Source organism: Vicia villosa, unplaced genomic scaffold, assembly GCF_029867415.1.
Source record: "Vicia villosa cultivar HV-30 ecotype Madison, WI unplaced genomic scaffold, Vvil1.0 ctg.001080F_1_1_3, whole genome shotgun sequence".
NCBI classification, from domain to species: Eukaryota; Viridiplantae; Streptophyta; class Magnoliopsida; order Fabales; family Fabaceae; genus Vicia; species Vicia villosa.
Genome location: NW_026705474.1, coordinates 66,436 through 210,614, shown reverse-complemented (window position 1 = coordinate 210,614; position 144,179 = coordinate 66,436). Strand labels below are relative to the sequence as shown.

At 36.7% G+C, this 144,179-nt stretch overlaps 9 protein-coding genes across 19 annotated transcripts in view; 4 read left to right on the top strand and 5 right to left on the bottom strand.

The window, feature by feature from the left end:
• Window positions 1–543, top strand: part of LOC131633145 (probable WRKY transcription factor 31) — a 2,309-nt gene extending 1,766 nt beyond the window's left edge. Inside the window, exon 5 of the mRNA XM_058903866.1 lies at window positions 262–543. Coding sequence (XP_058759849.1) covers window positions 262–543 — 282 coding nt within the window. The remainder of the gene's footprint in view (window positions 1–261) is intronic.
• Window positions 544–45,294: 44,751 nt separating this feature from the next.
• On the bottom strand, window positions 45,295–45,678 carry LOC131633144 (secreted RxLR effector protein 161-like). The gene has a single exon (XM_058903864.1). It carries the CDS (start codon window positions 45,676–45,678, stop codon window positions 45,295–45,297), a length of 384 nt encoding a protein of 127 aa, XP_058759847.1.
• Window positions 45,679–50,100: 4,422 nt separating this feature from the next.
• On the bottom strand, window positions 50,101–50,571 carry LOC131633143 (secreted RxLR effector protein 161-like). The gene has a single exon (XM_058903863.1). It carries the CDS (start codon window positions 50,569–50,571, stop codon window positions 50,101–50,103), a length of 471 nt encoding a protein of 156 aa, XP_058759846.1.
• Window positions 50,572–54,021: 3,450 nt separating this feature from the next.
• On the top strand, window positions 54,022–55,466 carry LOC131633142 (probable WRKY transcription factor 31). Its single transcript, XM_058903862.1, has 4 exons — window positions 54,022–54,045; window positions 54,438–54,548; window positions 54,813–55,235; window positions 55,335–55,466. The coding sequence occupies exons 1-4, from the start codon at window positions 54,022–54,024 to the stop codon at window positions 55,464–55,466; spliced, it is 690 nt and encodes a 229-aa protein (XP_058759845.1).
• A 3,951-nt stretch (window positions 55,467–59,417) lies between these two features.
• LOC131633132 (uncharacterized) lies at window positions 59,418–86,112 on the top strand. 11 transcript variants are annotated; one of them, XM_058903851.1, is made up of 10 exons: window positions 59,418–59,920; window positions 60,666–60,747; window positions 62,227–62,302; window positions 81,974–82,306; window positions 82,385–82,635; window positions 82,731–82,943; window positions 83,860–83,952; window positions 84,029–84,130; window positions 84,218–84,562; window positions 85,691–86,112. In XM_058903851.1, exons 5-9 carry the CDS (start codon window positions 82,585–82,587, stop codon window positions 84,467–84,469), a joined length of 711 nt encoding a protein of 236 aa, XP_058759834.1. In that variant the 5' UTR covers window positions 59,418–59,920; window positions 60,666–60,747; window positions 62,227–62,302; window positions 81,974–82,306; window positions 82,385–82,584; the 3' UTR covers window positions 84,470–84,562; window positions 85,691–86,112. The 11 variants fall into 11 exon arrangements, with proteins under 11 accessions (XP_058759834.1, XP_058759830.1, XP_058759829.1 ...); XM_058903847.1 differs by lacking the exons at window positions 82,731–82,943; window positions 83,860–83,952; window positions 84,029–84,130; window positions 84,218–84,562; window positions 85,691–86,112 and adding exons at window positions 62,547–63,446; window positions 79,171–80,486; window positions 80,570–80,875; window positions 80,963–81,068; window positions 81,142–81,867 and having other exon boundaries at window positions 59,418–59,863; window positions 82,385–82,576; XM_058903846.1 differs by lacking the exons at window positions 82,731–82,943; window positions 83,860–83,952; window positions 84,029–84,130; window positions 84,218–84,562; window positions 85,691–86,112 and adding exons at window positions 62,547–63,446; window positions 79,171–80,486; window positions 80,570–80,875; window positions 80,963–81,068; window positions 81,142–81,867 and having other exon boundaries at window positions 82,385–82,576.
• Window positions 86,113–87,480: 1,368 nt separating this feature from the next.
• LOC131633141 (uncharacterized) lies at window positions 87,481–90,610 on the bottom strand. The gene is made up of 5 exons (XM_058903860.1): window positions 89,095–90,610; window positions 88,919–89,018; window positions 88,229–88,828; window positions 87,936–88,043; window positions 87,481–87,726 (listed from the first exon to the last, which is right to left on the bottom strand). Exons 1-5 carry the CDS (start codon window positions 89,982–89,984, stop codon window positions 87,481–87,483), a joined length of 1,944 nt encoding a protein of 647 aa, XP_058759843.1. The 5' UTR covers window positions 89,985–90,610.
• A 7,533-nt stretch (window positions 90,611–98,143) lies between these two features.
• On the top strand, window positions 98,144–101,187 carry LOC131633140 (probable WRKY transcription factor 31). Its single transcript, XM_058903859.1, has 5 exons — window positions 98,144–98,272; window positions 99,167–99,277; window positions 99,546–100,112; window positions 100,212–100,325; window positions 100,906–101,187. The coding sequence occupies exons 1-5, from the start codon at window positions 98,144–98,146 to the stop codon at window positions 101,185–101,187; spliced, it is 1,203 nt and encodes a 400-aa protein (XP_058759842.1).
• A 2,867-nt stretch (window positions 101,188–104,054) lies between these two features.
• Window positions 104,055–108,091, bottom strand: LOC131633139 (uncharacterized). The gene is made up of 5 exons (XM_058903858.1): window positions 107,868–108,091; window positions 107,593–107,774; window positions 107,359–107,523; window positions 106,905–107,032; window positions 104,055–104,267 (listed from the first exon to the last, which is right to left on the bottom strand). The coding sequence occupies exons 1-5, from the start codon at window positions 108,089–108,091 to the stop codon at window positions 104,055–104,057; spliced, it is 912 nt and encodes a 303-aa protein (XP_058759841.1).
• Window positions 108,092–115,379: 7,288 nt separating this feature from the next.
• On the bottom strand, window positions 115,380–115,870 carry LOC131633137 (uncharacterized). Its single transcript, XM_058903857.1, has 2 exons — window positions 115,583–115,870; window positions 115,380–115,493 (listed from the first exon to the last, which is right to left on the bottom strand). The coding sequence occupies exons 1-2, from the start codon at window positions 115,868–115,870 to the stop codon at window positions 115,380–115,382; spliced, it is 402 nt and encodes a 133-aa protein (XP_058759840.1).
• Between the last annotated feature and the right edge of the window lie 28,309 nt (window positions 115,871–144,179).

The following is a 144,179-nucleotide window of genomic DNA, read 5'->3' as shown; positions in this document are numbered from 1 at the left end:
AACTGGATATGTGTTTCATCTTTCAAGTATATTGCTTCCATGCTGGAATGTAGTAGCTAGTTAAGTTGATTATTAAAATATTTATAAACTGGCAACAAAAGTTAATGAATTTTTCATATAAAATTGACTCATATCTCGTAAGATCGTGAGTTCATATGTCAGTATAAGAAACTTATTGGCTTAAACACTTTTAAGCATGTGTATACAAAAGTTTGTTATGCATTGTAAATAAAATTTTGATATAGAGTTCAAAATTTACAGGTACAAATGTGTGCTAAAGACAAAAAAGTGGTAATCACAACATATGAAGGCTATCATAACCATACTTTACCACCAGAAGCCATGGAAATGGCACAAACAACTGCTGCTGCTGCAAGAATGCTTCTTTTAGAATCAACTTCAAGCAAAGATGAAACAACAAATGCAACTATTCCTGGTTCTACAAGTCTCGCAACTATCTCAACTTCTGCACCGTTTCGGTCTATTACACTTGACTTTACACAAACTCCAAATCCTCTACAACTCCAAATGGCTCAAAAATAGTTACAAGTTCTTTTGCCTCAACAAATAATTTATCCTATTCTACAAAATAACATTCAATATATAACTTATCCTAAATTGAGATTAAAGAGTATTTTTCAATCAATCTTGAAATTAAAGATCAAGTTATAATAAACACAAACACAATGAAAAATCATTAAGATCGATGAATAATGAGAGAACAATTGGATTCATTTAATCTTAATAAAATAAATTTAACTACTCATTTTTATGGTATCAATTAGAAAACAAGATATGTTTTTTTTTATCGTACTCTATTTTTTCCTTGATTATATGCAAGCTTGCTGCAGATTTGTGACATATAAATTTTACCTGTTTATTATTTTTCTCTTTTCTCTTTTTTTTTTTTTAAAAGCAAGATATATTGATAGAAACCAAATATTACAACAAGAACACAATAGAACACCATCCCAAGAAAATTACCCTCCTATTGTAATCTAAGTTAAGTACAACAACGGGTTATTGCTAAACTCAAAGAAATTACAATTGGCACGCGTAATTTTCCCGATAAACGACCACCTCCAAATAAGAGCCTTGCAACTCCAAACAACATCTCTTGAATTCCAAGACGAGTTATTAAAAACAATATCATTCCTCCGTAACCATATGCTCCAAAGGATAGCGAGCCAAATGATTCCCTCCTTCCCTTTTTTCACCTTCTTCGCTCTTACATAATTGCTCCAATACCGGAAGTTCTCCTTTAAGTCTTCAAAACAAAAGTAAGACATACCTATCCAATCGGCCATCTCCTTCCAAACAGTTGCGACATAACGACAATTGAAAAAAGAGTGAAACAAAGTTTCGATAGATTCCTCACAAAGAACACACTTAACATCCGAAGATAAAACAATACCTCTTTTGAACAATAAATCTTTGGTTGGGATTTTGTTTAAGAAGCACCGCCACCCGAACGCTTTGACTTTTAGAGGAACCTCCATCTTCCACACCTCACTGTAAATATAATCAAACCGGTTAGGCGGCCCGAAGGAAGAATGTCTTCTGCTCATCCAGTAGCAGCAGGAGGCTACCGAATAAACTCCATTTATCTCGTGAGCCCATGTAGCCGAATCCTGCCTGTCCGCGCACAGAGTTCCTTTCGTCAAAATACTTTTCAACAATTCCACCTGGTTTAACATAAAAGGCAGCAAATGCATGGTACACCTGCTTAAGCCACCGCCAGCAGTCCCATTGTAACAGGTGCAAGCTGCTGCGGCAGCACTGTTACGACTCAAGGAAGGAGCGGCTGTGTTGTTGAAAAACATGGAAGGTGCTGTAGCCAAAGCTGGGGAAGCTACGGTTTGCACCCTTCCTGGCTGAGTATTAAAAATAATGCCTAGGTCACTCCAATACCAACTTCCATCTTTCCACCCCCCCATAGCACCAATAGAAGCATCCTTCAAGAGAGATATGTTGAACAATTCCGGAAAAATCTCTTTTAATATACCTTCCTTCAACCAATGAGCATACCAAAAAGATATAGAACAACCATTACCTACATGAAAAAAACAATTGTTAGTAAAAAACTCCGATGATGTTTTGATCTCCAAGGATGAGATATCCCTCCACCACATCGAAGAAGACCGATCGGAATACTTCAACATAGAACAAAAGGTAGCTCTTAACTTGACATCCACATATCTCGCCTTCAAAATCTGAAACCAAATAGAGTTAGTCTCTCCAAAAATTCTCCAATTCCACTTCAAAAGAAGTGCCTTGTTGAAGTCCTCTAGATTTCTAAAACCAAGACCACCCTTCTCCACCGGTTGACACAAATCCTTCCAACTAACCCAATGAGTTTTCCAATTCCCCTCCGAACCTCCCCAAAGGAAATTACTTTGCAATTTATTTAATTCCTCTATAACTTTCTTAGGAGCCTTGTAGAAAGAAAGAGTGAAGATCGCCATACTACTCAACACCGACTTAAGGAGAGTGATCCTTCCCCCAAAACTAAGCCACCGACCTTTCCACGAATTCAACTTCTTCCTCACATTATCCATCAACGGTTTCCAAGAGGAAATCCTTCTCGGATTTATCCCTACCATTATACCTAGGAACTTGAATTCTTTCTCTTCCGATCTACAAGAAAGAAAGTTAGTAGCAACTTCCAAAACTTGCGGATTGATATTAATACCAATCAACTTGCTTTTATAAAAGTTGATTTTTAGACCCGACACCTTTTCGAAACCCTTCAAAACCGCTTTCATGGCCCAAAGATGATTCCAACTCCCGTCTCCTATTAAAAGAGTATCATCCGCAAATTGGAGAATATCTATTTCACATCTCCCGTTTACATTAAATCCCACAAAATCTCCATTTTCCACCGCCTTACCAACCAACGCCGTAAGCCCTTCCGCTACTATTACAAAAAGAAAAGGAGAAATAGGATCTCCTTGCCTTAGACCCCTCTCTACTATAAATTCTTTTGTCGGGCTCCCATTAACAAGAACCGACATCTTACTAGAAAAAATAATCAACTCCATCCAACGCATCCACAACTCCCCAAACCCCATCCTCCTCATCATGTACCTTAGGAAATTCCAACAAACATTATCATACGCTTTTTCGAAGTCTACTTTAAAAAGAAGACACTCTTTACCTTCCTTGCTAGCATAGTCGACTAATTCATTAGCAACTACAACTCCATCAAGCATTTGTCTACCCGGCACAAAAGCGCTTTGGTTAATGGATATGATAGAAGAGAGGACTCTCTTAATTCGACTAGCCAAAAGCTTAGAGATCATATGGTAAATGCTTCCCACCAAACAAATCGGGCGATAATCATCAAGATCTAACGGATTGTCTTTTTTAGGTACAAGCGTTAGAAAAGAAGAAATAATAGCCTTAGAAATAACGGTCGCCGAATAAAAAGCGTTAAAACAAGAGACCACATCTTCTTTAACAAAACTCCAACACTTCTTAAAGAAAAGGAGAGAAATACCATCCGGACCCATGCTTTTCGAACCATCACAACTCCACACCGCCTCTTTAATCTCCTCCTCCGAAAAAAGCACCTCTAACGAATCTCTATCTTCCACGCTTAGAGAATGCACTAAAACCCCTTCCAACAAAGGCCTATTAGGGAACTCCTCCTTAAACTTATGTTCAAAATGCCCTCTCACCACCTCCTTAACACCTCCGACCGAATCTACCACTCCGTCACTAGTATTTAAAGAGCAAATATGGTTCTTACTCCGTCTTTCTTTCATAACACGATGAAAGAATTTACTATTGGAGTCTCCATCATTTAGCCACCTTAACCTTGATTTTTGAATTAACATATTCTCCTTGAGTTTAAGGTTTAACCATATCTTCCTTGAAGCTTTAATTTTGTTAAGATGGACTTCCTCTTCCCACATCTCCCTATCATCCGAATCATTTAATTCTCTAACGCTTTCTTCTACTTCCAAATCCACCTTCCCAAAAATATTCAAATTCCACCATCTCAATCTATCTTTGATAATACGAAGTTTCTCCTTTAAAACAAAGTCTCCTCTACCAATAACTTCCATTCCCTTCCATTCCTCTTCCACAAACGATAAAAAATTCTTATCGGAAAACCACTCGTTGTTAAAAATAAAAGGCTTAGGACCCCAATCAACTTTTTTAGACAATAACCATATCGGACAATGGTCGGAAATATCCCTATTTTCTATCAATTGACCAACCACCCCCCACGAACGAACAATATTATCCGAGACTAGAAATATATCAATTCTACTCTTAGATTTCCCATCCCCACTAAACCACGAGAACTTCTTTCCTTTACACGCAACATCCATCAAACCACTCTCTTCAATAAAATCTGAGAAATCCCTCCATTCTACGTTACTACTTCTCATTGAACGCCCCACTCTTTCTCTATGATTCTTCACCGCATTAAAATCACCTCCCATAATCCACTCCCCATCTTTATGAAATTTTTTTAAAGCTAATAACCACAGCCACAAATCCCTCTTTAAAACAAGAGAGCAAGGAGAATAAACATTCAAAATGTAAAAAGTACCTCCTTTCCAATCGACCTTCGAACCAAGGTATCCCTCTCCTCTGAAGCTAGCCAAAACCGACACTGTTTTGCTATTCCAAAGAGTCAATAAACCTCCAGACATTCCAACCGAAGCCGAAAAAGAAAAACCACACTCTTCCTTTCCCCAAAAACTACCAGCAACTGAAGCAGACACCTCCTCCATTTTAGTTTCTTGAATAAGGAAAAAATCTGCTCTCTCTTTATTGATAATACTCCTTATCCTCTTCCTCTTGATAAGACTGCCGCCTCCCCTAATGTTTAAGCTTCCTATAATCATTTGAAACAATTTAATTGCCCCTTCTTGCCTTCCAATTTCTTCACATCTTGCTATCTGTTATCTCCTCCCGAGCCCACTCCAATTTTGAGCATTGCTTTTTTCAGTTTTAAATCCCCTTCAGAACCAAAGTTAGATAAGAGTCTTGAATTACATCTGATAATATCTGAATTATCAGGAAGGGAACCTAAAGGAAATTTTTTTGCATCCAAAAGCTTATCTGAGGAAACCGAGTCAACTATACAACAGGGGAACACGCTGGGTTCTATACCAGGTTTTTCTCTAGCTGGACCCACCTCGGAATGGCCCACTTCTTTCACCATGACTTTCTTTTTTAATTTCATATTGGGCCTTGGTAAAGAATTATGTAAAGGCCCATCCGCCACTTGGACCTGCTTCATAGCAACACTTTTATTACTTGGGTCCCTTCCAAAATCTCTGTCCACCTCACTATTAGAGTTTAAAGACTGAACACATCTAGGTCTAACCTCTTTCTCCCCCACCCCCAAAAGTTGAACCGCCGTATCCCTGGTAGAAGATGTAGGATCTGAAAACGTGTGTTCAGAGGACAACTCCAAAAGCTGCTGCCTAAAACCTTTTTCCTTCTTTTTATCCTCCAAAACCGATTGTAAAACCCCATCAAAAGTCTCTTCTGCTCCTTTTGAAAGTGACCCTCCATTCAAAAAATTTTCAGAACTTTCAGAAAGTTCTGAACAAACCCCTTTGGTAAAAGCTTTGACCTTAACCGCCTCCTTTGTCTGCTTCTGCACATCCTCTACTACTCTGTGCAGAACAACCCTCCCTTTGTCCGATGGTTCCATAAGAGACTCCGGGATAAACTCCCCGTCTTCCTCTTCCGCCAAATCCAGCGACGCAGCTATACTCGACGAACTCGACAATGAAGATGATTTAACACTCAACCCTAATTCCTTCTGAGCAGTAATCCTAAGGGGTCCGTATGTATCTTCCCTGAGATTTAATACGAAAGATTTTCCATCTATCGCTATCTGTAATAACTCAGGTAAGGTGAAAATTGCTTTAACCCTCACCAAAACCCTAGCTATGTCCATGGAACTTCCAGTCATGGTATTCTCATCCAAACAAACGAAAGATCCCAACCTGTTTGCTACGGATTCAAAAAACTCACTACACCATGCATGACATGGAACACCATAGATTCTAATCCACACCACCCTTTCCATGTCTACATCATTTTCCTGCCAAGGTTTTATAGATTTAAACCACTGTTGCCACCACCATTTCCCTTCTTCTACCAGTTCTTTTATTATTCCTTCCTCCATCTCCTCTAGCAAACAACGATTAGCACCCATTGGGTCCGTATATATATATATATATATATATATATATATATATATATATATATATATATATATATATATATATTCTTAATCAAAATTGGTTTCTCTAAATTCAAAATTAGTTTTCCACCATGAGAAACTTAAATTTGATTTTTCTTTGAATTGGAATTGATTTCTCTTAAAGTTGAAATCGTTCTTGTTCATGTTTCAAAGTCACAAATCGAAATCCATTTCTCTCAGGTGAAATCCATCTATTCATGTTTTGAAGTCAAGAATCGAGATCAATTTCTCTTAAAGCCGAAATTACTCTTCTTCTTGTTTTGAAACCATTCTCGTTCTCGTTCCAGTTTCTCTCAGAGCCGATTTCGTTTATATTTTCATTTGTTGATGTTATTTACAGAGTTAGATATTATACTCTCGATATTTAATGCTTTTTTATTTTGTAGACACTTTATCTTATTTGTCGTTCAGTTTATTGAAGTAATTGATTTGAGACATATATGAGTTTATATTGCATTTTTATTGATAATTTCCACTGCCATATGTTATCCTAAGGGAAAGTGAACATGCGATGACAGGTCAGGTGTTAACTATTTTAGTTTTAAAATCTCATGTCTTACAGATGAGCAGGTGTTTGTTTATGTAAGGGTGACACCTCACGTGTTTAAGTGTTTATTTAACAATTTAGTCCTTAAATTATGCGCGTAAAATTAGAGTGTTACATAACTAGGTTTTAACATATATTTCCGACCATTTTCAGAAGTACGGCAAAAACATTTTAAGCTCCTAATAGTTTTACAACTTCAAAAAGATAAAATAAAAGGCTAAGAGCTTATGGTATATTTTGTCTCTAGAAAACAAACATGTGTCATAATATAGAAAACGAGCATTTATAAATCTTTTATTTTATATTATGAATATGTTTGGACAACCTTTTATATTTGTATGCACTCAAACATCTTTTATTTAATCCTATTATATTCTTTATGAAGGTTCATGAAAATCAGGCCTTTACTTTCATCAAATGTTTTGTACTTATTGCTTTTTGTTTAAATACAGCCTTGGCAACATCATTAGCATTTGATTTCATTTGTGATTTAGGGATTATTGAACATTGGATTGTAAGGACTGAAATGGACCTGTGCATATTAGAAGCATCGATGCATTTCAAGCTTCTATCCCATAGAAGTTATTATTTTAGTCACCATTTAAGAAGCCACTAGAAATTATGTTGTGAGATTTTATTTATTTTTCAAAAAATATAACATCTTTGTGAAAGAAAACAAGCTATATATGTAGGAAAACACATGCAGAGGTACGTGGTATCAAGGTCTGTGGATTATTAATTTTGCAAATTTTAATGTGGAACTTATGATCTTTATAATTTATTTTCTTTCCATTTATAAATAGGTTGAGATCCAAAGCCTTTCTTGTACATATAAATGTAGCCATGCTCGTGTTGTTGACTTACTCCATATCTAAATGGAGTCCAATGTGGTGTAGATGCTGAAGAATTTTTTTTTTTTTTAATAAGCAACTTCTTTTATAAAGATGGAGTACTAGGGGTACTCCAACCCTTACAAAGGAGACCAAAACAATCTAACAAAACACAGTATTAACTCAGGGACATAACAGTGGGTTTTTGAACCAATCATAAAAGCTACATTTGATCCTCTCCTTGCTTTCCATTGCCAACCACTACCATGAGCATTTCATAATTGAAAAGAATAATTCCTCTACGTCCAATTTAGCATTGCTGAAAATAATGTTATTTCTCATGTTCCATATACTCCAACATACTGTTAGCCAGATTGTGACCACTCTATTCCTGATCATATTTCCTTCATAAGCTTCCACGCAACAAAGCAAATGGTTGGAGCAGCGTTTTGGCCATCCAAATCCAGCCACAAATATATATTTTGCCATAATATTCTCAGTTGGGGACACCGAATAAAAGCATGGGCAGCATCTTCCTCGTTCAGTTCACAGAAAACACATAGCATCTCCTCCTCATTTTGGATTATTCCTCTTCTTGCAAGCTGCACCCTAGTTGGCAATCTATCCCTTAAGAGTCTCCACCCAAAAATACTCAATTTGGACGGAACTTTTGCAGACCAAATTAATTCCATGGCTTGAGTAAACTGAATATTCATCTCTATCACATTTGGTTCCTGCATGATAATTTTATATCTTGAATGCACAGAATAACAGTTTGAGGAGTCATAAGGTCACACATACCTATCTTCGGCTGATTCATTAGGATAAATGCCTGCCAATACATTGCACAGCTCCACTAACTCCTTGTCCGCAGCCTCGCTCAGAACTTCATTATACCGTAGTAGATTCCACTTCCAACCCTCATCACCCCACTGCCCCATATTGAAAACACAATCTTGACTAGATCCACTCTCCTCAAAAAGTGAAGGGAATTGCACTGATAGTCTTCCATTGCCCAACCAACTATTCCTCTAGAAGAGAATATCCTTTCCTTCCCCTAGCTTAGCTTTGATATTCATTATAACACTATTCAGGTTCTCACACAAACTTAATATATCCTTCCACCATAATGATTCTTTGCTATTAGAAGCCATATCTCCTACTTTCCACAGCCTCTCCCTCATATTTCCATACCTAACCCACATTATTCCATTCCAAATAGCAGCCTCCTCCTCCACAAACCTCCATATCCATTTGCTCAATAGTGCTTGATTGAAGATTGCCACATCTTTGACCCCCAGCCCTCCCTTATCTTTTGATCTACATATTGTTTCCCATTTAACCCAAGCTATACCCCTCCTCTCACCCACACCATTCCATAGAAAATTTCTTTGGATATTTCTTATGGCCTTGATGACTTTGATTGGTGCCTTGTAAAACGCTAAATTAAAACTCGGCAAATTCGACAGCACGTTACTTAACAAAGTTACTCTTCCACCTATTGATAATAACCTGCCCCTCCAAGATCCTAATTTAGCTTTTAGCTTCTCTAACACCGGTCTCCAAAAGTTGGTTCGTCTGTGGTTACCTCCCACCAAAAAACCCAAAAATTTGAATGGATACATACCTGTTTTGCACCCTAAAAAAGACGCAGCAGCTTCCAAGAAGTACGATTCGCAACCAACTCCATAATTCTTGCTTTTAGTGAAGTTAATTCTAAGCCCTGATGCCATTTCAAATCCCCTAACTAGGGCTTTTATGGTCCAAAGGTTTGACCAGCTCCCATCCCCAAGAAGAATTGTGTCGTCTGCAAACTGGAGTAGACTATAGTTCACATCCTCGGATACTTTGAGTCCTGAAAACAGCCCTGCATCAGACGCATTCCTGACCATACCCGCGAGACCCTCTACAACAAAAGTGAATAAGAAAGGAGATAGAGGGTCTCCCTGACATAATCCTCTTGTCACGTGAAAGTCTTTTGTTGGGCTCCCGTTTACCAATACTGACATAGTACTTGAAAACACTGCTGCTTCCATCCACCTCATCCATCTTGGTCCAAAACCCAGCCTCTTCAGCATGAATCGGAGATAATTCCAATCTACGCAATCGTATGCTTGCGCAAAATCCACCTTGAATAAAACACACTCCTTCTTATTTCTCCTAGCATAATCTATCAATTCATTAGTAACAAGTACCCCATCCAAAATTTGCCTTCCCGGTATAAACGCCGTTTGAGTGTGTCATACCAACTTCCCCATGTACTTCCTTAACCTTAGTGAGAGAACTTTAGAAATTACTTTTAGAAGGCCATTTGTGAGGCATATCAGCCTGTACTCCTCAAGCCCCATAGGACTCTCGCATTTAGGGATGAGGGCTAACAATGAAGCTGTTATTGCCTTTGGTAACTTCCCTCCTCTGTAAAAGTCTTGCACAAACGCCACTATGTCTTCACCTACTGAATCCCAGCAAGTCCTCATGAAATCCAGGTTAAACCCATCAGGCCCAGGGCTTTTGTCTCCTTCCCCTTCAAACACTGCAAACTTTATTTCTTCCTCCGTCAATCCTTCCTCCAAACATGCTGCTTCTAGGGTGGATAGCCTTGCAAACTCTATACGTCTCAATTGAGGCCTAGGATCTGTAGTGCCCTTGAATCTTGCTTCAAAATGCTTTTTTACTTCATCTTTCACCTGTTCAACCGAGTCAATAACCACTCCCAATCTATTCTTAATCGATACTATAGCATTCCTTCTAAACCTTGCCCTCATAGATGCGTGGAACAGTTTAGTATTATTGTCTCCCTCCTTAACCCATCTAAATATGGATTTTTGTTTAGTCATGCCTTCCTTAAGATGGATATTCCTCCATATAGCTTCCTGCTGGATCCGACGCTCCTCTTTGACCTCCTCAGAAGGTTCTTCATCATTCAACAGCATCATGTTATCTTCTAATTTGTTCATAGCTCTAACATCCTGCTCAACTTGCAGATCCACCCATCCAAAGACATTAATATTCCACCACCTTAATCTAGCTTTTAGAAGTTTTAGCTTCTCCTTAAGCACAAAAGCTTTGCTCCCAACAACCTTAAAAGATTGCCATTCAGATTTTACAAAACCCTTGAACTCCTCATGATCAAGCCATGTTCTGAAAACTTTGAAAACCTTCGGTCCCCAATCCACCCTACTCACCTTAGTCCAAACTGGTTTATGATTAGATATGTCTCGCATACCCACCTCTTGTGCTACCACCCCCCAGCTTAGCTCCATCCCTTCTGACAAGAGAATTCTATCTAACCTACTTGCTGCCTTTCCATTCGGTTTAATCCATGTGAACCGGTTACCAATTACTTGAACATCAACTAACTGCATTTCCTCAATGAAGCCACTGAACTCCCTCATTTCCACCCTTCTACTATCTCTATCCTTACCTTTTCTTTCCTCCCTATTCTTGATCGAGTTAAAGTCCCCTCCTACCACCAAACACCCTTCTTCCAAAATTTGCTTCCAGCCTATCAATTCCTTCCACAGCTCTCTCTTTTCATTTATACTACAAGGGGAGTAGACATTGATGAAATAGTAAATCTTACCTTTGCTCACAGCCTTGACACCTAGATATCCTTTTCCTTTGAAGCTGAACTCTGGACACAGAAGATCATTCCTCCAAATTGTTAAGATACCCCCAGATCTCCCTATAGCATTTGCTGCAGACAATCCAACCTCCTCATCCCCCCACAAGCTTTTGACCACACTACACTCCATATGTTGTACCTTTGTTTCCTGGATAAACATGATATCCGGTTTCCTTCCACGCAGAGTTTGACAGATTTTTCTCCTCTTAGCGGAATTTCCGCACCCTCGAATGTTGTAGGTTCCAATAATCATCGATCCACTTCAACTCCCTCCTTCAATCCTTCTCTTTCACTTTGGTCCCTAGTCTCCATATCCCTGATTATGATTTCAAAAACCTCATCGTCTTCATCTCCCTCGACACCCAGCTCCTTAATTAAGTTCCAGACTTTTTTGGTACACTTTCTATCACCTTCCATGCCCTAAAATTTCCATTCAAAATGCATGAATCCGATATTGTGTCGCTAGAGCCAGAATCATCTTCCACAAAGCCCCTCCTCATTCCAACCCTTGAAGCACTTCCTTTTCTTAATTTACTTAATTTGGGACATGCATCTTGCCCATTATCAAGAATAGGACTTTGATTAAATTGGGATTACACTAGCGCCGTGAAGTAAGAGGGTGCATACGGGATCTTCAGAGATTCATAGATGTTTGTCAAATCCTTTTTCTTGGTCTGGGCTTTATTCCTTAATGGGCCTAGAATTCCCAACCTTGCTTTAACATTAGTGTCCAGGATGTCTTTACCAAGGCCCACTCGTTTTGGTTCAGTTTCCGAATGGTCCGCAACACCTGGTCCCACACCCTGTTGACTTACAACTTTTGACTTTAGGTTAGCTTCCGAACCTTCTCTCTCTTCATTAATTGTTAGCTCTTTCTCTGCATTAAATGATGGCTTAGCTAATGCCCTTTCACACTCAACATTAATTACAGACAACTGTTATACCCCAAAATTTGCCCGCATTTTTTTCAGAAAGAAGGCAACAGACTTCTGTCTAAAAATTGGGAATTTCATATAATCTTGGATTTTATTTCACAAATATCCTGATTTTATGAATACTCAGTTTTTAGAATTTTTCTTATACGATATTTTGGTTCGCCGTTGAATTTACTCTTACACAAACGCCAAGTACTGTTTATCACTTCACACACGCTGTTTATTTGAGATTTATTTGCAGATAAATAGTACTGACGCAATTGGTACTGAATTAAATTTTGCAGGCGCAGAATCCAGGGATTCAGACTGTACTGGTAACAAGTAAATTATTATTAGTTTTTTTGCTTCCCACTAATTTTTGTACTATATTATTATTTTCAAAATCTCTTCTATTATTTTCAAAATCTTTTCCTTTCTTTTCAAATCTCTTTCTTTCAAATCGAATCCTAGCTTTATTCTATACATCTCTCTTTTCAAACCCTACCATACACTTTCTTTCAAATCCTACTACCACTCAAATTTTCCTTTTTTGTACGGAATCACTTCATTCCCCAATGTCTCTATCCTTCTTTTCACTCTATAAATACCTCTCACTTTTTCCATAAATTCTCACATCAAATTTCAACTCATTTCTCAAACTTCTCCCTCATAATTATTTTCTCTTCTTCCCCGGCAAAAATGGCAAAGTGGATGGATACGTGTTTTCTTATGGTCATCACTGTCTTGGTGGTGATCATGTCCTTTTTCTGTCTGCATAGTCCTGAAAAATGCGGACCTGGGTTGCTTACACTCCCGTTCATATATATGTTGTTATTTATAGCATGGGTTTTTAATCGTCATTTTTAAAGTTTGTCGTATCTTTCGCTTTCAAATAATGTACCGTTCATTATATTTGTCGTGCTGTTCATTATATTATGTAATATTTGTACTGTCAGTATTAAATGTCGTACTATCTGTCGTACTGTCGTTTAATTATCAAGATAATATTATGTGTGTTTATTGCTAGTTAAATATTTATTTTTCTGTGCATTAAATATTTTTCAAGGTTATTATCGGTAATTTCGTTCGCGTACAGTATATTCTATTTATTTATTATGTTTGTGTTTTTCTAACAACTCAGGTAAATAAATTTTCACCATTAACACAACAAAAAAAAACAAAAAGAAAAAATTAACTTTAACTGTTGAATTTTCACTTTAACCGTTACGTTAATGCCCGGACAGCCAGTTGACAGTCAAACCCGGAGTCAGCACGATTCTCCGTGTTTTGTACCATCAATCAAATCAATCTTTTGCATTTCAAAATTCCAAGATTTTTGTTCTAGAAGTCTTCTGATAATCACATGATCAGTAGAGACTCAGCACTGCACAAAAATCAGGTACGTTTAACTGTCTCCTACACAAACAGTCCCTAACTAGGGTTTTTGTTTTTTTTAGGAGAACAAGTTTTTTGAGACCTCAAATGGATTTCATGAACCTCCATATGTCTCAAAGTACCACCAGACAAATTTTCAAACTTCAATTCACTCAGACGCACAGTCAGCAGTTCAAACAGTCAACAGACGACCAGTTTGACCGAAAAGTCGACAGACAGTCAAAAATGAAATTTTTTGTCAACATCCATATTTTGTCAAAATATTCATCATTTGATCAATGGTTGATCATAATTCATCAAGAAAAGATCAGAAATCAACAAAACCCTAAGTTTCAAAATTAGGGTTTTCTCCTAAAAAGTCAACTGAACTTTGACCGGCCATAACTCTCTCCCCGTTCATTCAAAAAATTCCAACCAAAGCTTGTTTTGAAGGAAATTCAATTATCTTTCAAATGCAATTGATCCCATGGTCATTGGATTCACCATTTGAAAAATATGAGCTCAGACATTACAGGTCATTTTCAAAGTCAACAAAAAGTGGTTTTTTGTCAAAGGCCATAACATCAAGAAAACTTCTCCAAATGAAAAAAAGTTTCCAAAGTAGCTTGTATAGGACATCTTGAGGTTTCTAAAAAGTACAAGAACTCCTTCATATGATCAAAATTGAGGGATTTATGCCTTGTTGAAGTTGGCTATTTTTTGGGAAAATGCATGAAACCAACATTGATCAAAAATGTTTTTTTTCCAAAAGAGGCCAAGTTTTCATGATCCAAACATGATTCTAATGATGCTAAGGGCCTCCCACGACCAACCTAAGGCCCATAACATTTTTATTTCTTTTTTAGTTTAATTTTATTACATATAAAGTTAAATTAAAAAAGAAATGGTGTGAGATAATGATACAATGCTTTGTTCTTAAGCAAAAGCCATCAAAATTGATTCAACTCTGCAGCATAGAAGTACATGGCAGGCCTAGAGCAAGAGGGATGAAGAAATTCAAAGCCATGGCCAAAGAATTCAAAGATTTTTAATATTAAAAAATCAAAAGTTCAAAAAGCCATCAATGCTTGATAGCTTAAGTTTGCAGCACATTCATTGCTTATAAATGAAGTAGAATACTTCAGTAGAACAACACACACGAAAATCCACCAAAGGATAGCTAAGAAAACTCACAAAATTCTCAAAAAATTACCAAAACTTTGTAATTTTCGTTTTCTTGTTTCCAACCATTATCAATACAAAATAATTGTCCTAATCATCTCCTAAGACATAATGTAGTAGGTGTGGATCATTACTCATGGCTAGATGCTCATAAAACTCATGTTCCAAAAGTAACATATTCATGCATATTTTCAACTTTTAATATCTCCATTATAAGCATGTTTAAATGAAAACTAATGCTTTTATTATCTTTTTGAAATCATATGGAGTAGATTTAACGTACCACATGTAAGCTTAAAGCCCTGAACTATGGTGTGCCATGTTTGAAGCTCAAAGCTTCAATCTTTTCGTTTTCACATTTAACATGCTCAAATGAAGAAACTAACCCCATATTCATGTTCAGGAGGAAATTTTAAGTGGATCTAGGCTGGTTGTTTTTTTTGTTGATTCCATTTTTGCAGGTTATGAGCACATGTAAGTTATGGCGTTTCTGCGAAGCAAAAAACGACGGTTTTAACCGCCATAATTCGCGAATAAAAAAAATAAAGGAGACGGAGGTTGAAGACGACCACGCGTCCAAGCATGGTTCGTAAGTCAAGGCTGACTATTCCCTCCGCTCGCGTGGCACTTCCTTGCTGGCCAGTCAACGTTTCAACTCTGCCTCCCTCAGTTTCCATTGGTCCACTTTGGCACGTGGGGCCCAGCCAGAATTTTGAATTCTCTTTGAATTCAGTGCAATTAATTCCACCATTGTATTATGTGTTCTCTCTTTACAACCATTGGATTAATCTGACAACACATCCAATGCACCAAAACACACAACCATACCATAGACCCTCTAATTAACCACACAGGATCACAGTTTTAATTTATTTTTCTATTTTATTTAATTTTCTTTGCAAAATTATTTAAAAATAGTTTTAAAAATCAGAAAAATATGCAAAAAATATTTTTAGGTTGATAAGATATTGTATTAATTTTTGACACAAAAATATTTTATTTTTCTTAATAATTAAAAATATTTTGTTTAATTAATCAATATATGTTCATATATTTCCCTTTAAATATTTTTAACCTACAAAAAAAAATCAAAAAAATATTTTCTTTTTATTTAAAATAAGTTTATATATTATAAAATAATTTTGTACATATTTAGAATATTTTTCTCTTTAAGTTTAATTTATGTGTATAATTATTTGTGTAATTATATGTTAATTAACTTAATAAATTTCCAAAACAACTTCAAAAAATCCAAAAAAAATTATTTTTTATTTTAAAATTAATTAACAAGCAATATGAACATATTTTAGACTTAATTTTTAGGTTTAAATTTTATTTCTACCTTTTTCTCATTTAATTAAATTAATTATGCATTAATTCTAATTAAAATCAACCATCTAAAAATCCAAAAATACTTCCCTTTATCTTATTGCAATTTAAATTCATAGATAAGTGTATAGGTTGTCAAAATCATGTAAATAGCGTAGTTTACATTTCCCGCACAATCGATGTAATAGCGTAGATTTACTTTCCGCATTTTACATTCCCGCACTTTAATTTCTGTACATATAAAACTGCGTGTATGTCAAAAGATAAAAACTGAAGCGTTAGGTCACTAATTTCAAAGACAAAAATATCTGAATCAGAACACGATCACACTTGAACCTCTTAGGGTAATCCCTCTGTTACTCTTTTCAAAATCAATTCTACTGTTTCAAATACAATTCAAAAAATTTCTTTCTGTATCCAGTCAAAGAAAATTTTCTAAAAGAAAATAGACAAGGACCTTATAAATTTAGGGTAGATCTCCTAATTGCTTGCTCAAATCAAAACAACAAATGTTTCACATATCACTGTTTTTCAAAACAAAACTTTCAAAAAAGACAATACTTTGTATATATCCAAACAAGGATCATTACGAAGTTAAAGATCTTTTTTTCAAAACATCTTTCGAAAGATAAAACACTTTGTATACATTCGCACAAGGATCATTACAAAGTTAATTTACAAAGGTATTTTAAAACCACATACAAGCATTTCAAAGCAAGACAAATGATTCAAACAAGTGAGCTAAGCAATTAAGAGCCCATGGATAACCATGGATACAAAGGGGTGCTAATACCTTCCCTTTGTATAACCTACCCCCGAACCCAAAATCTCTTAAAGGTCTTTTTCTGTTTCTTTTATAAACCTTTCCTTAATTGGATAAAATAAAAGTCGGTGGCGACTCTCTGATTTTCAAAACTCAAAAATAAAAGAAGAGTCAGTTCGTATCTCACGAGAAAAAACCGAGGACGACAACAACACCTTTTCTTTAGCTGCTTCTAATCCTGCGACATTTATGTTGGAACCATCACCCTTTTCATTACCTACGAACGTATCCGCCACCAAACTCTCCTCTCCACGCCCTTCACTGACATCTTTTGAACCTACGTCTGCATTCCTTGATTGAGTTGACACGTTGCTTCCCTTCCAGAAGGATGTTTGCTCATTGTCACTTCCGCCATCTTCACTTGAGTTGCCGTATCCGTCACCTTCCTCTTGACTCTCCGACGAAGAATCCTCCAAATATTCCGATGGACCTCTTCGTTTTTTGTTTAATATTCTCTTCGGACCATGCATGTCCTCAACCAGTTTGACACAATAGATGTGATTGTTGATTTCCACATTAAACACCTCATTCAACACCATTGAAGATTTGGTTCTTATTAAGAACCTTGCTACATCTAGCTTTGTTTGTGCTCAAGTTTCCTCGTCTACTCTTACGTAAGCCCCAACACAACCAGCCAGCAACTTAAAGAAATCTGGATTCCTCGCATGCCTTGGTAATCCATAGCACCTTAGCCACGTTAGCCTCTCATGCCTTGGTATTTGTTGCGGGCTTGTGTGTTTGAAAAAGGAGGTACTTGGGATAGTTATCTGCCTTTGATTGAGTTTACCTACAACAACAGTTATCATTCGAGTATTGGTATGGCTCCGTTTGAGGCTTTGTATGGTAGGAGGTGTAGGACGCTGTTGTGTTGGTACGAATCTGGTGAGAGTGCTGTGATTGGTCCAGAAATTGTACAACAGACTACAGAGAAGATTAAAATGATTCAGGAGAAGATGAAGGCTTCTCAGAGTCGTCAGAAGAGTTATCACGACAAAAGGAGGAAAACACTTGAGTTTCAAGAGGGAGATCATGTGTTTATGAGAGTTACTCCTATGACGGGGATTGGTCGAGCATTGAAGTCAAAGAAGTTGACTCCGCGTTTTATTGGACCATTCCAAATTTCTGAAAGAGTGGGGGAAGTGGCTTATCGTATCGCTCTACCGCCGATGCATGCAAAATTACATGATGTGTTTCATGTGTCTCAGTTGAGGAAATACATTTCAGATCCGTCCCATGTGATCCAAGTAGATGATGTACAGGTGAAAGATAACTTGACGGTTGAGACTTTACCTGTGAGGATTGAAGATAGAAGACTAAAGCAATTGCGAGGCAAGGAAATAGCTTTGGTCAGAGTGGCTTGGGGAGGACCAGCTGAAGGCAATGTTACCTGGGAGTTAGAGAGTCAGATGAAGGACTCTTATCCAGAACTTTTTACCTGAGGTATGTTTTCGAGGACGAAAACTCTTTTAGTGGGGGAGAGTTGTAACACCCGTATAATTTAATACTAATTTAATTGGAATATTGAATTAATAATTAGAATTATAAAGGTTTTGTGGAAATAATAGAAAATAATGGTTTATGGCATTTGGGCCATGTGAGGAAATAGTAAAAGAGGGAGGGTGATTTTATAATCCTTTTTACTAAATTATTATTATTTTTCATAAAACAATTGGGATTTGGGAAGGAAGAAAGAACGTGAAAGAACAGAGGTTTGGAACGAGGAACGTGAAGGAGAACTGTTGAGGGAAAGATCAAGGATCAAGAACAATTGTCTAAGGTAAGGGGAGATTCTCCATTTAATCTCTATTATCGTGTTATAGGTAATAGTATAGATTGGTAGTATTGTTTTGATCAATGGTTTCCATGTTCTGTGTTGTGTTCGTCTCTTGGATTGAAATTTTGGACTGATAAATCCCTAATAACTGAGTAGATCTAGAGTATGATGAACGAAATTGATTATTAGATCATATACTGTAGTTTCTGGGTGAATTCGTATGCTGTTATGAGATGAATTTTCTGGTTTTTAGACCCAAATCGCAGACTGTGCAGGTGAAATCGCGAGGAAGATGAATGGTAAGTTGCAGGTTTCTGTGAACTGCTGTCCATTCACGTATGGTACGCGTATGATACGCGTATGGGGGTGTGGTACGCGTATGGTACGCTCCCCATGGTGCATCAGAATGTGCCCTTCTGCTGGTACGCGTATGGTACGCGTATGATGTTGTTTTGTGTAGAAATATGGTTCTGTCCATACGCGTATGATACGCGTATGGTGTGTATGTTTTGTCTGAAGTTGTGCTTCTGCTTGTACGCGTATGATACGCGTATGGGGCGTGTTTTTGTGAAGTTATGGCCCTGCTGGTACGCGTATGGTACGCGTATGGTCAGCGTGATTGACAGATTTTGTTGTTTTGTGATTTTTGGAAGGTTAATGGCGTGTAACTTTCGAGCTGGTATATCTGTATGATTTATTATTATATGATTATTTGAATGATGCAATCTAATTTATATATATATGAACATACTTGTTGATGATGATGATGATGATGAATGATGATATATGAGTATAGACGAGGCTACTCATTGTGTGATGATGATGATGGTATGTTATATATATGTTGCATGCATTCATAGTCATAGTATGAGGGCTGTATCCTAAAGATGAGAGGATGCAGTGAAGGGCAGGATTCCCATTCTGTGGAATCTGTGCTGGCAGGGCCGTATCTGGATGATGATAGATCGGTCGGTGGATGATGTCCACTGGTGATGTTTGGTACCACATGCATAGTGTCAGTTTCATACATGTGCATGATTTGTTATAACATGATAGTGTATGTTTTAAGATGACTTGTCTGTTTATCTGTGGATGTGTGAATGATGATTTGTCTGAATATGAAACAGTTGCTGAATGATATCACTATGATATGTTATTATTTATGATGCAATAACATTGGTTAACTGTGATGAGACTCACCCTTACTTGTTGTCATTTTCAGATTGAGGATAGCGGCGCGACTTGGTGAGGATTAGCTCATAAGTCGGTTTTTAGTATTGTATCGGTGTCATGCTCTGGTAGATGTAACACTGGGAACGCGTTGTTTTTAGAGTTCGATTATAACTCTATTTGTTTTTGTTGTTAAAGTCTGATACATTAATGATGGATGTTGACTTGATGATTTTAATTCCGCTGTGTAGACATGGTTGTTTATTGAGTTATAATTACAGATGTTTTCAGTGAATGCATGACATGTACCGAACGTGTATTTTTCTTTATTTATGAATTGTGACACCTCTTGCATGTTGACTCTGATTAATATTTATTCTATTGCCGCGGGTTATTAGAGGGGTGTTACATTTATAGTAATAGCGTAGGAACTTATATTCTCTACTTTTAATTTCTGTATAATATTAATTGCTGTGGTTAGTAATCCTAGGGAGTGCAAGCCTTGTTAAAATTAACATAGCTCACTAATTACAAGATAAAATATTCGAATTGAACCACTTGATTGTGCACCCACACACCTTTAGGGTAATCCTTCTTGTTGCCTTGTCGCCTTGTTGCCTTGTTGCCTTTATTTGTGAAAAATAGTCAAGTCCCTCGATTCCAAGGATACCTAAAGCAAGTGCTGCCTTAATTCATTGAAATCATCATAAGATTTTGTCCCTCGATGCTGCCTCGGAAAAAAGATGATTGTCCCATTGCTAAGGTATCCTCGCCTGTTGCCTAAATGACTATTCTATCATTCCCTAAAGACTACCTACCCTATATATGGTAGGGACATTTTTATGGCGAACGATACTTTCTCGATGACCCTTTACATCCAATGAAAGGACTTCCTACCCTCCTATGGTATGGATAGCCCTGAAAACATAGGGTAGTTGCTACTAATTGCTTACTCTAAATTCATTCTTTTTCCACTCTTTTCAAAATCATTTTCTAAAAAGGCTACGCTTATTTACAAGCTAAAGTCCTTAAACGAAATTCTTTTTCCATACTTCAAATATTTTCGAAAACAAAGTGAGCTAAGCAATTAAGAGCCAATGGATAACCATGGATACAAAGGGTGCTTTAAACCTTCTCTTTGTATAATTTACCCCCTGAATTCAATCTCTTTCAAAAAAGGTTTTTTTCTGTTCTTTTAGCCTTTCTTTAAATTGGATAAAATAAAAGTCGGTGGCGACTCTTGCTTACCGCGACATTTCTTTAAAGTCAGTTCACCGTATTACAGAACTGGCGACTCTGTTAGGGATTTCTTAAAAGACGGGTTACCTTAAGGTTTAGGATTCACTTAAATGTTTTCACTTGTTTGATTTGATTGCTTTATTTTTAAAGGTTGTTTTGGGTATTCTGTTGTGTGAAAGATCCTACACCCGGATCTAGTGTACCTTAGGTATGTGGCAATAGACCAAGGAGACTGTACGGCTCGTCCTGATATGGTTGATCTGGTGGCCACCGTTAGTGTGACACTTTGGTTGGTTCTGATGGCCCTTGAACATGATCGAGGAGACATTAGGCTACCAGGTAGTGTCGTGAAGCACTAATTTGCCCTTAGACCCCTAGTTGAACTTGACTTGGGCCTATTAAGAAGTAGCGAGATGGCCGACTTTGGACCTTGACTGAAGCTGGTTGATACTCGAAGCTACACTCATTGAGATCAATCTTTCAAGATGTTTTCGGTCAGCCACCCGAGCGCTGACTAAGATAATGCTTTCGAGAACGATCGTCGAGATGAGCACCATAGAACCCGATCTTTATCTAGGATAGGTTGAACCAACTAAACTTCAGTGGGGAGGGTATATACCTTTGAACTTCATGCAAGCCTTTAGTTCTAAGGACACTTATGTGACTTGCTTGCTGCTTGTGTGTGATACTAACCCTTTGGTTTCCTTGCAGGTTTTTCTTGTGGGACTCACTCGTCCTTATTACCTTATGCTTTGCTTACTACACTACATCTTCATGTCATCATGACATCATGACATCATAACATAGCATGTTAACTAACCCTTTCAGGGATCTTAGCAATTTAGGGCGCACAACTGCAGGTGCCATTATCAAGGACTGAATTCTCATCAAGGGGCAAGAGGATTTATTTTCCTCTAGCCCAACGCCTTCCAATTCAGAGACACAATACCTAGCAAGGGGCAAGAGGATTTATTTTCCTCTAGCCATGTACCTTCAAAATTAGAGGTATCCCGAATCAGAGGCGATGACCTACTCGATATGGTGAGTTTGATTCTCAAAGAAGGACGCTCAAGGACGAAAGTCAAGATTCTTCAAACGAAGTTGTGACCGATCAATTCCTAAATGTTGTTAACTAAGTTCCTAAAGATCCTTGAAAACATTGCATCTGCATTCATATCATCACGTAACAGGTTCCCGTCATAAGTCCATCCTCTCTCGCTCTTTATTTCAGCATCATGAATCTCGAGCAATCTGTTAGAAATCTTAAGCTCAGAACAACCAATTCCAAGAGATGATTCTTAACCTGGTCAAGGGGCAAGAATAATTGAAGAAACTTCTGATCAAGAAGGAGAGGGATCAAGATAGGTGTCAAGGTAGTCAAGATAATCGGATATCTAAACCTAAACGATCATTTACTCTGTTACACATGCCGTTGTCTCAAGTTCTGCAACAACTGCTCAATCAGAACTTGATAACCCTATCGCATCCATATTTAGTTTCTGCCAACCCTGCTCCGGGGCACAAGTATAATGCAAGATGTGCTTATCATTTGAACAATCCTGATCATGATACAAAGGATTGTGGACCATTAGAGCATATGATTCAAAACTTAATCGATGACAAGATCATTGATTTCAACTCACCTGAGGAGCCTCATATGACTGATATTGCGCACAACTAGAAAGGTCATAATAAACACAACCAATCTGTTGGGGCAATTCTGATCTTTACACTGGAAATGAAATAACGACGAAAGCCAGATGTACCTAAGCGTCAATTCACCAAAATCAACATGTCACTGGCTCAAGCATTACAACATCTGTTGAAGATCGAATTGAATATTCTGAGGGATCCTCTTAAGAATCCTAGAACCTCCTCTCCTGGCTATAAACCCAATGCGAGGTGCGTGTACCATTCCAACAGTCCTGGACATGACGCTAACAATTCCTGGACGTTGAAGAATAAGATTTAAGACATGATCGATGATGGGGAAATTAAATTCAACCCTCCTAAGATCCCTATGGTGATCATTGCTCTCATACCTAATCATGAAAAGACTGATTAACGTCTGGAAGGATGGACTATTGGTTCATTAGCTTTACTCCCATTTGCAAATTCTATCCCGTTTTGTTTAAACATTCGACTTATGATAGACATTATCTGTTTTAATAATCATCATCAGTGCATTGCATATGTTTGTCTTGAACAATTCATTTCGCTATCATTCATTTAAACAGTGTTTTTACGTTGCATATGTTTTGTGATATTCAACTCCTGCTAAGCTGTAAGCCTTTTGAGGGAGGATGACGAAAATGATACTGCAACCTCATACAATATGCTTTCGAACAAACTATGCTGACGATGTACAGGCATTGTTTCAATTCCTTAACAGCGGAGATATAAGGATGTTAATCCCTCGTCAACCCCTTTGAGCCTAAGGTGTAGGAGTTTTCTTTCACGTGCAAATTGAAACCCTTTAATCATAACCTCGGGCAGGGTAGCTACTCAGTTAACTCAGTTATGCTAGCCGTTGTTTACACTAAATAATGATGGGTTCCCGCATCCATTAAGTCAGGTAGTCAATATCCGTCAAAAAGAGAAGAAATTGTTAAGTCAAAACCTATGAAGGAGACTTATCAAAAATCAAAACATCCAGCTGACTGTAATCTCAAAATAAACAGTTCAGGCAAAAGTTAGGGATAACAAAATCAAAGTTAAAAATGAGGTTGCTAAAAAATTTCCTCGACAAAAGAAAACATTTCAAAATAGGTCACTACAAATCCTCGACAAAAAGAAAGTATTACAAAACAAAAGGATGACTGCCTGTCCAAATAAACCTCCGGTACTTTAACCATCATCAAATATCAATGTTACAACTTCAAGCTTTGCTAAGGCTTAAACGCAGAGTTAACTCAGCATAGGATCGAAGAAAATCACGAATATTGGGATGGGTATAAATAAATTTTTGAGCCATTATCCTTTGTTTCCTAAAACCGTGAACCAAGCCACGTTACAACCCTTGAAAGTCCTAACTGAAGCATGGTTAGTTCGAAAGCATACTGTCACCAAAAAGGTATCCTGACTCCTTAAGGTTTGCCATAAAAGTTGAGTTGATATCTCCTTTTACAAATATTACGTTTTATAAACATCACGTTTTTATAAACATCGCGCTTTTACATCTCCTGTTTTAATGCTTTCAAAAAAATCAAGACAGACATACGCATTGCATCTCATGAATTCATTATTAAACATATTTTGCTACATAATTTTGAATGTTAGCATCAGGAAGAATTTGTACATGGTACAACTAATGACTGAAAGTTATCCCGACAGACAAAACCACTTCATAAGCACTGTCTCTTATGTATACAAGGGGCATGACATGGTTTATCCAATCAACCTGGGGTAGTCAGGTCAAGATTCCGAGAATCTCTCAAAGAATGCCAATCAATCTAGGGCAGTCAGGTCAAGATTCTAAGAATCTCTCAAGATTCCTAACAACTAGAGGCATACACCCAAGTCGATCTGCAGCTACTTCCCAATCAACATGGGGCATCATCTTATTACATATTGCTGCTACTACATAGCCAAACATAAATGCAAATCACATAATTCAGAGAACAAACACTTTTAGACAATGTTTATCTCAATTCTAAGAACACTTCACAGATGTTGCCAAAGAGGAAAATTGATGTAGTGATTGTGATAAATTATGTTGGAATCATGCAAGAGATGATATTTTTTTTACCTTTAATTATTAAGTTCAAATAGATCTTGATAGTTCTTTTTATGCCCTTCATTTAGCCATTATCCTTTGAGCATAGGATCGAAGAACATCACGAAGATTGGGATGGGTATAAATAAATTTTTGAGCCATTATCCTTTGTCGCACGCTCGCGAAAATAGACAGAGTCGCCACCAATATATTTATCCCATAAGGGAAAGGAATATCAGAAAACCTAACAAAGGAAGGAACAGGGTCTTGCGACCAGAGAATCAAGGTACGGGAGTCGGTTACGCAAGGGGAAGGTATTAGCACCCCTCGCGCCCATCGTACTCGATGGTATCCACCTATGTTTGTTTCTATCTAAAGGGTGTGTACTACGTCTATGTCTAAATGCGAAATGAATGCAGAATGTAGGGAAAATAAAGAATTGTACTCGCACGGGCCCTACCCCGCTGCCTACGTATCCTTTTCAGGAATCAGAGTTACCGTAGCTCGGCTAAAGATTTTCTGTTTGTTTTGTGTTTTTTAATTGGGCGGGGTCAACGTTCACGTTCTTGCATAAGGGGACAGACCTACGATGCGTACGAACGGAAATGACATTGCCCTTAGGTGCCAACGAGGCAAAAGAAAAAGAAATGATTGGTTTGTGTCTTTTAGGATAGATGAGTGATGAACAGTTCCCAATACCGGGCCACTCATCACTTTCTCTACTTTGCTTTAGTCTGAACCATTATTAGATGTTTTAAAGTGTTTTTGGTTGTGTATTTTTTTTTAGGGAATTTACTTCACGATTCGAATCACATAAAAATGTATAATGATCGAGAAGCAGATTAGGGAATAAATCCCACTCACTTCCATCCCATTATGTAATGTTTGAGAAACAGATTAGAGAATGAATCTCACTCATTTCTCTCCCATTGATTAATGTTTGAGAAACAGGTTAGGGAATGAATCCCACTCATTTCTCTCCCATTAAGTAGTGACTGAGAAACAGATTAGGGAATGAATCCCACTCGTTTCTATGCCACTAAGCGATTGAGAAATAGATTAGGGACTGAATCCCACTCATTTCTCCATCACTTTCTTAATGTGATTCGCATCTTCCTTTTATTAAGCATTTTAAAAGTTGAAAGAAAAAGGGTGCAATGGGGAACTATTCCTAAATTCTAACCTAAGTTATTATGGTTTCTACCTAAAAGTTAGGAATAAAGGGACATGAAAGTAAAGATCGCAATTGGAAGTCAATAGTGAGTAACACAATGGTACAAAAATTGGCATGCAAGCATATAGTAACAAGTCAAAAATATAGTACAAAAATGAATTAAAAATACTACTATTTTTTTATGTTGATTTTTATGAGAGAAATCGAATTACAAGTCAAGTAAAAAGACTAAAAACAAATATTTTTTATGCACATTTTTATATCAAAAATTAGTACTAATGTCTAAAAGAAAATTAGAAATTTTATTACCTAAAGAGAGTAAAAAATCTAAGTAACAAAGACCTAATACTCTAGTAATTTTGTGAGTCAGAGGGGGGTGTATGTTGATTTGTGATGTGCAGAAAGCAGTAAGGCGCAGGGCCCAGGGAGACAGGCCCAAACAGAGTTTTTTGTTCTAGATTTTCTTTATGTCAAAAGCTGAGTGAAATGGGCTTGGGGGTGTATATTGCAATAGGCCCAACGAGTATCTTGGATGGTGCATGATGGGGGGTGCAAATCGTGGCCCAACTGATCTAGATTTTTATTCAGATTTTTATTTGAATTTCAATTAATACTAATTAAACCTAATGCATCTATTAATCCTAACTAAATTCAATTATCCCTAATTAAACCTGATTAGTACTTAATGTTAATTGGAAATGAATAAGAGAGGAATTTAGGGTTACTTGATATGTGACGATTGGAATACTTCAACACAGGTCCTCTTCCCCGCGTGAACAGCGACGGTGGCTTCCCCCAAACTTCTCCGATCAACGCAACAACGACGATTCTCCCCACTCTTCTCCGATTCAACACCCTCACTTTCTCGTGCTCGCCTCACTGATTTCACACGGTATCAACAACGCGGCCCCTCGAAGCAGCACCTCACACCATCGTGAGCCAAAGATGACTCGGCACTAACTCTTCTTTCAGTTCCGATTTGCTCTCCCTTTCGTGATTCTTGCTTTTTGTGTTATCGTGATTGACGGTGATATCGAGACGATGACTTGCATCCGATGCAGGGCGTGCGATGAAGATACGATGATGACGATGATGAAGCTATGGAGGTTGCGAAGCGGCGGTGATTTTTGGAGAAGATGAAGATCCTCTTGTTGAAGATCGCTTGAAGAATGTATGGAGAGTTGATTGTTTGTGATGAAGATAGGAAGATGAAGATTCGATGAAGGTGGAGAGTTTTCAGGTTTGTTACGATTCCGTTTTTTTTCTGTTATCGATCTCTGCTCTGAAATTCTCTTCTCCTTTCCCTGTTATGCCAATTCTTTTCTTCTGCCATTTTGAAGGTGATGATGATGATGGATTGAAGAAGTGTGAGAATGGTGATGAATGAATGAAGAGGAGAATGGTGGTGAAGAAGGTGGAAGATGTGGAGTGATGGAAAAATGGTGAATCGATTGAGAGAAGTGATGATGAGTGGCTACTGATATATATAGAAGATTCAAAGTTACTTGAGGTTAGTTCTTTCTGATCTTTCTGTGAGCTAGCTCTGTTAGAAAGCTTGTAACCAAAATGAGAGTTTGTTAGGAGTTAGTTGAGAAACAGTTAGACTCTTCGAAGTTAGTTACAGAATCGGTTATACTGTTATGAATTGAGTTAGAAAATGGTTAGTTAGGAAATTGTTTGGTGGTTGGGAGTTGGTTACAACTCTGTTTTTCTGTTATAGGTTTTTTGAGAGTTAGGAAAATGGCAAGGTTTAAAAAGAGAACAATTAGTTATAGGTTTTGTTTGGTAGTTAGTAGGCAGTTAGGTTCTGTTAGGACAGTTAGAGGTTAAGTGTTGAGCTGGCAACTTCGATTAGGATTAGTTATGGGAAGTTAGTTTTCTCTTGAGAGTTGGTTGCAAGGTGGTTAGTAGAGGTTAGAAGTAGTTACAAATTCAGTTGGTGGTTAGAATTAGTATCTTCTGTTTTGTTTTGTTAATAGCTCATTTTGCTTTGTATCTCCTTTTGTCAGAACCGGTTTTGTTAATGAGTGCAGGGCTGGTTTTCTTTGTTTGTGGGTAAGGTGTAGGGACTGATTTTTTGTATTGTGTAACCTTTTTCTTTTTGTACTCATGTTGGCAATCTTCAATTCTTGATGATAGATGAAAGCATGGCTTGAAGGATTTTGCTGGAGTTGTGGCATTTGAATGGCTGGAATGTTGCTGCCATGAATATGAAGGATGCGGTTTGAGTCTGCTAAACATTGTAAGCCTTGGCCTGTTATGAATTAGGGTGCTGATTTATTAGTTTTGTCTCTTCTCTTTTTTAGTCTTGAAATTCTATTAGAGACTGTGAACTAGTTTGCGTATCGCCGGTTCGGTGTGAATTAAAGAGGAATTAGTTGGATTCTTTTAGGTATAATGTTGGACTGGTAGCAAAGTAAGTGAGTATGCGGCAGGGATATTGGTGGAAGGATGCAGGTATGAATTGTGTTGGAATGCTGTATGGGTTTGGCAATTTTTATACAGAACAAGGGTGGATTTGTGTAAGTGTTTGATGGATGTATGGCTGTTGACTGTTTTGAAATTGTTAGAAGTTGCAGGGATTGAATTTGATTGTTGTTACTGCTGATTGTATGTTGTTCTTGAACGTTGTAGCTTGATAAATTTGACTGGTAAATGAACATGTTTTTGCAGGTTTGGAATGAGACTGAAACACGGCTTGGCAGCAAGCATATCGAGGAAAGACAATTATGATGGCAGGATAATTTGGCAGAATTTATATCGAGTAGGGCGTGGTGATGGCATCAAGTTTTTTAGCAAGCCTCCGGACAGATTTTAGAGCAAGCTTTTGACTATTGTTTTGTTCTTTTTCTTCCTTTTTTGTATCATGTATCATGAGGCAAGGCTTCAGTATAGAATTAGGAATTGAATGCAAATAGGTTTGACATCAAGACAGTTGTAATGGCAGATTGAATTGTAACTCTCTTTTTTATGAAATTTAGTTGAACACGTGACTTGGTAGAGCATAAAAGAGTAGTGTATTTTTGATGAGCTTGAATGATGCTTGAATGACGACTTCTTTTCTTCCACAGGAGTGTAACTCTTATTCTCTTCCTTTCCACTTTTTGAAATAGCTTCTAGTAATGTATGAATTGAATGGCCGTTTGACCTTGCCATGTATGTTGACCCTCTTGAGTAGCCTCTTTATGATTCAAGTAGTCAAACCAAATGCCTTGTGACCTTGAACAACAGGAATCTTCTAAACATGCTCATGCTTTTGGCAATTCAAACCATAAACCCTTGACTTAAACTTTGTAAATTACTCTATAAGTCTTCTTTTGCCTTGACAAAGTTCCTCATTGAAGATAGTATTTGAAGCATAAAGGAAAGCTTTGTTCTGAAGTACACAGTAACCATGAACCCAGACCTTACTCTTACAGTCCAATGCTCTAAGGAGCACTCGATGAATCAGTGATGTTTGATATGTACACCTCAAAATCACTATGAATCCTTAATGATTTAAGATCCTTGATCCCAATGTCAATTTTACTGGTTAATGAATGCATGTTATGTTAATGTCCTAATGGAGATATGTACATGAATGAAAAGCCTAAGCCAGATGAAAGTAAAAGGGTAGGACAAATTTGGGGTATGACAGCTGCCCCTATTTAATCGTCTTAAACCTGAAGGTGAGATTGGCGTTAGCCTTTCGAACATTGAAGGTAGAAGAAGATTAAATATCAAAGTACCAGAAATTTGTCCTGAAGAGAGGATGGTGTAAGTGTTATCTTTATTTTTGTTTTGATATCTGCTGGGGAGAGAGAATTTTTGTTTTTTCTGATGGGAAAGTTTATGGTAAGGGATTGAAATGGGGTAGCTTGTAACGTAGCCAAGGTGCCAATACAAGGTTCTCAATGGAAATGGTTGTTGTATAAAACTGTGGTTGGAAAATACGGGTTTGATGGAAAGGTAGGGCCTATGATCTGCGACTCGAAACTAGGGTAAGGTCAACGGACCTACGACCCACAAGAATTGAAAAAGATGAGGATAAGGTCAACGGACCTACGATCCACAAGAATTGGAAAAGACGAGGATAAGGTTGACAGACCTACGATCCACAAGGAATGAAAAAGATGAGGATAAGGTCAACGGACCTACGATCCACAGGAATGCAAAGGATGAGGATAAGGTCAACGGACCTACGATCCACAAGAAATGAAAAAAGGATGAACATCAACGCTGAGGTTGGAGCGTATCAACACTGAGGTTGGGGCGTATCAACACTGAGGTTGGGGGACATCAACACTGAGGTTGTGAAAAGAAAGGCGTCGACACTGAGGTCGAGGACATCAACACTGAGGTTGGGACGAGAAAAGATAAACATCAACACTGAGGTTGTGAATGACGATTGACATCGACACAGAGGTCGGTAAAGGGATGATAGGCATGAACACTGAGGTTGGACAAGAAAGGTATCGACACTGAGGTCAAGGAAGAAAGAATTAATATCAACACTGAGGTTGGAAATTAGTCTTGAAATGGTTTGCCAGGACGGAAGGTGAAGGATACACAACACGGGGGTTGGATCTAAAAGTTTTCCTGTACGAGGGAAGAGATCACGGAGACTAGTCACGACTAGACTCGATCAAAAGACATAATCACGAAGATGTTGATGCTGGCGAAGCATAAGAATTACATTAATCCCTCGGGCCAAAGGCGGGGTGTAACTCATCAAGAGTGGCAATCGTTCGAATTGCCACACACCAAGTATGGTTATTCAAACGGTTGAAAAATGAGATGGGTTGAATGCCCACCCTCATTCGCACTCTAATCTTCGCGCAGCACACGGGAAATAACCTCGGAGACAGAGATTCTGACGAAGAAAGCCAGGAGAGAGAAAATTTCTTTTGGGGATTGAGAATACCAGGTATTGGCACCATGGTTTGAGGAGATTTATGATGTGGTAACAGATATCAATCGGAGTCTGTAAGGACAACTTTTTCTGTGGGGAAGTATTGTTATCTTGATTGGGTGTTGATCTGTATTATCTGGCTTATACTTTGATGCATGTTTGAATTTTTCTATGGCGTAATGATCCGCTTTGACGGATATGCTACGCTTTTGAGGATGCAATGCTATATGCAATGGGTTCTATATGCAAAAGTGCCAAATAAAGGCGTTAGTGAGATAGAGAAGCATGATCATTGGGGTCCGTTGCTTGTTGTCTTGAGGTGCAAATATGAATCGGAGTTGGAAACCCTACAGTACCAAAGATTATTGGCAACTGCCTTAGGGTTGGAATGTAGCTTTGTTGGGGAGGAAGTGACTTCATTTGACTTTCCCTACACCTTGAACTGCTTGGGGATGGTGAGTTTGAGGAGATTCCCTCGATTCACCATGTTGAGGATGAGAAATTCAGACAAGGGGACCAAGTTGGGAATGGAACAACTCCCGTGAGAAATAAACTCATGTGCTTGGGGAGAGACCGAAGTTCCAGGAGAAATAAACTCCTATAATCGGGGAGAAGGCAATAAAACTCAGAAGATTGTGCCCCAAGATTCGTGAACTATGAAGGAATTTGCCCCAAAGGATCCTTGGAGAGATTTGTCAAATCTTGACGTAACTGCCCCAGATTGGTTGAACCCAAGAGAGATTCCTCGACTTGGTTGCCCCAGATTGACCAACGGTGAATGGATGCCTCAGTTGACAGAGTTTTCACACAACTCGCCCCTTGGAATAATCAGTCTTTGAAGTGAATGGCTCATGGAATCGATCAACTTTTTCTGCAGTTATTCATTGTTTGATCTTCCTTGATGCCAAATGTTTATTCACAAGTAAAAGATATTTGTTTTGGAGATGCTAGTATTAATGCAATGCTTATGCTAGCTTCGAAATCAAAAGTTATTAAAACAAAGTTGTGACATTCAGTGTTTGAATTATTTGTCATATCGATATCAACATAAATGGTAAGCAACATCTAGGAGTCAGTTTTACACAACTTGCTTTTGAAATAAACCCTGCTTCAATTAGGTCTTTTTAAGGGTTGTAACGTGGTCTGGTTCACGGTTTCAGAAAGAAAGGATTTTAAGGCTCAAAGTCTAACCTAACCCACCCATTCTTCGTGATGTTCTCCAGTCCTAAGTTCAACCTAACTTGATACGAGCGTTCATCCTTCAAAAGGAGTTTGAGATGATTGAGGAATCAGTGAGATCTTCTGGACATGGCAGTCACTTTACCTTTTCGATTTGGTGTCCGATCACACGACTTTGTTCTTTTGATGAGGATCTTTATTTTGTAATCCTCGTTTTCCGCTTTTGCTTTTCTTTTTGTATCCCTAACTTTTGCCTGGACAAATTCTTTTGAATTTTATTTTGGAGTCCAGCGGGATGCCCTAATTTTTGCCTAAGTCACTTGTTTTCAAGTTGTTGACTTAGCGGGCTTTCTTTCTTCCTTTTTTTAATTTACTTTTTTTTTTGAACAAGTCGTGTGATCCTGAATCTTTGATTTGCGGGAGGTGATTGTGACTGCCACGTTCTTTGATTGATGAGGGATTACCATTGTGGTATTTATTTTTCTCAATCTTTTGAAGGATAACCATTGTTGTATCCTTGGACGGACACTCCTGATGAATTTTGATTGCTCGATCAGATTAATTGAACGCTACCCTGCCCCTGGGTTAAATGTGAGGGTTTTTTCTTTGGTATAGAAAAGAAACTCCTACTTCAAGGCTCAAAGGGGTTAACGAGGGTCTATCTCCCTTATATCTCCAGTGTTTGGGGATTTGAAACAATGCCTGTACATCCTCAGCGGGGTTTTATTCAAAAGCACATGATTAAAGATTTTTGCAATTATTATTTTTTCATCATTCTCCTTTTGATATTTTTTGCTTAAACCGGAGTTTGATATCGATAGACAGAAATATGTGAGTGAACACGAATGGATTGATTTGAAACTAGTATATGCAGTGCATTTTTATTTTTATTAAAAACAAACAAGTTTTACATGGAAGTAACTTTTAACAAAACAAGGAAAATTACAAATGAAAATGCAAAAAATGAATTGATGATTGCCATAGTTGAGGAGGCTTGACTCCGTCTGGACTTGTTGATCTTGAATACTTTTTGCAGCTCCTTACAAACACTTCAGATTACTTCAAAAGAAAACTCCGACGAAGTCACCCAAGAGTTGTAAACTTTTGCCTTACTTTAGGGATTCGAGCAATGCGAGTGATGCAATGCTCAAGATAAGAGTGCGTCTTGCTTACCCCTCGTGCGGGAGCCCCAAGCATAGTTGCTAGAACAGTAATCACCATCATAAAAGGAAGAAGCTAGTATGATCATCAAATTGAGAAGATCTATTTGTGGTGAAGAAGACCCAATACTCGAATCTTAACCAATTGAAATTCTAACAAACATGGAAGCGAATGGGCACAAGGCAATAGAATCACATCAATTTGTTTCTCACATTCTTTTTCTCTCTGTTAACAAGCAAGGGCCACTGAAAAGGAAATCATGAGAAAAGGCCACTGAGATATGAAGTAGAACCTTGAGGATGAGAAGCATTATGAAGAACACTCTTGATTACCACACGGAAGAAGATTCTGACGAAGTCACATAGGAATTTGTAATGCTTTTAGGGATTCGAGCAATGCAAATATCACAATGCTCAAGATAAGAGTACGTCTTGCTTATCCCTCGTGCGGGAGCCCCAAGCACCATTCAATTTATGTGAAGACCATTTGGAGTGAATGATATCGCTTTGGATTCAATGAGATCTTGGACTTTGCGTTTCAGAATATTACAATCTTCAGTTGAATGTCCAGATGCCCCAGAATGGTACTCACATTTGGCATTTAAGTCATATCCTTGAGGAATCGGTGTTGGAGGGGGCTTAGCCTCCCTTAGTTCGACCAAAGATTCATTGAGTAAATGGGAGAGCAGTTGGCTGTAGGTCATAGGAATCGGGTCAATCTTTCTTGGTGGTCTTCTCGGCCTTCGTGGACCTTGTTGTTGGTAATTTTGGTGATAGTTAAGAACATGAACCTGAGGATAGGCAGGGAGTTCTTCTTCTCTATTCTCTGAAATTGCATTTGTTTCACTTTTCTCTTCTTCAGTGAATTCAGAAGCATTGGCCATATCTTGGATTTTACCCATCTTTAAGGCGTTTTCAATTCTTTCTCCTACAACAACCAAATTTGAAAATTCGGAGGAGGCACATCCAATCATCATGTTCAGATAAGGATCTTTCAGAGTATTCATGAACATGTCTACAAGCTCTCGTTCCAGGAGTGGAGGTTGGACTCTGGAAGCTAATTCTCTCCATCTCTGTGCATACTCTTTAAAAGGCTCATCAACCTTCTGAGTTAAACTTTGGAGTTGTAGTCTAGTAGGAGCCATGTCACTGTTGTACTTGTAATGCTTGAGAAAAGCCTCTGCTAATTCATCCCATGTGCGGACATGGGTTCGTTCAAGTCGCGTATACCACTCAAGGGATGCCCCACTTAGGCTATCCTGAAAGAAGTGCATTAGAAGCTTATCATTTTCTGCATACGGAGCCATCTTGTTGCAGAATGCCTTGATGTGACTCATCGGACAAGTGGTACCCTTGTATTTCTCAAAACTGGGGACTTTGAACTTAACAGGAATCTTGATATCAGGCACTAGGCACAAATCAATAGCATTTAAACCAGAGGAGCTTCGACCTTCTAAAGCCTTCAATCTTTCTTCCAAGAGATGGAACTTTCTCTCATTTTCTTCAATCGGGAACTTGAAAGCTTCAAGCTCGGAATCGTTCTCATGATGTGAATCCTCCTTGTTAGGAACTTCCACAGGCACAGGTTTTGACCCCCCATTAGCAACAGTGGTCGGAGTACCATTAGCCAACCTAGCAACACTTTGTCTTAGCTCCTCTTGCCCCTGAATAACACCACGGAGAGTCTCCAAGAGTTGGTTCATCCTCTCCCCCATAGTATCCATGTCCTTACGAAGTTCAACCTGATTTTGTTCAAGACGGTCCATGATTATCCTCTGATTAATCCTTGTATGATACGGATGTAGGGAAGTCAAATTTGATGAAGCAGAAATCTGGATTGAAAAGGACCCCAATAAGCTTCTGATAGAACTATGAAATGCATGATAATATGAATGCATGTTTCATTTATGAGAGATCCTAAAGTCTTTTCACAATCTTTCATTTTCTTTCTTTCTTTTTTTTTTCTCTTTTTTTTTGTATAGAATATCTTTTCTTTTCTTTTTTGCTTTTCTATTTCCTTTTTCTTTTTCTCCCTTTTTTTTTGGAAATAGACTTTAGGATCTTTCATAAATGGAGTGGACAAAGCAATGATGTTATGCAATGCAAAAGCATGGGATCCACGGTCCATATAATCTTAGTAACCACTGTACAATCCTCTGAATAACTGATACAGGTCAAATGTCACAGGATCAAAGGTCCGACACCTTTTTGAATACCAGGACAACCAATAGTCACCAACAGAACAGAATAGTCACCAACGGTACCTGTCATGTATATCCCACCCCACTCACAGGTGAATCTAGGTCAAGGTAGGTCAATGGCTTCCAGCGTTATCAGTTCTCCTGAAACACCATCATTGTCGCAAATACATGCCAACAACGGTATCTCATTTGAACCTCGACTGGTCGTGGGTCTCATGATCGCAATCAACAGAACCTGACATTCTGTTGGCGTCATGACTATCCACTCTATCCTAGGTATCCTATGTGTCACTCTGGCCTGGGTATTGGGCCTTTTACCTCATAAAACATCCCACCCAACCTGCAAAACAGAACAGAAGACCCCAAGGAACACAGAATATAATCCATATGCATGATGTACAAACAGAAATAAACATGATATGCAAGCAGGAAAGTAAACATGCAAACATATATACAAGGTATAGACATAAAAACAAATAAACACCCAGTAAATAAACAAACAAACGCAGGCTAGGATCGACTCACTAAGGATGGACCAGCAACAGGTCTAGCAACATCCCCAGCAGAGTCGCCAGCTGTCGCACGCTCGCGAAAATAGACAGAGTCGCCACCAATATATTTATCCCATAAGGGAAAGGAATATCAGAAAACCTAACAAAGGAAGGAACAGGGTCTTGCGACCAGAGAATCAAGGTACGGGAGTCGGTTACGCAAGGGGAAGGTATTAGCACCCCTCGCGCCCATCGTACTCGATGGTATCCACCTATGTTTGTTTCTATCTAAAGGGTGTGTACTACGTCTATGTCTAAATGCGAAATGAATGCAGAATGTAGGGAAAATAAAGAATTGTACTCGCACGGGCCCTACCCCGCTGCCTACGTATCCTTTTCAGGAATCAGAGTTACCGTAGCTCGGCTAAAGATTTTCTGTTTGTTTTGTGTTTTTTAATTGGGCGGGGTCAACGTTCACGTTCTTGCATAAGGGGACAGACCTACGATGCGTACGAACGGAAATGACATTGCCCTTAGGTGCCAACGAGGCAAAAGAAAAAGAAATGATTGGTTTGTGTCTTTTAGGATAGATGAGTGATGAACAGTTCCCAATACCGGGCCACTCATCACTTTCTCTACTTTGCTTTAGTCTGAACCATTATTAGATGTTTTAAAGTGTTTTTGGTTGTGTATTTTTTTTTAGGGAATTTACTTCACGATTCGAATCACATAAAAATGTATAATGATCGAGAAGCAGATTAGGGAATAAATCCCACTCACTTCCATCCCATTATGTAATGTTTGAGAAACAGATTAGAGAATGAATCTCACTCATTTCTCTCCCATTGATTAATGTTTGAGAAACAGGTTAGGGAATGAATCCCACTCATTTCTCTCCCATTAAGTAGTGACTGAGAAACAGATTAGGGAATGAATCCCACTCGTTTCTATGCCACTAAGCGATTGAGAAATAGATTAGGGACTGAATCCCACTCATTTCTCCATCACTTTCTTAATGTGATTCGCATCTTCCTTTTATTAAGCATTTTAAAAGTTGAAAGAAAAAGGGTGCAATGGGGAACTATTCCTAAATTCTAACCTAAGTTATTATGGTTTCTACCTAAAAGTTAGGAATAAAGGGACATGAAAGTAAAGATCGCAATTGGAAGTCAATAGTGAGTAACACAATGGTACAAAAATTGGCATGCAAGCATATAGTAACAAGTCAAAAATATAGTACAAAAATGAATTAAAAATACTACTATTTTTTTATGTTGATTTTTATGAGAGAAATCGAATTACAAGTCAAGTAAAAAGACTAAAAACAAATATTTTTTATGCACATTTTTATATCAAAAATTAGTACTAATGTCTAAAAGAAAATTAGAAATTTTATTACCTAAAGAGAGTAAAAAATCTAAGTAACAAAGACCTAATACTCTAGTAATTTTGTGAGTCAGAGGGGGGTGTATGTTGATTTGTGATGTGCAGAAAGCAGTAAGGCGCAGGGCCCAGGGAGACAGGCCCAAACAGAGTTTTTTGTTCTAGATTTTCTTTATGTCAAAAGCTGAGTGAAATGGGCTTGGGGGTGTATATTGCAATAGGCCCAACGAGTATCTTGGATGGTGCATGATGGGGGGTGCAAATCGTGGCCCAACTGATCTAGATTTTTATTCAGATTTTTATTTGAATTTCAATTAATACTAATTAAACCTAATGCATCTATTAATCCTAACTAAATTCAATTATCCCTAATTAAACCTGATTAGTACTTAATGTTAATTGGAAATGAATAAGAGAGGAATTTAGGGTTACTTGATATGTGACGATTGGAATACTTCAACACAGGTCCTCTTCCCCGCGTGAACAGCGACGGTGGCTTCCCCCAAACTTCTCCGATCAACGCAACAACGACGATTCTCCCCACTCTTCTCCGATTCAACACCCTCACTTTCTCGTGCTCGCCTCACTGATTTCACACGGTATCAACAACGCGGCCCCTCGAAGCAGCACCTCACACCATCGTGAGCCAAAGATGACTCGGCACTAACTCTTCTTTCAGTTCCGATTTGCTCTCCCTTTCGTGATTCTTGCTTTTTGTGTTATCGTGATTGACGGTGATATCGAGACGATGACTTGCATCCGATGCAGGGCGTGCGATGAAGATACGATGATGACGATGATGAAGCTATGGAGGTTGCGAAGCGGCGGTGATTTTTGGAGAAGATGAAGATCCTCTTGTTGAAGATCGCTTGAAGAATGTATGGAGAGTTGATTGTTTGTGATGAAGATAGGAAGATGAAGATTCGATGAAGGTGGAGAGTTTTCAGGTTTGTTACGATTCCGTTTTTTTTCTGTTATCGATCTCTGCTCTGAAATTCTCTTCTCCTTTCCCTGTTATGCCAATTCTTTTCTTCTGCCATTTTGAAGGTGATGATGATGATGGATTGAAGAAGTGTGAGAATGGTGATGAATGAATGAAGAGGAGAATGGTGGTGAAGAAGGTGGAAGATGTGGAGTGATGGAAAAATGGTGAATCGATTGAGAGAAGTGATGATGAGTGGCTACTGATATATATAGAAGATTCAAAGTTACTTGAGGTTAGTTCTTTCTGATCTTTCTGTGAGCTAGCTCTGTTAGAAAGCTTGTAACCAAAATGAGAGTTTGTTAGGAGTTAGTTGAGAAACAGTTAGACTCTTCGAAGTTAGTTACAGAATCGGTTATACTGTTATGAATTGAGTTAGAAAATGGTTAGTTAGGAAATTGTTTGGTGGTTGGGAGTTGGTTACAACTCTGTTTTTCTGTTATAGGTTTTTTGAGAGTTAGGAAAATGGCAAGGTTTAAAAAGAGAACAATTAGTTATAGGTTTTGTTTGGTAGTTAGTAGGCAGTTAGGTTCTGTTAGGACAGTTAGAGGTTAAGTGTTGAGCTGGCAACTTCGATTAGGATTAGTTATGGGAAGTTAGTTTTCTCTTGAGAGTTGGTTGCAAGGTGGTTAGTAGAGGTTAGAAGTAGTTACAAATTCAGTTGGTGGTTAGAATTAGTATCTTCTGTTTTGTTTTGTTAATAGCTCATTTTGCTTTGTATCTCCTTTTGTCAGAACCGGTTTTGTTAATGAGTGCAGGGCTGGTTTTCTTTGTTTGTGGGTAAGGTGTAGGGACTGATTTTTTGTATTGTGTAACCTTTTTCTTTTTGTACTCATGTTGGCAATCTTCAATTCTTGATGATAGATGAAAGCATGGCTTGAAGGATTTTGCTGGAGTTGTGGCATTTGAATGGCTGGAATGTTGCTGCCATGAATATGAAGGATGCGGTTTGAGTCTGCTAAACATTGTAAGCCTTGGCCTGTTATGAATTAGGGTGCTGATTTATTAGTTTTGTCTCTTCTCTTTTTTAGTCTTGAAATTCTATTAGAGACTGTGAACTAGTTTGCGTATCGCCGGTTCGGTGTGAATTAAAGAGGAATTAGTTGGATTCTTTTAGGTATAATGTTGGACTGGTAGCAAAGTAAGTGAGTATGCGGCAGGGATATTGGTGGAAGGATGCAGGTATGAATTGTGTTGGAATGCTGTATGGGTTTGGCAATTTTTATACAGAACAAGGGTGGATTTGTGTAAGTGTTTGATGGATGTATGGCTGTTGACTGTTTTGAAATTGTTAGAAGTTGCAGGGATTGAATTTGATTGTTGTTACTGCTGATTGTATGTTGTTCTTGAACGTTGTAGCTTGATAAATTTGACTGGTAAATGAACATGTTTTTGCAGGTTTGGAATGAGACTGAAACACGGCTTGGCAGCAAGCATATCGAGGAAAGACAATTATGATGGCAGGATAATTTGGCAGAATTTATATCGAGTAGGGCGTGGTGATGGCATCAAGTTTTTTAGCAAGCCTCCGGACAGATTTTAGAGCAAGCTTTTGACTATTGTTTTGTTCTTTTTCTTCCTTTTTTGTATCATGTATCATGAGGCAAGGCTTCAGTATAGAATTAGGAATTGAATGCAAATAGGTTTGACATCAAGACAGTTGTAATGGCAGATTGAATTGTAACTCTCTTTTTTATGAAATTTAGTTGAACACGTGACTTGGTAGAGCATAAAAGAGTAGTGTATTTTTGATGAGCTTGAATGATGCTTGAATGACGACTTCTTTTCTTCCACAGGAGTGTAACTCTTATTCTCTTCCTTTCCACTTTTTGAAATAGCTTCTAGTAATGTATGAATTGAATGGCCGTTTGACCTTGCCATGTATGTTGACCCTCTTGAGTAGCCTCTTTATGATTCAAGTAGTCAAACCAAATGCCTTGTGACCTTGAACAACAGGAATCTTCTAAACATGCTCATGCTTTTGGCAATTCAAACCATAAACCCTTGACTTAAACTTTGTAAATTACTCTATAAGTCTTCTTTTGCCTTGACAAAGTTCCTCATTGAAGATAGTATTTGAAGCATAAAGGAAAGCTTTGTTCTGAAGTACACAGTAACCATGAACCCAGACCTTACTCTTACAGTCCAATGCTCTAAGGAGCACTCGATGAATCAGTGATGTTTGATATGTACACCTCAAAATCACTATGAATCCTTAATGATTTAAGATCCTTGATCCCAATGTCAATTTTACTGGTTAATGAATGCATGTTATGTTAATGTCCTAATGGAGATATGTACATGAATGAAAAGCCTAAGCCAGATGAAAGTAAAAGGGTAGGACAAATTTGGGGTATGACATCCTTTGTTTCTTAAAACCGTGAACCAAGCCAAGTTACAACCCTTGAAAGTCCTAATTGAAGTATGGTTAGTTCGAAAGCATACTGTCACCAAAAAGGTATCCTGACTCCTTAAGCGCTCTCGTAGGTAACGACAGCGCTTTTGAAACTCCAAAAGCGCTCTCGTAGCCCCCCCTATAGCAGCGCTTTTTCAGAAAAGCGCTCTCGTAGCCCCCCTATAGCAGCGCTTTTTCCAGAAAAGCGCTCTCGTAGCCCCCCTATAGCAGCGCTTTTTCCAGAAAATCGCTCTCGTAGCCCCCCTAAGGCAGCTCTTTTGCTTAAAAAGTGCTTTCATATATTGGCATATGGCAGCGCTTTTTCTTAAAAGCGCTTTCATATATAGGCCTAAGGCAGCGCTTTAATAAACCTATTATTTTTATAATTTCTAATATTTAGACATATCTCAAATTCTCACTAATATTTTGAGAAATATTATTATTATATTAAACAAATAAAAATTTAAAAAAATACATTAAATATGAAACATTTTATGAATTAGTATTGCATATATTTATTATCAAAATACAAATAAAACATCACTAATTTTGTAAGTGCTCTAGAAGCTAAATTTACAATCAAATTCTCAAAACACAAAATACAATACAAATATATATATATATATATATATATATATATATATATATATATATATATATATATATATATATATATATATATATATATATATATATATATATATATATTTATATATATATAGAAATTTCTAAGCCTTCAATGAAGTCTCTTAAACTTTCTTTGGTAATTGCTTTCCCTCTGGTCAGCTCTTTTAACTTTTCATAAGGCTCAGGAACACTGTATCTTCTCATAACCTATAGAAAGATTTGCAAACTATATCATTGAAAAATCTTATAAGAAAATTTTCCTCCTAATGTTCTACCAAGTATGCAACCACAACAAGCACTGCAATGTTCTATCAAGTTACAAATATAGTTTACAAATATTAAACCAGATAATCAAGTAAAAACAAAAGCATATACATACCGTTTGTATTGGTTCAACAAGTACCTCCCAACACTGGTTCAAATCTTCGCTCAAGCGAGCTTCGTTGACCTAAGATGTGGATTATAATATTTACAAGGAAGTTCAATGAATAAACAAAAAGAATGTTGTTTTTTCTTTAGATTAAATGTAAAAACGTGAGAAACTTGCACTTTGCAAATAGGCGGTGACTGCAACTTCTCAGATACACAGTATACTATCTATATATAATGAATCTAACAGAAAAGATACAGAAATTCTGTGTTGGATTGCATACCTGAAGCTTCCCAATTGCTTGAAGTGTGCTTTTATAAGCAAGAAGAGAATAACCAAAATTGACACCCATGTTCCTTAAGACAGTTGAATCAGTCAAATCCCTCTGCAACACAAAAAAGCACAAACTACAAATTATTACTTCTATGAGCTACTCACACAGAATTATATTATCACCTGCAATAATAGCTCAGGTAATAGCTCAGGTAATGCTTTGACGCATGCGCACATGACTAACCAAAATTACGCTAACCATTTTGTGAAAGATATAATTGTAAAATCTTTTCAGTACCATTGTTAAGAATAATGCCAATACAATGATGATAATGATTAAATAAAACAACGAACATTAACTTGCCTGCCAACGTGAATCCAAGAAAAGCATTGGTATATTTCTCTTCCGGAACATCTCGTTTCCTCAAAAGCTTCATTCCAAAAACTTCAGTATAGAACCTGAGACATACAGCGAGAAAATTATTAGCCTCTACTCACACGACAGTAGAATTCAAGAATCCAAGTTAACTAAACCTTACTTGATGGTGCGATCGAGATCACCATCATGGTAAACGACATGCAGGAATCGGTGGTTATCTTTCTTCGGCCATTCCAACAGCTCAGCGTTGGATTGTGCAGCCTCAGCCATATTCAAAGTGGATTCAATTTAAAAGGCTCGGAAACATCATCAAAACTGATAATAGACAAAGATAATATTCAAAGTGGATTCAAAATCCTCACTAAACTAAAACAATAGTAGTCAAAGATAATAGACAATGTTGTCCAATAGTAGATCTAGTTAAGAAATGCAATATCTCAAACTGACCTCAATTAAAAAAAATCTTCAAAAGTTACTTGAATATTAACTTCACATAGCTTCTTATTGCAGCCAATAAGTTGCAGCAAAATTGCAACAAGTGCAGAGAGAAAGTGAGAGAGGATTTTGCTCACAGCTTTAAGCATTTTGAAAGTGAGAGAGGAAATTAATAAGCTTCTCACATTTATGATCTAATTCCAACTTAAATACATGAAAACTTGCAGTGCCTTTGTTCTTGTTGTCCTCCCCCCATTTTATAAACCTTCTCACCATCCACAACTCTCCCTCCAAAGATTTCACTAGATAACTTATTGGAGAATAAATTTCATCTTCACTTCTTTCTAAAACAACATTTGGATTTCTTCTTTCCCTACCATAAGGATCATGAGGGTCACTTGAATAACAATGCTCAAATGAGACTATTTTTTTCCAACGACTTACCGCATAAACTAAACGCTATCGTATAGCATTTGTCCTAAGGCTGTAGCATTTCAGTTTCGACATTACTAGAGCCTATTTTCCTCGGGAACCGAACTCGAGATTACCATGGCCTATTTTCCTCGAGAACCAAAGTCGATACTACTCAAATGCTATACGATAGCCAAAGCAAGGCAGAAACCAAAGGATTTTCTTCAAAATACTATATATTTAGATAATTTCAACTACTGCTTCCCTCAATTTTTGCACACAGATTGTTGTTTTCACAATTAACAAAACCCTTAAAAAATTACTCAATAGCCCAATATAATCCTAATAGAGGAAAGTAAACATGCATAAAATTTCAGAAGCTACCTTTTAATATGAAAATCCAAAGGAACAAATATGAATAGTCCCTTGGCTCACTCATTGACACTCATTGACAGGAAAAAATACCTTAAGGAAACTATGCAGAATTCCTTATGAAAACATCTAAAGATCCTCACATCCTAAATCACACTAAAATTCTCGTCCCTAATTGATAGAGCTTCATCCCCCTGCATTTTCAACGATTCACAGCAACAACAATATGCACAGAGTAGAAGAATAAAAGTAGAAGAGGAAAAGGAAAGTCAAATACCATTACTTGAGTCTCCTCGTCGCCGTCGGAACCTTGCCGGAACCACCACTGTTTCCGATTTCGTATACTGGATAAACTTTCTTCTTGTTTTTGCGAACCCTATAGCAGCGCTTTTTCCTAAAAGCGCTTTCGTGGTTGTGCTGCTAAAAGCTAAATTTGGCGTAGTGTTGGTTGATTTTCTTTCTCATTTTTTGTCACTTGTGAGATAACTTCATATGTGTCATATAATATTTTTAAGTGGTTGGGATGATTGATGGTTCTCCCTTGTGATCTTAAGCTTCTTCTTGAGTTTTTTTATCTCTTTAGTTGGTAGGGTGAGCATTAAGGTTGAGTTTGCTAAGATTTGGTATGTTGTTTCGTATTTTTTGGATCATTGGAAATGAAGATATTTTTCTGATCCTTCAATAAATGTGAAAGGAGTTCAGAAGAAGAGTATTATTTTTTTTTTAGATTGAAAAGGATTTCTAGATATATTTGTGGTGAACTCTAGTAGTTTCCCCAATTGAATCCAAATTCCTATCTCTTGTTTTAGCCTATAGTGGATCGAGAATTTTAGCTTATTTTAAGATTGATCTGTAGTTTTGGATCTTCCCTTAGAAGTTTGTGTTTTAATGATGGTGGTTCTAGTTGCATGAGATCTAACATGTTCGGGTTATGAAATGGGGTTTTTAGCTTCTTAGGTCTATATATATGTTGCTTTTTTGTGCCGTACTTTTTTATTATTTTGTGTTTTGTTAGATCTTTTTGTTTTAGTTTTTCTTTCTTGATGTTTATGTTATCACATCTTATACTATCTAAATATCTATTCATTGTCCTTTGTGGAGTTTTATTATATTAATTTGTCATTTAAAAAATACAATGAAACCCTTATCTTTGTGGCGGGATTTCTTGTTTATCTTTGTATTCGGGTTGGAGAACCCTTGGTTCTCCTTTTTAATATATTTCTTGATACAAAAAACACAATTGCTAAAAAACTAACAAATAATTTCAAATATAATTTTCCATAAAAAATAAAATTTTAGACGTGTTAAAATATGAAATAATATATATTAAAAATATACATAACTATTAAACATACTTCTTAGACGTTGTAGTAAGTGTTTTCTTTGTTTGTGTAGCAGTTTTTGGTGATAACCTCGTGTAGCAGTTTTGAGCTGGTGTTTGCTACCTTGTTTTCTTTGCTGGTCCTAGTTTTCTTGTAAGGATTGGAGTACCCCTAGTACTCCTCTTTTAATTATATCTGCAGTTTGATCTTGTGAGCTGCAGTACCTTAACTTCATCACTCCATCATTCACCAAATCTCAAAAAATAGAACCTCACATCAATATGTTTGCTCTGTCAATGAAAGATTGAATTTTTAGACAATTTAATGGCCGAATCACTATCACATTGGATTTCAGTACCTTCAATCTTCTCCACTCCAATTTTTTTTCAGAATTTTTTGCAGCCATATACATTGACACGCACAAAGAGCTGCTGCAATATATTCAGTCTCCGTAGTAGACAAAGTCACCACCGGTTGCTTTTTTGAAGATCATGATACAACTCCATGTCCTATTTTGAGCATATAACCAGAAGTGCTCCTCCTATCATCAAGATCGTTTGCATGTCCACTATCCGTGAATACCAAAAGCTTCACATTTTCTTCTCCCTTCTTATAGAAAATTCCCAGTTCAGTTGTTCCTTTCAAGTATCTAAGAATTCGCTTGGCTACGATCCAAAGTGACGCGGTTGGTCTAGATATGTACTTGCTAATGAGACTTACAACATACATTAAGTTGGGACGAGTCACAGTTAAGTAAATGAGACTCCCCACCATTTGCTTGAATAAGGTAGCATCAACTTCAGTTCCTCCTTCATCTTTTATCAGCTTTGTTCCAACGACAATTGGATTCTTCACAGCATTGCAACTCTCCATGTTAAATCTTATTAATACCTCCTGTGCATATCTTCTTTGACATATGAAAATACCATTCGGATTCTGCAACACTTTTATTCCAAGAAAATGTTTCATTTTCCCAAATTTGTCATGTCAAACTCTAACATCATTGAGTTCTTGAACTCATGGCACATGCAAACATCAAATCCAATTAAAATTAAATAATCTACATAGAGACTTATTATCAAAATGTTACCATCAACTGATTTTGTGAACAAAGTGTGTTCATTTGAGCATTTTTTCGAAGCCTTTATGGAGAAAATAAGTCTCAATTTCGCCGTACCAGGCCCTTGGTGCTTGCTTGAGGCTATATAAAGCCTTTTTAAATTTGTAGACTTTTCCTTCTTCTCCCTTCTTCGTAAACCCGTCAGGTTGCTCCACAAATATTTCCTCCTTAAGCTCACGTGAAGAAATGCACTTTTCACGTCTAACTGGAAAACTTCCGCTACTGCAAGAAGGACTCGAATGGTGTCAAGCCGGCCTAGCTACTGGTGCAAATACTTAGGTATAATTTACACCAAAATGTTGTGCGTAGCCTTTAGCTACAAGTGTGCCTTATGAGAGAAGTGAGAGAAGGGGAGTGGTCGGTGGTCTCCCATCGGCGAGGTAAACTAAAGGTGTGGGACGACAATGCAGTCAATAGCAGAACTAAAAGTGACAACCGGAGAAGATCGACGTTTTTTATAACTCCGTTTCCTGAGAAATTTTTAGCCAGAGATTTGTATAAGGTTTACGCAAAATATGGTAATGTCGATGAAGTGGTGATTCCTTTCAAGAAGGACATTAGGGGCAACAGGTATGGATTTATCCGATTCTTTTCTTTCTTTTTCACATATTTTTTTCTTTCTAAACCACATAGCAATCACACTATAAATGAATAACACATTCCTCTCCCCAACTTGAATTCAACCACAACATAAAGTGAATACTGCCTACTTTATAAGGCAAGGTAAAAATCCAAACTAAACATCATAGTTGAGGGTTCAAGAAAAAAATACAACAATCACATTCTATTAAAAAGGTGAAATATGTCTCAAGTTCAAAAAACGAAATGGATATTTAGAAAAAGGCTCAAAGGGGTTATGAATGGTCACACACTCACAAGGTGAAAACTATTTGGCTAGTAGTTGCGTTCAAAATCAAACAAGTGCCTTGATCACTTTTGTGTATTCACAAAATCAATACAAATGAAAGATTAAACATAATAACATCCAGTTAAAATAAGAAATGTCAGTTTCTCGCATATATACACAATGGAAATCCAACTCACATTTATGGGTAAAAAAGAGAAACTAATGTGATTCAAGTCATGAGCAAGTTATGCAAAAAGAATGAATGACATGATAAGTGTACAAATGACAAGTTTCCTAATCATGTAATGCTATAGAAAGCGATAAACGAGTACCTTGCAACGTACAAATTTGAACATTATCATTACCGCACAATTGACATGTTGAATCAATCAAAATTGGAGAATTACTAAATGCTACTTCAAACGATCGGGCCAAAATTTGAATCTAAAAACAAACAAAAGAATTAAAAATAAAACTATAAAATACTATACTATAAAGCCTTGGTGTAAGTGGGATAAAGGCTAGCCAAGTGAACCATTAAAAAGAATTCACTGGCCAAAAGTTACAAGACGCGCGACAAACAGTTTAGCGCGCGAAGCACCCGCACCTGAAAAATCAATACCAGTCCAGAGATTGCATTTTCCAGTGTCGCCTCCACTTAACACCCACGCTACTCATTTTACACAACTAACCGAATTTTGGTTAGTAATTTTCTGCTATTAATTAATATTTCGTGTGTCAGTGTTGCGTATAATGCAATGATTTTGGTGATAATTGATGAGAAGGTTAACTAGGGAAATATTAATTAATAAGGAATGTCAGTGTTGCGTAACACTCGGGGGAGATGAACCTTATTACTTTCTATTTGTTTCTTGTTGATATTTTAATTGCTTATTGAAGTATGTTTACAGCTTGAAGCTGAATTATTGGATTAAAATGTCATGACGTTCCTAGGATTGAATATGTTGAATTCCGCTGCGTAATTGAAATTTGTTTCAATTTGGAAATAATATCGTTTGAAAAGTTCATCCGTTTATATGTGTTATGTATCTATTATGATTAAGAGCAATTATTTTTGTATTATGAAGAAAACGTGACATCCTGGTTTCAAAGAATTGTTTTAAATGAAGATTTTATACTCTGATTTTATTAATATTATACGGGGTAAATCGGGGTGTTACAATTGGTATCAGAGCAGGGCGGTCCGTCCGGCCAAGTTGTTGAGGTTTTTTTTGTTGGAATCACATAAGAGGTTGTTGGATGTCATCGATGTTGTTGTGTGTTTGTGAATCGAGAGTCAGAATCGAAACTCGAAGATATGAGTATTTTGTGAAAAGGAATGGAGCCTTGGTGTTTCTAAGACGAATTTTTGGCGAATTACTAAGTCTCTTGAGTTATAAGAATAATGAGGTTTTGGAAATGTGTTAGGATTCATGTTTTATGGTTCTAAATCATTACCATATGTTAGGTGTGAGTGGATACGTGTTTATTTCATGAAAGGTGGCTAAAATGGTTGGATTTTAATGAAGAATTAGTATGAACCCGAGGGCGGTTCGTAAGAATTTTTCTGGTTTTTTTGGGGAAACTTCAAAAATTTATAACTTTGACTTGAGTATTTGTTTGACCCACCGTTTGAAGCTGGGAAAAGCTCATACAATGTACTTTCTTGGAAAAATGGTTTCTTGTTCAGGAAATAAATTTAAGCTGGTATGTAATGAGACTTGGTGGTTTCGGTGTATGATGTCGGTGTTTGCAATTTTTGGTAAACTTTGGAAATTCATAAATTTTGGACCGTAACTCCGTTTAGATTGCTGTTAGAAGCGTTGGGAAGCAAGAGTGGTAGTCTCTTCAATAATAATGATTCCGATACCCAAGATTGATTTAAATGGTACGTGATAGTGATTGCCGAAAAATTTAGAGTATAGATTGAGGAGACGAAAAGATTTTAAACTTAATTAATTATTTTCAATAATATTAAATGGTACGTGGTGGTCAAGAGGAATAGAAAGTCATACAATGAATTTGAAAATAATATTTTATTTATTTTCAAACCATTTAAAGACTTTCCAATTCTTCAATTCTTCCTGTTTTTATCTAAGACAATTAAAGAGAAATTCTAGAAGAATTTCTAATTCTTAAATATTTATAAAATATTAGTATATTTTTAAATGTACTTTTCAAGACTTTATTTTTCAATAAAAGTTGTTACAAATATTTTTTAGTTAATAATATTTTATAAAACAATCTTTTATTCAATATTTTATAGTAAGAAGTTAAATTTATCTCAAATATTAGGTGCTAAAATCCTTTGTAATTTAGTTTAGTGTGACTAATCTCATATAGATATATATCATTCATAAAAGGTAAATTACAAAAAACATACTAAATATAACTTTTTTAAATAAAAAAGTATATTGACTTCTTATTTGACTAAAGAAAATGCATTAAAATAAATTAATTTATTAGTATTTTAAGTTACCTTATATTATAAATATAATTCTTAATTTTATTTTATAACATTAAAATAAATAAATTTTTTGAATCGCATTGATAAAATTTGACTAATCAACGTCAACATAACTGGATTATCCTTTATCAAATAAATTTTCCTGTTCTAGATATATATATACTCTGACTTTGCTGTCTGTTTTCTTCTGTACATTGAATTCAGAGATAAGCAAGAAACATTTATTTATTTATTTCAGAAGTACACATTTAGTTATGAATTTATTTATGAAATTGTGATGTTCGCACTCTCAAGTCTCAAACTCCCCCGTTTTATAAGATTTTGAAAACGTTTCTCTTCTCCGTACAAACAACAACATGGATTCTTCTACACTTTCAAACAACGTCACCAACCCTCTCCTAGTTAACCTTACTCCCTCAAAAAAAAGTACTCGATTTTTTTAAGAATCGCTGCAACAATGATAAGGTTGTCTCTCCATCTGCCTCTGTCGTCTCTCTCCTTGACATTGACCATGAAGGTAACAGATCAAACTACTCTCTTCTGATATATATTGACTTGCAAAGGATTTGTTGCAAAAGTAAAAATTAGGTTACAAAGAGAGGGTCTTTATATAGAGACCAGGGAAACATAAATAGACATAACAGTTAATGATTAACTATTTCCTATGAAAGTTTGTCTGCCCTAGAGAATCTGTCTTTTGGCTTTCCAAGACTGCATTTAAATTTATCCAACAAAACTCCCCCATAAATTAAATGCTCCTTCGGTCAATTAATCCCAGCATTATCTTGCCTCTGTCGAATATCTCCTTCGACAATGGTTTTGTGAAAATATCTGCAGCTTGATCCTTGCTTGCCACATGCTTCAGTTCGACGCTTCCATTTTCACATGTTCTCGAATGAAATGAAAACGTACGTCGATGTGTTTACTTCTTTCATGATTCACTGGATTCTTCGCCAGTTCGATTGCTGATTTGTTGTCGACTTGCACTATGGTTGCATTTTCCTGCTTCTGCTCTAACTCACATAACAATCTTCTAAGCCATATAGCATGGCATACACACCATGATGCAGCCACGTATTCTGCTTCGCATGTCGACAGTGTTACAATTGGTTGCTTCCTTGAGAGCCATGTGAAAGCAGTGTTTCCCATAAAGAATACATATCCTGATGTACTTTTTCGATCGTCTATATCTCCACACCAATCGCTGTCGGAGTAACCTGTTAGCTTGTAATCTTCTGCTTTTGAGTAAAACATTCCAAGTGACACAGTTCCTTGGATATAACGAAGAATTCTCTTCAAAGCTTTCCAGTGTGAGTGAACTGGTTCTTCCATAAATCGACTCAATATTCCGACACTTAGAGAAAGATCTGGTCTAGTACATGTGAGATATCGAAGACTTCCGACCAAGCTTCGAAATTTGTTTGCTTCGACACGTTCCCCCCATCAAATTTTGAAAGCTTGGCTCCTGGCTCCATTGGTGTCGAGATTGGATTGCAACCTTCCATTTTGAACCTCTTCAGAATGTCCTTTGCATATTTTTCTTGTGAGACAAAAATTCCAGTTTCTTCTTGTCGAACTTCCAGACCAAGAAAGAAGCTCATTCGACCTAAGTCCGTCATTTCAAATTCTCGTGTCATTCGACCTTTAAATTCTTCGATCATTTGATCACTGTTGCCCAGGAAAATCAAGTCGTCGACATAGAGTGCAACGAGCAGTATATCTCCTTTATACTTCTTTACATATAGGGCATGTTCATAAGGACATTGTTGGAAACCATTCTTTTTGAAGTAAGTATCAATACGTGTATTCCATGCACGAGGTGCCTGCTTTAATCCATAAAGTGCTTTCTTGAGTCTTAGCACTTTTCCTTCGCTTCCGTATTTCATGTATCTTGGTGGTTGTTCGACATAGACTTCTTCTTCGAGCACACCATTCAAAAATGCTGATTTGACATCCATTTGAAATATTGGCCATTTGAGCTGAGCAGCTTGAGAAATCAGCAGTCGAATTGTCTCCATTCTTGCAACTGGTGCGAATACTTCGTTATAATCTATTCCTTCCTTCTGCCTGTATCCTTTTGCCACAAGTCGCGCCTTGTACCTTTCGACTTTTCCTTGAGCATTCATCTTTTTCTTAAACACCCACTTCACACTAATGGTTCGACTTCCTTTTGGTAACTCTGCTAGTTCCCAAGTTTTGTTGTGTTCGATAGCTTTAATTTCTTCGTCCATGGCATTCTTCCACTTCTCATCTCTCCATGCTTCTTCGAAACTAATGTTTTCAGAATCTGCCAGTAGACACACAAGATGTACTTCTTCTGTATTATCATACAACTCTTGCAGGCTTCTCATTCTGGGCTGTGAGGATTCGTCTTCACTGTCAGAGTATTCAAACCTTGGCAATTGATTTTGGGTTGTTGGTATACCGACTGAGGGTTCTTCAGTTTCGACTATGTCTTCTGTCGAATTGTTCCAGTCCCACCTACTTGCTTCATTCACTCGAACATCTCTACTTACTACCACCTTTTTGTTTATGGGGTCGAATAACCTGTATCCTTTTGTTTTCTCATCATACCCAATTAATATATATTTCTGACTCTTGTCTTCAAGCTTCGTTCTTCGTTGATCTGGTACATGTGCATAAGCTACACTACCAAATACTTTAAGATGAGATACAGTCGGTTTCTGTCCACTCCACGCTTCTTGCGGTGTTTGATCTCCCAACTTTGAATGCGGACATCTATTTTGAACATAGATTGAACATTGCACAGCTTCTGCCCAAAATTCCTTCGACATGTTCTTACTTTTGAGCATTGAACGAACCATGTCAAGGACTGTTCGGTTTTTCCTTTCAGCAACCCCATTTTGTTGAGGTGAGTATGCTGCAGTTAGAAATCTCCTTATACCCTGCTCCTCGCAATACTTCATGAAGGCTGTCGAAGTATATTCTCCTCCTCTGTCAGAACGAAGTGCTTTGATGTGTCGATCAGTCGATTTTTCAACCATTACCTTGAACCTTTTGAATGCTTCGAATGCCTCAGATTTTTCTCTCAGGAAGTAGACCTAAGTCTTTCTTGAGAAATCATCGATGAAGGAAATGAAATACTTCTTGCCACTAAAGGATTCTGGAGTGATTGGTCCACAGATATCAGTGTGAATTAATTCAAGGATGTGCTTAGCATGATATTCTGCCTTCTTTTGAAAAGAGGTTTTCGTCTGCTTGCCAAAAACACAATTTTCACAAAATTTTCCTTCAAACTCCATGTTAGGCAATCCATGTACCATGTTTCTTCCCGCTAATCTCTTTAACCCAGCATGATGTAAGTGACCAAAACGTAGATGCCACAGAGTTGCTTGGTCTTCAGTGTCGATTTTCAAACATTTTTCTCGAACGCTTCTCAGATTCAGCTTGTATATTCAATTCCTTCCCATCTCAACTTGAGCAATTTGGTGCCCTGATTTATCCTTCAAATGCAGTATTCGATCCTTCATGAATATCGAATATCCCTTCTCCGTAAGTTGCCCCAGACTTAGAATATTTGCTTTTAGATCTGGTACATAATAAACATCTTGTATTTTTCCAGGTACGTCTTCTTTCTGCAAATAACAAATTGTTCCTTTGCCTTCGACCTTTACCTTCGACGCATCTCCAAAAGATACATGACCATCTTCAATTTTCTTTATTTCTTTGAATAGATGTTTGTGACCACACATATGATTACTTGCTCCTGAGTCAAGGTACCATATGGTGTCATCTTATGTGTTTGTCTCCTTTTGGGTCATTAATAGGAATCCTTCGTTTGATTCTGTTTCTAGTGCGAAATTTGTTGTCTCTTCGACTTTCCTCCTGAATCGACAGTCTTTTGCAAGGTGTCCCCCTTTTCCACAATTGTAGCAACTGTATGAGTTGCAATCTTTCGCAAAATGTCCATGTTTATTGCATTTGTAGCATTCGATGTTGGAGTTCGACCTGCCACCTCTATGACCACGTCCTCGACCACGCCAATTTTGTTGACTTGCCTGTCCTCTTTCGAAAATGTTGTTCTGATTGCTTCGACCACCATCTCGACCTCCACGACCACGTCCTCGACCACGCCAGTTTTGAGATAAAAGTGCCCTTTCATCTCTAGTGGATTCCTTTGTCTGTTCTGCATTATTAAGTGTCTCCTCCTTCTTTTGTATTTTGCGTTGTTCGTGTGTCTCAAGTGAACCAGCTACTTCTTCGACAGTGATTGTCGCAAGGTCCTTCGACTCCTCTATTGCACATACTATATTTTCGAATTTTTCAGTCAAAGATCTTAAAATCTTTTCGACAACTCGAGCATCGGTCATTGCTTCTCCATTTCGTTTCAGTTGATTTACAACTGTTTGCACACGCGTGATGTAGTTCGACACGGACTCCGTCTCCTTCATCTTCATCCTTTCTAATTCTCCTCGAAGAGTTTGCAAACGAACTTGCTTGACTCTATTTGCTCCTCTGAACGCCGTCTCTAGTGTATCCCACGCTTACTTCGAAGTAGTTGAACCCGCAATCTTCTCAAAACCAGGTTCGTCTACTGCTCTAAACAACATGTATAATGCCGTTTTGTCTTTCGACCGCGTCTCTTTCAACGCCTTGTTCTGGGCTGCTGTATTTCCCGTCGTGGTTTCTGGTTCTTCAAACCCTTCTTCTACAACCTCCCACACATCTAACGATCCAAGCAGCGCCTTCATCTGGATGCTCCAGTTCTCATAGTTTGATTTTGACAGTTGCGGCAATGGCATCTGGTTCATCATGTTTGCCATGCGCTCAGATACCAATTTGAAGGTAACAGATCAAACTACTCTCTTCTGATATATATTGACTTGCAAAGGATTTGTTGCAAAAGTAAAAATTAGGTTACAAAGAGAGGGTCTTTATATAGAGACCAGGGAAACATAAATAGACATAACAGTTAATGATTAACTATTTCCTATGAAAGTTTGTCTGCCCTAGAGAATCTGTCTTTTGGCTTTCCAAGATTGCATTTAAATTTATCCAACAGACCATACCAACACGCCATCTTTTTTCAATTTCAAACTCAGCGTGAGTCATTCATTATTCATAACCCAATAGTCCATTATTTGGTTTTTGTTTATGTATTAAATTGTTCGAAGCTTTTTGATTTATAGTCTCAATTATTTTACGTTAATTTGAGTGCTTGTTATTGTTTTTTTTAGACTGGCACTGATCTCTGTCTTGGTCAGAACGTTCTTGCTACCAATGATGCTAGTGAACAAGAAGATGCTGACCTATCATCTAAATCCGATGAAGAAAACGCTAAGAATGAGGTATTTATGGTTACATTCATGCATAGTTTAATTTAATGAACTTGATTGATGTTTTTTCTTTTATTTTGTTTAAGCATTTAAATTGTTGTTGTGATCATCCTGTGAATCATTATATTGTGAATTTAAAATGTTTTCGATACAATTGTTGTTTTTATGCTGTTTGTGTATATATTGAGGGTGCAATTGTGGTTTACGACGACAATTTAGAGACACAATTCATTGTTTTCATGCAATGGTGTTTGAATTCTATGAACTGTTTTCTAGATGGCTGTTCTTCGAGGAAAACTGGCTCGAATGAAAATGGAGAATCGTCGATTGAGTTTTATGCTTGATCAGCTTCAAACAGATTATGATACCTTGCAAATGCGTTTTGAGAAAGTGAAGCAGGACAAGAAGGCCAAGCAAGTCGAAGGACAAGAAAGGTTTGTTGGAAAATCTGAAAAGAAAAGGAAAATTGAGAATGGTGGAGCATTGGTTCCAAGAGATTTTTTGGAGCATGAATTGGCTACTAATAATGACACTGAGATGGATCCTGAACCTTCTTCGAGAACAAAAAGTTCTGATCAATTGAAATCCCCACAGGAGAACCACATTGCTCCAAACTTTGTTAATGATGATTCAACTGATGTTGCTGCAATCTTGACGAGAGCAAGAGTTTCTATTAGAGCTAGATCAGATGGAATCTTGGTAAATATGTCAAAAATGTGTAACATAGTTTTAAATTGCAAGTTGCAATACTTTTTAATCTATACAATTTTGTAACAAGAAATTATTGTTATTTATTAGGTTTCTGATGGATGCAAGTGGAGGAAGTATGGACAAAAAATAGTGAAAGGAGACCCGAGTCCTCGTGCTTATTATAGGTGCAGCATGGTTAGGGGTTGCCCAGTTAGAAAACAGGTAGGCTTTCTCCTTTAAGATTCAAACATAATTAATGCATCGGAACCTCAATTCCATAGCAGTCGCATAGACATTAAAATGGCACAAACAACTGCTGCTGCTGCAAGAATGCTTCTTTTAGAATCAACTTCAAGCAAAGATGAAACAACAAATGCAACTATTCTTGGTCTATAACACTCGACTTTACACAAACTCCAAATGCCTCAAAAATAGTTACAAGTTCCTTTGCCTCAACAAACAACTTATCCTATTCTACAAAATAACATTCAATATATAACTTATCCTAAATTGAGATTAAAGAGTATTTTTCAATCAATCTTGAAATTAAAGATCAAGTTATAATAAACACAAACACAAGGAAAAATCATTAAGATCGATGAATAATGAGAGAACAATTAGATTCATTTAATCTTAATTAATAAAATAAATTTAACTACTCATTTTTATAGTATCAATTAGAAAACAAGATATATACTTTTTTTCATCGTACTCTATTTTTTCCTTGATTATATGCAAGCTTGCTGCAGATTTGTGACATATAAGTTTTATCTGTTTATTATTTCTCTCTTTTCTCTTACATGTGAATTATATATATATATATATATATATATATATATATATATATATATATATATATATATATATATATATATATATATATATATATATATATATATATTTTCCTTAATCAAAATTGGTTTCTCTAAATTCAAAATTTGTTTTCCACCATCACTACTAGAAATACACGTATTTCCTGCGGAATTACCTGCGGATTTTTGTTAAATTTCTGCAGGAAACGTGTTTCCTGCGGATTTATTTCCCCAGCTAAAACCTTCGTGGGTAATATTTTTCGCAGGTATTTCCGCAGCTAAATCCGCAGGAAATAATTCGCAGATAAATCCGCAGGTAATTCCGCAGGTAAATTTGCAGGAAATGTCTATCCGCAGGTAAATCCGCAGGAAATTTCTTTCTGAAATTAAATAATTTTTTTATTCTAATAAACTTTTGAACCATTATATATATTTAAATGACTATAATTTTCAATTTAAATTAAACTTGAATTCATATAACATAATTGGTAAGAAGTACTTACATAGTCATTACTAAAAATGATTCAAAAAATCAAGTTATTACTAATCATTTGTTTGACAAGTTAAAAAGATAATACAATCCAAAAACTAAGTCAAAATGAAAAAAGTACAAATCAAAACCCATTACTAAGGTCTTCTTCATCTGTTTCATCGACGACATCTTCATTTGTGTGGCGATCAATTTCATTAGTGGATTGTGGTGGATGAGAAGAAGACCCAACAAATCCTAAATGATTCATTAAAAATGAAATTTTATTATTCGCTTCGGCCATCTTTTCTTCTTGTCGATGCAATTGTTGCCTCATCACCATCTTCTCTTGTTCTTGTCTTTGCAACGATGCATTTAAGGCATGGACTTGACTTCTCAAAACATCAACCTCTTGAGAGTCACTTGAAAGACTTGAGGGTTTCTTTGATACAGAAACCAAAGTCTTAGATGCGGTTCCAAGACCAAATACCCTATTCCCTTTCTTCTTTCCAACCGACTCTACCCATATATCCAAATCAGGAGGCATTTCATTAGTTGGTTGACTATCAGCTTCGTCCTCTCCTGGAATAGTTGGATTCTGAGAAGAAATCTCCAACTTTTTCTGTTCAAATTTATCCTAAAAGAAAATTGAAAAAATAGTAAGGAATTAAATTTAATAAAAGTGATATTTTCCGAAAGACTTTTGTGCATATTTGAAATTCAATCAAATTAACACTTCCCGAAATACTTACATATGCAGATTCAACATGAACTCCAACCCAACTTTGATCCTTTTTCCGATGTGTGCAAAAATAAAACTCGGTCAATGATGGATCTGCACCCTTTTCCTTTCTCTACAAATTACAAAAGAAATAGAACTCAATAATTTTATCTATCAAAGTATATGATATTGGTATAGTGAGACTTAACATGTGAAACTATGATGATGTCAAATTAAGGAGGTCAACAAACAATATTGGCCTTCAAACTATTCTGACAACACTAGTGTTTAATCAATGAATTGAAGTAAATTAAAATAACACCACTCTAAAACAGTCACGAAACACGAGTTGAGCTACTGGACAAAGAGTATGAAGATGTCTACAAGACTATAACACAAATATACCAAGCTATGTGAGCATTTCCATATTATACTTATCAATGCAATCTTCCTAGGGACCATTTGGAGAAGATTTCACAACATGAACAAACTTATACTTAGCCCTGGTTCTATAAACAGATTTATTGGATAACTATAGCCTATAGGTATGCTTCAAAGCTGTAACATATCTTTATTTCTCTAGTAATGTGATATCTTGAGGATTTTCTATGTTTTCTTTTATTTAACTTTGATTTATTGATTCAAGTTTCTAACTTATAATTCTTTGAGTGGACTACTTCAAGATTGGATACTGAACTTCAAAACATAATGAAAAACATATAATATATACCATTCTTTTCCAATGCAAACGATGAGGAATAGACCCTCCAGTGTGAAGAGATGCGCCATCCAGAGAAGACCGGTTTCTTTTATTCGTCTCAGATGCTTTTTTAAACTTTAACGAATTCCAATGTTCCAATAATTGCTGCCACACATCAGCTCCAATCCAACCCGGTCTATACTCCAAGTCTTTGCGAACATCTTGTAGTAGCTGAGACATCTTTGCTGCACCTCTTCTTTCAAAGTTACGTCGCACCGTAACCTTGTGTTCCGGTGGCCATGAAAACTTTTTCTGTATTAAAAAACCATGTTATACCAAGTAAAGCAATTAAACCTTTCAAAATATATTGCAATGATTTAGGATAAGTAAGAGCAGAATCTGGTATAAGCTTTCCAAAATAACCCAGCTGCAATGAGATGGAAGCATATGAATAATAATTTATTTGTTTTTGTTAGATGAGAAGAATACATTCAGACCATGTTTCAACTACATATTTTCATCAATACATTTATGCATTCAGACTCGTAATTGTCACTACATTTGTATTAAAATAAGGCATACATAATGCCGTCACACCAGTATTAGATGACCTAACTTATATTACATCACAGGGCAGGTTATTTGTGTTGATGGAGGACTATCAGTGAATGGATTTCAGCCTAGTATGAGAATAACATAATATTCATGTGCTTCATGGCTCATTGTTAGTTATCTTTGGAACAAAAAGAAGTAAACTCAAGTAAAAAATAGAGTACAACCAGCTTTATTTCATCCAAGTATGAGAATAACATAATATTCATGTGCTTCATGGTTCATTGTTAGTTATCTTTGGAACAAAGAGAAGTAAACTCAAGTAAAAAATAGAGTACAACCAGCTTTATTTCAGCCCAGTATGAGAATAACATAATATTCATGTGCTTCATGGCTCATTGTTAGTTATCTTTGGAACAAAAAGAAGTAAACTCAAGTAAAAAATAGAGTACAACCAGCTTTAGTTATCACCATTATTTTAACAACCTCCCTACAGTTAAACTAATGTTGAATTATATTAAAACTAATATCACCATTACTTTGTATGATCAGGAAGGGTGGATTGATCAGGTACAACAGAGATACCAAATGTAAGTTCAAATACAATAAAGGTGGGGTGTGATGGTGATGGGAGAACAGACACTACAAAAAACAAGTTTATTTCTAGCACTTATTTAGAGGAATTTACCTAAACCTCTCCGATTTATATTAACTCAATAAATAGTAGGGGTTTTAACTTTTATATTGAAGAAGTCAATATATGCTCAAATTAAAAAAAATAAAGGGAATGCATTTTTATAATCTCTCTAATAATATGTCAAAATATTTTAAATAGAAAATAAGAATATCTTAAAAAAAAAAAATTTTTCACTTTTACGATCTTTTAATATATCCTATCAAAATTATAATTTAAAAAAAATAAAAAGGTCAGATTTTTCATCACTCATCATAACCATCGTGTACCATTTAGAAGAAAAAAAAAAGAAGAAACAAGAAACCCTTCCTTTGTGCCTCATCTTCTCCATTTCATCGTTTTCAGTTCACCGCTTCATCTTCTTTTCATCTTTCCATTTCCATTACACCATCTCAATCATACCCTATTCACCTTGTTCTTTCAAAACCCTAAAATCCCTCTCAGATTTTCAATCGATTCCAAAACCCCTAAAATTCGTCGGATTTTCAATTGAATAAAAAACCCCTAAAATTTATATTGCCTTTCAATTGTTCAATCAATCACTGTGAAACACTCCAAATCTTTCTGAATCTCTATTTTTAAGATCTAGACCCTGAGCAAGAAAGTTTTTAAGAAACCCACTTCAAATCGCACAACCTTCTGGTGCGTGTTCTGTACCTGGGTGTTTTTTTTCTTCTAGATTGCAAGTGGTAAAGACTGATTCTCTTAATCAACGCCTTCCAGTTCCAACTATTTTGAATTTTGGGGTTTGTTTTTATTCCTTTCTGCAAATTGTTAGTTTATTTTATGGTAATGTTTTTCTGATTTTGCTTTAAAAGTTAGTGATTTATTGAATGATTACAAATTTGGTTCAATAGCTTGTTATTTTCTTTGATTGATTATTTTATTATTTAATTTTCATAATTTATAATTATGTTTTAACATATCAGATTTATTTTTCCTGAAATTGCACACATCTCCTGTAAAAAAAAGAAATTTAAAACTAATGATTTAGGTGATATACAATTTTGCAAGAATATATTACATTTTCAATTCAATTGAATATCAAAAGACATACATTGCTCCCTATAACTATATATTTCATAATAGCAATATGCTTCTACCTTAGATGTGGTATATAAATACCAACATTAATTTGCAATTTAGATATATAAAATTTCCTGTGATTTTGTTTTAGTAGTTTGTGATTTTATTAGAAATGATATAAAAAATTTGAAAATGATTTGAGATTTTAATCAATTTGATTTTAATAGTTTGTGATTATGTATCACTCACTTATGACCTAACATTATATTTTTAGTAATGAAGAAATTTGAAACTTATGAGTTAGATGATTCACAATTTTGTGAGAATATTTATATTTTTAATTCAATTCAATACATAATATGATGGTAAAAAGAAATTTATGCTGATGCAAGTAAGTTATTCAACAAATATGCAAATACGTGTTCTCGCTACATGGTAACTAATTTAGTGTTATCGTTATTGTAGAAAAGAGAGATTTCCCTTAGATATCTAGTGCAAAGAAGGATTATTCGACTCACAACAAATTGAAGAACGCTTTTTAGTCAAGGTAACTAATTTAATTATATAATTATCACTGATTTTGTCTCAATAGTCTATTTACTTTAATGATTACTAAGTGTGCTTTAATTATTTGAGATTTTCTTTAATTGATTCCTTTATTATTTGGTTTTTATTAATTTGTGATAATATTTCAATGATTTATGATTTAAGAATCATTTTTAGTAAGAAAGGAATATGAAATTCTTAAGTTAGTTGATTCAAACTTTTGTGATGATTTTTTTAGATTTTCAATCAATTGAATACAAAATAAGTAAATGGACATAAGTGCTACTGTAAGCAATGATTCTAATTTCTTCCTACAACAATATGTGATTCAAACTTTTTCATAGTCATACTACATGTGGCTTTCTAAGAAATTGTAAGTTCCAATACATTGCTTCTACCTTAGAGTGTATATAAAATTTCCAAAATTACTTTACAAAAAGTTAGAGATATATAATTTTCATTGATTGTGTTTTAAAAGTTTGTTATTTAGTTTTAAATTTTTTGAGATTTTTTTAATTGAATATTTTGTTAATGGATTTTAATAATATGTGATTATGTTCCACTAATTTATGACATAATATTCTTTTTCCGTAATTAAGAGATTTGAAACCAATGAGTTAGGTGATTCACTGTTTTGTGAGAATATTTAGATTTTCAATTCAATTGAAAACAATAGGGTGGTCAAAAGATATTTGTACTAATTTATTTTTATAGTTATTGTAGGATGGGGAGATTTGATTGATTCTTTTATTATTTGGTTTTCAACAATTTGTGATTATGTTTTAATGATTTATGATTTAATTTTTTTGATTTGTTTTAATAAGAAAGGTATTTTCAATTGATGAGTTAGAATATTCACAACTGTGGGATTTAAGATTCCTTGTTAGATGATTCACACTTTTATGAGAATATTTTTAGATTTTTAATTCAATTGAATAGAAAATAAGGTGGTAAAAGGATATATGCAAATAATTTTTTTTTCCTTTAACTATGTGCTTCATAATTAAAATCCATACAGCCTTTTAGTTTTTTCCTCATATTTACGTGGCCATGTTTATAACGAAAAAAGTGATTGCAAGAAGTTGTAATTTGCAGGACATTTCTTCTACCTTAGACATTGTAAATAATGTTCAAAATTACTCTTTGAAAAGTTAGAGATATATAATTGTCAATGATTTTGTTTTAATAGTTTGTGATTTAATTTTAAATGATTACAATTAAAAAAAAAAGAATGATTTTCTTTAATTGATTATTTTGTTATTTGGTTTTAATAATTTGTGATTATATTCAATTATTTATGATTTAATATTTCTATGAAGTAAGAAAGGTATTTGAAATGGATGAGTTAGATGATTCACAGTTTTGTGATAATATTTTAAAGTTTTCATTCAATTGATTGTAAAATGACATGGTAATAAGAATTTTGAGCTAATGAAGGCAAGTGATTGAACTAATGTACTTCTATTGTTATTGTTGTTAGTGAATATCTTCATTGGAAGTCTGGTGCAAAGAAAAACAATTTAAGTCAACAAATTAAAGAACGCTTTCTAGTCAAGGTAAATAATTTAATTAATATTGTCTAGAATTATTTTCTTAGTCATTTTTTACATTAATGAACTATTATAGGTAAGTATAAATTATATTCAAGTATAAAATTTTCACACATGCTTTAGTTAGAAAAATTGTAATTGTTTTTCTTTACTTACAAAGTTTATCGATGCTTTCATTCAATCATGGTGATAATTTTTCATTGAATAATATAAGTTTTGGTTTTTATATTTCATTCTTTAACTTATTTAGGTGTCTTTATTAATGGACAAGTCTTGGATTGCTAAGCTACATAATACAAACGAATATTTAAATGGCTTGAATATATTCTTAGACTTTGCTTTTAAGAAGGACCCTACAGTACGATGTCCATGTCCTGTATGTGGGTTTTTAAAATGGGAAACTAGAGACGTAGTTAAGGATCACTTGCTTTGTAGACCATTTCCCAAAAACTATGTCATATGGGATCTTCATGGCGAGAAGCGACTACCGGTTGCTTCAAGAAACGAAGATATTGTGCAAGAGATGTTTTGCTTTGAAAATCCAATGGAAACTATGATCAATGATGCATTTGGGAACCATAGACCAACCACTAATATAGATGAATCACAACCATTGGGTGGTCCTGATATATTAAATGAAGGGTTAAGGGAGGAGCAGAGTAGTTTTCGTGAGTTTATCGATGACGGAAATCAGTCACTTTATGAAGGAAGTAAGTACACAAAACTAGAATTTTTAACTAAATTATATCACATAAAGGTTTTGTGTGGATTAAGTGACAAAGCAATGAAAATGATATTTGATCTATTGAGAGACGCATTTGAACAAGCAAAATTCCCCCCTTCTTTTTATGAGGCTAAGAAAACCATTCAAAAACTTGGTCTTAATTATACAAAGATAGATGCATGTCCAAATGATTGTATGTTGTATTTGGGAGATGAAGAAAAGACCTTGGAAATATGCAAGCATTGTGGAACATCCAGATGGAATCCAAATCATAAAATGAAGAAAGCGGCAAAGGTTCTTCGTTACTTTCCATTGAAACCAAGATTACAAAGACTATTCATGTGTTCAAAAACCGCAGAGCATATGAGATGGCATGCTTTGGAAAATAATAAGGATGGGTTGATGAGGCATCCTAGGGATGGTGAGGCTGTTAGCTGAAGATTTCGTTTTGTAATATTTGTCCTTCGAAGAAGTGGAAAATCGAAGGAAAGATGGTTACTGATGGCCATCCCTTAAAAATAAAAGAATGGCTACTGATGGTCATGCTTCGAGAATAAAGATTTCTAAGTTCATTATGAAGATAGTGAATACTGAAAGCTAGTGAAAGTATGTGTCTTCGGGGACTTAGACAAAATTTATAAAATATATTCAAGTATTACTACTTAGCGTGTTTTTGTAGTGTTTTTAATACACTGCCACGCGTCGAAGACGGACTCAGGCGGGAAGATTTGAAATTCGAAGAAGGTTTCGTAACTGTCCAAGTAACAGATGGCGTCGCTAGAAGTTCTTATGAGAGACGTGGCAGCAGATTAGTGTAGGACCGTTAAGGTCGAAACTAGTATAAATAGGAGTCTTAATGTTAGGATTCTGTGTGTTCATTTTGTACAAATCACTCACATATTTACTCAAGTATCAAGCGTTAAGAGAAAGAGTTCGCTGAGAAAATGTACGTATGACACCACCACTTTAATACATGTGTATTATCTTTCGTTTTCAAATATCTTCCAGAATTACTGCATTTCGTTTACTTCTCGCCATTTACATTTCTGTATCTTTACTTTAATGTCATTTACTTTCGAATTACTTTCATGTTATTTACCTTCAAAGTCTTTAACGTTTCTGCATTTTAAGATTCCTTACGTTTTAATAGTCCTTTTAATTTCATATGTTATGTTACTTATCTTTGCGTTGAAATCACACTTACATATAACAAAGTGATTATCAAGATCATTTGTTCTTTAATCGAACAACGCTTATTGAAGAAGACAAATCATGAATATGGTTCGAATGAACATTGATAACAATCCTTTTGACTATGCGTCCTAGGATCAATCTAGTCGATCCTGCGAGTAACCAAATCATATTTATTATAGTTTGGAAGACTAGCGGTTGTTTACCGGAAATCACCGTAAACAAATTGGCACACCTGGTGGGACATGTGTCAAGCGGATTGTTTTAATCAATTGCTTTATTTTTGTCTAGACAATATCAAGATCTTGTATGAACCTTAGGAATGGTAAATTAAAGAACAGTGCACAACCGATTCCCAAACGAAGGTACAACAAGAAAATGGCCGCTACGGCCAGTGCAGGGGGTGATCGAGATCCCCCACAAGGTTCAGGATCAGGAGCGAAAAATTCGACTTCCACTCAAGGAACACGGGATGCAACGGGTCCGAATGGATCGAGACCTGCAGATAATTCCCAGGCTATGCCAGAAACTAATACAGGACCCTCAGGGACTACTCCAGTTTCAGTGTCGACAACCGCACCCTCATCCACAAGTCCAGAAGACGTACTGTTTTCATCGACAAATGCTGCAAATAATTTGTCTGGTCAAGGCACGAATTCTACTTTCGAATGGAGACCAAATAGTTCATACGGAATGCCATACCCATATGGAACAGGCGTACGAGGGGCAGGACCTATATATGCCCCAACTAACAATGCGACATTTTCACCGAATGTTAGTTCAGTGGGTCGAAGTGCACACAACACTAGTTTTTTTACCCAGGTGCCCCACTTTACCACAAATAACCAAGCAGCATTTCGACAAGAAATGGATGCAAGCAACCATGATATGGTAGGGGTTTTGGCCAGAGAATTGACTTCAGTTTTAAGCCCACTAATGGCAAATGTTACTACTACAAATAGGGAAAACATGGAGACTTTCCAAAAGATATCATCTCAAATGAATCAAATGGCAGAATTCATGGGAGTAACACCACCTAAAAGGAAAGACAAACAGCCTTCGAATCAAGAAGAGAGGCCCATTTTTGAACGTGTACAAGATATAGTTCCGTCATCTAGGACAGCCACTAGGGATGTAGGCCCCTCACGAAGAGCAGAGATGTTCGAAGGGACTCCAGTAATTAACTTAGAAGCTTCAAATCAAAGAGCCGTCCCCGTTCGACAGGAAACGGAGGAGGAGCGACCCAGATTAAGGATTGTGGGTAGGAACGAACACCTAGATGAGGTTGTCCAAAGAGTCAGAAGAGAAAATCTGGCTACAGAAAATAACTTAACTGCCATGATAGAGAGGGTTATGACCAATAATGGCCTTAGTACTGGACTTAGACGTCCAAATTATACATCCCCTATATCAGATTATATCATGCAGACGGAATTGCCTAGGGGCACTAAGGTACCCAAATTTACAAAATTTTCAGGCGAAACTAATGAGTCAACGGTGGAACATATTGCTAGATATTTGACAGAAGCAGGAGACTTAGCGGGAAACGAGGATTTAAGGATCAAATATTTCCCTAGTTCGCTGACAAAGAATGCCTTCATTTGGTTTACCACTTTGCCACCAAATTCGATAGATGCATGGGCATACTTAGAAAGGCTTTTCCATGAGCAATTCTATATGGGTCAAACTAAGATAAGTTTGAAAGAATTGGCCAGTGTTAAAAGAAAATTCACAGAAACAATTGATGACTATTTGAATAGGTTCCTTCTGTCGAAATCAAGGTGTTTTACAACAGTCCCAGAGCATGAACTTGTCGAAATGGCTGCAGGTGGTCTAGATTATTCAATAAGAAAGAAACTAGATACCCAATACCTTAGGGACATGGCCCAATTAGCAGACAGGGTTCGACAAGTCGAACGCCTGAAGGCAGAAAAAGTTAGGGCGAATAAAAGTTATAAGAAGGAAAGAGTAGCGTACGTCGAAGCCGAGGACGCTGATGATGAGTCTTTCAACAACTCATATAGCCCTGAAGAAGTCGAAATAGACTTGGCTGAGTTGAAAGAAGCGCCACCTTATGCCTGTAAATTGCTAAATCCTGCGAATGGAAAAAACCCAGTAGAAAACGATAAGAATGATAGGTTCCCTAAGAAAACTTATACATTCGACATTACCAAGTGTGATGAAATATTTGATTTATTGGTAAAAGATGGCCAAATGATACTACCTCCAAATTCCAAAATTCCCCCGTTGGAACAACGGAAGAAAAGAGGTTTTTGTAAATATCATGGGTTTTTAGGCCATAAAACTTCTCAATGTTTCCTTTTCAGGGATCTAATTCAAAATGCTCTTAATGATGGAAGGTTGAAGTTTGCTGACAAGACCAAGAGTCATATGAGGGTCGATACCAATCCCCTAAACATTGCTGACGCCAGCCTCTGTGAGGTAGAAGATATCAACATGGTGGAGGCATCTGAAGTTGAAGTTGTGGAAACTAAAACAATGTTCAATGGAAAGCAGGCTACTGAAAGCCTAAATGGTGACATAGTCTTCAACACTGATGTTGAAGAATCTTCCAAGACAGAAATAACTGAAGCATCGAAGGAAGAAAACAGTGAGGCCACTGAAGACCTCAGGATGAAACTCCAGAAAATCCAGATCTCTGAAGTTCCTCCAGCAGCGGTTAACATGGTCAGCGCCAGATGCCCAGTGTCTGAATTTGGCGAACTAGAGACATGGCTGACGAGGCAAAATGGAGGCATCGAAGTTCCTCCAAAAACCGAAAGCCTCAAAGAATATCTTTGGAATTGCCACGAGAGAAATGGTGGTAAGCAATGGATGTGTCCAAGGTGTTCGATCATGCTGAATCGAAGGGTCGAAGCCAACTTCGAAAGGGCTCGACGCGAAAGATGGGAACACCCAGGAAGAGAGCCAAATCCCCTACTACAACTGTACCCAAGGATGGGGGAAAGCTTAGTAGGATTTTTGGTCAGATGCCACAAAGGAAACACTGAAATTGCTTTGTGCCCAATATGTGGGGCAGTCTATGATGAAATACTAGCACGATCATTCGAACGTGTGTACTGTTACATGAGTCGAGAAACTCAGGGGTTGCGTCCTAACCTGTACGGTTTCGACATATGGACTCCAACAAAGAGGCCTGATAGCCCATACCCCAGAGCTCGAAGGGTAACTTTCAAAATCCCTGCAGATGCACCCAGGGACAGGTGGGTGCAAGCTGATGCAAGAACCAACAAATGGCGAAGTTGGGACCAAGGTGGTAGAACTGCAATGGCATATAGGAAACAATTTCAAAGACCCAATCGAGAGGCGTATCGATTGGAGAATTATAAAGGAAAAAATCCTATGTCTCGGTCCAAGTGGAGAAGGCATCAGAGAATAAAAAAGGCTCAAAAAGAATACAGGCCAAGAGAAATTGGAGAGTCTAGTAGCAACCAAATCCCATACCAGGGGGCAAAGTCAAACAAACCTCTGGTGGAACGCAGATTATTCGAAGCTGAAAAACTCTTGGATGAAGAAGAAAAGATGCGTCCAAATTCCTGGAAAGAAGAGGATAGAATGACAAATGATTTTGATTCTGATGGAGTGTCATCTATAAACTTGAATTGCAATGTTGTTTCCGTACTCCCTCACGAGTTTAATCAGGAAACTGAAGTGGAAGACTGTGAAGAGGCTGATATCGAAGAAATGGCAAAACACAGACCTGTGTGTTACTATGTGCTGAATAATGGTGCAGTTGAAGAACAGAATGCTTTCTTCGAAAGGCCTGATGAGGGTATGCGAAATCATCTAAAACCACTCTATATCAGGGCTAAGATTGAGAACGTTGGCATTAATAAAGTCCTAGTTGATGGGGGAGCAGCAGTGAACCTAATGCCTCAATACATGCTAAAAAGAATTGGTATGTTCGATACGGATATAAGGCCACATAACATGGTTTTATCTAACTACGAAGGCAAAATAGGACAAACACTGGGAGTCGTTCAGGTCAATTTGACAGTAGGCTCAGTTACCAGGCCAACCATGTTCATGGTTATACCAGCAAAAGCAAACTCCAACCTTTTGCTTGGTAGGGAATGGATTCATGGGGTAGCAGCTGTGCCCTCAACAATGCATCAGAGGGTGACAATTTGGAGAGAAGATGGTATAGTGGAGAATATCGAAGGTGATCAGAGTTACTACATGGCTGAAGTCAACCAGGTGAATAAAACCAACTTCGATAGGAACCTGGCAAACATAGGCCCTTGTCATGCTGCAGAAGAGATGTATACCCCAAATAAAAATGCATTGTACTATTTAACTTTACACCCAAATGGATTCCAATGGGATAGAGAGATCATGGATGGTCCAGCAGATACAGCACCATTGGAGAATTATCCAACAGTACGGCCAACAGGCTGGGACGATGACATTAATCATGTCTGAGTCTTCGTTCTTCGAAAATATTTCGGCCTATGTGGCCGAGAACAAAAGAAAGGCGGCTCTCGAAGCCGAACTATCAAATACAAAGATAGATGCTGTTCTAACCAAAGAAGGAATAACAGAATTGGAGATACGTACGAGTTTCGAAAACACGGCTCCAGATGAAGAGATCATAAGAGAAGAACCAAATCAAAGGTTGGATGCAATATACGACGAGGAACCTTTGGGATTCGAAAAAGACCCAATGGCGTCGAACATAAAGATGTTGGCCCAAGATCCACTTGAAGAAGTAAATCTTGGAGACAATGATCAAAAAAGGATAACATATATCAGCGCGAAATTAGAACCAGAATTAAAAGCAACGGTCATCAAAATACGAAAGAAAATAGAGATTGTTTTGCTTGGGATTATGATGAGATGCCTGGGCTAGGAAGAGACTTAGTCGAATTAAAATTACCAATAAAAGAAGGGAAGAAGCCTATAAAGCAAACTCCCAGAAGATTCGCGCCAGAGATTCACTCAAAGATCAAAGCAGAGGTCGAAAGGCTCTTGCGTTGCAAATTTATCCAAACTACAAGGTATGTTGAATGGATTGCTAATATAGTACCTGTAATTAAAAAGAATGGCTCATTAAGAGTATGCATAGACTTTCGTGACCTTAATGCAGCTACTCCTAAAGACGAATATCCCATGTCTGTAGCAGAGATGCTAGTAGACTCAGCCGCAGGTTTTGAGTATTTGAGCATGTTGGATGGATATTCGGGGTACAATCAATTCTTTATAGCAGAAGATGATGTATCCAAAACAGCATTTCGTTGCCCAGGGGCAATAGGCACTTACGAATGGGTTGTGATGCCTTTTGGTTTAAAAAACGCTGGGGCAACTTATCAAAGGGCAATGAATTCTATATTTCATGACTTTATAGAAACATTCATGCAAGTATATATAGATGACATTGTGGTAAAATCTACCTCGGGTATGAGTCATCTCGATCATCTGAGCCAATCATTCGAAAGAATGAGGAAATATGGCTTGAAGATGAACCCCCTCAAATGTGCTTTCTTTGTGCAGGCAGGCGATTTCTTAGGCTTCGTAGTCCACAAAAAAGGGATAGAAATTAACCAGAACAAGACAAAAGCCATTAGGGAAACCAAGTCTCCATCCACGAAGAAAGAACTACAATCATTATTGGGTAAGATAAATTTCTTAAGGAGATTTATCTCTAACTTGAGTGGACGCACGCAAGCTTTCTCACCTCTACTACGGCTTAAGCAAGGAAAATTCGAATGGCGTGCTGAACATCAAGAAGCTTTCGATCAGATAAAGCAATACTTGACTTGTCCACCAATCCTGTCTCCCCCAAATGGGAAGAAGCACATGCGACTATACATTTCAGCGTCAGATAAAACAATAGGCAGCATGCTGGCCCAGGAAGATGAGAATAGCATCGAAAGAGCCATTTATTACTTAAGTAGAGTACTCAATGATGCAGAGACTAGATATACTGATATAGAAAAGCTCTGCCTTTGTTTGTATTTCTCCTGTATCAAACTTAAGTATTACATAAAGCCAGTTGACGTTTACGTTTCATCTCATTGTGATGTTATCAAACATATGTTATCTAAACCAATACTTCATAGTCGAATTGGCAAGTGGGCTTTGGGCCTTACTGATTATTCATTAATATTTCAGCCTCTCAAGGCAATGAAAGGTCAAATTGTGTCAGACTTCATTGTCGACCATGCGGTGGTTGAGAATCATCAGCATTATGTGGACTTAAAACCTTGGAAGTTATACTTCGATGGTTCAACACATAGAGAAGGTACTGGAGTTGGAATGTTGATAATTTCCCCTGATGGAATTCCAACAAAGCTCAAGTATAAAATCGAAGGTCCATTATGCTCCAACAATGAAGCTGAATACGAAGCATTAATTGCTGGACTTGAGGCTTTGTTAGAATTGGGGGCAACCAGAGTCGAAATTAAAGGAGACTCCGAATTGGTCATCAAACAATTGACAAAGGAGTACAAGTGTATCAAAGAGAATTTGATCATGTATTTTGTCATTGCAAATAGGCTACTCAAGAAATTTGAATATGTGGAATTAAAACACGTATCAAGGGTGAATAACCAGGAAGCCAACGACTTGGCACAATTAGCTTCAGGATATAAAGTATCAAAAGAAAAGTTGGAAGAATTGATTGAAGTAAGAGGAAGAGCAATGTTTACTAAACTTTCGCCAAGTGATCTAGAGAATTCACAATTGGGTTATGCCAACAAAGAACAATTCGAAGTACTAAATATAGATTCGTTGGCAGACACAGATTGGAGGAGTCCAATCATTAACAATCTGAAAAATCCTTCGACGGATACAGACAGGAAAATCAAGTATAGAGCCTTGTCATATTTTCTGATGGGAAATGAATTGTTCAAGAAAACTCCTGAAGGGGTATTGTTGAAATGCTTAGGTGAAGCAGAAGCATATTTGGCTCTGTCGAACGTACATAGTGGGGCATGTGGTGCACATCAAGCAGGGCACAAAATGAAATGGCTCTTGTTTCGTTATGGGATGTATTGGCCTTCGATGTTAAAGGATTGCATAGAGTTTGCGAAAGGGTGCCAAGAGTGCCAAGAACATGCAGGTATCCAACACGCTCCAGCAAACGAATTAAGTACGATAGTAAAACCGTGGCCTTTCAGGGGATGGGCATTAGATTTGATTGGAGAAATTCACCCCAAGTCATCTAATGGTCAAAGGTACATTTTGGTAGGAATAGACTATTTCACAAAATGGGTCGAAGCAATACCACTGGCAAATGTGGATCAAGAGGCTGTGATTGAGTTTATTCAAAAACACATTATATATAGGTTTGGAATCCCAGAAAGTATAACAACCAATCAGGGATCAGTCTTTACTGGACGAAAAATGCAAGACTATGCCAGAGAAATAGGTTTCAAGTTATGTACTTCTACACCTTACTACGCTCAAGCAAATGGACAGGTTGAAGCAGCAAACAAAATAATAATTGGCCTTATTAAGAAACATGTGGGAAAGAAACCTAAGAACTGGCATAAGACTTTAGATCAAGCACTCTGGGCCTGTCGAACATCTCCAAAAGAAGCTACAAATACAACTCCTTTCCAGTTGACGTTTGGACATGATGCAGTACTCCCAATTGAGATATGTTTGCAATCGGTAAGAATACAAAGACAAGCAGACATTCCTCCCAACGTATACTGGGAGTTAATGATGAATGAGTTAGTAGATTTGGACGAAGACAGACTTCGAGCACTGGAAATGATAAAAAGACAAAAGGAAAGAGTGTCCAGAGCATATAATAAAAAGGTGACAGGTAAAACTTTTGTTAATAATGACTTAGTTTGGAAAGTTATTTTACCTGTAGATCGAAAGAATCAGGCACTTGGTAAATGGTCCCCACATTGGGAAGGACCCTTTCGAATCTTAAAAGTATTCTCGAACAATGCTTACGAAATTGAAGAGTTAGCAGAAGATCGTAGGATCCTAAGAATAAACGGGAAATATTTGAAGAGATATAAACCAAGTATGTACGAAGTAAAGATTGCAAAAACGTAGATACTCAGGGTACTACGAAAAGCCAAAATGGTCAGGCATGTGTCAAAACATATATGCCACATTGATCAAAATGGCGTTACAATCAGAATAAATTGTTAAATGGAAGGAAAAGAGTCTAAGGAGACACCAAAATATTTTTTTTTATTTAAAGCATAGAAGTACATGCATTGCAAAGGATCCAAAGAACAGGATCCAAGATTACACAAGAAAAAAAAAGAGAAAAAAAAAGAAGGCATAAAAAACCTAAGGTAAAAACTTGCTAGTTAATCCTTTGGTCTAAACCTTCCAAGGACAGCACAGGCGAGGGTTCAGCTTCGAACATATCCCTGTCTCCAGAATCGCGCATCCGCCTCACTACACCTTTCTTCAGGAAAATGTAACTGAGGAGTCTCCCGTATGGAAGACAGGTCACACTCCCTTGACGGTCGACACCGATAGAGACAGCTTTAACCAGTCCTTTAAAGATCATCAAAGGAATGTTAATTTTCCTCCCTCGAAGACCACAGAGGACAAACTCCAAGTCTTCAACCATGATGTTGTTCTCATCGATCCTCCGAGGTTGGAAGTTTCCCACGAGCATCTGGTGCCAGATCCTGATGACTTTGGCACTGAAGCGATCGTTGTCCATAAGAGTTCTCAACATGAGATGAGTAGTCATGCTGAAACTGTTGTCATCAAAAGTTGCACCAGAGTTATTGCATCTTATTAGGTTGGCAATAGTGGTGGGAGTGATGCTGAGACGAGCATGTCGAATTTCAGAATCAATGGTGGTCCTACCTTCAGGATCTATGCGTAAAGACGCATTCATACAGAATTCTGCCACCATGTTGGGGTAGATAGCACCCTCCAAGACTTCTTCAAAATAGAAGTCCAGTTCTTGGTTGACAAAGAGGTTTTCGATATTGATAAAGTTACGAACAAGTTCATCCTCAGAGAGTCTGAACTCGCCTCTGATGAGGGCTTTGATGTTGTTAAAGGAAAGAGTTTCAGCCATTGCAAGGTAAGAAAGGTTTTTTGAGAAAGAAGTTGTGTGTTTTCTTTTTCTGTGTTTGGTTTGGAGAGAAAGCGCATGAATGAAGAAATGAAGGCAATATTAGACCCTTTATATAGACTGGGAATACTGAAGGGTGGTTTTAAATTGTTAATGATTGATTGGACTGCGTTTGGTTTTCCAAAGAGAGAAGTTATGGCTTCCGCCGTTTCCCGTCCTTGGAAGTTGAGAAGTAATCATGAAACTGATGCACACACGTCTTAAAACTGACGTTTTGAAGAGAGTGACGTCACTGTTCAATAATAATTATGGCTAGAGAAGTGGAAACGTCAAGTCTAGAGGCAAGGATGCTGCGAAAGAGGTTCAGGTTCTACACGTTGTATTAAATAAAAGCACTGTAGAAAATCTAAAGATATATTTTGGCAGAAATATTTAGATTCGCTAAAATAGTGCTGGCAAACATTATAGATATGAACGAAGAAAATAGGAGTCAAGCATACAAATAGATGTTTCTACAATAGTTTCGATTACAAAACAAAATGCAACAAGTAACAGGGTTGGAAACAGCTAGTTAAAATCCTCAGGGAGATCCTTTTTGATCTTCAAGTATTGAGCCTCCCACGAAGACATACGAAGCTCAATTAGTGCCCGTTGTTTCTTCAATCTTTCGATCTCTGGCACTAATTTTTGTGCAGTCTCGAAATGGTTAATTCCCGACTGCACCACTTCGAGCAAATCCTGTTGGTTGGATTTTTGTATGGCTGCCTGACAACGTTCAGCTTCCTTTATCTTGTCCTCGAGTACTTTTATCTCTTGTTTCTAGGAGTTGATATTCTTCTCATAATCATCAAAGGCCTTCTGATTTTCTGAATGTTTAAGCCTGAGGGCCTCACCTTGTTTCGTTGCGTCCACAGCAGAATTCCATGAAGAGTCATGAGAGGCCATTGTCTCAGATAGCTCTCTTTCGACATTTTGCTTTCGAAGAATGTTGGCTTGGAGTTGCTCAAGTAGAGAACCTAGCAGAACAATTACCTCTGAAACTTCTGTGGAGACTTGAAGCAAATCTACTTTCTTTAAAAGTTGATTTAAGTTGTGACTCTTAATGGGTTCCCGGTTGAGAACATCCACAAGATTGACCCCAAAGAATCTCTCTTTTATTTGTCGGAGGAGGCTAGGAATATCTTCTTTGTCACTAGATTCTACAGTTACAGCTGGAGAGACATCAAGTTCCGAAGGCGAAGAAGTATTCACATTCATGATAGCCTTTAGGAAACTAAGAGGATCAGTTTGCTTAAGTTGTTCCAGCTCCGAAGGAGTAGGCTTCGCAGGGGCAAGTGTCGAAGTTGTCCCAGGAAGAGTTTTTGTATCAAGAGTCGAAGTTCCTTGAGGATCTTGTTTTTCTGGTTTAGAAGTCTCTTCCATAGCATCTTTCTCCGACGCAGTATCTTCGCTGTCATGTGGTTGGGGGTTCACATTGTCGCTGCCTGAGAATGGGTGATCTTCTTCCAAATTTTTGTCTTGATGAGTAGGTGGGGATTCGTCAGTGGATTGGCTTTCTTCGACTAGTTCATTAGGCAATATGGTGGTGATTGGCCTAACATCTTCGAAGACTGGCGAGAGAACATGAGTTTTGTTTTGAGAAATATCTGTATTAAACGGAGCAAAGTTAGTCATAAAAATAAGCCTTTGAGGAGTTTAGTTGACGAAAGTTAAAATTTGACAATTACCGTAAAGTTTGTCAACATTAATGGTAAGGCCATGATCCTTAAAACCTGAAGTGGCAGTGCCAGCGTCATCCTGCAAAAATAAGGTAAATGTCAGTTCAATTATTTGGTTAGAATCACAAGATAATATGTGGGGTGGAACCCAAATACCTTGGTTGGGATATTGTCTGGACTTGAATTATGACTTTCCACAACGAAAGCATTACTAGCAGTTTTCAAAGGAGACTCTTCAGAGGACGCCTTATCGCCAGGAGAAGCAGCTTTAGAGGGACTTATCCCTTTCCCTTTTCTTGAAGGGGTAACAGCTTTTTGTCTCTTCTTGTGTCCTTGTCTAGTTTAGGGAGGAGATTTATCTTCGCCATCTGAGGCAGTTGTCGAAGAAACTTTCCGCTTCGAACCTGTTGGAGGTTTCGAGCTCTGGCAAATAGACGATAAATAAGATGGATACTACTCACAGATTGTACAAGATTAAGAATGTGAGATGAGTATGTACCGTGGGCTTCTTGCCAGTGACGATGGAATCACCTTCACTTGGTTTGTTGCTCTTAGATGTCCCAGAATCTTTTTTGGCAGAAGCTTCCTTGATCTTCCTCCTTCGTGCAACAGCTGTAGTCGAAACTGAAATCAGTATATCGGCAAGGAAAAGAAAAGTCAGTCGAAAAGATTGTCTTAATCCAAACCTTCAGGTATTGGAGTCAGGACACGAACATGTTTAAGATCTATATGAAGATGTCCTTTGAAAGTATCCAAGGTATGCTTAGTCGGAACCACTCGTTCAGCGTGTTTTTTAGTACTCTCTCGAAGAATTTTGAGAGCATTCCCACACACGAACCAGTCTGGGAAAGGAGGACTTAAAGCCACACCAAAATCAGCACTTGGTAGTGGAGGGAATTTTGGAGGATTAAGTTTGAAAGCCACTTCATAACGTAGTTCTGGTCGAACATACGAGGGCAATTTCAACTTATCCAGTTTGGCGGAAAACTTTTCGCGCAAAATGACTGCAGCCTCACGAACGGTCCGACTAAGATCATCAGGCCTGTAGATAGTTTCAAAGAATTTTTGGAAAGCTTGGATTTCTTTAATATGAGTTGAAGTACCTTTTTGAAAATTTTCCTGCACATCAGTAAAAGCTGCAGTTAGTTCTTGAGCAAGACTATCAGCATCAAAGATTTGAGAGCTATAATAATCCGTCCACCATTGATGAAAATCTGGTGTAGAGTAAAAAGCAGGTTCGAAAGGAACAGGAGAAAGATTGGTGGTGCCAACGTATTTGTTGATTTTTGTTTCACATTCTTCTTCAGTCAAATACAAGGTATGGAAACACATATGGCTCCTTTTCTCATATAAGCACTTGGGTTTTATTTGAACCAACCCAAACTGTCTCGAGACCAAATTTGGTTGATAGCACATGAGAATACATTGACCTTTTGATGGTCGAAGGCGATGGGAAAATAACCTTGGAGTCAGAAAAGCTTCCCAAATTTCCATAGATTCAGTTTGTTGATCCTGAGATGTTGATGGGAATTTTCGAGTAAACCATTCGGGACCTATTGTTCTGTGTGCAAATGGGGCCATAGAAGGATCGAACTGGTTACGCCGGGCAAACATCATTGAATATGCTAGAAAGTGTTCACGAAGCTTTCCAATTTCTTCTTTTGGAGTTAGGTAAGCTAACCGGGTCCCTTCTATAGTTCGATTTTTGATTTTGCTATCCTCCTCATTGACGTTTCCTCGAAAAGGAAGATGAGTTTCGAATGTAGCATTAAGCCACAATTGTAATAGCCAGAAAGGACCAGCATAAAGTAAACTACCAGATTTGAAATTCTTGGTAAGGTTTGCAGCTTCGCTGAGGTTTTCATAAAGAGACCCTAAAAGCAGTTGGCTGAGGTTGAGCTTTTTTCCAGCATGCAACTGATTAGCCATGCAAAGGTACCTCTTTGCAACTTGTATGGATCTTGAGCAGAAGGCACATCGTGAGAGCCACAACGCTAGAAAAGCAATATGCTCTTCGTCGGATACTGCCGTTTCAGTGGTGATATGGTGCTTCTGGATGAATGCAGTATAAGTGACTTGCGAGTCATTAAAACCAATAGTATCATTATCCATTTCATTGGGATCGAAGGTTTCGCCAGTTGGTCGAAGTCCTGTAATCGCAGCCACATCGAAAAGAGTAGGGGTAACCATTCCACATGGGAGATGGAAAGTGTTGTGAGAAGCTTCCCAAAAGTGAACCGCTGCTACTAACATGGGTTGGTTATATTCTAAACCTGTTTTTGACAGTTGAATCAAATCGTATATTCCTAACGATTTCCAGAAGGATTCTTTCTGTTTCTCTACTTTTTCTAACCAAGCATAGTACAAATCAGGATCTTTGGCTAAAGGAATTGACCTAAACACTTTTACAGAATTGGTCATATAGTTTAACCTAATTTTCGTTAAAGCTAAAGGGGTGACAGTTGAAGTTTCTTCAATATTAGCAGATTTTCCTGAGGGAGAACAGCCATCTTCATCTATCTTAATTTTGCTAACTAATGGTCTAGTCTTGTAATAAGCAGGGAAGAATCTATTCAGAGATGGGATGTTTTCACCTGGTAACGGACCCATAAAAGCAAGAGATTTTCCAGAAAGTTCAAAGGGAATGATTACCTGGGAATCGTAAATAGCGCGTATTTCTTCGGTGTTAGGGTTTTGAATGTGTTCTTGTTCCCCAGACCGTGTTGTTGATTGGAGCTTCAGAACAGGTTGAAGGACATTTGAAGATGAAGCCATAGAGAAATTTTTGATTAAGGGAACAAGATTTTTGAAAAGATTGAAGATGTTTGGTTTTTGTTGAAGAAGATGAAGAAATAGGAATGAAAGGTTGTATAGAAGTACAAGACCAAGTATTTAAAGGTTTAACGGAAACCCTTTTTAAATCTTTTGGGTAAAACCCAAAGAACACGTGGCGGCTGGTGATTTAATCCAACGGCGGTCGAATAAGTTAGCTTCACTCCTAGTATGTAGGAGTAATGATCAAGAAGTAAGGTAAAAACGTGGGAATGTAAGTTATGAGAAGACATCTTTGGAAATGACAAGACGTTTCGGAAATAGGGTCATCAATGATTATAACGTTAGTCAGCAGTCTTGGAACTCTCAAAGATCAATAAAGAACGAAATCTTATAATGACAAGAAACGCCTATTTCTGTTGATTCTCGGAACAGGCATTTATTGGGGGCAATTTATTAGCTGAAGATTTCGTTTTGTAATATTTGTCCTTCGAAGAAGTGGAAAATCGAAGGAAAGATAGTTACTGATGGCCATCCCTTAAAAATAAAAGAATGGCTACTGATGGTCATGCTTCGAGAATAAAGATTTCTAAGTTCATTATGAAGATAGTGAATACTGAAAGCTAGTGAAAGTATCTGTCTTCGGGGACTTAGACAAAATTTATAAAATATATTCAAGTATTACTACTTAGCGTGTTTTCGTAGTGTTTTTAATACACTGCCACGCGTCGAAGACGGACTCAGGCGGGAAGATTTGAAATTCGAAGAAGGTTTCGTAACTGTCCAAGTAACAGATGGCGTCGCTAGAAGTTCTTATGAGAGACGTGGCAGCAGATTAGTGTAGGACCGTTAAGGTCGAAACTAGTATAAATAGGAGTCTTAATGTTAGGATTCTGTGTGTTCATTTTGTACAAATCACTCACATATTTACTCAAGTATCAAGCGTTAAGAGAAAGAGTTCGCTGAGAAAATGTACGTATGACACCACCACTTTAATACATGTGTATTATCTTTCGTTTTCAAATATCTTCCAGAATTACTGCATTTCGTTTACTTCTCGCCATTTACATTTCTGTATCTTTACTTTAATGTCATTTACTTTCGAATTACTTTCATGTTATTTACCTTCAAAGTCTTTAACGTTTCTGCATTTTAAGATTCCTTACGTTTTAATAGTCCTTTTAATTTCATATGTTATGTTACTTATCTTTGCGTTGAAATCACACTTACATATAACAAAGTGATTATCAAGATCATTTGTTCTTTAATCGAACAACGCTTATTGAAGAAGACAAATCATGAATATGGTTCGAATGAACATTGATAACAATCCTTTTGACTATGCGTCCTAGGATCAATCTAGTCGATCCTGCGAGTAACCAAATCATATTTATTATAGTTTGGAAGACTAGCGGTTGTTTACCGGAAATCACCGTAAACAGAGGCATGGAAGAATTTTGATTTGATACATCCTGAATTTGCATTTGATCCACGAAATATTCGCTTAGGACTTGCTAGTGATGGTTTTAATCCTTTTGGTAAAATGAGTACTTCATATAGTATTTGGCCTGTTTTCTTAATTCCCTATAATTTTCCTCCGTTGATGTGTATGAAGCACACATCCTTCATCTTATCAATTATCATTCCTGGAAAGGAGGTGCCTGGAAATAAAATAGATGTATATTTACAACCCCTAGTGAAAGAGCTAAAAGATCTTTGGAAAGATGGTGTTGAGACTTTCGATGCATCAACTAATGAAACTTTTTGAATGCGAGCAGCTCTTCTTTGGACAATTAGTGACTTTCCGGGCTTAAGTATTCTCTCTGGGTGGAACACATATACTGGGTTGGCTTGTCCTACTTGTAACTTTGATGCAGAACCTTGTCGTCTTCCGCATAGTAAAAAGTGGTGTTTTATGGGTCACCATCGTTTTTTAAGCAAAAACCATAGGTTTAGATTAAACCGTATTCGTTTTGATGGAGGTGTGGAGGAAAGAAATCCACCATTAAAATTGTCTGGATTTGACATTTTGAGGCAAATGGAAAATCCTAATATTACATGTAGGAGGGGAAAAAGAAATAGACAAGTAGTTAAGCAATGGAAGAAGAGAAGCATATTCTTTGAACTTCCGTATTGGGAGTTAAATTTACTGCGTCACAATTTGGATTTTATGCATATTGAAAAAAATGTATGTGACAATGTCATGTATACTCTACTTCATGACAAGTCTAAATCAAAAGATCATCTCAATGCTCGAAAATATTTGAAAGAAATGGGATTAAGGCGTGATCTATGGCCGGATGATAGAGGGATTTACCACCTTGCTTTGTTTTCACTAACACGCAACACCAAAAAGCTGTTTCTTAAAACTTTGAAGAATGTAAGGGTACCAGACGGTTACTCAAGTAACATTTCCAGATGCATTGATGAAGTGCAACAAAAGATATTTGGGTTAAAAAGTCATGATTGTCATATTATAATGGAACAATTGCTACCATTAGCAATTCGTAATTTGTTACCAAACCATGTTATCGCAGTCTTGGTGGAGTTTTGTTCATTTTTCAGAGTCCTTTGTAGTAAAAGCTTAAATCTTCCTGAACTTCAAATACTCCAAGACCGCATTGTGTCCACACTTTGCCATTTAGAAATGTTATTTCCTCCATCATTCTTCACAGTTATGATTCATTTGACTGTGCATCTAGTAGAGGAAGCAAAACTTGGAGGTGCGGTTCATTACAGATATATGTATCCTGTGGAGAGGTAAATCACTCAAAAAAATTTAACTTATCATATTTCTTATACTCATCAAACTTTATTACATCTAAAATCCATAATTTTTGTAGGGAATTGGATCATTTGAAGTCCTTTGTACGTAACAAGGCCCAACCCGAAGGTTCTATAGCTGAAGGGTACTTAGCTGAAGAATCTCTTAATTTTTGTTCACGATACCTTGAAGATATAGAGACAAGATTCAACCGACCTAGACGTGTTTGTGATGAAATAAATGAGCCTTCTTATGCTTCCACCATCTTTCGTCAAATGGGTAAACCAGTAGGGGCTTCATCAAATTTCACTCTATCTCAAATGCAAAAACAACAGGCTCATCGCTATGTGCTTCTAAATTGCAAAACAGTCACACCATTTATTGAGTGAGTAATTGAAATAAACAACATTTGATTAGAATATTTAGTATAAACTAGCATGAGCATTAATTGTATTAAAATTAATTCATGTAGGGAATTTAGACAATTCTTAAAGAGGAGTTTAAGGTCAAGAAGGCCATCAGCTACAGATATTGAAAAGAGAGTAAGTAGAGAATTTGTTGGTTGGTTTGAAAAACGGGTAAGTAATCAATCTAAGGCTATAATTCTAATTCATTTTTTTTAAAACTTACTAATATAACTACTTTGTTTAGATTTTGAACCCATAAGCAATAAGGACTATGCCAATTGATATGAAGTTTCTAGCTCGAGGACCATTGGACAATGCAAGAAGATTTCGTGCATACAATGTTAATGGGTACAAATTTCGAACCTTAGCTCGAGAAGAGGGGTTAAAAACACAAAATAGTGGTGTGTTTTTAACATCCAACACATCTTGTGTTTCGAGTTGTGCTGATAAGAACTTAAGACAAGCAAACTTGCCTTATTATGGGAAGTTAGAAGATATTATTGAGATTAACTATTATGGTCAGTTTAAGGTTGTTCTTTTTAAATGTAAGTGGGCAGATACAACAAGGGATAGAGGGTATAAAAAAGATCCTTGGAATTTTAATTGTGTTAATTTTGATAGATTAATTCATACTGGTGATCGTGAAGACCATGATCCCTATATTGAAGCATCTCAAGCACAAATGGTGTATTATGTAGATGATGTGGTCAATGAAGGATGGAGTGTTGCTGTGCATTTAAAACCAAGAGATTTATATGAAATGGGTGAGGAAGTCGAAGAGGCTGGATATGTAAATGAGCCATACCAAGAGCAACTACTTGAGAAAATTGGAAATATTGATGATGAGTATGCTCAACTGGCTACAAATGATATAAATGATGATATGATTGACACTAATTTGGCTTCTAACTTGGAAACATCTTCACACATGTCCCAATAGAAAATAATATGTATTATACTTTATTTAAAGGTAATAATATAGAATCTTTAAATTTGTTGCTATTTATGGGGTTTATATTGTATATTTATGTATAGTATTTAGCTCTAATATTTTCCACTTTTTTATGAATATACAGCCATGGTAAAGGTCAAACACTTCCAAAATCCACTAAAGTCAGCACCTCCACAACAATGTTCTACAAATCATGTGATTCAAGATGTGGTTCATCCTTCACCATCACCTCCACAACAATGTTCTACAAATCATGTGATTCAAGATGTGGTTCATCCTTCACCGATGCCAAATCCTAGAGAGTCCACACAATTTGCTCAAGACACTTCTCATGCTTCATTGAACCATTCAACACCAATAGATTCATCTTGAACTCATGATATCCCACAAGAATCTCAAGTGCCTTCACAATGTGTTAGGCGAGAGTCTAACACACATTGGTGTGTTCAAGTTATAGGTATGTTTCATATTTACTTGTATTAATTTTAAAAGGTTGTTTTTTCTTTTGACTATCTAAATCTTTTAATTTTTGAAGATATTAAAGAAGTCATCAAGAAGATCAAGATCAAGGTTAAGGAAGTCAATAACTTACCCCAAGAAGAACGCATAATTGTGGAATTTGATGCACAAGGGATTGCATATGGTGATGCTCAAGCGGTACTTGCGGGATATTGTAGTTATTTGGCAATTGATTGCAAGCTGTTTCCTATCAACTTTGAAAGGTGGTCCGAAAAAATGGGCATTCCTAATTTTTATTTTGAGGAATGTTTTCAAACATTTCTAAAGGTATATGCTCTATGTTTATATAATTCCTATTTTCAGAAATGTTTTTATATATTTTAATACAAATGATATAAAACTAACATCTATTTTCTCTATAGCCTCGATTTTTATTTAGGACTACCGAAGCACTTGCAAAACGATATTGTAAGATGAGTATTGGTAAAAAGTGGGCTGCAAATAGGCCAGGAGTATGGGAAGAATTTTATGATACATCTAAAACCAGAGATGAGATAATTAGTAACTCTCCAAAGGGTATAGATCCAATTCAATGGGCTCACTTTGTTAATTATCGCCTAAAGCCAGAGACACAGGTATAATTTTTCATTACTTTGATTGGATTATTATTTGTGTAGATGCTCATTTGATTAATGTAGCATATCTTTAACTAATAAAATTTAAAATGGTGGAAACTTTTAGAATTTTCAATTTTATTAATTTAGATAATCCTAACATTTTCATGCAAATGAATTTACATAGTGAAGTTATATAATGGAGGAATTAATCTAGTATAAATTTAGATAAGGGAGGAAGGGTGTGTTTGGTTAACTGAATGAAGTGAACTAATCCACTTTATGCTGTCAGTTTGAAAATGATACCATTTTCGCTACAACTAATTAATAAATTTAAATTGATTCAAAGTCGATCCAGATCTGATTGAAAATTGCTGCACCTATATTAGAACCTTCTGAGTTCAAATTAAAGTAACAATTACTAATGATGTGATCTTGTCTGTAAAAGTGGCAATATAAAGTAACAATTGTAACAAAATCCTATTTTTTTAATTTAAAGGATAATCCACATTCTCAGCCAACTATGAAATAGATCCAAAAACATGTTTATAATGCTTAAATACCATCAGTGATGCATTCTGCCTCATCATACTTAATCAACTATTTAGTAAACTAATAAATTTTGCTTTATTTGTGCTTGAAGCTTTTCTTTGTTTTATTTACTAATATTGTGTTTATGTGATTCTTTAGGCTAGTATTGAATTATATATTAACTAATAAGGTCAATCTATATCTTGTGTGTTATATTATGGGTGTATTTGAGTAAAAAAAATTGCCAAACACTATTTAAGTAATGTCACAAGTCTGAATATATTTTAAAGATGCATGTCTTAATGGAGTATTAATATGCTCTAAATGCATGGATTTTAAATGATTGGAAGAATGTATGATGATTATTAAAAAATTTACTCACTTTATAAATTATTGTTTCTTATAGGACCTTTGTAAAAGAAATAAAGAAAGTCGAAGCAAGCAAGTTATTCCTCATACCGGTGGTTCTAAACCTCTAGCGAGAAAAAGATATGAGATGGTAATAACATTAATTTATATTTTTAGAATATATTTTTACCAATGCTAATGATCTAACAAGTTATTTTCAATTTTAGTTTATGGAAACTGGGCAACTACCGAGTCGTGGAAAATTATACATTGAAACTCACAAGAGAAAAGATGGATCATTGGTAAATGATGCTGCAAAGACTATAGTTGTAAGTTTATATTGAATATTTTGTTTTTTATGTACTTTGTATTTTAAACATGAAATATAAACTTTATAAAATTGAATTCTTATGTAGGAACAAATAGAAGAGGGTTTGACACAAAGTACTAATGATGAATCAGAAGTTTCTCCTCAAGATGTTCTCGGTAGAGTGCTTGGACCAGAGCATTCTAGGAGAGTGCGTTGCATGGGAATGGGAGCAGTACCAACTGGAGCATTTAGGAACACTAGACTGCGAATTTCAGATTTGAGTTATTCTTCACCTAATGTTGCAGTACCATCATCATCTAACCCTTGGCAAGAGAAGTACAACCACTTAGAATCTTAAATTCAAACCATCTTGAGTTCATTCAAGACCTATGTCATAATGAAGGAAGGGAAGATACCTGAAAAATTAGCTGGCCTATTTGATAAACCACATGTAAGTTTCCTTTAAATATGCTATTTTTCATAAAATTAGTGTTCACTTCTATTCTAAGATGATATGTAATATATCTTTATATATGAATGCGTAGTTTATACAATATTTCTGTTATAAGTCATGGGTATTCACAACTGCTGCAAGTACATTAGGCTGAGACTTCGAGAGTACTTTGAAATGCTGAAATATATATCTTAAATGTTTTACATTCAAATGATTTGCTACATGTCTTAATTGTGCTACTTTGAAATCTTTAAGTACATATCTTAAATGCTTTACATTGAAATGATTTGCTACATGTCTCAAATGTGTTACTTTGAAATGCTTATGTCACATTTTTTTTAGGGTTAATGAACTTTTTGGTCCCTCTAAATATTGCAGATTTTGTTTTTAGTCCCTCCAAGATTTTCCTTTAAGAAATCGTCCCTTCAAAAATTTTCGTCTAAACTATTGGTCCCTAACGTCAAATTTGCTAGAAATTAGCTACGACTTTAGCCACCGATTAGCTACGAAATTTGACGTTAGGGACCAATAGTTCGGAAGAAAAATTTTGAAGGGACGATTTCTTAAAGGAAAATTTTGGAGGGGCTAAAAACAAAATCTGCAATATTTAAAGGGACGAAAAAGTTCATTAACCCTTTTTTTTATCCTTTAGGTTTAATGGCAACAATATAAAAAATTAAAAGTCAATATTTTGAGTCATATTAATTAACTAAATGTGTTTCACACATAAAATTGATATATTTGATGGGATTTATTGGTTATAACAATCTCATTGTCTTGAAATTTTAAAGTCTGTTAACTTAGTTTTTTTAATGTTTCGTTTGTTGCTTTTCATGTAGATACCCCAAACAGTTTTGGTTTTGGAGACTATAAATGTTTTCTAGTTATTACAAGTATTGTTGATATAATTCTAGTAATTATGTTGCTCATTGTTAAAATTTCTATGTTTATTGGTTTTCAAAGTTAGTTGGGTTGTATTTTAGGTCATAGTTTTGATGTCTACTTGAAAGAAAATTTTCTTTATCAAACAAATGTTATCTTCATGCAAAAAAAAATTAAAAATGAATTTAATTATGTTTTGTTTTTAATAGTGCAATCATTTATGAGTGTATATGTTTTTACTAGGTAAATGATGCTCCGATTTTTCATAATTCACCAAGCATGCCTACCTCACCATTGGATACTAGTGTGGGTAACTCATCTTTGGATGCAAGAAGATCATCAAATGCAAGCAATGAATGATGTTATTACAAATATGCAGACATGACTAATTCACCATTGGAAGCTACTGTGACCAACTCACCTTTAAATGCAAGATCATCAAATGTTAGCAATTTTATTTTTGGTGTGATTAAAAATAGGGTAACCCTTGAAAATATGCAACCATTTCTAATGATTGGATGATAGTATGTCTAACCCGCCTTTAGATGCAAGATCATCATCAAATGCTAGAAACATTGGCTTACTGCAAACATATATTTAAATTCATCAAATGCTAGACACATTGGCTTACTGCAAACATATATTTAGAATTTTATGAATTTTAAGCTGTTTTAAAAATTATAATTAATTTGAGGTATTAATGTTGAATGATGTCTATGTTCCATTAAAAATATCAATGTCTAATGTTCTTTGGATTGTTGATTTAATGAAAATTTTGTGGATATTTTAAAAAATGGTTGAATATTTTACATATGATGTCAATTAGAGATTTGATTATATTTCTAAATTAGAGATTTGATTATATTTCTAACATATTTTTATAAATACTAAATATACATGATAATAATGAGCTTAAAGAATTTCATAACTAAATCAATAATAAAGGAGGTTAAGAACTCCTACAATATACAAAATTTTATAAATAATGCTGTAAATGTTTTATAAAAATATCTCACATAAAAGGGGTTACTAACCCCCTGAAATAAAACCCCCGCGATATCTATACGATACCAGGAGTCAAAAAAAACTCCCGCGTATTGTTTGTGGCAATTCTATTTGTGACAGTTTTAAAAACTCCCGCTAAGTATTTAGCGGGGGTCCAAAACCCCCGCAAAACGTTAAAATAACCTCCGCTGTTTAACTTATTTTTTGTAGTGAGACTAGTGATGGTGATGAGATGAATGGTAAGGAAAATATGCTCATAATGCAGAATAAACTCTTAATTAGATTACCTGAAATAAGTCAAAGAAAGAATCTCTTTGATTAGATGATAATTTCTTCCATGATGGTTTTCCCTCACTCAAATGAGTGCGTATGATGTGGGAAATTTCTGCAACTACCAATTTATGATGATCCAACCTGAAAAAAAAAGACATTTTAAGCACAAATATTGACTTAAAGTGGTGAAAATAATGCGAGTAAGAGACTCACCCATCACCTTCCAGAAGTATTGGGATTTTAGTTCCAACGGTGTCTCCACTAACATGGCTAGATGAAGATGGGGCTTCAATGACCATAATTTGAGAAGGGATGGGTCGAGATGGATGTTGAGAATGAGGTTGAGGTTGAGAAGGGATAGCTCGAGATTGATGTTGACTAGGATGTGGTTGAGAAGGGATAGGTCGAGATTGAGGTTGACTAGGATGAGGTTGAGAAGGGATAGCTCGAGATTGAGGTTGACTAGGATGAGGTTGAGAAAGGATAGGTCGAGATTGAGGTTGATTAGGTAGAGGTTGAGAAGGTTGAGTGTGAGATTAGGTGGGTTTAGGCCGTGATCGAGATTGAGGTTGATTGGGTTGGGGTTGAGTTGGTAAAGGGTGAGATTGGGTGGAATAAGGACGAGAATGAGAATGATGGGATTGGGATATAGATCTAGACGGTGGTTGAGGTGGAGTAGGTTGTGGTCGGAGTTGAGTGATTTGAGGCCTACTTGGATATGGAATAGGTTGAGTGTGAGAAGGTTGAGTGTGAGATTAAGGTTGAATAAGATATGGAATAGGTTGAGTGTGAGAAGGTTGAGTGTGAGATTGAGGTTGAATAAGATATGGAATAGGTTGAAGTGGAGTGGGTTGGGGTTGAATAAGATATGAAATAGGTTGGGATTGATTGGGTTGGGGTTGAGTGAATTGAGGTTGTGTGACTTCATGTTGAGTTGATATATTCTTCTTCTTGGACTTTTTTGGCGGCATAGTTTGAGACAATTCAAAGGAATGCAAAACCTGAAAAGTTAAGAGTGCAACACTGTTAGGATAGAAACTCTTTAATTATACTCATCATACTTCAATTATATTTCTGTCCTTAGAATTTTTTCTCTTCCAATATAAATTACTATATAGTATATATCATTATTTTCTTTGGTAAAACTAGATAGCATAGCAGAATTTCAACAGGTGAATGGTATCACCTATGGCGTGCTGGGTTGAGAAACAGGGCCTCCAATTGAAAAATTCAAGCCAACTGATCCAGTTGTAGTGCTAGCTGATGAAGGTATTCTGGATGGAACAGATTCTCCACTGGATACTGCAGTAAGTTCCGGCTGCAACTCAATGATTAAAAAACACAAACATTAGATTTCCAAATAACAGGCATGTGTACTTCAATTCCATACCAAGGGGTTATCTTATTCGTTGATCCAATTATCCCAATATTATACCAAGGGGTTATCTGATTGTGCACTAACCAGTAAGACAACAAAAAATGTGACTCTTGGCTTAAACTAACCTCTTCACCATCAACTTCATCATCTTGTAGGTGATCAATTGGGTCATCTTCAATTGTTGCATTAAATTGTGACTCTTGCACTTGAAAAGCAACCTCTAATGTATGTCTATCATCAACAACCCCTCTTGGCTTTATCTTTATAGCTACCAACCAATCAACCTTATCTCTTTGGTGCCTCGGATAAGGTGAATAATAAACTTGAGTTGCAGCTTTTGGGAAAATAAAAGGATCAAATTTACTATATTTTCTCCCCTTATGAACTTCTACAATCTTATATTGACGATGTATTCGCATCCCATGTCTTGAAGGGTCAATCCAATCACAGTAAAGTAAAACCAACTTTTTTGTTATCTGACTTGGCCATTCAAATTCTAGAATCTCTGTAATAACGCCATAATAGTCATTTGAGGCTTCGTCTTGTCCTATTCCACTAACACACACCCCGCTGTTATATGTTGTTTTTCCTTCACCCCAATTAGTTGTGTGGAATTTGTATCCATTTGAAAAATAAATAGGCCAAGATTTCGCTAGTCTCAAAGGCCCCCTTGCCAAATCATACAAGTCAGAATTTTCTCTCCTAAGTTTGTGATTCATCGTTACCTAGTCAAATAAATCAATTCATACATCTTAGTTTAGAAGAAAATTCTACATCTTTGTCCTAGAATTGAACACTTTAAAAAATATGCTTACGTATTCTTGAAACCACCGCGGAAAGTCAGCTTCTAGTTGTTTATCAATAATATCGTCATTGAGATCCCCGTACATGCTTTTCAAACTTTGGACATACATACTACATAAGATATTGTTAAGAGTTAGTGCCATTATTAGTTGAATAAATATAGATATATTTATTGCTCAATACTTACTCAATAATGGGCTTAACCTCTTTGCAATTTAAGAGAACGTGTAGTTGGGCAGCTGCCATTTCTCTATCCTCGAGCCATCTTTCACAGTATTTTCCTGCTGTTTGGCAATTTAAATGTTCAAAGATAGACAAAGTTGGTTGAATATGGTCTTGATGAATCCCCTTGTTTTCCTCATGAGATAGAAAATAATGGGAACTGAAATAGGATGTCTCTTGCACCAAATATGCTTCACAAATACACCCTTCCACATTTCTTTTGTTTTTGACTGTTTTTTTAATTTTGTTTAAAAATCTTTCAAACGGATACATCCAACGATATTGAACCGGTCCTCCAATCTTAGCTTCATCAGCTAAATGAATTGGCAAGTGCTCCATAGAGTCAAACAATGCAGGTGGAAATATACGCTCCATCTTACATAATATCAATGGAATGTTTTTTTCCATTTGTAATAAGTGATCTTCTCTTAACACGGTTGAACACAAGTCTCTAAAAAATTGACTAAGCTCAGTTAAGGTCTTCCATATTGGCTCGGGGAGAGCACTAAAAGCTATGGGAAGTAAACATTCCATAAAAATATGGCAATCATGGCTTTTCATACCAAAGAGCTTTTTTTGCTTTGAATCTACACATCTACTCAAATTGGAAGCATAACCGTCAGGCATCTTCAATCCTTTCACCCATTCGCACACATCAATTTTTTGTTCATTCGTCAAACAATATTTGGCTTTGGGTTTCATATAGTTCCCATTAGGCTTTTTTTTCAACAACAACTCTTTTCTATGACAATATTTTTCCAAGTCCAACCTTGCATTTTCGTTGTCCTTAGTTTTCTCTTTGTTGTCCATAACAGTATGAAAAACATTTTCAAATACATTCTTCTCTATATGCATAACATCAAGATTGTGCCTCAATAAGTTGTGTCTCCAATAAGGCAAATCCCAAAATATGCTTCTTTTGGTCCAATTGTGTGAAATTCCACGGCCAGCGACAATGCAATTTCGCGTGTTAGTTACCTTAGGAAGACCACAAACCTTTTTCCACACTTGTTCGCCACTTAACCTTGGAGGAGGCACCCTTGTCTCAATTCTATTTTTGTAAAACGCAACCTTATTTCTTCTAAAAGCGTGATCATGAGGTAAAAATCGACGGTGGCAATCAAACCAAGATCTCTTTCTTCCTTATTTTAATGAGAAAGCTTTTAAACTTCCCTTGCATACTGGACTAGCAAATATCCCTGCAGTACTCCATCCTGACAACATCCCATAGGCAGGAAAATCATTTATTGTCCACAATAGTGCAGCTCTCAATCGAAAATTTTGCTTTTTTGATGAATCATATGTTACTACACCATCACTCCACAATTGTTGCAATTCGTCTATCAACGGTTGCAAATACACATCAATTTTACCTTTTGGATTGTCTGGACCTGTAATGATCAAGGTCAAGTACATATAAGGCATCATCATGCATAGCTCAGGAGGTAGGTTATATGGTGTGACAATTACTGGCCAACAAGAATATGGTTTTGCAGATTGGCTAAAAGGGGTGAAGCCATCAGCACATAGACTAAGTTTAACATTTCGAGGTTCAGAAGCAAATGCAGGATATACTTGGTCAAAGTGTTTCCAAGCTTCCCCATCTGAAGGATGACATAACACACCTTCTTCCCTACGATTTTCATAGTGCCACCTCATATGCTTTGCAGATCTTTCCGAAGCATACAATCTTTGAAGGCGGGGGATTAAAGGCAAGTAATGCAATCTCTTGCGAGGAACATCTTTAGAGTTTCGCTTACGCTTACGCAAAATACATGTTTTGTATCGAGGCTCATTGCAAAACTTGCACTCCTTCAAATTTATGTCCTCTTTGTAATACATCATACACCCACCAATGCAACAATCTATCTTTATCCTTGATAAACCAAGTCCAGCCACAAGTTTTTTTGTTTCCCTAAAGTTAGAGGGAATTACATTCTCTGGGTGGCTTGATTCCTTCATAAACTTCACCATATCATCGAAACATGCTTGTGACATGTTGTGTTTAGATTTTAAAAATTCAACATCTTAATAGAAGCAGATAACTCTGTTGTGTTTTTACATCCCGGCCACAATGGTTGCTGAGTTGAATTCAACATGTCATAAAAATTTTTTGCTTCCATGTTTGGAGGTTCCTCTTCATCTTGTGCAAAATGTTGCTCGCGATTAAAACCGGCAACATCAAACACCATGTCTTGGTATCTATGAACATGTTCATAACTCCACTGTTGACTTCTACTACAAGGTGCAACCATATCTATATCATCATTGTCACTATCATTTATGTGAGGGATTATCTCTCCATGGCATGTCCAATTCCAATATTCCGGTGTAAACCCATGTTGGTGAATATGAGTGTTTGCTTCATCCGGGGTGAGGTGGTCCTCATTTTTGCATTTCTTACATGGACATCTTATTACACCATCCTTCAAATACTCTCTTTGTTGACAAGCAAAGGTTATAAACTCTTCAACTCCTTTTAAAAATTCATATGTATATCCGCTCCGACCAGGGAGAAGCCTATTATACATCCATGTTCGATGTCGAGGAATTTCCATTTCCTTTGCAGCTCCTATATAAGTTACAACCAACATATATATCTCATTCTCAATACATAATGATATTTTCTAGAATAGTTAATCTATGTTTAAACATGTTGTGAAACAAGATGATTTAATATTAAAGCATCTATACAAATAACTTTCATACTTCATTTACAGTATAGAAACAAAATGACTATCATAAAGCCATCGCCAAAATAATATCTTCAACTTGACTTCTAAATAATATCTAAATAGCATTATATAGAAACTAAGTTCTATACTTGAATTCACAGTGAAATAAACAATCATTCATAGGGTTTATATTAAGCCTAAGAAGTTTTGAAATAACATATTCAATAAGGCAGGTAATAGATATGAAATCAAATTTCTGTCATGTAGAATTGACTAACTTAAGCTGGCTTAATACGTTCCCTTCAAATAAACAAAAAAACTTTAACCCAATTAAGTTTTGCTAATATTGGTGTGAGGGGAACAAATCAAAATGAAAACAGAGAGATAATGTCATGACAAAATGATTATAACAAAATAAACTCCAACTACATTCAACATTAAGCAAAACAAAATCTTTAGTCATGAGAAAAGAAACAACAAAATGTATCTTAGAACAAACAGTAACAAAAAAATAATATGTACCAGAATCTACTTGATCTTCTTCTTTGGCCTCAATTGATTGCTGTGTCCACACTTCTTCTTGCGGCAGTTAACAGCCCTGGGATGTAGACGTGCATAGCATCTAGATGACAAAATCAAAATTAGGTCAATGAAAAGAATGTAAATCACTGAGCTAACTATGAAATGAACCCTAAGTAATTAACCATTAACTATTAATTATTTTAACTATTAATGAAGCACTACAAGGCTGATGAGATTAAGTTCATATAAAGGTGAAAACTAAACATACAAATGTTTACTGAAGATCCTACACATATAGCAGAACAACCCAATATTTTTACTGAGAATTACCTGTTGAAATCATAAACCTCTATCATACATTCTCCAACGAAACACAGAATTTGCAACACTGCAAATGCAGATTCAGTTCTTGATAACTACACATTACACAATCCTTTATTAAATGACCATAATAACAACAAAATTGAAGATAAATTATTCTGTCTTTTCACAGTAACATCCAATCCAAAGGTCGAAATTTACCTATTATAAACTAAATTTGACGGAATCACACTCAAAGGTCGAAATTTACCTATTATAAACTAAGTATAAGGAAATAGTTATGGATTCTTATTTCACAAAAATGCATATTAAACACTGCTTATTGTTACAGTAGTGTAAAATGGGACTCTATAAACCTCGAACACCCTTCAACACTTGAAACTAAAATTTGATTTTTCTTTGAATTGGAATTGATTTCTCTTAAAGTTGAAATCGTTCTAGAAATCGAAATTGATTTCTCTCGGGTGAAATCCATCTGTTCATGTTTTGAAGTCAAGAATCAAAATCAATTTCTCTTAGGGTATGTTTGGATTGATGGAATAGGATGGAATGGAGCGGAATGAAATGGAATAAGTTTATGTTCCATCGTTTGGATCGGTTAAAAACAGAAAAAATGGAGTGGTATCGGATGAAATGCATTTATAAATCTTTTATTTTGGACAACCTTTTATATTTGTATGCACTCAAACATCTTTTATTTAATCCTATTATATTCTTTATGAAGGTTCATGAAAATCAGGCCTTTAGTTTCATCAAATGTTTTGTACTTATTGCTTTTTGTTTAAATACAGCCTTGGCAACATCATTAGCATTTGATTTCATTTGTGATTTAGAAAAGAAAATGGTTTAAGGATCATTGAACATTGGATTGTAAGGGACTTAAATGGACCTGAGCATATTAGAAGCATTGATGCATTTCAAGCTTCTATCCCATAGAAGTTATTATTTTGGGCACCATTTAAGAAGCCACTAGAAAATATAACATCTTTGAAAAAGAAAACAAGTTATATATTTAGGAACACACATGCAGAGATACGTGGTATCAATTTTTATGGCTTTTGCATTTTCGGGTAATGAAAATAACACTTAATTTTTGGGTAAAATTTCTTTAGGAACTAAGAATTCATCAATATATTGTCTTCCTTCAATAATGTTCTTACTTTCGATTTATTAATTTATTCTATTGCACACAGGTTATGTTGAATAAGCTGTTAGAGCAACCTGTAGCAAAGCTTCAAGATCTGTGGATTATTAAATTTGCAAATTATACATGCTTTATGGTTTGTCTATTTATCATCCATTCTGTATGTATTTTAATGTTGAACTTACAACTATTATAATTTATTTTCTGTCCATTTGTATATAGATTGAGATCCAAAGCCTTTCTTGTACATATAAATGTTGAACTTACTCCATATTCAGGTTTATCTAAATAAAATCCAATGTGGTGTAGATGTTGAAGAAAATATGACTAACTCAAAGTTTTCACAAGGCAAAAATAATCATATAAAGCATTACAAGTTAATAGACTTCTCTCATTTTAATATTTAACTTGCTATTATTGTTCTATGTTTATTGAGTGTGCAACTAAGCATCAAAAAGCTGTTAAGAGGACTCCTAAGGGATATGTTCAAATTATTAAAAAGCCTGATCGTGTTCTAATTTTGTTCATTATGCTATCAAGCATAATTAAAAGAGTTATCCTATAATCAATTTTTCTATTGAAGTTATTTTTGTTTATTGGAGATTAGATTTTTTTTTTTTATGGATTTAAACATGTTAGATTTACTTGTTTTTTGATTTTAATGTTATAGGATGTGAAATTGGGCTCCCTATTAAGAAAATAGGAAGTGAGTTCTACTGCACTAGAAATTATACCGAAATATATTTTTAAGAGGAATGTCCTCTAAACTATGTAAAATCTGCATAAAAGTAATTTATAAATTAAACAGATATTTTATCTAAAATTGAATAGTAATAAAAGAAAGCAAAATAAATGTAAAAATAGAATAAAAATAATAAGTGATAGATGTTTGAGTTTACGGTAAATGGTATAAATGTAATATTAATAGTGAAAGTTTGAGGAAATAAAAAAATCAAATAGATCATTAACAGTTACTTTAAATTTTGAAACACTTCTTTGTAACGACATTTACTGTGTTATTTGTATTTTGTTCATGTGAGAAAATAGATTGTGGAAGATAAACTCCAACATGCTTCAAAGATTGTCCTTGACTTTTATTAACAGTCATTGGAAATGGAGTGACCAAAGGGAATTGTCTCCGTTGATATATAAAAGGAATTTTTGGATTAGAAGATGTCAATGACAACCTAGGTATATACACGTTATTACCAATATGAATGTCTTCCCAATAGAATCCTTCCTTCAAGCACATATTTTCTCATTTTTGTGATGATTAGTCGAGTTCCATTGCATAACCAGAAGATTGATCTATATTTCTCAATAACATTAAGTACTCCAACTTTGAGTTTCAACTCGTGATTTGGAAGGCCAGATGCATTAATCGTGTTTAAAAATTCAGGTGTGTTTACATTATTAGGCACATCTATATCTGTATTTGCCGAGTATGGAGTGTAAAAATTAGATATGTTTTTAATTCAGTGGGAATCAATGACAATAGGTAGTGATTAATCTTATCAACAATATCTTTTTTGGGGGCAAGTATAAATCTGTCTCGAAAAAAAGTTGGATCATTCATGTGTTTACTGTGGAAATTGGTAAACAACCGCTGGTCCTTCCAAAGCCTTGAAACTAAGGGTTACTTGCAAGATCGACCAGTTGATCTTAAGACCACGTGCGAAAGTTCTTTGGGATTGTATCTGTCTCGTCGAAGTGTTTGCCTAATAAACGATTTTCTAAGGCTGGTAACAAATACAATGTTTTTCCACGCTAACTGTTAGATTCGACCGACAGGTGACTCGTGACCGACGGGACGAACTTAGACTTAGATTTTTTGTGATATTATGATTATTCCGACCCTGACCTTCTGGGGTGACTCGTGACCACCAAATAGCGTCGACTCAAGGGTGATTCTCTGATGATAACAACCAGTTTCAGTTTACTTGGTTGAAACGATGATCAAGAGACAAAATAAATACTGGTTAAAGAACACGATAAACTTTTAAGCATGTGTATACAAACGTTTGTTATGCATTGTAAATAAAATTTACAGGTACAAATGTGTGCTAAAGACAAAAAAGTGGTAATCACAACATATGAAGGCTATCATAACCATACTTTACCACCAGAAGCCATGGAAATGTCACAAACAACTGCTGCTTCTGCAAAAATGCTTCTTTTAGAATCAACTTCAAGCAAAGATGAAACAAAAAATGCAACTATTCGTGGTTCTACAAGTCTTGCAACAATCTCATCTTCTGCACCATTTCGGTCTATAACACTTGACTTTACGCAAACTCCAAATCCTCTACAACTCCAAATGCCTCAAAAATAGTTACAAGTTCCTTTGCCTCAACAAATAACTTATCCTATTCTACAAAATAACATTCAATATATAACTTATCCTAAATTGAGATTAAAGAGTATTTTTCAATCAATCTTGAAATTAAAGATCAAGTTATAATAAACACAAACACAAGGAAAAATCATTAAGATCAATGAATAATGAGAGAACAATTAGATTCATTTAATCTTAATAAAATAAATTTAACTACCCATTTTTATGGCATCAATTAGAAAACAAGATACGTTTTTTGCATCGTACTCTATTTTTTCCTTGATTATATGCAAGTTTGCTGCAGATTTGTGACAATTAAAAAGCTTGAATTATTAAAAAGCCTGATTTTTTTTTTAAGCAAGTTCCATTAGAATAGTACGAAAGTTCTAGGAACTCATATACAAAGAGGCGAACAAAATCCAAAAAAGAAAATTACACACTAAATAGAACCTAACTTAAGTAAAACAACGGGTATTTGTTATACTTGTAGAACAAACATAATTAAAAAATTTATTTTATAATCAATTTTTCTATTAGAGATTTGATTTTTGTTTTACGGATTTAAACGGGTTAAATTTATTTGTTTTTTGATTTTATGTTATAGGATGTGAAATTGAGTTCCATATTAAGAAAGTCGGAATTGTGTTCAACTGTACTAGAAGTTATACCAAAAAAGATTTTTAAGAGGAATGTCCTCTATAAACTTCTATTTGATGACATTGCAAATAATTTATTTTCCAATTTTTTTCTGATATGACGTGGTTAGATGATATAGTGGTGAATAATTGGGAACTATTACCATATAAATGAGACTAAATACGTTGTACATCTGCTATGATTTTATTAAAAAAGATTTCAGTTTAGAGAACAATTTCAGGTTGTTGGCAAATATGGCAATATTTAAAAAGTGATATCAAATTTAAGGGACAATTGATAGTTGTTGCCAGATATGACAATATTTGAAAATCGTCTCATTCTATTTTTGACACAGCGAGAGCACTCACTTAGGTTTAATAATAAATCGAAATCAATAAACACGAGAGTGTGATATGAAGGTTTTTAAACTAATGATTTCTACAGAAAGATATTTAAAATTACGAATCGCGCTGATAGTTTACTAGACTGTGCACTTGAGGTCATAATCATAGACATACCCATTTTGTCGCGATCACCTGGCCCCTTCCCAACTTCATCCAAACGCCTTTGCTTTTATGCAGGTGTTTTAGTGTTTGAATTTGAGAACAAAAGAGATTGAGGGGATGTTGTCGTGGGTTTAATGTATAAACCCTAATTCACATATGAATCTTCGAAAAAACCCACATGTTAAAAACCGTGGGTGTATTCGGGGATACATCTCCGAAACACCATGATCTTAACAAAAAGTGTTTCGAAGATGCATCTCCGAAAACGCCCCTAAAAAATTAGAATGTGATGCATTCGAATATGTATCTCCGAATTCAAGGAGAAAAATTTGAGATTTCTCCAAAGACCCCTAAAAAGGTTAAAGGGTGTATAAAGAAATTCCCGTGTTTCTAATAAAAAAAATATTCATAAAAAAAATTAAACAAACAAAAAATGTTTAATATTAATTATTTAATAAAAAATGTTGGCTTTTTAGTTGACCAAAGAAAAATAGATTAATTAATTTATATTTTAAATTACCATATTAAAACATTATTCTTTTACTTTATATGAGTCAACATTTGACTAATCTTTGACTAGTCACCGTTACTAATATTTTACCAGTGCTTTCCTATTCTAAATGAAGACTATGCTTTTCCTGGCTGATATTTTCTCCTGTATATTCAAATGAGAGATAAACAAACACATTGTTTTTTTATAATCTTCTCACTCTCAAGCGTAAAACTCCCCCGTTTTATACCCTAATAAATTTCATACTTTGAAACCTCTCTCTCTCTCCCTCTCCTTGTTCCTATCTCCTTAGCCTATTGTTCCCAAATCTTTCACCGAAGACATGAATAATCCTATGTTGAAACATACTTTGACAAACTATAACATGGATTCTTCTTCACTTTCACACACTGTCACCCCTTTCCAAGTCAACCTTACTGCCTCCCAAAATAATCATCAAACATTAACCGAGATTGATTACTTTAAGAATTACAACGACAATGATCGCAATAAGGTTGATGTCTCTCTCATGGTTGTCAAGATCTCGATCTAGATCTTAAAATCTTAAGATTTTACGATCTCACTCACCCTCAACGATCCCGATCTTAAGTAGAATCGCGTGTTGAAGTCAAATTGTAAAAAAAATGTCCCTAATGTCTAGTAATTGGCCAAATATGTCCCTAATGTCTAACAAATTGTCCATGTGGTAGTAATAACATATAAAATCTCAACATACATGTCTAAAGAATTTGAAAAAGAGTCATTTTATCACTAATACACTTGTCTAGTAACATATATCATGCAATTTTATGTTTTACGATCTTGTTACTCTCTTTCGATCTTACAAATATAATTAGGTAGGATCTTCCGATCTTAGCTACGATTTATATTCTACGATCTTGCCATTCTCTCCCGATCTTATGTAAGATCTCGATCTTGACAACCTACTCTCTCTATCTGCCTCTGCCACTGCTGTCTCTGTCCTTGGCATTGATCATACCAACATGCCGTCTTTGTTTTATAAGATTTTGAAAACGTTTCTCTTCTCTGTACAAACAACAACATGGATTCTTCTACACTTTCAAACAACGTCACCAACCCTCTCCTAGTTAACCTTACTCCCTCACAACAAATTAATCAAACGTTAACCGAACTCGATTTCTTTAAGAATTGCTGCAACAATGATAAGGTTGTCTCTCCATCTGCCTCTGTCGTCTCTCTCCTTGACATTAAACATACCAACACCGCCATCTTTTTTCAATTTCAAACTCAGAGTGAGTCATTCATTATTCATAACCCAATAGTCCATTATTTGGTTTTTGTTTATGTATTAAATTGTTCGAAGCTTTTTGATTTATAGTCTCAATTATTTTATGTTAATTTGAGTGCTTGTTATTGTTTTTTTTAGACTGGCACTGATCTACGTCTCGGTCTGAATGTTCTTGCTACCAATGATGCTAGTGAACAGGATGATGCGGATCTATCATCTAAATCCGATGATGAAAACGCTAAGAATGAGGTAAATTTTATGGTTACATTCATACATAGTTTAATTTAATGAACTTGGTTGATGTTTTTTCTTTTATTTTGGTCAAGAATTTAAATTGTTGTTGTGGTCATCCTGTGATTCATTATATTGTGAAATTTAAAACGTTTTCGATACAATTGTTGTTTTGATGCTGTTTGCGTATACATTGAGGGTGCAATTGTGGTTTACGACCACAATTTAGAGACACAATTGAGTGTTTTCATGCAATGGTGTTTGAATTCTATGAACTGTTTTCTAGATGGCTGTTCTTCGAGGCAAACTTGCTCGAATGAAAATGGAGAATCGTCGATTGAGTTTTTTGCTTGATCAGCTTCAAACTGATTATGATACCTTGCAAATGCGTTTTGTGAAAGTGAAGCAGGACAAGAAGGCCAAGCAAGTCGAAGGACAAGAAAGGTTTGTTGGAAAATCTGAAAAGAAAAGGAGAATTGAGAGTGGTGGAGCATTGGTTCCAAGAGATTTTTTGGAGCATGAATTGGCTACTAATAATGACACTGAGATGGATCCTAAACCCTCTTGGAGAACAAAAAGTTCTGATCAATTGAAATCCCCACAGGAGAACCACATTGAAGTTGCATCCAAGGAGTTAGTCCTAACTAAGAATGGGAATATTAGTGATGAAAAAAAGAATGACTATGGTAAAGGGACTACAAGAGAGGATAATCATGTTGGTCATGCTGAGAGATTTCAAAAGCCGAGTCCTCTAAACTATGCTCCAAACTTCATTAATGATGATTCAATTGATGTTGTTGCGATCTTGACGAGAGCGAGAGTTTCTATTAGAACCAGATCAGATGGAATCATGGTAAATATGTCAAAAATGTATCACATTGTTATATATTGCAAATTGCAACACTTTTTAATCTATACAATTTTGTAACGAGAAATTATTGTTATTTATTAGGTTTTTGATGGATGCAAGTGGAGAAAGTATGGACAGAAAATAGTGAAAGGAGACCCGAGTCCTCGTGCTTATTATAGGTGCAGCATGGTTAGGGGTTGCTCAGTTAGAAAACAGGTAGGCTTTCTCCTTTAAGATTCAAACATAATTAATGCATCGGAAACTCAATTCCATAGCAGTCGCATAGACATTAAAATTTCTGATTGTTGCCTAAATTGTTAGATAGTATTTATTAAAATTTTGTATTTAGTCATTAACTTCACATGTAATTGTTAGATAGTATTTATTAAAATTTTGTATTTAGTCATTAACTTCACATGTAATTGTTAGATAGTATTTATTAAAATTTTGTATTAAGACTACATACACAATTAATAACATCAATTATTGACATGACATGCATTTCACTAGGTTGAATATGACTAATAGTAATATTAACTGGATATGTGTTTCATCTTTCAAGGATATTGCTTCCATGCTCGAATGTAGTAGCTAGTTAGGTTGATTATTAAAATCTTTATAAACTAGCAACGAAAGTTAATAAAATTTTCATATAAAGTTGACTCATATCTCGTAAGATCGTGAGTTCAAATGTCAGTATAAGAAACTTATTGGTGGATAAATTTTTAAGAATGTGTATACAAAAGTTTGTTATGCATTGTAAATAAATTTTTTATATAGAGTTCAAAATTTACAGGTACAAAAGTGTGCTAAAGACAAAAAAGTGGTAATCACAACATATGAAGGCTATCATAACCATACTTTACCTCCAGCAGCAATGGAAATGGCACAAATAACTGCAGCAGCGGCAAGAATGCTTCTTTTAGAATCAACTTCAAGCAAAGATGAAACAACAAATCTAACTATTCCTGGTTCTACAAGTCTCGCAACTATCTCAACTTCTGCTCCGTTTCGGTCTATAACACTTGACTATACGCAAACTCCAAATCTTCTGCAACTCCAAATGCCTCAAAATTAGTCTCAAGTTCCTTTATCTCAACAAATAACTTATCCTATTGTTTATTTTGGAAATTGGTGAACTTCAATGGTCTCTTTTTAAAGATTACTTGCGAGATCGACCAGTGAATCTCTGAACATCACTTGTATTTTCAAAGAGTTTTTTGCTAGGTTTTAAGTGTTTTCTTTGTAAAACAAGATGTTCGACACGACGTCAAACCTTCATGAAATTTGAAATTAAAATCAGTGGCAATATTTACACAAAAACATGTAAGGAAAATAAACAAGTTTGAATGTAAAAGACAAGATATTAAAATTTGCAGAAAAAGTAAGTGATTCTAACATCCATGGCCCTTATTTAACTCATTTCGCTAGTCGTTTGAGTACTCTGAGTGTTTAGCGTGTAGGCGTTAGTAAAATTGTGAACCCCTTAAACAATGTAGAAAGTTCTTTACTTATAGTGCATAAAATTAACTACTTTGTGGAGGTTTCTCGACCCACTTAGGACTCCGCGTTTGCTTCTTCTAACTTCCCTTCATAAGGCCCCACATTCTCCATTCATATGCTATTTCCCTCCAAAACTTCCCACTTCACGTGGTATGACTGATTCATTTGAACTTGTGGACTTTTGCTTGCTTCTTAGGACTTTGGCGCTTCTGGGTTTAACAAACTGTTTTGGTACTTTTGTCTCCCAATCGACCAGGTGTGGTTCGACCCAAAAAACTTCTTCAGCTTCTATCCACTTTTGGCTGGATTTTAGTCTTGGCCTAAATTCCCAGCCAACAAATTTCCCCCTAAAGTGTCCTTTTCGACTAGAAGAAGAAACAGGCATTTTTCAGTTACCTTTCTCAGAGCATGTTGACGTCATTTTCATGATCACTTTCTTTTCAAACGTCAAGTCAGTACACATGCAGCCACTGTAACACCCTTCTAAACCCCATGACAATTAATAAAATAATCAAAGTAAAACATAAAAAAAAGGTGCCACAATTAAATAAAACAAATAAACCAATTATAGTCTTATGTCATGCTTTAATAAGAACGTTCACCAAACAACATAATCATGTTTATCACAGCAGAATAATAAAACATCTTCCAAAATAATTCCAAAGGAAGATAATCCAAATCAAACAAAATAGAGTGTAACAAAATTAAACTCTAAATCTATCGTTCCCAGTGTTACAAGACCAGAGCATGACCGATACGACCCAACGACTGGATTAACTCTACGAGCTATCCTTACCAAAGTAAATAAGTCGTTACTCTTCAATTTGAAAATGTCAACATGCAAGGGTGAGTCTCATTCACAATTAATAAATATGATGCATTCATAAGCAACAAAATATCATAATATATCATTCACCCAATTTGCAATATATTCAGATTTTCAATTGTCATGCATCAACCACAACAAATACATCACCCAACATAACACTGAAATCCATTAAATCATGTTATGACAAAAATACATATGAATCAACTGACACTATGCATGTGGTACCACTTAGCCGTGGAATTAATCCACCTGACCGATCTAAACATCACCAAGATACGGCCCTACCGGCACAAATTCCACACAATGGGAATTATACCCACTACTGATCCAAATATCACCGGGATTCAGTTATTAAAACGATTTATGAATGAATGCATTCATATGACATACTTACACATCACTGATCCGATGAAATACATCGGCTCACCATAACTCACCATTATCATCACCAACAAGTGTACACATATCTCCGCATCTTTCAATCATTCACACATTTATCACGACAATCATAGCAATAATTACATTTCTTCCGTTACCATACCAATACATTGTCATATTCACAAAACCACATATGCACAATGATCATTTCACCAAAGCAATTAAATCGAGTTTTAAAATAAAATCTGTAACTAACCATTTCTCTATTTTATATTATAAAACATTTAATTAACTTCACATCGCCTAAAACGGCACATAAAAAGGATACACGGATCAAAAGTTACATAGGTTTAAAGTTCAAATTTTTTTATACACAGCAGGGTGCGCTTAGCGACCCTCCAGCGAGCTTATGGAATCAATTTTCCAATAACCCCGTTTGAAGCAGTCAAAGACAGTAGCTAACTACGTTGGAACCTCTGCTTAGCGGGCTAGGTCGGCTTAGCAGGCTCAATAAATTTTTTAAAAATGAACAGCATCCGCTTAACGGACTAGCTCCGCTTAGCGGACGTGCGATTATGCAGAATTTTACCTCTGTGACAGACCAGTGATTCCATACATCCTTCTCTCAAAATCCCTTCTAAACATCGATTAAAGGCATAAAATCATCATATACACCATCAGACATCATCAAACATCAATAAAAACGTATTTTCAATCAACAGTTCATGCAATTTCATCAATTACCTTAAACTATGACATTCCCAAACCTAACAATCCCAACCCCAATATATCCAAATCGAGTCAAACCATATCTTAATCAATTCTATCACCTATAATCACATAATAGATATTAACCGGAAGAGTCCCCCCTTACCTTGGTTCAAAATCCTTGAAATCCCTCTTCCTCTTCTTCTCCTTTCTCTGTTCTTTCACGTGCTTTGAAAACTCTTTCTGACTCTTCTATCTCTCAATTTCTAAAATCCCTTAATTTTATTGGAAAATAGAATAAAATGTAGTAAGCCTCACACTTATTACCCCCTTATTTACTAGACATCACCTCAAGCCCACTCATAATTTTCTAAATTTCCAATTAAAATACTAATTACTTCCAAATATTTAACCTAAACCTTAAATAAATTAAAACGGAAAATATGGGGTGTTTCACCTCTCCCCCACTAAAAGAGTTTTCGTCCTAGAAAACATACCTTAAGTGAATAGCTCAGGATAAGAGTCCTTCATTTGAATCTCCACCTCCCATGTAACATCCAACCTGTTGTTCCTCCCCAAGCTACCCTCATCAATGATATCTCTTTGCCACGCAACTGCTTCAACTTCCAGTCTTTGATCCTCATAGGAAATGCCTCAACTGTCAAATTGTCCTTCACTTGCACACCATCCACTTGGATCACATGAGACGGATCCGCAATGTATTTCCGCAACTGAGACACCTGAAATACATCATGCAAGTTCGCAAGCGTCGGTGGTAAAGCAATACGATAAGCAACGTCTCCTACTCTTTCCGTAATCTGAAACGGACCAATAAAACGCGGTGTCAACTTCCTTGACTTTAGCACTCGACCAACACCCTTCATAAGAGTTACTCTCAGAAATACATGATCTCCTTCTTGAAATTCCAGTGTTCTCCGCCTCTTATCGTGATAGCTCTTCTGACGACTCTGTGAAGCTTTCATCTTCTCCTGCATCATTTTAATCTTTTTTGTCGTCTCTGGAACAATCTCTGGTCCAATTACAGCATTCTCACCGGATTCATCCCAACATAACGGCATCCTACATCTTCTACCGTATAAAGCTTTCAACGGAGCTATACCAATGCTTGAATGAAAACTGTTATGGTAGGTAAATTCAATCAACGGTAAATTACTATCCCACGCACCACCTTTTTCCAACATACAAGTACACAACAATTCTTCCAACGATTGAATCGTCCTCTTTGTTTGACCATCAGTCTGCGGATGATAAGCAGAACTAAATCTCAACTTAGTACCCAACGCTTTCTGCAAACCTTCCCAGAATCTCGATGTTAACCTTAGATCTCTATTTGACACGATACTCGAAGGAATACCGTGTAAACTCACTATCTTCTCAATATACAATTGAGCTAACTTCTCCATCGATTAATCCATTCTCATCGGAATAAAGTGAGCAGGCTTCGTCCATCTGTCCATGATAACCCAAATAGCTTCACAGTTATTAACTGTCCTCGGAAAACCAGAAACAAAATCCGTAGATATGCTGTCCCACTTCCACTTCGGAATAAACAACGGGTGCATAGCTCCATACGGCTTTTGATGTTCAATTTTCGACTTCTGGCAAGTCAAACAAGAATAAACGAACTCAACAATCTCTTTCTTCATTCCAGGCCACCAAAATAAATTCTTCAAATCATGATACATCTTGGTAGCACCAGGATGAATACTCAACCCACTCCGGTGTCCTTCTTCAAGAATACTTTTCCGAAGATCGGAAATATCAGGGACACAAACACGATCACCAAACCTCATTATACCATTCTCGTCAATCCTGAAATCACCTCCTTTGCATTGGTTAATTAAATTCAATTTATCAACCAACTCAACATCAATTTTCTGACCCTCTCTAATTTCATCAAGAATTCCACTTGTCATCTTTAGCATACCCAATTTAATACTATTAGAAGTACCTTCACATACCAAACTTAGATCTCGAAATTGTTCAATCAAATCCAATTCCCGCACCATTAGCATAGACATATGTAAGGACTTCCTACTCAACGCATTAACAACGACATTCGCTTTACCCGGATGGTAATTCAGCCCAAAATCATAATCTTTAAAAAACTCTAACCATCTTCTCTGCCTCATATTAAGCTCTTTCTGATCAAAAAGGTACTTCAGACTCTTGTGATTGCCAAACACTTCAAACCTTATAAATAGTGTCTCCATAATTTCAATACAAAGACTACAACTACCAATTCTAATTCATGAGTCAGATAATTCCATTCATGCACTTTGAGTTGTCTCGACGCATAAGCCACAACCTGTTGATTATGCATTAATATACCACCCAATCCCATCAACGACACATCACAGTAAACCACAAAAGATTCCTCTAAATTCGACAAAATCAAGATCGGGGCACTAGTCAACTTCTTCTTCAACTCTTGGAATCCTTCTTCACACTTAGAATCCCAAATAAACGCTTGCCCCTTTCTATTCAACTTAATTAACAATAATGCTAACTTTGAAAAATCCTTCAATAAACTTCATTTAGTAACCCGCAAGACCTAGATAACTACGAATCTATGACGCAGACTTCGGGGTTTCCCACTGAGATACCGCTTCAACCTTTGTAGGATCTACGACAACGCCATTTTTGGAAATCACATGACCAAGAAAGCTTACTTCTTGTAACCAGAACTCACACTTCGACAACTTCACATTAAGCTTATTATCTTTTAACAATTCCAATACCACTCTTAGATGTTCCGCATGCTCTTCTTCGTTCTTAGAATATATCAGAATGTCATCTATAAACACTACCACGAACTTGTCGAGATAGAGATGAAAGATCCTATTCATATACTCCATAAAAACACCAGACACATTAGTATCTCCAAATGGCATCACTGTATACTCGTAATGACCGTACCTTGTTCTGAATGCAGTTTTCTGAATATCGTTCGCCTTCACTCGAACCTGATGATACCCAGACCTCAGATCAATTTTGCTAAATACACTTGCTCCAACCATCTGATCCATCAAATCATTAATCCTCAGTAATGGATATTGAATCTTGGTAGTAACTTTGTTCAGCTTTCTATAATCCACGCACAGTCTCATCAAACCCTATTTATTCTTTACCAACAACACTGGCGCACCCCATGGCAAAACACTAGGACAAATAAATTCCTTCTCCGGCAGCTCTTTTAATTGACTCTTCAATTCAGCCCCAACTCAGATGCCGACATGCGATAAGGCGCCATCAACACAGAACTCGTCCCAGGAATCAATTCAATAGCAAATTCCACTTCCCTCTCAGGTGGCAACTCTCTCTTCTGGAAAGACTTCTGGAAAATCACGTAGAACCAGTAATGCACTACCCACCGCTTTCCCTTTCAGTTCCATAGATGCAATTAACATAAACACGACTGCCCCATCTTTAATTGCTTCATCTACTTGTCTCGCAATCATTGCCAAATCTTCAACACTAGCATCTTCAGGAAAGATAACCGTCTTCGTAAAGCAATTAATATGAACCCGGTTGAATTCCAACCAGTTCATACCTAGAATAACATCAAGTTGTTCCAACGGAAGGCACACTAAGTCCATCCCAAACTTTCTACCAAAAATATCAACCGGACAATTCAAACAAGCAGAAGAAGTAGTTATTGAACCCGACGCAGGAGTGTCAATAACCATACTTTCATTAATATCAGATATTTCTAATTCCAATCTTTTAGAACAATCAATGAAATGAACGAATGAGTCACCCTAGTATCAATAATTGCAATTAAAGGCGTGCCATGGATAAAACACATACCTTTAATCAATCGATCCTCCGAAGTAGTCTCTAAACCAGACAAAGCAAAGATCTTCCCACCAGACTGATTCTTCTTCGGCTTAGTGCACTGTGGGCTGATATGGCCTTCTTTGCTGTAATTGTAGCAAGTCATGATCGCCATCCTACAATCAGTAGCAATATAACCTGCCTTACCATATTTGAAGCATTTCTTTTCTCCACTCTTGCACTCATTCCTTCTATGTCCAGTCTCACCACAGTTGTAGCATCTAATGAGAGCACTAGAATCTCCCCCACTAGGCTTCTTCCAATCACCAGCTTTAGGGTTTCCTTTGCCATACGGCTTACCTCTGTCCATAAGCTTCTTTCCTCTTTTTTCAACCAGCTCGCGAGAGTGAGCTGACTTCACTTTAATGTTGTCCTCTTCGAAGATTCTGCTGCAATCCACCAAATCAGCAAATCGACGAATCCTCTGATACCTGATACCTTGTTTGATCTCATCACGAAGACCATTCTCAAATTTGATTCACTTTGAGAACTCACCGGCCGCATCATTGTTGTAGTGAACATAGAACTTTTCCAGCTCAACAAATTTGGAAGCATACTCCGACACCGTCATATTATCCTGTTTCAACTCCAAGAACTCTATCTCCTTCCTTCCCCAAACATCTTCAGGAAAGTACTTCCTAAGAAACTCTCTCTTGAATATAGCCCAAATAATAGCTACACCATCATCGTCCAGTTCAGTTCTCATAACAACCCACCAGTCATCTGCTTATTCAGACAACATGTGAGTACCATACCTCACTTTCTGGTTCTTAGCACAATCAATAACTCTAAAAATTCTTTCGATCTCCTTCAGTTACTTCTGAGCACCTTCTGGGTCATGAGTGCCCTTGAACAATGGAGGATTGTTCCTCTAAAATCCCCCCAGCTGTCTGTTAGCACCAATTCCAGCTCCATTGGCATTTCCTCCCAGCACACCAGCAATCATTACCAGAGCCTCAGCGATAGCATCATCGTTTCTTCCACCTCTTCCAGCCATTGTTATGCTAATCACAAAACAATTCCATTAGCACCAAAAGTATCGGCAGTGATAACTCGCACTAGTCGTATATAAGGGAATAACTGACACTAAGACTCTGGTCACAACGACCGACTATGCTCTGGTACCACTATTGTACCACCCTTCTAAACCCCGCGGTAATTAATAAAATAATCGGAGTAAAACATAAAAACAAGGGTGCCACAATTATATAAAACAAATAAACAAATTGTAGTATTATGTCATGCTTTAATAGGAACGTTCACCAAACATTATCATGTTTATCACAGTGGAATAACAAAACATCTTCCAAAATAATTCCAACGAAAGATAATCCAAACCAAACAAAATAGAGTGTAACAAAATTAAACTCTAAATCTAACGTTCCTAGTGTTACAAGACCAGAGCATGACCGACACGACCCAACGACTAGATTAACTCTACGAGCTATCCTTACCAAAGTAAATAAGCCGCTACTCTTCAATTTGAAAATGTCAACATGTAAGGGTGAGTCTCATTCACAATTAATAAATAGTATGCATTCATAAGCAAGAAAATATCATAATATATCATTCACGCAATATGCAATATATTCAGATTTTCAATTGTCATGCATCAACCACAACAAATACATCACCCAACATAACACTGAAATCCATTCAATCATGTTATGACAAAAATGCATATGAACCAACTGACACTATGCATGTGGTACCAATAAGTCGTGGAATTAATCCACCTGACCGATCAAAACATCACCGAGATACGGCCCTATCGGCACAAATTCCACACAATGGGAATTATGCCGACCACTGATTCAAACATTACCGGGATTCAGTTATTAAAATGATTTATGAATGAATGCACACATATGATATACTTACACATCACCGATCCGATGAAATACATCGTCTCACCATAACTCACCATTATCATCACCAACAAGTATGCACATGTCTCCGCATCATTCAATCATTCACAGATTTATCACGACAATCATAGCAATAATCACATTTCTTCCGTTACCATAACAATACATTGTCATATTCACAAATCCACATATGCACAATGATCATTTCACCAAAGCAATTAAATCAAGTTTTAAAATAAAATCGGCCACTTTCCATTTCTCGATTTTATATTATAAAATATTTAATTAAATTCACATCGCCTAAAGCGGCACATAAAAAGGATACACGGATCAAAAGTTACATAGTTTTAAAGTTCAAAAAATTTTATACATAGCAGGGTCCGCTTAGTGACCCTCCAGCGCGCTTATGGAATCAATTTTCCAATAACCCCGCTGTTTACCCAGAAAAATGGTAAACAAGCGCTAGTTTCCTTTTTAAAGGTTACTTTTGCGGAATCAACTAGAATATTCCAGGACTAATTGCTTTAATTTGTTTATTACGTGTATCTGGTTTGTATTAAATGCAGCAATAACTTTTAAAGTAAAAGTAAACACTGAAATTAAAGGCTTTAAAGTAAATAAAGCAGTAAAAGAGCAGTAAATGTGCACTGAAAATGAGATTTAACGTAAAATGATTGCATAAATCAAACTGGTAGGCATACGTACATTCCAAAGTTGCACTCGTCACTCATCATTGCACAGAGATTTGAGTTTACTTGTGTTTTGTAGAAAATGCGGACCCTAAACTGTTCCTATGGAACTTGCTTAAATAGTAAAAATAAAATAACTACTACTAACGGTCGACTGATTATCGGTTAACACGTGTCTTCGACATGCAAAATCTTCAACTGTGAGACCTCCACGCGCCATGTGAAAACTGCCAGAAAACTGCTTGCAACTGCCTCTTGACTTCTGATGCCTTCCGACCTCAGTGCTATACTTAGACAAAATGTCTAAGTTTTTCTGTTTGTTCTAGTCGAACCTGCATCTTGACTAAATCTAGTCGAACCTTGGTCAATGATGGTTTATAGATAATCGAACGACAGCTTTGACTAAACAAGACCTTTCAGTCAGATTTTCCTCTTTAGATTCTTTAATAATCTCAACTGTTTTAAAGATTATTTACCATTATTTAATAAGTCGAAATCCTAGGGTAACAAATTGCCCCCCAAGCGACTTCTTTAGACTGACTTTAGAAAAGAGAAAAGATGGCGTTTCAGTTCTTTCTTGGGTTTCGACTTTTGTTCTCTTCTGACGCCATGATTACTTTGCACATCCCTAGGTACTAATTATTACCAAATTCTTAGGTAGTGGGCTATAACTACTCCCCACTTTCTGAAAACAGTTTCCAAAGCGTTTCTCTGACATGACCTTTGATTTCACAACTTCTTTTTCGCATGATTTCTGCTGACGTCATTATCAGCTTATATATATGTGCAACTTTCTTCTCCTTTTTCTTTCTTTCTCGTTTTACTTCTCTTCTCAAACGTTTCAGAAAGAACCATCTCTTTTCCTCTAACCTTTACCCATTTTCTTCTTCTCCTTTCATACACAACAATGGCAGCTACAACCACCAACACCACTGTGTACGCCACGGGTGCGAACCCTTTAGGGTTTATTATGTCCCGTGAAGAAGAAGAACAAGGATTAGATTTCATTCCTCAACCCAACCTTACTGAAGCCAAAGCCATCATTTGGGAAAACCAGATGTTAATCCCTTTTCAGATTACTGATAAATTAATGGCTTTCTCAGGGCCATTACCAGACCATCGTTACCACCCAGAGCAAACCACTGGTTTCTTTCCTTGCTTCCAAACCACCATGCCTGTAGCTTTCGACAAACCACGTCCCCTCGACTTGAAGTTTATGGACCCTTCGCTTAGGGTGTTTCGTTCGACTCCAGCTCCTGGCAACAAGGAATACTTGGCTTGGCTTAACAAAGTTCAAGCAAAAAAACAACAAAGATGGGAGGAATTGGGCATCTTCGACGCCATACAATTATCCAGAACTGGTCATAGAGTTTGTCCTCCCATGCTACTTGCTTCGATCTTCTTCTGGGAAGGTTCGACTAACACCTTCCACCTTCCTTGTGGAATGATAACTCCCACTCTCTTCGACGTGGCTGCCATCACAGGGCTTTCGCCATTGGGTGAAATCTTCGACCCAACTCTTCCCACAGAAATGAATTTCAATTTCACCAACGCTACCATCACCAAGTATATGCAAGATCATTATGACAAGTCGACAGAAGAAGTCTCTGACGAAGAGCATGTTGCCTTCCTCACCTACTGGCTCTCATACTATATGTTTTGTCCAGGATCTGTTCAGATTGCTAAAGCTTACATACCTTTGGCTATTCAGATTCATGAAGGTCGAAAGGTCTCTTTAGGTAAGCTTCTCCTTGCTTATCTTTACCATACTTTAGGCATAGCATCTTTAAGGATCAAACGTCTGCACGAAACTCCAAAACAACTCTCTCTGTCGGGACCTTATTGGCTCTTGCAACACTGGTTGAATGCCACCTTCGAGTCACATATAGGTTACACTGTTTCCAGGTCCATTCTAGAGGTCATGTATGACAGGAGGGTCGAAGGCATCAAACTTGCCTTTCAAACTCCTCAAGATGAGTCCAACAGGCCCAACCTTCTCAAATATGTGAGATTGTTTTCTGAATGTAAAACATTCATAGCTTCTATGGCCCCTTTTTCCAATCGATGTTTTGGGCCGACTTGGTTCAAAGCTATTTTCCCTGGGAACACTCCAACCCTTCGAGCTCAACTGAATGCTATTTGGGCTGCTTTTCTGACCCCAACACTTCTCTCTCATCGTATTGAGTCGACAGGCAAGTGCTATGGGTTTGTAAGTTATCAACCAAATTTGGTCTCTCAACAATTTGGTTTGAGCCAGATGCTACCCAAAAGCCTATATTCTCATGACAATGACATTTGTTACTCCGGTCGACCGTTTACATCTCGTCAACACCTTGACTGTTTAAAGTTTCATAACAAACAATCTCTGGAACACCCAATTTTCACCTTTCAAAACTCCTATTTTACAACTAAAGAGTTTAGTGAGTGGTGGTCTGAATACTACCAACTATTTGATCGAGATTCTTTTATCAAGAAACTGAATACTGCGTTCGACAAGTTAGAGGATCAACTTACCATAAGTAAGTATTTTATATCTGCTTTCGTTTTCTTTTCATTGTCAATAGCAATATTCTAATATCAATTTTAGATCTTTCAGGGCCTGATCTTACCAATCAAAACGAAATTCCTGCTCCTAAGCCAGGTCGAAAGCGCCCCAGCACGTCGAACAACACCACCACCAAGAAAAACAAAACTGTTAGAAAGGTACTTAACTTGATCTTTAATCTTGTCAAATCTATCGTAACATTCATTAATTATTATTCTTCCTTTTCAGTTGGTAGTTCCTACTGAATCAGACGAAACTACACCTCCACCAAATCAGGAAAGTGAGATCTTTTCACGACCCCCGCCTCCGACTCCACCAAAAAGACGAAAAGTTGTAAAGAACATTCCCAAAGTGGTTGTCAAGCCTCAAACAGCTCCAACAATTTCTTCGTCTCAAACTCTTCCTGAGGTGACTTAGCATTTTCCTCCCATATATCTCTTTCAATATCTCTGTTTTCTAACACTTTTCTTGAATAGAATGCACCAACTGTCGACCACACTCAGGAGAAAGTTGTCGAAGTTGCTGAGAAAACTGCTGAAGCCACTCCTGACTCCAATCCTTTTAGCTCTCAAAGGACTGACGCTTTTGGAAGCAACACTGATTCGGCTAACACTCCAGGTCGAAGTCGAACAGATCCTCAAGACAAACCCATCGTCGAACAATCACCTGCCATAAAAAATATTGAAGATGTTCCTCGACCAGAACCCAATGCAGCTTCTCAGTCAAGACCACATTCTATTGCTGACGATACTAATTCCAACAGTTCTCTTAGTCAGGAAGAAATTCTGGACTTGAAGAAGACTAATCCTGTGGAGGCTATCTTTCAACTTCAAAAGCTGCGACCAAGTTCTTTTGAGATTCCTGCTCAATCGACCAATCCTGATGCTGAGATTGATGCTTCTCTTGTCGAAGCTATATGCCAGCTGAAAGCCCATCTGAACGAACCTGAGTTTCTCGCTGTTCTTGAGAGTTCTGAACATCTTGGTGGAGAAATTCGTAAAATCCTCGACTTACTAATCAAAGCTTCTCTTCCAGCAGTTTTTGTTCGATTCTTCTTTGATTTTGAGGCGTACTTCGACCAGCTCTGGAGGGACCTTATGACGAAGAAGAACATTACTTGTCAGGCAAAGAACAAAGAGCGTGAAATGGAGAGGGAATGGGATGCCAGTGCAGCTTCGACCAAAAAGGTTGAAGAATTTCAGGAGAAAACTTTAAAGTTTTCTGATAAGAAGGGAGAGATCGACAACAAGATTGCTGATTACAAGGCTCAAATTGAAGACCTCAACAAGAAGATTCAAGATCTTGAACAAGAGAAAATCAGTTTGGCTCAAACTGAAGAGGTCCCTTCGCCTGAAATTGTTAACCAGGAAGTCTTGAAAGGACTTGTTCATGGTGAAAATGCCCTCAAGTTGGAAAGCAACGTTCGACAGCTCAAACAAAATTTGTCTCGACTTGATTCTAAGATTGAATTTGAATCAGCCAAGTTAACCTATTTTAGGAATAACTTTCCAACTTTGTAATTTTATTTTCGACCTAGCTGGCTATCCTTTTTGTAATGACTATCAACGTGCTCTATAAGAACCTTTTGTAATGATTGGCCAAATTTTTAGCCATTTTAATATAATCTTTTGGTTTTATTCTATTATGCGAATTTCTTGAAGTATAGGTTTATATTTTTTCAAATATTTACCATTTATCCTCAAGATTCGACCATCTGAATTTAGTTCTTCAATTTCATATGCATTGTTTGAAAACACTTGCGAAATTTTGAATGGTCCTTCCCAACTTGGGGACCACTTACCCAATAACTTGTTCCTTTGATCCATGGGTAAAATAACTTTCCATACATAATCACCTACCATGAATGTTTTTTCTTTGACTTTCTTGTTGTAAGCTTTCGCCACTTTTTCCTTTTGTCTTATTAACTTATCCAACCCTATTAGTCGTTCTTCGTCTAATTCTACTAGTTCATCTAACATCATACTCCAGTATTCTTCAGGCGAAAGACTGTTTTGTCGTTGAATTCTTGTTGACTGTAAATGAATTTCTGCAGGCAATACAGCACCATGCCCAAAAGTCAAACGAAAAGGGGTAGTATTTATTGCTTCCTTTGAAAAACGAACAGCAACTGCTTAGTGGACTAGCTCCGCTTAGCGGACGTGCGATTATGCAGAATATCACCTCTGTGAAAGACCTGGGATTCCACACATCCTCCACACATCATCATAAACACCATCACACATCATCAAACATCAATAAAAACGTATTTTCAATCAATAGTTCATGCAATTTCATCAATTACCTTAAACTATGACATTCCCAAACCTAACAATCCCAACCCTAATATATCCAATCGAATCAAACCATATCTTAAACAATTCTATCACCTATAATCACATAATAGATATTAACCAGAAGAGTCCCCCCTTACCTTGGTTCAAAATCTTTGAAATCCCTCTTCCTCTTCTTCTCCTTTCTCAGTTCTTTCACGTGCTTTGAAAACTCTTTCTGACTCTTCTATCTCTCTATTTCTCAAATCCCTTTATTTTATTAGAAAATAGAATAAAACTTAGTAAGCCTCACACTTAGCACCCCCTTCTTTACTAGACACTACCTCACGCCCACTCATAATTTTCTAAATTTCCAATTAAAATACTAATTACTTCCAAATATTTAATCTAAACCTTAAATAAATTAAAACGAAAAATACGGGGTGTTACAACTCTCCCCCACTAAAAGAGTTTTCATCCTCGAAAACATACCTCAAGTGAATAGCTCAGGATAAGAGTCCTTCATCTGAATCTCCACCTCCCATGTAACATTTCCACCTATTGTTCCTCCCCAATCTACTCTCATCAATTCCATCTCTTTGCCATGCAACTGCTTCAACTTTCAGTCTTCGATCCTCGTAGGAAATGCCTCAACTGTCAAATTGTCCTTCACTTGCACATCATCCACTTGGATCACATGAGACGGATCTGTAATGTATTTCCGCAACTGAGACACCTGAAATACATCATGCAAATTCGCAAGCGTCGGTGGTAAAGCAATACGATAAGCCACGTATCCTACTCTTTTCATAATCTAAAACGGACCAATAAATGTGGTATCAACTTCCTTGACTTCAGCGCTCGACCAACACCTGTCATAGGAGTCACTCTCAAAAATACATGATCTCCTTCTTGAAATTCCAGTGTTCTCCGCCTCTTATCGTGATAGCTCTTCTTACGACTTTGAGAAGCTTTCATCTTCTCCTGAATCATTTTAATCTTTTCTGTCGTGTCTTGAACAATCTCTAGTCTAGTTACCGCACTCTCACCGGATTCATACCAACATAATGGCGTCCTACATCTTCTACCGTATAAAGCTTCAAACGGAGCCATACCAATGCTTGAATGAAAACTGTTATTGTAGGTAAATTCAATTAACGATAAATAACTATCCCATGCACCACCTTTTTCCAACACAAAAGTACGCAAAAAATCTTCCAACGATTGAATCGTCTTCTCTGTTTGACCATCAGTCTGCGGATGATAAGCAGAACTCAATCTCAACTTAGTACCCAACGCTTTCTGCAAACCTTCCTAGAATATCGATGCAAAGCTTAGATCTCTATCTGACACGATACTCGAAGGAATACCATGTAAACTCACTATATTATCAATATACAATTGAGCTAACTTCTCCATCGAATAATCCATTCTCATCGGTATAAAGTGAGCAGATTTCGTCAGTCTGTCCTTGATAACCCAAATAGCTTCACAGTTATTAAGTGTCCTCGGCAAACCAGAAACAAAATCCATAGATATGTTGTCCCACTTCCACTCCGGAATAAACAACGGGTGGATAGCTCCATACGGCTTCAGATGTTCAATTTTCGACTTCTGGAAAGTCAAACAATAATAAACGAACTCTTGCAATCTCTTTCTTCATTCCAGGCCACCAAAATAACTTCTTCAAATCATGATACATCTTGGTAGCACCAGGATGAATACTTAACCCACTCCGGTGTCCTTCTTCAAGAATACTTTTCCGAAGTTCGGCAAAATCAGGGACACAAACACGAACACCAAACCTCATTATACCATTCTCGTCAATCCTGAAATCACCTCCTTTGCCTTAGTTAATTAAAGTCAATTTATCAACCAACTCAACAACATTTTTCTGACCCTCTCTAATTTCATCAAGAATTCCACTTGTCAACTTTAGCATACCCAATTTAATACTATTAGAAGTACCTTCACATACCAAACTTCGATCTCGGAATTATTTAATCAAATCCAATTCCCGCACCATTAGCATAGACATATGTAAGGACTTCCTACTCAACGCATCAACAATGACATTCGCTTTACCCGATTGGTAATTCAGCCCAAAATCATAATCTTTAAGAAACTCTAACCATCTTCTCTGCCTCATATTAAGCTCTTTCTGATCAAAAAGGTACTTTAGACTCTTGTGATCGCTAAACACTTCAAACCTCGAACCATATAAAAAGCATCTCCATAATTTCAATACAAAGACTACAGCTACCAATTCTGAAAATTCTAGTAACTCACGCTCGATGTCTTGCTGGATGTTATGACATCCACAATTACAGAACACATAATTAAAATAGAAACGCATAAAAATAATAAAGAACACACATAATTGTTTAATTCGGAGTTAAATTCCCCCGTTTACAACTCCTCACTTAAAACATACCTAATGTAATTCCAATCTATTCCTAGAACTGAGTATCTCCACTCACTCCCCCTCAATCACAGCAGTGATTACAAATAAACATTAAACAAATTCAGAGAGAAGACACACTTCAAAAAAACACCTTGATCTGATTAAAAGCTTCAATCAAGAGACACACACTCGTGCTTAAAAGCTTAGAGTGACAATTAACACAAACAACCTATTCCAATGTGTAGCGGTGAATTTGGTGAGACTAGAGTCATGGGAAGACTTAGCTCATTTTAATCAGAGTCGCCACCGCGCTTTATTGTTTCCAAAAAGGAATGGGTGAAAGAGCGAATAAAACCCACAAAAGTTTTTAAAATCAAAACTAATAAACTTATCAGAGATTTGGCTACGGAGGGTTTGTTATACAAGGGGAAGGTTTTAAGCACCCCTCATATCCATGGTACTCCATGGGAACCTCTTTGTTTTTGTGTTATTATTTTTTGTTTATAAATGACCTTTTTTGTGAAAATCTTATGTGAATACTTGTTTGAAATAGAGGGTGGGGATGGGAAGAGAAGTTTTTGAAAGTGAGCTCGATAAGATATCGCATCTTAGGCCTACATACCCCTTTGGTGTAATAGGGAAGTCAGAGCTTCTGTAGTTCCTCTTTTAAAAAGGAAAAAGAGGGCCAAAGTGACCAAAATCTTTTTGGGTGTGAGCTTTAAAATACTCACAAGGTTTTTAAAAGGAGGGTTAAGCTTTAAAATACTTAACAAGTTTAAAAGAAGATTAGGCTTTAAAATACATAATAAGTTTAAAAGTTTAAGCTTTAAAATACTTATCAATTTTGGAAAAGGAATTAGGCTTTAAAATACCTAATAAGTTTAAAAGGGTTAAGCTTTAAAATACTTAACAAATTTAAAAAGAATCAAAGAAGGACCAAGCTTTAAAATACAAGGTCAATGGGGTAAGAGAAGTTTCACCGGGGATAATTCATCTCTTAACACCAAGGTTTTAAAACAAGGTCAATGGATCAAGAATAGTTTCACCAGGAATAATTCTATTCTTAATACCAAGGTTTCAAAACAAAAGGGTTTTGGCTAACCTTTATCAATACTAAACCATAAACAAGTGAAAAGCTTTAAAATACTTGACACAAAAATAAAAGAGATTGGAAAAGAATTTAAGTTCCTTGACAATTTAGTCAATATCATTCTCATCCTTTGGATAAAACATCAAGCTTAAACAATTAACAACAAATACCTCATGTATGTACAAGAGTAAACAAATGAGTGTTAACAAGCAAGATATGAATGTATCTAAGCCCTTGGATTCAAATCATGTATGAATTATGAATGATTAATGTGATGATTAAAAATTGGGTTAGACAAAATAATAATAAGTACAAATCACATGGATATAAAATCAACAAGTATGTACAAGACAAAGATTAATAATTAAGTACAAGACATGGATTAAAATCAACAAGTATGTATAAAGAGAAACATGGATAGACAAAGATCAACATGTTGCAAATTTTTTGGTTATGGTTTTAAACCTAAGGTTTTCAAATTAGGGTTTTAGAAACTAGGGTTTTGAAACACACACCAAAACCTAATTAATTTTAATTGTTAAGTACCAATTTCTTTGGGAGAAATGGTCTAAGGGCACATAGATAAGTGAGAGACACTCTAACCTAACCCTAAACAAGTATTTACAAAAATATACTAAGTTACTTTGGGAAAATATTCAAAAAGAAACATATTTTTGTTGTTTTTAAATTTTAAAAGACTTGTTTTTAATTAATTTTAAAATGATGATAAAATAAACATTTTTTAAGATTTTTTTTAACATGGTATGAAAATACACAAAATAAATAACACATACAAAAAAGAAGGGATTAAGAAGATTAATTTTCCTATATTTGGTGATTTTTTCAAAGTTATAAAGAAAATGATAAAAATTAATAGTAAAAAATTAGGTTTTGTCCTCAAAGGGACTTGAACCCAGGCCCTCACGTTTGCAGTCTAAAACCAAAGCCAATGGGCCATGCGTTGCAAGTGATCATAAGGCTCATCCAGTTTAAGATAACACTTAACTAGAAGTGAAAACGTGAAAAAATAAAATGCAAAAGGTCTGGGGCGAGGGGGATTCGAACCCCAGACCCTATGGACGCGCACACAAACACAAAAGCCTTGCCATTTGAACTTAACGATGTATTCGTTTAGTAAACAACTTCATAACAATATATTTTGAAAATGCACGCTAAATGGAAATTTGAATTTCCCATCAAACTTCATCTTCTTCGTGATGAAGAACAAGAACGCATCCATGGCTGATTTTGCCATTTTCTCAAATAAGCATCAATTTTAAAAATCTAAGACCCTAAATTGATCAGAAAATCATCACGAATCCAACCATGTGACTCACAAACAATAACATTCAAAGATTAACACGAATTCATGAAAAATACGTATGAACCCTAAAACCTAAATTTGAAATTAAATGCTTAACATGAACGATAAATCTCTAATAGCTTAGGGCTATTGATTAGCACATAACAACAAACATTTTGATATCCAGAAACGCATCAATGGAGTCTCAACCAAGAGACTCAAGTTTCAGCTCATATACCTCTGAAAATGGCTTCGGGTAGGGCTATACAATGGACCTGGGAATGCCTCAATGATCCAGAAAGCTTCTATGGACCTCAGGGAAGCTATTGCAATGCTCAAAAGCTCTTGATTGTACCTGCAAAACAAAACTCGATTTCACCTAGAACTTGAAAATTTTATGGTGAGTTAGCTATGAAAATGGTGTTACAGATCCACAAAAGTTGTCTGGTTAGCTTCTATATGATGTTTAGAAGCTAACAAACACAAAAGGCCTCAAAATGCACAAGTAAATTCTGATTTGGCAAGTTTGAGCTCAAAGGTTCTTTAATGGAGTTTTTGAATAGTGATTTTGAATTGTAGGTGCTTGGCTTGTGTTTGGGGGTTTTTAATAGCTTCAATATGAAAAATAGAAGCTATTATAAGTGTTGATTAAATTTGGAAGTGTTTGGTTTAGAAAGTGGCAAGTTATGAGCTTAAAAGCTTTGAAAATGAACCAAAAATGGTGATTTTTGGTTAAAGGCCTTTTGTAGGTTAAACAGAGTATGGACAGCTTCAGAATGGTATTTAGAAGTAGTTTAAACCCTTGTTTGACACCCAGAACTTATGGAACTAAAAATGACTTGAAAAATGCAAAGGTAAGAAAAGGAGAATTTTAAGTTGATAGGTCACTTGGAGAATTTTGGTGTAAGTGATCAAATGAGCAATGCCCTCTATTTATAGGCAAGATTTAGGGGTTGTGGGAGGGAAAAACTCAGAAGTTTGAAGCTCACGTGTGATCTTGTACCATGTTGCTTCTTTGTGAAGAAAAGAGAAAGTTATGGTTTCGATGGTGAGGTACAAAGCTTTAAGCATGCTTGCAAGGTTTGGATTTGATCTTAGAGGCTTTCTTGTTGGTTTCAACTTGCTTTTTCTGCAGAGGGAACAAGTTAGAGGCTCAAGACAAGTTGACTTAGCATAAAGCGATGCTTTTCTAAAATGGAAGTGGTGACTTTTGTACACAAATAGCATGAAACTTGGATAATGCTTAGAACACTTGGATCATAGCTCAAAAGAATGTGTAATCCTATGATTATGGCCTCTTGAACAAGTTAAAATGGTTGTACTTGAGAGATTCCCACAGATTTGAGTGAATTTTGGACTTTGTTCTTCATGTTCTTCATGAAAATGCTTCATTTCAAGTGTTCATGGTACCATATTGACAAAATCAGATCTCATGGATGAAGCCATGGATTTTCATGCTACTTGGCTCTTTGGAAATCCCTTGCAACATACTTCAAATGAGTAGTTGAAAGTTTCCTTAAACTCCTTTTGGATCATTGAAAAAAATGGCCATAAAGTTAAGAAAAAATCCAAGTAAAACACTTGAAATAATCCCATATCTCTTAAAATAATCACTTTTTGAAAAAAGTTCCGATGTGATAAGTTGTTTGTTTTGCCAAGATCTACAACTTTCATGTTGGGAGTTTTTTTGACTTGTGTAGGTGAAATTTTGAGATCCATGAACTAGGTCAAAATACACTTAAAAACCCTAATTTGACTTTTTGTTGACTTTTTTATTCTTGATGAATTCTTTGAATTTTCTTTGACCAAATGTCTTCAATATCCATATGATGATGATTTGGATCCTTAAAAGTCCATGGTTGACTATTTTCTTCAAAAGTCAAAGGTTGATTTGTATAGTTGACTTTTTCCAAATGAATGGTTGTCTTGTGATTTCCAAATGAATCCAGCTCTCCTCTTCAAATGAATGACATGAATGGACTATAATGTTGATTTGGATTCCCTTGAATCATATTTTGAGTCTTGGAACCATCTCCTAATTAAAAGTCAACCCTCCAGTGAAATTAGGTCAAAAACCCTAATTGGAACTTCTGATGAACTTGAAGGTGATTGATCTTGTATTGAACCATCTTTGGGCCTTGATATTGATTGTAGAACCCTTTGAATCATGGAAGAATGATGAATTCCTTTGTGGGCCTCAAAACCCTAATTTGCTCAACTTCTCCTTGATCAATCTCCTGTCTTAGGACACAAGCAACAAACAACAGTTTTTTTTTTGTATTTTTGGTTAGCAAATGATAAATGCACGATGATAATGATAACAATGATGATCCTAATGCTTAGGCTATGGGGGGATCTTAGTGGTCAAAAATTGGGGTGCAACAGATGCCCCTATTTAAGTTCCTGATACCTGATGAGGGGAAGGTGGAATCTTCGTCTCAGCATGGTAGGAGGGACTTAAATATAAAAGATAGCACAATTTTGGACCCTGAGAGCCCACATGCATGATATGAAAGCAAAATATATATATATATATATATATATATATATATATATATATATATATATATTTGATTTTTTATGGAGTAAACAAAAACATCCTTCCTTTAAATTGGGAGGAAGGAAACAGATCTACTGGGGACATGTAATGAACAGTTCCTGACACTTGGGAAATGGACAAGGTATCAGACTTTGGAAAACTCAAGATTTTTACAGAACAATGTTTAATCTTCTCCACAGGCTGCATTCTCATGCTGGGGAAGGAAATCAATGGGATTTCTTAATGAACTGTCTCATACGCTGGGGAGACTTCCCATTCAATAGGGATAATAAACTTCAACATGAACTGTCCCGACGCTGGAGGGACTAACTATTTATAATAATCTTCAACTAATCATTCATAAATAACTTAAGCATGAACTGTCTCGACGCCGGAGAGACTAATCATTCATAAAGGATAATAAACTTTAACATGAACTGTCCCGACGTTGGAGGGACTAACCATTCATAAATAACTTCAGCATGAACTATCTTGACGCTGGAGAGACTAACCATTCATAAAATTCTTTAGGTTCTTCAATAGATTGTCCTCATCATCTATTGTGAATCTTCTATCGTGAAGTGTCTTCTTACACCAAGAGACTGATCACTTGTAAAATCAGGTTCTTCAACAGACTATCTTCATCATCTTGAGAAGGCCAACCATCTATTGTGAAACTTCTATAATGAACTGTCTTCTTGCACCAAGAGACTAATCACTTGCAAAATCAGGTTCTTCAACAGACTATCTTCATCATTTTGAGAAGGCCAACCATCTATTGTGAAACTTCTATAGTGAACTGTCTTCTTGCACCAAGAGACTGATCACTTCTTTCAAGAAGAAAATTGGGGACACACAAGCTGCTCAAATAAAGAGATCATGACTTGTCGTCAGGTAATAACTGCAATGGTAATTGCTGGGGATATAAATCCAACTTTCTGGGGAAAACATCAGGTCTTCAATCGTGCAAACTAAATGCACTCCGAGAATCCAGGATTCGATGATCCAAATAATCATATCTGCTGGAGATAAAGTTCAATCCAAGGCGGAGTTAGAATGAAACATCAAACAAGACGCTTCCCATTGAGGAACAAGCTCAAAATGGGGATTCACCCTATCTACAGACAGGTGAATAAGCTGAAACAAGATCTTCCCATGGGGAACAAACTCTCTGGGGGAACATAAAAATTAAGGGTCTTTCTAGCTAAAGCTGACACTTAAATGGAAGGAGTAAAGACATTGCTTAGGGAATAATAAGCTAATCATATCAACAAGATGCAAATGATGTGCATGAATATATGATGCATGAATGCATGAGTGCATAACTGAGTGTTATGTGCATACTGACAAAACAAACATATAATAAGATGACCACACTGGGAAATGACAACACCAGGGTATATACTCGCTTGATTGTTAATGATATCTTTCGTTGCATGGGATACAAATCTTGCAGGGGAAAAGAATATTCTTCAAATCAATCTTCAATATCAAAGGATTAATTTCGAGAAGAAAACCCGTTGAAAAGGGGACCACATTCCGAGAAGAAAACCCGTCTTCGGCTGGAGATAACTTGTGTCAAGATCTAGCTGCTTTGTAGGAGTGAAACCTGTCGGTGCTTTCGCTTCTTGTTTCGAGAACCAACTCTCCTGGGGATTTTAGGTCAACATTTTCCTCTGTATTTAGGAATCTTAAGAAAACGTTCTATCTTTTTATTTTGAAAAACAACTTTCGACTTTGTTTCAAATCTATTAATTTCAAAAACAAAATTTTGTTAGGAGTGAATTAATGGTAAATTCATGTGTTACATTAACTACCTTTTGAGCTAAAAGTGAATAGATCTTATGATTTTTAAGGGTTTTATAGTTAGAATTGAACTTTCGAGGTTTGATGTTAATTGTAGAACAACTTGCGTCACTTTGGGTGTTATTTGTGCAGATATTGAAGTTAAGAAGCATAGACGAAGGAACACGCAAGCGTAGAAGCTCTGAAGAAGTGGAATCACAAAGAATTGGGTTAAAGCAAGTGGCGAGCCGCGCTAAAGAAGAGGCGAGACGCACGAAACCTTCTGTCTTGGGTTCGCGCCGCGCCAGGCCGTGTCGCGCCGCGGTGACTACGTTATAAAGAAAAAGGCTATAAATGCAAGCCCTAATCTTCATTAACCATAACTTTTGGAAGAGAGACTTTTGGTGAGCAAAATTCAGAGAGCAATCCTAATTCAGAACAACAAACAACTTCCGACGGAGAATTCAACATCAATTGAAGACATTCCCTTGATGAAGATGAATCCATCCATGAAACCTTGTTTGTTCTTCATGTCTATGGAGAGCTAAATTCCTTTTGTTGAGTTTAAGGTAGTAGTTAACTTATGAATATACAATACCGTTGATTAATTCTTATGAACAATTGTTTGAGATTATTATCAATAAGAAACCTTGTTTTTATCTTAAATCATTGTGGAGTCTTTGATCGAAAGAAAGGATTCTAACTTTTGCCCTAGGTTACTATATTGATTCAATCCCAATTTTCAGAGATGGAATTGTGATTGGGTTTTCATAATTATCGTTCTTTATTACAATTATCAATATTGATATTTGGAGAGATCGAATCTCATACCGGTAAAAGTTTATCTAATTTGATTTGCAGACATGGAATCATATTTGAGGATAAGTGTAGCGGGGAAAATCTGACATCGAAGCCATGGGATTGACTCGAATCAATATTCCGTTTTGAAATCGCCACCGCGCTTTATTTTTTCAAAGGAAAAGGGAAAAGAACGTAAAACCCAAAGTTTGTTTTTAAAACAAAAAGAAGAGATCTTAGGTACGGGTGTTGTTTATACAAGGGGAAGGTTTTAAGCACCCCTCATATCTGTGGTACTCCACAGGAACCTTTTTGAAAATCTGTGTGTGTGTGCTAAAAAAGGGTTTGTTTTATTTTTAAAATAAGCTCGGCAAAGCGTTTAGCTTTGGGCCTACATACCTCCTCGGTGCAATGGAGAAGTCAGAGCTAATGTAGTTCCGCTTTTGGGAAAAACGTTTTAAAAACGAATAAACACTTTGGTGTCGTTAGAGAGAAATACTCAGCCATTGATCTTGAGCATGAGAACAAACAAGTTCTTTGCATCGCAAATGAAAGAAGGGCTCCAACTCGGATAAAATCAACGAGTATGCCACTAGCTCTCTCACGCGGAAAAGATCTCGTTATTATCAATCAATTTCAAAATCGTGGGGTATAACCACTCGTTTCGACAGTTAACGGTGTCTAAACTTTTGAAGAAAAGCCACTAAGGGCGAAAGATATTTTTGAGAAAAAAGGTTTTGAAAAGGTTTGCAAACATAAGAATGTTTTGGAAAAAGAGAGAAGATTTTGAAAATTTAAGAATGGGAGGAGATGAAGAGGCTAACCTAGTGCATAAAATAAAAGCTAAGGAAAGAAACGGTCTAACCAAATAAGAAGCCAACACTTGACATTAAGAGCCAAGGTAGTTTTCCCATCCTTTGGATTTATCAATACCAACACATTAACACTTGGGGATCCAGATGAACTTATTGTCTTAGCACCACTTTGCATTAAGCACATTAAGGTTCTGACGAAAATCGGGCAGAGTAACGGCTGTTTTCGGGTAAAATCCTTATTTCAATGCCTTGGAATTAACCATCAAGGGCTTTCAAGGAAATACCTGCACACATAAACATACAACAGAACAATGCCAGACAGACAGAACAATCACAGGATAGTAATAGAATAGGTCCAGAGGTACTAGGTCCATAAGTCCGAATCTCCAAATTGCTAAGGATAGTAACCGATAGTCCAAAGAGAGCCTTATGTATTTTTTTAGATTTTTGGTTATTTATTAGTGTTTTAGCAAGAAAAGATAAAGTATGGTCCAAGTGGACAAAAGAAAAATGACGGAAAGTAAATATGATGAAATGATAAAGTAAAGCGATAAGGCGAGAAATATAAAGAGCGGTAATATAAAGAGCGGTAATATAAAGGTGCGGAAATTAAAGTTAGTTGTTAAATGTTAAAGATAACCATCTTGAAACTTGTCAAGTATGTTATCAAAGTTAGTATGAAGATCTATGGTGAGTGAATGATGTACTCGGATTTAAAGTCAATGGGGCTTATCAGAAGCTCGATAAAATCATAGCGACTACACGATAAAAACCTCCACAAGTCTTAAATCAACCGCATACAATTCTCTTCCATGTTTGATCTTTTTTATTCGGGACACGAAATATTGCGCTATGTTAAGCAGATCGCCAAGTGATTTATGTAGAAATCACCCTACAACGAGGCCGGTCAAAACTTTATGTGCTAATGCATGCGAGAAGAACGATATGTAGATCGCCTTCCGAAAGCAATACCGCACGAAAAGAAAATAGGTAACGATCTAGTCTTTACTAAGAATCCATAAGAATTCTCAAAGTATTAAGACTTTCATCGATCAAAAGAAAAAAGGAGAAGGTGAAGGTAAAATGCATAAAGATAATCAACTCACACTATCATTAATATCATTCATCTAATATTATGGATTTGGTTCTTTCCAACCTATCAACATCCTAGATCCAATGATATTAATGAAATGGAGGAAGAAGAATAAAATTCACAAAAGATAATCACAAGAATGAAAACAAATTGATCTAGTCTTCATCAAGAATCCATAGAATTCTCAAGATGTTAAGACTTTCATCGATCAAAAGAAAACAAGATGAAAAAGATAAGAATAGAAACAAATTGATCTAGTCTTTATCAAGAATTCATAGAGTTCTCAAGATGTCAAGACTTTCATCGATCAAAGAAAGATAAGATGAAAAGATAAGAATGAACACAAATTGATCTAGTCTTCATCAAGAATCCATAGAATTCTCAAGATGTCAAGACTTTCATCGATCAAAAGAAAGATAAGATGAAAATAAGAATGAAAACATAAAAGATAATCAACTCACACTATCATTAATATCATTCATCTAATATTATGGATTAGGTCATTTCAAACCTATCAACATCCTAGATCCAATGATATTAATGAAGTGGAGGAAGTAGGAAGCCAAAACAAGCATAAAAAAGGCAAAAAACCACATTCTGCCAGCAGGAAATCGATTTCATGCAGAGGGAAATCGATTTCCATAGTGCAGTTTTCAGAAAAAACAAGTCACGCTCAGCAGGAAATCGATTTCAGCCTTAAGGAAATCGATTTCCTCAGTGCAAAATCCAGCAAAAACAGCATTTAGAGGCATAAAACTTGACTTGAACAAACATACAAACACCTTATGATCACACATCAATTGGAGCACGAATTTTCCATCAAATCAACAACAAATAGCACCAATATAGCATCAAAGATGCATTGAACACAAACCACAAAGGATCTACATCATGATACACAAAAAGGATGAAGAGAATTTACCAAATCTTGCACAAACTTGGATCTACTTCAAGAATCACCAACACAAATCTTGATCTCTCAACAATTGAAGAAAAAAGAGTGAAATGGATGGTGGCTTAGCTCAAAGTTTGTGAGGTTCAAGATGTGACTCACAAACTTTATGAAAGAAAAAGAGCTTTGGTGAATTTGGTAGGGATGAGGAGAGAAATTGCAAGGGATTTGTTGGCTCTCCAAGCTTGAGAAATGAGAGAGTAGTGGGCTCTATTTATAGGATGAGAGCAAGAGTAGTGGTAGTTTGGTCATTTGGCCTTTGGTAATTAGCTTGTGTTTAATTGATGATTAAAGTGGTGTTTAAATGGTAAGAAAAGGTAAAATGAGGTTTAAGTGGGTTTAATGAAGGAGTTAATTTTGATGAGGTGGAAAATTGGTAAAATGATCAAAGAAAAAGGTGCCAAAATGATGTCAAGCTTCCCTCCTTATATTTTTTGAATTTTGCCTGAAGGAAATCGATTTACCCAGGAAGGAAATCGATTTCACTCTGTTCCAGAAGAGAAATTGGCGCAAAATACACTAGGGAAATCGATTTACCCAGGAGGGAAATCGATTTCATGCTGTCCAGAATGTGATTTTGGTGAAGATTGCTGCAGGGAAATCGATTTACCCAGTAGGGAAATCGATTTCATCAGTCAAAAATGTGAAAAATGCCTTGTTTATTGCATGTCTTGGCTTGGTACCTACAAAACAAAAGTCTACAAAGAAACAAAGCAATATTTTTGGTATTTGGGTTAGTATAAGCATACAAGATACACAATCATTGGTGCTTGATGGTCCCTCTTATTGATGAGGTGAGTGCAACACCATAAACAAAACTTCCAAGTGAAGCTCTTGATTAGTGATTGAGATGTGAATGATATAGGATCTTAGGGTCAAAAATTGGGGTATGACAGATGCCCCTATTTAAGTTTCTTCGATTTGGAGATACGATGATTGGAAATCTTCGTTTTGACAAAAATCGAAGAGACTTAAATATATAAAACACAATTTTTGATCCTAAGATGCAATGCAATGTTAATGAATGCATGTGATGATAATGATAACACTGGGGAGTATCAGGTGATCCACTGGGGAAAACAAATGTCTTGATATAACTCCGCTGGGGAAACAGATGTCTTGCAAGTAGGAACTCCTCTGAGGAAGGCAAGACTTTGTTGGAGACGGAACTTTTAGTGGGAAAAGAAATTTCTCTGGGGAAACACTTCGCGTCAGAGAGGTTAGAGCATCCTCTTTCACTGGGGATGAGAAAAGGGGTCATCCTCTTTCACTGGGGATGAGACAGTATGTATCTGAATACCCATCTTCTGTTAACAGAAATCAGATCATCGTACCACTGATGAAGAGATGTACCGCCGTACCACTGACGATAACACATACCCACGTTCCACTGAAGGTATTAAGGAGATATACCACCGTACCACTGATGATATAAAAGGAGATGATTCATCGACGTACCACTGACGATGAAAGAGATGTACCGCCGTACCACTGACGATAACACATACCCACGTTCCACTGAAGGTATTAAGGAGATATACCACCGTACCACTGATGATATAAAAGGAGATGATTCATCGACGTACCACTGACGATGAAAGAGATGTACCGCCGTACCACTGACGATAACACATACCCACGTTCCACTGAAGGTATTAAGGAGATATACCACCGTACCACAGATGATATAAAAGGAGATAATTCATCGACGTACCACTGACGATGAAAGAGATGTACCGCCGTACCACTGACGATAACACATACCAACGTTCCACTGAAGGCATGAAGAGATATATACCACCGTACCACTGATGATATAAAAGGAGATAATTCATCGACGTACTACTGAAGATGAAAGAGATGTACCGCCGTACCACTGACGATAACACATACCAACGTTCCACTGAAGGCATGAAGAGATATATACCACCGTACCACTGATGATATAAAAGGAGATAATTCATCGACGTACCACTGAAGATGAAAGAGATGTACCGCCGTACCACTGACGATAACACATACCCACGTTCCACTGAAGGTATTAAGGAGATATACCACCGTACCACTGATGATATAAAAGGAGATGATTCATCGACGTACCACTGACGATGAAAGAGATGTACCGCCGTACCACTGACGATAACACATACCCACGTTCCACTGAAGGTATTAAGAAGATATACCACCGTACCACTGATGATATAAAAGGAGATGATTCATCGACGTACCACTGACGATGAAAGAGATGTACCGCCGTACCACTGACGATAACACATACCAACGTTCCACTGAAGGCATGAAGAGATATATACCACCGTACCACTGATGATATAAGGAGATGTAATTCATCGACGTACCACTGACGATGAAAGAGATGTACCGCCGTACCACTGACGATAACACATACCAACGTTCCACTGAAGGCATGAAGAGATATATACCACCGTACCACTGATGATATAAGGAGATGTAATTCATCGACGTACCACTGACGATGAAAGAGATGTACCGCCGTACCACTGACGATAACACATACCAACGTTCCACTGAAGGCATGAAGAGATATATACCACCGTACCACTGATGATATAAAAGGAGATAATTCATCGACGTACCACTGAAGATGAAAGAGATGTACCGCCGTACCACTGACGATAACACATACCCACGTTCCACTGAAGGTATTAAGGAGATATACCACCGTACCACTGATGATATAAAAGGAGATGATTCATCGACGTACCACTGACGATGAAAGAGATGTACCGCCGTACCACTGACGATAACACATACCCACGTTCCACTGAAGGTATTAAGGAGATATACCACCGTACCACTGATGATATAAAAGGAGATGATTCATCGACGTACCACTGACGATGAAAGAGATGTACCGCCGTACCACTGACGATAACACATACCCACGTTCCACTGAAGGTATTAAGGAGATATACCACCGTACCACTGATGATATAAAAGGAGATGATTCATCGACGTACCACTGACGATGAAAGAGATGTACCGCCGTACCACTGACGATAACACATACCAACGTTCCACTGAAGGCATGAAGAGATATATACCACCGTACCACTGATGATATAAAAGGAGATGATTCATCGACGTACCACTGACGATGAAAGAGATGTACCGCCGTACCACTAACGATAACACATACCAACGTTCCACTGAAGGCATGAAGAGATATATACCACCGTACCACTGATGATATAAGGAGATGTAATTCATCGACGTACCACTGACGATGAAAGAGATGTACCGCCGTACCACTGACGATAACACATACCAACGTTCCACTGAAGGCATGAAGAGATATATACCACCGTACCACTGATGATATAAAAGGAGATAATTCATCGACGTACCACTGACGATGAAAGAGATGTACCGCCGTACCACTGACGATGACACATACCAACGTTCCACTGAAGGCATGAAAGAGGTATATACCACCGTACCACTGATGATATAAGGAGATGTAATTCATCGACGTACCACTGACGATGAAAGAGATGGTGTTCAAAGATGACATAATCAAGCATGTCCCAAATCATAGCAGAAATTGCTATCAATCTTTTGAAGGCTAGGTAACATTGAAGTTGAGAGAACACAGTAACTGAGTTCTAAACCATGTTCGAACCAGGCCAAAGGTGCATTGAGTGGAATACATTTTCTGCATCAACATATTCATTCCTTGTAATGCACTCATGAATCAAAGTAAAAATTCTTTTATAATTTTCAAAAGGATTTTGTTGAAATCAATTTTATCTTTGTTTCAAAAATTACTATCAACAATAAATGACATTTTGAAGATATGAAAGAAATAAGATTGCCAAATGAAAAGTAAAGGCTCAAACTTTCTTAATAGAATGGTAGCCTGCAAAAGGCAAGACCCCATGGATTATTACAAAGTTTGGAAAGTGGTAATTTTGTGGAAAAGGTACATTGAAATGTAATGACCCCATCCTCTCTCTCAACTGGGAATTCCTGAGCCAAGGCTTCCGTTGAAAAGTGTTGAACTTCCTCATGATAAACAGATGACTGTTGATGATCAAGTCTTGTCTGATGTAGTTACTTGCCATGAATCCCTAACTTTTGCCTGGACCGCCCTTTCGGGTTTTCAGTCCACCGGGTATTTTATTCTGTTTATGTCTCTAATTTTTGCCTGGACCGCCCTTTCGGGTTTTCAGTCCACCGAGACGCTCTTTTTTGCCTAAGCCGCCCTTTCGGGTTTTCAACTTAGCGAGCTGTTCTTTTATTATTTAGGCGAAGTATTTCTTGACTACATCAGCATTCACGGGACGCGGGAGCTCCTCTCCATCCATAGTTGCAAGAATTAATGCACCGCCAGAGAAGGCTTTCTTAACAACATATGGTCCTTCAAAATTAGGAGTCCACTTGCCCCTTGAATTGGAGGTGAAAGACAAGATCCTTTTGAGCACGAGGTCGCCTTCTCTGAATACACGAGGTCGAACCTTCTTATCAAATGCTTTCTTCATTCTTTTTTGGTACAACTGACCATGACATAAAGCCGTCATTCTTTTTTCTTCTATTAAATTCAATTGATCAAACCTACTCTGACACCATTCAGCCTCAGATAACTTGGTTTCCATTAAAATTCTCAACGATGGAATCTCAACCTCAATAGGGAGCACTGCTTCCATACCATAAACCAAAGAAAAGGGAGTTGCCCCTGTTGAAGTACGAACAGATGTACGGTACCCATGCAAAGCAAATGGGAGCATTTCATGCCAGTCCTTGTACGTGACAACCATCTTTTGCACAATTTTCTTAATGTTCTTATTTGCTGCTTCAACAGCTCCATTCATCTTGGGCCTATAAGGCGAAGAGTTGTGATGTTCAATCTTGAAGCTTTCACACAGTTCTCTCATCATGCTATTGTTCAGATTCGAGCCATTATCAGTAATGATCTTGCTCGGTACACCATATCTGCAAATGATGTTGTTTTTGATAAATCTGACCACAACTTGCTTTGTTACATTAGCATATGAAGCAGCTTCTACCCACTTGGTGAAGTAATCGATTGCTACCAGGATGAATCGATGTCCATTCGAAGCCTTGGGTTCAATCATGCCAATCATATCAATGCCCCACATAGAGAAAGGCCATGGGGAAGAAATAACATTGAGAAGTGTCGGAGGCACATGAATCTTGTCAGCATACACTTGACACTTGTGACACTTCTTTACAAACTTGTAGCAGTCAGATTCCATTGTCAACCAATAGTAACCTGCTCTAAGCATCTTTTTAGCCATCGAATGTCCATTGGCATGGGTACCAAAAGAACCTTCATGAATTTCATGCATCAACATGTCTGCTTCGTGTCTATCCACGCATCTGAGCAAAACCATGTCATAATTCCTTTTATACAAAACATCAGCATTGATGAAGAAACTGCCAGCCAATCTCCTCAAAGTTTTCTTGTCTTTATTTGATGCCCCAAGTGGGTACTCTTGAGTCTGAAGGAAGTGCTTAATATCGAAATACCAAGGCTTTTCATCTGTTGCTTCCTCAATTGCAAATACATGAGCAGGTCTATCAAGACGTCTGATTGTAATCCGAGGCTCCTCATTATGGAAATTCACTTTGTACATGGAAGACAATGTGGCTAATGCATCAGCCATCTGATTCTCATCTCGAGGGATGTGGTGGAATTCAACTTTGTTGAAGAATGTCAATAACCTTCTGGCGTAATCTTTGTAAGGAATTAAACCAGGATGACGAGTTTCCCATTCTCCTTTAATCTGATTAATCACGAGTGCAGAATCTCCATAAACATCAAGAATCTTAATTCTCAGATTAATGGCCTCTTCAAGTCCCATGATGCAAGCTTCATACTCAGCAATATTATTTGTACAATCAAAACATATCCTTGCAGTGAAAGGAATATGTGATCCATGCGGAGTGACGATAATGGCGCCAATTCCATGGCCATGAACATTAGAAGCTCCATCAAAAATTAAACCCCATTTGGATTCAGGATCCGGCCCTTCTTCTGGCAATGGTTCATCCCAATCTTGAGATCTCAAATACATTATATCTTCATCTGGGAAGTCCATTCTGATAGATCGATGATCATCAATTGGTTGGTGAGCGAGGTACTCTGCCAACACACTTCCTTTCACAGCTTTCTGAGCTCGGTATTCAATATCATATTCTGATAACAACATTTGCCAGCGAGCAATCCTTCCAGTTAATGCAGGTTTCTCAAACACATACTTAATCGGATCCATTTTGGAAATCAATAGGGTGGTGTGGTTCAACATATACTGTCTCAGTCGGCGAGCAACCCACACCAAAGCACAGCAAGTTTTCTCAAGCAGCGAGTATCTTGTTTCGCACTCGGTAAACTTTTTGCTAAGGTAGTATATTGCATACTCTTTTCGACCAGACTCGTCATGCTGACCCAACACACATCCCATTGAGTTTTCAAGCACTGTGAGGTACATAATCAGAGGTCTTCCCTCAACTGGAGGGAGCAAAATGGGAGGTTCCAGCAGATATTCTTTGATGTTGTCAAAAGCTTTCTGACAATCTTCATTCCACACACATCCCTGATTTTTCTTTAAAAGCTTGAAGATCGGCTCACAGGTAGCAGTCATATTGGAAATGAACCTGGAGATATAATTCAGACGTCCGAGGAAACCTCTCACTTGTTTCTCAGTCTTTGGTGCTGGCATTTCCTGAATTGCTTTGACTTTATCAGGATCTACTTCAATTCCTCTCTGACTGACAACGAAACCCAATAACTTTCCAGAACGGACACCAAAAGTGCATTTGTTTGGATTTAAGCGGAGACGATACTTTCTCAAACGCTGAAACAACTTCAACAGATCTTCCATGTGCCCCTCCTCTGACTGGGACTTGGCAATCATGTCATCCACATAAACCTCAATCTCTTTGTGCATCATATCATGAAAAAGAGTAGTCATGGCTCTCTGATATGTCGCACCAGCATTCTTCAACCCAAATGGCATCACTTTGTAACAGAATGTCCCCCATGGTGTGATAAAGGTTGTCTTTTCCATGTCTTCAGGTGCCATCTTAATCTGGTTATATCCTGAAAAACCATCCATAAAGGAGAAAACTTCAAACTTTGCAGTACTATCTACCAACATATCAATGTGAGGTAGAGGAAAATCATCTTTCGGACTGGCTTTGTTCAAATCTCTATAATCAACGCACATGCGAACTTTTCCATCTTTCTTTGGAACAGGCACAATATTGGCAATCCATTGAGGATATACAGAAGTAACAAGGAAACCTGCATCAATCTGTTTCAAGACCTCATTCTTAATCTTTTCTGCCATATCAGGATGACTCCTTCTTAACTTTTGCTTGACAGGAGGACATTCTGGTTTCAACGGCAAACGATGCTCCACAATATCTGTGTCCAACCCAGGCATATCTTGGTAGGACCACGCAAAAATGTCAACATACTCTTTAAGAAGCTCTACCATCCTCTTCTTAACATCTTGACCAAGCAGTGCCCCAATCTTGACTTCCTTTTTATCTTCTTCAGAACCCAAGTTGATGACTTCTAACGGCTCTTTATACGGCTGAATAGTGTCTTCCTCGTGCTCAAGCAGTCGGGAAATCTCATCAGGAATACATTCATCACTTTCTTCTTCCGCCTCATACACAGGACACTCGAAGTTAGGAGAGGGCGCAGGGTCATTACTTTCAACGGTTTTATTGATTAATCTGCACAAATGATTATTATTTCAGGAAAGGAAAGATATATGCAAACATGTAATCGTGCAGATTATGGAAAATGAAAACATTTTTTAAGGTTTTTTGTGTTACCACTTTTCCAGAAAAAAGCAAAAAGATAAAAAGCATATATATGCAGAAACAAAATGACTTTTATTGATGATTTTAATGTTTAAAACAAACAGAAAACAGCCCCAACAACTTCACTTTCATCTTGGGCAGAATGAAAGGATTTTGAAAAACATAAAAGCAAATTACTTTGAGACATGAGTACACTCAGGAATGTCAATGGTGATCCAATTCTTAATCATCTTTCCATTGGTCACAAAGCTTGGCACTTCTGGCTCTGGTTCGTCTTCAACAATAGCATCCACCTCTGGAAGAGTTGGGTGTAGAAACCCAGCACTATGAAACATCTCTTGATAAGGACGAAAAGCAGACTCAGGCTTCATCACAGACTTGTCTGAGGCAGAAAATCCCAGACCAGCTCTATTCCTGTTTTCTTGTAGACTCACCACTTGTCCCCAGACTCCTGAATGTCCATTCTGAACCACCAGTTGAGCATCTTTGAAGGAGGCAATGGAAGCTTCATCCTTTTTGAATTCCTCATTAACAGACAAGGCTTGGAATGCAGTTCCAATGACCACTTCATCAGCTTCTATGGTACGGAACGAAGAGAGATGACTAATCAGCAACGCTTGTTCTCCATTCACAACGACCATCTTTCCATCTTTCACAAATTTCAACTTTTGGTGGAGAGTTGAAGTGACTGCCCCAGCCTCATGGATCCATGGGCGTCCCAATAAGCAACTGTATGCAGGGAAAATGTCCATCACTTGAAAAGTAATCTTGAAGACAAATGGTCCAATACTAATAGGCAAGTCCACTTCTCCGACCACTGATTTCTTCGATCCATCAAAAGCCTTGACGATCACATAAGACAGCTTAGCAAGAGTAGATTTTGGTATGACATTCAGAGATGATCCAGTATCAATCAACACATTGGACATTGAGTCCTCTTTGCAACTGACAGAGATGTGCAAAGCCAAATTATGATTTCTTCCTTCTTCAGGCAAATCTTCATCACTGAAGCTCAAATTGTTACATGCAGTGATATTACTCACAACCCCATTAAACTGCTTCAAATGCAACTTGTGATCTACATAAGTGTTGTCAATTTCATCATCCAATAGTTCCAAACCTATCAGTGTTTGAACATCATCTTGGAGGGCAGCGCATCCCATAGGATCCTCATTACACAAAGGACAACCATCATGACTAAACTCGATCACTCCTTTTCTAACAAACCTCTCATGTATCTCCTTCAAAGATCCACGTAGAGCACAAATACTTGGCACACGACAACGTCTCAAATTATGTTCAACCAAATTGACAGCAGACGCTTCATGAGTTGGCAATGGATTGTTCTGCACATTTGGACCAATATCACGGAAAGAGAGCATTCCAGAACGGACCAATCTTTGAACTTCATTCTTCAGGGCCCAACAGTTTTCCAAATCATGCCCAGGAGTGTTCTGATGATAAGCACAAGTGGCATCAGCTTTGTACCACCAAGGGAGTTTCTCTGGAACAGGAGGTGGTGACCTTGGTTGAACCAGCTTCTTATGAATTAGAGCAGGATACAGTTCAGTGTATGTCATAGGGATAGGATCAATATTAATCCGAGGATACGGATTCCGCCTTGCTGGTTGTTGATTAACAGGAGCCACAGGCACTGAATTCACAACAGGAGTCACTGACGCCACTTGTTGAGATTGATTCCTGAATCGACTATTCCTCCCATGAGAAACAGCATTAGCATCTGATTCTTTCTTCTTCTGGAGTGAGGAACCATACTTCTTCGCACCACCAGATGAATTGTCATTTCGAACCAAACGACCTTCTCGCACAGCTTCTTCCAATCTGACACCCATACCCACCATTTCGGTGAAGTCTACAGGAGCACTTGCAATCATCTTTTCATAGTAAAACGGACCAAGAGTCTTCAGAAAAAATCTTAGTCATCTCTTTTTCTTCCATCGGAGGAATCACTTGGGCGGCAACCTCACGCCATCTCTGAGCATATTCCTTGAAGGATTCTTTCTCTTTTTGCATCATAGCTCGCAATTGATCCCTATCAGGAGCCATGTCCACATTGTACTTGTATTGCTTCACAAACGCCTCAGCTAAGTCATTGAAAGTGCGAATATGGGTGCTATCAAGGCCCATATACCACTTAGAAGCAGCTCCAGTCAAACTGTCTTGGAAATAGTGAATCAACAGACGTTGATCATCAGTGTGAGTGGACATCTTCCTGATATACATCACCAGGTGCGCCTGAGGGCAGGAATTTCCTTTGTACTTCTCAAATTCAGGCAGCTTGAACTTAGCAGGCACTTTCACATTGGGAACAAGACAAAGATCATGCACATTCTTTCCAAACAGTTCTTTCCCACGCAAGGCTTTCATCTCTTTCTGCAGTTCTTCAAACTGATCTTGGAAACCATCCATTCTGTCATGAATTTCACTTGGAGCAGCATCATAAATGGGCTCTGGGACAAAAGGACCAGTATGAACAATAGGAGAGGTGTTGACCATAACAGGAGTCAACGGACGAGTCATCTCAGGAACAGACAAATAACCTTCGGGCATGCCCCAGGGGTATCCATTAGGCATACGTTGCTGAGTAGCACCAACAGGAATAGCAGGAATGGTTGTAGCAGCAATTTCAGAAATCACAGTGGTCTGACCCTGAGTTTGGGCGTTGGGAGGAGGAACTTGATTCTGATTCTGATTCTGAGCAGCCATCAATGTCTCAACTAGAGCAGTGAGACGATCCACACCAGATCTCAAAGTAACAACCTCTTCACGTAACTCACGATTCTCTTGTTCAAGACCTTCCATCTTCTTCTTGCAGTTAGCTCGAGTATTATACCGGTGAGACAGCTTGATTCTGTATGAAGAACACTGAATAAGACCTCGGGAATACTCTCGGAAGCAAGACCAAAATGCAGAATGATGCATGAAATGCAATGCAAATGATTTTTTTTTTTTTTTGGTTTTTAAGGAACTTTTAAGACATTAATTGTAAACATTAGCAAAAAACATCATAAAACATAACAATATTCTTTCATTAATCATAGAAAAACATACAAAAGGATTCAAAGATCCAAAATTACAAAATAAAGAAAAAGCTAAAAACTAGAAGGGAACACTTCAGATGACGATCCAACTCCTCTTTGCAGCTTCCTACGGAGCTTCTCCAATTCATCTTCATAAAAGGCCTTCAAATGAGCATTCTCGACCATCAGCTTATCAGCAACTTCTTTCCATGCAACTGAATCTTCTTGTGGTCTCTTTCGCTTTTCACCATGTTGTTGAAGCAACTCTTCTTGATGACGAATTTGATCTTCCTTTTCCATCAACCAACCATCTTGGATATCAAGCATTTCATCTTTTTCTTTCAAGTGTATCTTCAACTCTTTGTTTTCAAGCTCCAAAGCATCTCTTTCCGCTCTCAACTTAGCCACGAGCTCTAGATGTTCTTCACTACTTTCAACAGGAGTAGTGAGAGGCAATGGTGGAACAATGGGTAGAGAAGGCTCCTCGAGTAAATAAGGCATCTGAAAAGTATGAGCTCTAGCTTGAACCCAATCAGTGTAGTCTTTGAGAGCAACACATTGTTTTGTTCCCAAATGTCTCTTCCTATCAACATGGTGCCAAGCACGCACAAACCGGTTTCTCATATCCGAATTTCCATCTTGATTAAGATAGAAGATTCCTGACACAAGGATGCTAGCGGGTCTCTCCTTCATAGGATAACAAAATTGACGCCTTGCAAGAATGGGGTTGTAGGTAATTCCTCCTTGTATACCAAGAAGAGGTACATTAGGGAATTCTCCACAACTATCAATAATCTCACCAATGTCATAAGCAGGATTGTACCAATGGATATTCCCATTAGTAAGAGGCATGATCTTCTGAGACCATGAGAGACCATCAGGATTGTTCAAGAAACTCTTAGCTTGAGGTAAGTGCGAAATAAACCACTTATAGAGCAAAGGAGTACAACAATTGATAAGTCCACCTTTCTTATCATTCCTATGGTGAATGGAATGATAAGTATCCCCAAGCAAAGTAGGCACAGGATTCCCAATCATGAAAATCCGAATAGCATTAACATCGACAAAATGGTCAATGTTGGGAAAGAGTATCAAACCATAGATGAGCAAGGCCAAAAATGTCTCAAAAGCAATCATACTTCCTTTACTAGCCAACATAGAAGCTTTTCCAATCAAGAACTTAGAAGTCAACCCCCAAATTCCTCCTTTTTTGGTCATGTTTGCTTTTACATCTGATATCTTCAAATGAAGAAGCTCTGCTATCTCATCAACCTCAGGCTCTTTCTCCAGACCACTAAACGGTATGTCATTCGTAACCGGTAAACCAATCCAATAAGAATACTCCTCCAAAGTGGGCATAAGCTGATAATCAGGAAAGGTGAAACAATGATAAACTGGGTCATAAAACTGCACAAGAGTCTCAAGAATCCCCTTTTCCACTTTAGTCTTCAAGATAGAAATCAATTTCCCATAACGGTTTTTGAAGTTGTCAAGATTAGGAACCAAAGTTGCTAGCTCTTTCAATTCCTTTGCACTTGAATTTCTGAAAGTGTACTTCTTGATGCTTCTCTTTTGATCCATGGTACCTGTTATGTTTACAAAAAATGTCTCTAAGTTCCTTGAAAACCATTTGTGAATGTCATTTTTATGAATGCATGAATGCATGGTTTATGCATCAATCACAATCAAGAGCACACAAGATCACATCAAATCACACAAAATCACACAGTCCAGGTTCAAAGGTTCGACGTCACGAGCATGGAGCCATGGGTCTACCCATCCCACAAGGAGTGATCTAGGGAAGTTTGTACCTGCCAATCGGGTTCTACAAAGGTTCCCAGAGTTTTCAATCTTCTATCGGATATTACCGGCACGCACAATTGCTCATGGGCGCCAATAATATGCCTAAAAAGACCTCGTCTGAGCGTAGTATCGCATGACAACAAGCTCAAATTGGTACTTGATCTTGTTTCTGCACTACATCCTAAAAAGGCTTAGATTGGTTAAAAGGGTTCTAGGCCATTCAGCTTCTACGGACACTCACTATTGAAAGTAATAGCGTTATCACGATGGTTCGTAACAACCTCTACTACCTTCCATGAGGCCTCCACTGATTGGGGTTCCACCATATGACGCTCATGGTAAGGATTGCTCCTGACATGCGACTATTGGTCCTACCACCTCCTATCTCAAGTTACTCACCAAAGTTCGGGTTAGAACTTTGTCTCATCACAGAGGAACCATCGAGCACCAAAAGAAGAAAAAAAAAAAAAGAAAATAAACAAACAAGGCACACAACAATATATACAGATAAAAACACACAGATAAACAAAAATAGGCTTAACACACTTAAAACTGGGTCCCCAGTGAAGTCGCCAGTTTTCTGTAGCGGGGAAAATCTGACATCGAAGCCATGGGATTGACTCGAATCAATATTCCGTTTTGAAATCGCCACCGCGCTTTATTTTTTCAAAGGAAAAGGGAAAAGAACGTAAAACCCAAAGTTTGTTTTTAAAACAAAAAGAAGAGATCTTAGGTACGGGTGTTGTTTATACAAGGGGAAGGTTTTAAGCACCCCTCATATCTGTGGTACTCCACAGGAACCTTTTTGAAAATCTGTGTGTGTGTGCTAAAAAAGGGTTTGTTTTATTTTTAAAATAAGCTCGGCAAAGCGTTTAGCTTTGGGCCTACATACCTCCTCGGTGCAATGGAGAAGTCAGAGCTAATGTAGTTCCGCTTTTGGGAAAAACGTTTTAAAAACGAATAAACACTTTGGTGTCGTTAGAGAGAAATACTCAGCCATTGATCTTGAGCATGAGAACAAACAAGTTCTTTGCATCGCAAATGAAAGAAGGGCTCCAACTCGGATAAAATCAACGAGTATGCCACTAGCTCTCTCACGCGGAAAAGATCTCGTTATTATCAATCAATTTCAAAATCGTGGGGTATAACCACTCGTTTCGACAGTTAACGGTGTCTAAACTTTTGAAGAAAAGCCACTAAGGGCGAAAGATATTTTTGAGAAAAAAGGTTTTGAAAAGGTTTGCAAACATAAGAATGTTTTGGAAAAAGAGAGAAGATTTTGAAAATTTAAGAATGGGAGGAGATGAAGAGGCTAACCTAGTGCATAAAATAAAAGCTAAGGAAAGAAACGGTCTAACCAAATAAGAAGCCAACACTTGACATTAAGAGCCAAGGTAGTTTTCCCATCCTTTGGATTTATCAATACCAACACATTAACACTTGGGGATCCAGATGAACTTATTGTCTTAGCACCACTTTGCATTAAGCACATTAAGGTTCTGACGAAAATCGGGCAGAGTAACGGCTGTTTTCGGGTAAAATCCTTATTTCAATGCCTTGGAATTAACCATCAAGGGCTTTCAAGGAAATACCTGCACACATAAACATACAACAGAACAATGCCAGACAGACAGAACAATCACAGGATAGTAATAGAATAGGTCCAGAGGTACTAGGTCCATAAGTCCGAATCTCCAAATTGCTAAGGATAGTAACCGATAGTCCAAAGAGAGCCTTATGTATTTTTTTAGATTTTTGGTTATTTATTAGTGTTTTAGCAAGAAAAGATAAAGTATGGTCCAAGTGGACAAAAGAAAAATGACGGAAAGTAAATATGATGAAATGATAAAGTAAAGCGATAAGGCGAGAAATATAAAGAGCGGTAATATAAAGAGCGGTAATATAAAGGTGCGGAAATTAAAGTTAGTTGTTAAATGTTAAAGATAACCATCTTGAAACTTGTCAAGTATGTTATCAAAGTTAGTATGAAGATCTATGGTGAGTGAATGATGTACTCGGATTTAAAGTCAATGGGGCTTATCAGAAGCTCGATAAAATCATAGCGACTACACGATAAAAACCTCCACAAGTCTTAAATCAACCGCATACAATTCTCTTCCATGTTTGATCTTTTTTATTCGGGACACGAAATATTACGCTATGTTAAGCAGATCGCCAAGTGATTTATGTAGAAATCACCCTACAACGAGGCCGGTCAAAACTTTATGTGCTAATGCATGCGAGAAGAACGATATGTAGATCGCCTTCCGAAAGCAATACCGCACGAAAAGAAAATAGGTAACGATCTAGTCTTTACTAAGAATCCATAAGAATTCTCAAAGTATTAAGACTTTCATCGATCAAAAGAAAAAAGGAGAAGGTGAAGGTAAAATGCATAAAGATAATCAACTCACACTATCATTAATATCATTCATCTAATATTATGGATTTGGTTCTTTCCAACCTATCAACATCCTAGATCCAATGATATTAATGAAATGGAGGAAGAAGAATAAAATTCACAAAAGATAATCACAAGAATGAAAACAAATTGATCTAGTCTTCATCAAGAATCCATAGAATTCTCAAGATGTTAAGACTTTCATCGATCAAAAGAAAACAAGATGAAAAAGATAAGAATAGAAACAAATTGATCTAGTCTTTATCAAGAATTCATAGAGTTCTCAAGATGTCAAGACTTTCATCGATCAAAGAAAGATAAGATGAAAAGATAAGAATGAACACAAATTGATCTAGTCTTCATCAAGAATCCATAGAATTCTCAAGATGTCAAGACTTTCATCGATCAAAAGAAAGATAAGATGAAAATAAGAATGAAAACATAAAAGATAATCAACTCACACTATCATTAATATCATTCATCTAATATTATGGATTAGGTCATTTCAAACCTATCAACATCCTAGATCCAATGATATTAATGAAGTGGAGGAAGTAGGAAGCCAAAACAAGCATAAAAAAGGCAAAAAACCACATTCTGCCAGCAGGAAATCGATTTCATGCAGAGGGAAATCGATTTCCATAGTGCAGTTTTCAGAAAAAACAAGTCACGCTCAGCAGGAAATCGATTTCAGCCTTAAGGAAATCGATTTCCTCAGTGCAAAATCCAGCAAAAACAGCATTTAGAGGCATAAAACTTGACTTGAACAAACATACAAACACCTTATGATCACACATCAATTGGAGCACGAATTTTCCATCAAATCAACAACAAATAGCACCAATATAGCATCAAAGATGCATTGAACACAAACCACAAAGGATCTACATCATGATACACAAAAAGGATGAAGAGAATTTACCAAATCTTGCACAAACTTGGATCTACTTCAAGAATCACCAACACAAATCTTGATCTCTCAACAATTGAAGAAAAAAGAGTGAAATGGATGGTGGCTTAGCTCAAAGTTCGTGAGGTTCAAGATGTGACTCACAAACTTTATGAAAGAAAAAGAGCTTTGGTGAATTTGGTAGGGATGAGGAGAGAAATTGCAAGGGATTTGTTGGCTCTCCAAGCTTGAGAAATGAGAGAGTAGTGGGCTCTATTTATAGGATGAGAGCAAGAGTAGTGGTAGTTTGGTCATTTGGCCTTTGGTAATTAGCTTGTGTTTAATTGATGATTAAAGTGGTGTTTAAATGGTAAGAAAAGGTAAAATGAGGTTTAAGTGGGTTTAATGAAGGAGTTAATTTTGATGAGGTGGAAAATTGGTAAAATGATCAAAGAAAAAGGTGCCAAAATGATGTCAAGCTTCCCTCCTTATATTTTTTGAATTTTGCCTGAAGGAAATCGATTTACCCAGGAAGGAAATCGATTTCACTCTGTTCCAGAAGAGAAATTGGCGCAAAATACACTAGGGAAATCGATTTACCCAGGAGGGAAATCGATTTCATGCTGTCCAGAATGTGATTTTGGTGAAGATTGCTGCAGGGAAATCGATTTAC

Coding starts and splice junctions, on each gene's coding strand:
- LOC131633144 (XM_058903864.1), bottom strand. CDS start 45,678: ATGGAGAGTTGCAATGCTGTGAAGAATCCAATTGTCGTTGGAACAAAG.
- LOC131633132 (XM_058903841.1), top strand. CDS start 79,495: ATGCGAGCAGCTCTTCTTTGGACAATTAGTGACTTTCCGGGCTTAAGT. Junction 80,487..80,569: donor TATATGTATCCTGTGGAGAG/GTAAATCACTCA, acceptor TAATTTTTGTAG/GGAATTGGATCATTTGAAGT. Junction 80,876..80,962: donor ACAGTCACACCATTTATTGA/GTGAGTAATTGA, acceptor TAATTCATGTAG/GGAATTTAGACAATTCTTAA.
- LOC131633137 (XM_058903857.1), bottom strand. CDS start 115,870: ATGGCTCCGTTTGAAGCTTTATACGGTAGAAGATGTAGGACGCCATTA. Junction 115,494..115,582: donor AGTTGATACCACATTTATTG/GTCCGTTTTAGA, acceptor GATGTATTTCAG/GTGTCTCAGTTGCGGAAATA.
- LOC131633142 (XM_058903862.1), top strand. CDS start 54,022: ATGCGCTCAGATACCAATTTGAAG. Junction 54,046..54,437: donor GCTCAGATACCAATTTGAAG/GTAACAGATCAA, acceptor TGTTTTTTTTAG/ACTGGCACTGATCTCTGTCT. Junction 55,236..55,334: donor CTAGATCAGATGGAATCTTG/GTAAATATGTCA, acceptor GTTATTTATTAG/GTTTCTGATGGATGCAAGTG.
- LOC131633139 (XM_058903858.1), bottom strand. CDS start 108,091: ATGAGAACTGAACTGGACGATGATGGTGTAGCTATTATTTGGGCTATA. Junction 107,775..107,867: donor GCGGCCGGTGAGTTCTCAAA/GTGAATCAAATT, acceptor GGTGGATTGCAG/CAGAATCTTCGAAGAGGACA. Junction 107,033..107,358: donor GGAGGATCGATTGATTAAAG/GTATGTGTTTTA, acceptor TCTTTCCTGAAG/ATGCTAGTGTTGAAGATTTG.
- LOC131633143 (XM_058903863.1), bottom strand. CDS start 50,571: ATGGAAGAACCAGTTCACTCACACTGGAAAGCTTTGAAGAGAATTCTT.
- LOC131633141 (XM_058903860.1), bottom strand. CDS start 89,984: ATGCATATAGAGAAGAATGTATTTGAAAATGTTTTTCATACTGTTATG. Junction 89,019..89,094: donor GAGGTTAAGCCCATTATTGA/GTAAGTATTGAG, acceptor TATCTTATGTAG/TATGTATGTCCAAAGTTTGA. Junction 87,727..87,935: donor ATTTTTCAATTGGAGGCCCT/GTTTCTCAACCC, acceptor TTAACTTTTCAG/GTTTTGCATTCCTTTGAATT.
- LOC131633140 (XM_058903859.1), top strand. CDS start 98,144: ATGGATTCTTCTTCACTTTCACACACTGTCACCCCTTTCCAAGTCAAC. Junction 98,273..99,166: donor ACGACAATGATCGCAATAAG/GTTGATGTCTCT, acceptor TGTTTTTTTTAG/ACTGGCACTGATCTACGTCT. Junction 100,326..100,905: donor GTTGCTCAGTTAGAAAACAG/GTAGGCTTTCTC, acceptor CAAAATTTACAG/GTACAAAAGTGTGCTAAAGA.